The sequence below is a fragment of the Neoarius graeffei genome, chromosome 12 (genome assembly GCF_027579695.1).
Source record: "Neoarius graeffei isolate fNeoGra1 chromosome 12, fNeoGra1.pri, whole genome shotgun sequence".
Classification (NCBI taxonomy): domain Eukaryota; kingdom Metazoa; phylum Chordata; class Actinopteri; order Siluriformes; family Ariidae; genus Neoarius; species Neoarius graeffei.
In genome coordinates this window covers 21,984,826-22,129,004 of record NC_083580.1, presented here as the reverse complement: position 1 = coordinate 22,129,004, position 144,179 = coordinate 21,984,826, and the positions used below count along the sequence as shown (strand labels likewise).

At 44.0% G+C, this 144,179-nt stretch overlaps 2 protein-coding genes across 2 annotated transcripts in view; one reads left to right on the top strand and one right to left on the bottom strand.

The window, feature by feature from the left end:
* rpl37 (ribosomal protein L37) overlaps positions 1-4,128 on the bottom strand; it is a 7,341-nt gene extending 3,213 nt beyond the window's left edge. The window contains exons 1-2 of the mRNA XM_060935685.1: positions 4,036-4,128; positions 3,023-3,158 (exon numbers count right to left, since the gene is read on the bottom strand). Coding sequence (XP_060791668.1) covers positions 3,023-3,158; positions 4,036-4,038 — 139 coding nt within the window. The 5' untranslated portion in view covers positions 4,039-4,128. The remainder of the gene's footprint in view (positions 1-3,022; positions 3,159-4,035) is intronic.
* A 26,530-nt stretch (positions 4,129-30,658) lies between these two features.
* thbs4b (thrombospondin 4b) lies at positions 30,659-86,890 on the top strand. Its single transcript, XM_060935683.1, has 22 exons — positions 30,659-30,961; positions 35,917-36,114; positions 36,336-36,622; positions 44,456-44,558; positions 44,755-44,837; positions 44,934-44,985; positions 45,745-45,893; positions 46,180-46,317; positions 50,691-50,768; positions 50,981-51,133; positions 51,312-51,416; positions 51,498-51,605; positions 51,825-51,984; positions 53,327-53,445; positions 53,762-53,814; positions 54,048-54,241; positions 62,743-62,921; positions 75,859-75,907; positions 78,919-79,115; positions 82,048-82,220; positions 82,870-83,009; positions 86,517-86,890. Exons 1-22 carry the CDS (start codon positions 30,883-30,885, stop codon positions 86,561-86,563), a joined length of 2,844 nt encoding a protein of 947 aa, XP_060791666.1. The 5' UTR covers positions 30,659-30,882; the 3' UTR covers positions 86,564-86,890.
* The last annotated feature ends 57,289 nt before the right edge of the window (positions 86,891-144,179 follow it).

Below are 144,179 nucleotides of genomic sequence, written 5' to 3'. Positions count from 1 at the left end.
TAGCAAGCGCATTGCTAATTCCCACCAGAAACCTAACAGTTTACGCTACGATGTTTTCTTCCGTTTCTTCAGTAGAGGACATTTCAAACGTTTATTACCCACATCCCAAATGTCATACGTTATATTATTTTACCTTGTTGTTACTCATGTAACCTACTCAAAACACAACTCATTGGAGAGATCTCGTGGAAGTGGAGTACCCCAGGCTATGGTGTGCCTTAGGGGACATATTAGATTTTTTTCGATTTTGCGCGGTCATTTACATTATTGCTGGCTCTTCCTTTTCGTTTGAAACCAAAATACTGCCACACTGTCGATGTTGTATTTATTTATTTATTTATTTTTTGCCACTAACTCGTTATCTTGACTTGCCATCTTTCAACCGCGGTCTCAGTCTCTTGCGAAGCTTTCTGTCAGACTCCAAATGTCACGCAGGGTTGCCATGGTAACGACATAAACAACCCTGCACGCGATGAGAACTTCTTTAGGAAATTGATAGAATTAGTGAAAATACGATCACACAGTTATTCGGGATGATCTTCAATTTATTTTATATTATGACCTCGTGTACTCCATATTTTAGATATTATATATTTTTTTTAAAATGACGGTAATGAGACCGATACCGTTGGTACTTTTGGATACCTCGGGATACCTTCTTACCGTAATACCGCCCAACCCTAATGTGTATATTCTGAATATACAACAGTTTATCATCACTATGGGTCAGAAAAATAGGCTAACTGAACTTCTTACAAGCTAACTGATTTATAACTTCACTATTAAAACTGCATGACATGAGTTGTGTTTGAAGTGAGAAAACATTCATTTTGTAGACCAATTTATTCATTTTCAGCACAAACTACTCATAATTTGACCAAAGTAGCATCAAGTAATTTCTGACAAATGAGGAAGGTTAGATATCTGATCACATGTGAGATGAGGCCAGAAAACCAATATAAAAGCTTTCAGTATGGACAGTTCAAACAGGGACATCATGCTTCCACTGTTGCTCACATTCTCACAAACTAATGATAGTAAAACAAGCTGTCATCAGGCCAGCACTACCCTCAGGGGTGATAGCGTTCCGGTGCCGCGCCGGATTTCCGGCGTACCGTGGCTGGGGTAAAAAAAATTAAAATCTAGTTCGCCCATTGTCCTGTGTCATTCTGAGATGCGCAGATAGACAGTAAAGGGAATTCGCATGATATGGAACTAGTGGGGAAAAAAGTGCCGTCACGGCACGAATTAGACCCTCTAATTCGTGCCGTGACGGCACTTTTTTCCCACTAGTTCCATATCATGCGAATTCCCTTTACTGTCTATCTGCGCATCTCAGAATGACACAGGACAATGGGCGAACTAGATTTTTTTTTTTTTTTACCCCAGCCACGGTACGCCGGAAATCCGGCGCGGCGCCGGAACGCTATCACCCCTGAGGGTAGTGTACACTAAAGAGTTTCTATACTGTAGAGAGTGATGCACTGTTTTCTGCTCTGCCATTTCAATCAAATCTATTTTTTATGAAGGTGGCATAGCACGCCAGTGTGCTTCATAACGCAGCTCAAATAACTGATAATGAAATTCGTTACCAACAATTTTTAATCGATGGTTGTTGCAACCCTAATTGTAAACAAGGAATTTGAGGCAACTGAACCTTCACAAATACATCTGCTCTGGAATTGCATTACCATAAAACAATTCTACAGCACATCCCAACAAAGGGTGTTCATGATCCCATTCCATTGACCTCTTCATCCCCAAAATAGTGCGTTCAAAATGTGGCTGCAGGACTGATCATGGACATACACAAGTATTCTCAACTCCAGCGCTTTATGAACTCCACTGATTGCAGGTTATGCATAGAATTTATTTTAAGATTCTTGTTCTTACTTTTAAAAGCTATCCATGGACTGGCTCCATCATATATCAATGATTTTATGAGTATCAAGCAAAAGAGCTCATATTGTTTACGGTCCAATAGCTTCAAACAATAAACTCAGGAGATTATGCATAAAACGCAGGGTGCTAGGTCCTTTACTTATGCTACACCAACTTTATGGAACAGTCTTCCTCCTTGTCTTCATGAAATCAAAATCAGTGGTGTATTTAAATGCAATTTCAAGACATTTGTTTAGGGCTGCATTTTGAGTTCATCCACAAATTTTATTACTAGTGGCCATATTTTCTCTTATTTTATCTAATTACTGCATATTTTAGATATTTTTGTTTGTAACTGACTCATTTTTCACATTGTAAAGCGCTTTTGATCACTGTACATAAATGGTCCTATATAAGATTATGCTTGTTAAATAAAAACACACCATAATAAAGTGATGTGGACATTAAAGTGCATATCACGGGTAAATTCAGGAGCAAGATCAATGTAATTCTCCTATTTTATATTAAACTTTGGTCAAACATCGGTCACATTTTGTGCAATTTTTTTTTACCTTGCGCAATACCAGAAAAATTCAGTTGAAATCAAGCTATTTGAGGCGAATTGGTCCGCCTCTGAAAAAACTTGGAATTTGAATGTCCCGGCAAACATTGATTTCCGTGACGTCATGTGCGGGACGCCTCCTTCTGAATCCTACGTCAGCGCTGGTTTGTTTATGAGAAAACGACCTGGTGGCTTTCTGCAAATTTCGTCAACGTTATCGCGTAATTATTAAAATGGTTAACAGGTGTATCATAGGAGGGTGTAGCAACACCAATCTTGACGGGATTAGTACTCGTCGTTTTCCAAAAGACCGGACAATGAGAGAGAAATGGGAGCGCTTGGTCTACACAGGCTGTGCACTGAAACCGTGCAAAGCTTGCGCAGCCTGCTGGCGCTTCCGCAGATAACATCACGAATCTGGCTCCAGACTCCCTTGGGATTTTTCCAGACGCATTTAGTTATTTTATTTCTGCTATAGACAGATGGCCTTGTGCAAAATTATCCTTCTGGATGAGTGCGTAAAGGGACATATTTAAAAAAAAAATTGGTACAGAATATGCACTTTTAAAAAGTACTCACACTTTCTCTTGCGCTTGGCAGGGTAACCACACTTGCCGCAGGTAGATTTCTGCAGGTGATAGGCTTTAGAGCCACAGCGGCGGCACAGTGTGTGCGTCTTATTGCGACGCTTTCCAAAAGACGACGTACCCTTCGTCTGAGAGGACAGAAGGAGAGATAAAAGTGAACAACTTGGGTAAGGATCCATCATAGATAGACTGATTTACTTTATTGAGCCCAAGGTGGGAAATTATGTTACAGCAGTAAGTTATCAGACATGCGAAAAAACACAGACACTGGACAACATAAAACAGAATTTTAAAGAAATTAAAAGTCCCAAGAACAAGCTGACTATACAATACAGTTTAAAATGTAAAGATAAAATATACATGTATGTGCTTTGTACAGGTGAATGTGCATTAATGACAAGAATTGTAATAAACGAATGAATTGGGGGTCTGGAATCTGACTAGTGTTTCACCACAATGGCAAACAGGTTCATTTAAATTAGGTCCCTCAAGTCTCTCAATAGCCCTCTAACTAGCACTTTAATGTCTAAAACAATGACATTTATTAAATAAACCTAAGGCAATGGGAGTAACTGAAGAACTCGTGAATATTCTAGATAGCCGAGTAAGGTTTTGCCAACTTTGTTTTTAAAAAAAAAAGTCAAAGAAACCTACCAGGCGCTTTTTAATGTACTCATAACTAAACAAAACCTATATTTTACAAAGTTAAAATTGTTTTTCTAACACGTAACAGTTTCAAAATAGTCACCCCAAATGAAACCGCTTGACCATGTCGCTAGCATAAACGCTAGCAGCTTTGGTCTACCACAGAGACGCTAACTAGCTAGCTAACCATTACAACAAATATTTCCCTAATTTATATATTTACACCGAACCCTCCACAATATCGAGGTCAACTGGCTCGAAATATTATTTCCATATAAAAGCCACAGCAAAACAACGATATTAAAGTGAAAAAGAGCAGATGTTAGAAGATTTTTGGCGATGAGGCCACGAAACACTCACCATCTTTTCTGTAGATGAGAGTCGAAAGAGGGCGGAAAAGGAATTGGTGCAGCACTAAAAGACATCCGGGTTTGCTTTCGGTGTAACACTGAAATGGGTCCTGAAACTTTTCTAGCGATTCAAGATGGGGTTTTGTTTGTTTGTTTGTTTGTTTGTTTGTGTATGTATGTATATAATTCGCTTATTTAGAATTTAGTAACTTTAGGCTTTCGAGATTTTTTTGGTAAAAAGCTGAAGGATACATATAATAGGTTTCATATTATTTATTATAGTTTAGAATTTAGAATGTCATTGACTACATTTCATTAAAAAAAAGGCCAAGTTATCTTCAGAACGTTTTGTAAAGTAGGCTTAATTCTTATTTTCCATGTACTCGAAGATTATCAAGCATAGAAAGTGAGGAATAGCAGGAGAGAAATTGGTGAGGTGAATCTGTGTAGGAATATCAAGCGATTGTGTAATATTGACCACCAGGGGGCGATAGCAGCTAAAAGTCAGCGCCTCATCATTGCAATCTTTGAGTTAAAGCATGTGACATCTGTGGGGTCTTGGAAGGGAAACCAGAGGCTGTTCTGTTTGAATGAAATCCTACAGAGGAAGTGGCTCAGTACCCTGAACAAACTCCTATTCTGTGAAAATGATTGGTTTCATAACAATTAGACTACCTCTGTGATGATCATTAAAAGAAATTTCATAGACTAGCCAATTATGACACCATCTGCTAGAGATGGACAAAGTACCCAACTTCATTACTGAAGTCAAAGTACAGATCCCACTGGTTTGATACAAGTGAAAGTTGTACAGTCAAATTTTTACTTAAGTACTGAAGTACTTGCTTTTAAAAATACTTAAGTATTAAAAGTACATTTTCTGTCAACACATCGTTGTATTATTGCCACAATGCTTACAGTATCGGATGCTGTTACCAAAGACAGAAATGTGAATTCACAAAATGAAAGCATGCTGTGCCATCATGGTGGTTAAACGTTAAGCTAGCTAGTCAGTGAAGCTCCACCTGACATGCTAGCAAACTCTTTTCAAACTCGAAATCATATTGGGTAGCTAACGCTACTAGAAAAGAAAGATTTCTGCATTCTGTTTATTTGGCAAGATTATGCTGAAACATATTTCTGAAAGGACTTCAGATAAGTTAACGTTATTCATGTTAGCGTAACTCTGTTTTTACATGCTAATTAACAGTGTCCAAGTTAACTAGCTATGTGTAAACGTTAGCTGTGAACAAGGCGATGGCAACTTGGCGGGCAAATCCATAGAAAGTCATTTGACTGACTAGATTGCATAGCTATTGGAACATTATCGCTAGCTCTAAAATCACAGACAACTTCGTTGCAAGCTTTCTCTTGGAATGAAACATTTACCTCCCTCAATATGCTTCCGCAGGTTGGACAGCGAGTTTTTGTAGGTCGTGATGTGGTTTGTTTTTGGCAAACAAAGCAAATATTTAAAATGAAATGGATCTTTAATCCTTTCAGAGAACTGAAACATGGGTTCTAGCTATAGCCGTGAGTGTGTGCATTCTCCAGAAGATTCGCCTCCTTCCATTCTGCCATCAACTGATCGTGTTCAAATAATGCTGCTGAGAAATCATTGAACTTGATTTTATACAGCCTATGGACATGATGTGACGCTAGTGATTACTGATAGGCTGTCTCAGTGTCACCTGCAAAAAAAAAAACAATCATGTTTTAGAAAAGAAAAGAAAAAAAACATCCACTTTCAAAGCTGCTTCATAGTAACGAGGACCTTGATAGAAATGTAGTGGAGTGAAAAGTATGATATTTGTCTTTCAAATGTAGTGAAGTAGTCATAAATTCCCCCCAAAAAAAATACTCAAGTAAAGTACAGATACTCAAAAAGTGTACTTAAGTACAGTACTCAAGTAAATGTACTTCGTTACTGTCCACCTCTGCCATCTGCTAAGATCTAAAACGAAAGAATGGTCATTTTGTGAGACAAGTGACAGTTGGAAGTGTTGTGACAGATGGAACCCCTTTACTGGGGCTCTACAATCTCATGTAGACAGAGTTGTAGCCTAATAAACATAAACATTTACATTATACTGCATTGTCAGTTCTTCAATTTGATTCTGTACCACAAGATCAACTGTTGTAAACATTAGGAGAACGCTGGGTGGCGACAGAGAACTGATACCACTGGCTCAGTGATACATCTAACCCAAGCTAAAGTTAGTTAGCCGTTATGTTTTTGTCAATGCAAAAGCTGCTAAGATTGCTATCTCTACCTTTTAAGAACAAGCCTTTCCTGAGGTTGAAGGTGGTGTGTTAGAGCAGGGAAAACATTCAAATGTCCAGGATAGGGGGCACTTCAGGGGAAAGTGTGACTGAAGCCAAATAATAAGCATGTTAAAATGTGTTGTTTAACATATAATTTTTGATGTGGTGAAACTTCATGAAAGGAAATATTTATGGAAAGAGTTTCCTCATGGGCGGCACGGTGGTGTAGTGGTTAGCGCTGTCGCCTCACAGCAAGAAGGTCCGGGTTCGAGCCCCGTGGCCGGCGAGGGCCTTTCTGTGTGGAGTTTGCATGTTCTCCCCGTGTCCGCGTGGGTTTCCTCCGGGTGCTCCGGTTTCCCCCACAGTCCAAAGACATGCCGTTTAGGTTAACTGGTGACTCTAAATTGACCGTAGGTGTGAATGTGAGTGTGAATGGTTGTCTGTGTCTATGTGTCAGCCCTGTGATGACCTGGTGACTTGTCCAGGGTGTACCCCGCCTTTCGCCCGTAGTCAGCTGGGATAGGCTCCAGCTTGCCTGCGACCCTGTAGAAGGATAAAGCGGCTAGAGCAGTGGCGGTTCTAGACCAAAATTACTAGGGGGGCCGAGGTGGGGCCAGTGTTTTTTCAGGGGGGCACATATGGGCAAAACATGGCAATATTTAAGCGTTCAAAATGTTTTGTTTAGTTTATTTAAAACCAAAACAAAATACATTGAGCATAAATACAATGAGATAAACATTCTGTCTCAATAGCCTAAACATAAAATAAATTGTGCTCAGTAAATCTTAAAACCATGTTTCTCTTTTTTGTAAAATAAGATTTCTATTTTTGCATACAATGAACCTTTTCTTCAGACGTGGCTGCACTGGAGTGTTGTCCAAGCACTTGCTGATATCTGGAGAAAGATGAATACAGTAAATATGAGAGTGCGACTGAGAACAACATTTATTTATCATTATTCAGTTATTAATTTATTATTATATCTATTTGTATTTTATATTTATTAATTATTATTCAGACTTCACACTTTCAGGGTAGGCTATATGAATTGTAGGTCGACACTGCTCACACACATACATTTGTTCAACATCACAAACCTGATGGTGCTGTACTTGATATGCATGGTGAATCTGGTTGTCCCAATGACTTGTTGGGTTGTCCCTCATTCTGTCCCTCAATCTGATCCTGAATGTCTTCATCCTCACTCTCAGATTGCCTTTCAGATGCCTCACTTTCCACCTCTCCAACCACCACCTCTGGCTCTCTCTCCTCTTTCATAATCTTCATCTTCCTTACTCTATGTTGCTTTTTGCCAACAGGGGCAAAAAAGGACATAATGTCCTTCTTGCTCCTTTCCATGATGATAGCCTACAGTAGGTCTATACTAAAAAGTAAACGGAGAGGAATGTAGCCTCTACATATCAAAAGGCCATTAAAGTTTTACAAGAAGGTTAAACACTGTCGGTTATTATTTACCCATTTCCCAAAAATATTAAGTTAGGCTACTTATTGCTGTGCAACGCACTTTTAAGAAAGCGCAATAAAACGGATTTATTATTGTAGTGAACAACAACAGTAAAACACGGATATGTGCAAACACTGACGTTACGAAATTGAATAATTTTCCTTACCTTCGCCTCTTTGCAGTAGCCTAGTCCTTGCAGGGCTGCAGCTGTTATCTCTCACGTCCGAAGTTTACAATTCGCGCTGCTGCTGGTCTTTCTGCTGCAGGTAACAGTGTGCGTGTAGCGCTTTAAGGAGTCCGTGTAGAACACTCCGTCATGTCAGTTCCGATCTTCGAGCCAGCGCACGTCAAAATTAATAAATCTTGTTACCTGTTCAGCACAGGGGCCACAACAGGGGCCAGGAGCAATTTTACAGGGGCACTGGCCCCCCCTGGCCCCCGTTTAAAACCGCCTATGGGCTAGAGATAATGAGATGAGAATGAGATGAGTTTCCTCATGGCCAACGGGGACCTTTCTGTATGGAGTTTGCATGTTCTCCCCGTTTCTGTGTGTGTTTCCTCCAGGTGCTTCGGTTTCCCACACAGTTCAAAGACGTGCAGATTAGGTAAAAATACCCAGCCACTGGGGTTGTACAAGTCAGTGCATACTTAGTGCTGGTCCCAAGCCTTGATAGATTGGGGAGGGGAGGTTGTGTCAGGAAGGGCATCTGGTGTAAAAAGAGGAGGAAAGAGTCTCCAGTGTCAGCACTTTGTAATGTCAGTATATTTTCTGCCACAGGACAGTCTTCAGCACAGAGGACTTTGAACTTTCTGGGTTCTCGCTAACATGACATGCTGCATTTTTTTTTTGGAGATGTTTGTTTTGGTCTTATTCACATCAAGAGAGAAAAATGGAGGCTAGTGAGGAAATGGCTGATTATAGTTTCTTTAATGTAAGTGTGAACAGAAACCAACTTCTCTCACAAACCATTCGCAACATTAAACATAACTAGAAAGGTGTAACATGTCTTTCATTATCCATCCATCCATTATCCATCCAGCCGCTTATCCTGTTCTACAGGGTCACAGGCAAGCTGGAGCCTATCCCAGCTGACTATGGGCGAGAGGTGGGGTACAAGTCGCCAGGTCATCGCAGATGTCTTTCATTAATCAATTAAAATATGTTTATGACAATGACAATTGTCATTGTTAAATTGTTGTGGAATTAGAGAAATGATATGCTGTTATAGAAAAATAATTACCTTCAGGGTGGTACCTCTGATTTGTGTTGGGCCAAATCTCACTATTTGATTATTTTTCTATAACAGAATACACTGTCGGCATGGTGGTGTAGTGGTTAGCACTGTCGCCTCACAGCAAGAAGGTTCTGGGTTCGAGCCCAGCAGCCGGTGGGAGCCTTTCTGTGTGGAGTTTGCATGTTCTCCCCATGTCTGCGTGGGTTTCCTCCAGGTGCTCCGGTTTCCCCCAAAGACATGCAGTTAGGTTAACATGGGGTGGCCTTGAGCAAGGAACCTAACCCCTGACTGCTCCCTGGGTGCTGTAATATGGCTGCCCACTGCTCTGGGTGTGTGTTCACTGCTTCAGATGGGTTAAACGCAGAGGATGAATTGAAGTGTGCATGTGACAAATAAAGGTTTCTATTTCATTCTTTCTTGACATTAACAGCAGTGTTAGAGATTTACAGCCTTCCTCTTGTAAACCAGCTTTATTTTCTAACCTGGGTTCATATTGCAAATGTAGTTGATGTATTTTGGAGTTGAGGAAGGTTGTAATGTCCTTTTGTATGTGGTATGCCGTCTTTTAAATGATCTTGACAGCTCTGCCTTGTTATTTGATTAATAGTATGTGAGATATTGTATATGGATGGAAGCCTTTAAACACTATGGTACTGCTTCAGTGTTCAGGTGTCTACTTCATCTAAATGTCAAATAACCTCCTAGTTCACATATGGTAGACTAATTATGGTGTAAAGACTACTAACTTGTGTAGTTTATAGGGATAGGGTGTCATTTCAGATTCAGCTATGGACCTAATCCATTTCCCAGTAAATACAGTGACAGCTTGGTTCATAAAGGCTAACATCATTCATTTTTATTTTGAAAAAATTGCACAAATGACTGCATATAACTGTGTGTCTGTCCCTTTTTGGCTAGGTCCATAGATAAATGAAATTCAGGTCTTGAGTATTGAATGGTGTGTGTGTGCATGTGTGTGTTGAGCATAATTTAAACAAACTAGCTTTGTCATGACACATGGTTTCGCTTAGCAGCGCACTGACACAGAATGCTAATGTTAACCTAATCGAAAAAAATTGAGAAGGCTTTGTAAACACACGTTCACATGCTGCCTGTTTCTCATATACTGTGCATTAGGCTACAGGCTACACTTGGTGATCCATCAAAAAGAAAGCTACTGTGTAGAACCAAAAGTTTGTGGATGCCTGACCATCACCTGACCATGTGGTTCTGCTCCAAACTGTTGCCACAAAGTTGGAAGCACACAATTGTGTAGAATGTCTTTGTATGCTGGAATATTCCCTTCACTAGAACTAAAAGTCCCAAACATGTCCCAGCATGATAATGCCCCTGTGCACAAAGCTAGGGCCATGAAGACATGGTTTGCCAAGGTTGGAGTGGAAGAACTCAGCTGGCCTGCACAGAGCCCTGATTTCAACCCCACTGAACACCTTTGGGATGAATTAGAACACCAACTGCACCCCAGGCCTCTTCACCTGACATCAGTGCCTGACTTCACGAATGCTCTTCTGGTTGAATGAGCAGAGCCACACTCCAAAATCTAGTGGAAAGCATTCCTAGAAGAGTGGAGGTTATTATACTGTCGTCATCGGCTGTCCATCGCTAGCGATGATGACTGCTTCATTAGGATGTGCAGAAACGCAGATGGGCCGCGAGGCCTGCACCAGAGTGACAGAGTCATCCACAGCAGTGGCATGAATGGCCTGGTTGAGCTGCTATGGAATGTCTGGTTTCGTGAGCTCTTGTATACTTCCTTTGATGCTTGTCTTCAATTGCAGACACTGAGCTTTTAACTATACTTCGCCATGTTGCTCTATCCGAGACATCCCTTTCCCACGTCTGATTGATAACTCCAGCATTCTTCATATTCCTCTTCAAGACATCTTTGTACCTCAGTTTCTGTCCTCCTTGTTTCCTCTTTCCCTGGCTTAGTTCTCCGTAGAAAATGGCTTTGGGTAGTCACGTGTCAGGCATGCGCCGGATGTGTCCAGCTCAGCGAAGTTGGGAGGCTGTATTAAGGGCTTCCATGCTTACTGTTTTGGCTCACCTGAGGACTTCTACAAGAAGTAGAAGTAGATGGTTATTATAACAGCAATGGGGATTAAATATGGGATGGGATGCTCAAAAAGCACATATGGGTATGATTGTGAGATGTCTACAAACTTTTGGCCATATAGTGTATGGTAGTCTATAGACAAAAAAAGTAATTGCGAAGCACATAGCATATTGCTGGATAACTGGAAACCCAGTACTGCCATTGTCTCATCTGATAAACATGTTGAATCCAGCCCTTGAATAAATGCCAGAGAGATTGACATTCATGTAACTTTTTGCATGGAGAATTTGGAGGTAGTTTGTTCAGGTTTAAATACTTGTCTTTGTAAATAATCATAGTAATTATCTCTAAAACAATGCATTTTCTTTCTTTCTTTTTTTTACTCAGCCAAATAAATTATATGGACATTTTGAAAAACTGGCTAAGTTTCTCTTTAATAAAACAGCTGGGTGGCACGGTGGTGCAGTGGTTAACACTGTCGCCTCACAGCAAGAAGGTCCTGGGTTTGAGCCCAGTGGCCAGCGAGGGCCTTTCTGTGTGGCGTTTGCATGTTCTCCCTGTGTCTGCGTGGGTTTCCTCTGGGTGCTCCGTTTTCCCCTACAGTCCAAAGAGATGCAGGTTAGGTTAATTAGTGGCTCTAAATTGACCATAGGTGTGAATGTGAGTGTGAACGGTTGTTTGTCTCTGTGTAAGCCCTGCGATGATCTGGCTACTTGTCCAGGGTGTACCCCGCCTCTCGCCCATAGTCGGCTGGGATAGGCTCCAGCTTGCCCATGACCCTGTAGAACAGGATAAGCGGCTACAGATAATGGATTGATGGCTAAGTTTCTCTTTAATAAAACAGCTAGGTGGCATGGTGGTGCAGTGGTTAGCACTGTCACTTCATAACAAGAAGGTTCTCGGTTTGAGCCTAGTGGCCGGCGGAGGCCTTTCTGTGTAGAGTTTGCATCTTCTCCCCGCGTCTGCGTGGGTTTCCTTCGGGTGCTTCGGCAGTCCTCGAAAAAAATCTCCCAGCCTTACTTGCCCAATGGGCAAGCAGCACCCAAAACATACTTGCCTGAAAAACAATTCCACTTGACCAGAGCTTTATTTTATTTTGGAGAGGACAGAATGCATCCATCCACCCATCCATTATCTGTAGCCACTTATCCTGTTCTACAGGGTCGCAGGCAAGCTGGAGCCTATCACAGCTGACGATGGGCAAGAGGTGGGGTACACCCTGGACAAGTTGGTTGCCAGGGCTGAGGATAGAATGCAGTTGATTTATATAAGTGAAGCACCATAATTATCATAAATTCACAAAACCATAACACCAATATATGCAGACACATTCAGAAAGAAAGAAGTTCTAGTAGTGGAGGAATGAATAATTTAGGGTATATTAAGTTGTGGAGAGTTTTGAATGAGTATAATAATAATAATAATAATAATAATAATAATAATAATAATAATAATAATAATAATAATAATGATGCTGGAGCTTTGTTTATGTTATCAAAGGAACACAGTCCTGTGCAAAATGTCACTGTGGAACCAGAGAGTGTAGAAATGAACCTACAGTTCGAGAGAGTTCCATACAAACACACTGAACTTTACAATAGCTGCACGCATGTTAAATGGAAATAAATCGACTAAGGCAGGAAAAACTCATCTCATCTCATTATCCCTAGCCGCTTTATCCTGTTCTACAGGGTCGCAGGCAAGCTGGAGCCTATCCCAGCTGACTACGGGCGAAAGGCGGGGTACACCCTGGACAAGTCGCCAGGTCATCATAGGGCTGACACATAGACACAGACAACCATTCACACTCACATTCACACCAACGGTCAATTTAGAGTCACCAGTTAACCTAACCTGCATGTCTTTGGACTGTGGGGGAAACCGGAGCACCCGGAGGAAACCCACACGGACACGGGGAGAACATGCAAACTCCGCACAGAAAGGCCCACGCCGGCCACAGGGCTCGACCCCGGACCTTCTTGCTGTGAGGCGACAGCGCTAACCACTACACCATCGTGCTGCCGCAGGAAAAACTATTTTGGATAAAAGTGTTATTGTCCATTACACACTGATCAACCTGTGTCACTCAACTGTGCCTTTGAATAGAGAATAAATGAAAAGGGAACTGAACATTAACCATTTATTGAAATTATTATTACAAGAATGATTATAGTTACTATATGACTACAGCTACAACTGGAATGTGTTGATTCTGTTCGTGTTTGTAATTATTGTACCATCCACTATTAGATAAAATTAAATTAAAATCTTACAATATTGTTTGAAAGTCTAAAGCAAGATATATTTTTATTTTACAAATAATAACACTTCAGATATTGTTTTAACAATAATAAGCATGATAGAGTGCAGATAAATCTGTAACTAGATGTCCTTGGGGTTGATGAGACATGGAGGGGTGGGAATAAGATCTAGCCCACAGTTTAGGTCAGAGCCCTTTGAGAGTAAATGCTTTGGCTTTCGCAACATTCTGTTCCCAAAAGCTGATGTCGGGAAAAAGCATTTACACAAAGAATGTTTTCTTGCTTCTGTAGTTTTTTTTAAATTGTTCTTCTGTGTCGGGACTTTTCGGGAAAAAGAATGTACTGTATATTCCAACATGTAGCTAATGCTAACGCTAGACCACAAATCTGCACCGTCACTCCAGTCATTTCGAGGAATTTTGTACAGATCATAACCGCTAATAAACTCTAATTTCCGTGTATATCTATCTATCTATCCTGTGCTTCTTTCTGACTAAGATTATCCGAGTAATCCAGTAGTAGAGCTTTATTAGCTGTAGTTTTCTTCAGACAACAGCAACAGACGCCGGACATCTCGGCTTGGCTCCAGTATGTGAACAGCCAATCAGCAGGTCCTGTAGGTGTTTACGATTTTTATGTCATGATTTACAACCAATGGGAGACACCCTTTGCCAGCTGTCCACCAATCACAGGCTCCCGTGCCACAGTGGTGGTATGTTGATAAATATTTAGAAAATAAAAATGATATCATTACGAAATATATGAAACAATCAAAAACAATTTTAAAAAAATTTAATATGTATAGTGGTTAGAGGTAAGGAACATTATTCAGTAATATCGTTTATTATTAACTCCAATCATGATATAAAAGTTCCAAGTTTGACACCTGCCCGCTTCAACCGTGCTGCTGGCACATGAGGTCCTTGACCCTCATCGCCTTTAGCCAATTGGTATAATTACGGTCATTACTTGGACCCCTCTGAGCCGAGCTTTTCCAGTACACTCGAACACATGCATACTCCAATGAATTATAACCAAAAACAAGGAAATTTGAATGATTTCCTCAAAATATGTTTTGTACTTTTATATATTGTCGTGTTGATGAATAAAACTTTTTAATGCACTTCCCGTGAAACGAGACGAGCTACTTTAGACTGGTTTCCTGCTCTCTTAGCGCCTGTGTTCCTGGGTTGCTTAGGTTGCCAGCACTAACTTTTGCCATCTGATCGGACGATTACCATTAAAGTTTTACTCGCCCTTGCACAAACTTTAGTTGTCTCGGACGATCGGACATGAGGTTTTTCGAGCATTTTTTCGTTTTCCCCCACAGTCCAAAGACATGCAGTTAGGCTAAGTGGCTACTCTAAATTCTCCATTGATCAAGCTTGGAGAGGGATGGGCTCCACCAGACACACCAATAATGGACTGTTACAATGTCATTAGTGGTACCCCTACGGCCCTTGTAGGCTATGGAAAAGAAGAAGAAGAAGAAGGATAAAACAGCCAGTTGCATATTCACAAGGCATTACATAAACACATGGTGTGTGTACTTTTATTTTATTAGACCCCAAGGGAAATATGTGATTCGATACACATATGCGAGAATGTGTGCGTCTGAGATGCTCTAGTTCATGTGTGTGTGTGTGTGTGTGTTTAGATGGTTAGTGTATGAGATGGCACGTTTACTGCTCTACAAAGTTGGAAAAAGAACCAAACCAGCACTTATTCTCAGTAATTGTGTACAATTTCTGCTTATTTAAACGTTTTTCACATCTGCTTTGGACTTTTATAACTGATTTAGTAATTTAACACTCTTTATGTTGAAATTTGAGATTTGCAATGACAGATATACTGCCACATAAATTAGCCTTAAGTCTAGTAACAGTTTGTAAACTCGGTGTATACATTTCTGTTATTGCTATGTCAGATTTCCTGTCTTCATGGGAAAAGCTTATTTTTGTGGCATTGCTCATTTCCACATGACCAAACAAAACTAACTTGAGTTTCTTTCTTGAGAACCAAACAGGTAACAGTGTATATTCTTTTTTTTTTTTGCTATAGTTGTTGTAATTATATTTATATTATACTGTATATAGCTTGAACACTGACATACTGGATGGCACGGTGGTGTAGTGGTTAGCACTGTTGCCTCACAGCAAAAAGGTTCTGGGTTCAAGCCCAGTGGCCGACGGGGGCCTTTCTGCGTGGAGTTTGCATGTTCTCCCCATGTCTGTGTGGGTGTGCTCTGGTTTCACCCACAGTCCAAAGACATGCAGGTTAGGCTAATTGGTGGCTCTACATTGACTGTAGGTGTGAATGGTTGTTTGTCTCTATGTGTCAGCCCTGCGATGATCTGACGACTTTTCCAGGGTGTACCCCACCTTTTGCCCATAGTCAGCTGGGATAGGCTCCAGCTTGCCCGTGACCCTGCACAGGATAAATGGTTATGGATAATGGATGGATGGGTGGATTGACATATTGTGTGTGTACATATATAAAGCTTTTCACAACAATTTACATATTGTTAATTCTGCATGTCACAAGATTTTCTGCCTATTGAATAACTTCACAACTTGATGCTAGCTAGGCAGCCTGCTCTTATGCTCTTTTAAATCCTAGCTTTACTATTCCAGATGTCACAGATAGAAAAAAAAGAGTAATCTTTCTGAACATCTGATATGTGACCTCCAGTATTTCCTGTTTGTGAAAATATTTTCACAATGTTCTGATGTCCGAACAGAAAAAAAAACCACCTGGAGATTCTGTGCAATTTCTATGGTTTTACCTTCAGGCCCTGTGAAAGACATTAATAGAGAAAAATGCACACTCACATGCATACTGTAATACGCCACACCGTTAATCCACATATCCCCCTACCTCAGAATTAATGTATACAGACAATTTACCATGTATAGACTCACAGATACATAGATACATCACAGTAGCCCCTCTCCCCCAAGAACATAATAATCTATAATCTAGCACTATAAATGCCTCATCATTTTGTCCTTCTGTATCTCTGGCTGAACCCTTACAAGTGTTATTTGAAGCCTTTAACAGTTTCCAGTTTAGAAAAGGCTACAAGGCTTTTGGAAAGCTAGAGCCATCAAACATCCAAAGAACCCTTCAGGAATTATTTTTTGCAAGGGTGTCTGTTGTTTTTGATCAGGTGATATCTACTCTCGGCCATTAGACCTCAGTCTGGCACCTTGCATATGAGGTTTATTGAATACAGGCCTTAAGTATTGGCTATAGTTCATGCAGAACACAAGATAAAAACTGAACTAAATACACCAACTTGTCTTTGCTTAAACGTAGAACCAAAAAAGACAGCAAATCATGCAGTGTTTAAATAATATTGGCTGGCTTGTTTTCATGGTATATCAGATATATTCCATTCAGCTAGCATGAAATTGAACAAGTCAAAGACAAGTTCAATATTATGCTAGCTGAATGAAATATATCTGATATACCACGAAAACAAGCCAGCCAGTATGATTATTATACATACACACTCTCTTTTCCAGTTTTTCGATGTCCATTGGTATGTTTTTCTCTTGTATAAATACGCGTGAAGAATATCTAATGAAGTTTTGATAGCCTTTCAGGTGTTCAACGCATTTTTCCTTTTTCCGGCGAACAAAGAAATGCAGAAAACTTTCTCATTGAATAATCGCATCAGCTCCGATGTCTCACGTCATGTTGTCTTGACAACCATGCAATATCATAAACCATATTCAATGCTCATTGTCCATTGGGTGGAGTGGCGTAATACACATAGGATAAGTGATATGCTAACAATGTTGCATGCTATCAAACCAAATGAATGAAACCCACTAGAAGGGAATAGAATACCTGTTTTTATTCCATTGAAAAAGTGTCCTGTATGTACAATAATCAAGTTTTTCAGATGGGCCCAGAGTGTATAGAACGCAGGCCTTCCATTGGCTGGTGAATGATGTGCAGTTCCTCAATCACTGTCCATTATCATAATCTTCATACAAAACCCCAGCTCAAATACCTGCAGGTTGCTACAACACACACACACACACACACACACACACACAGTTGCAAGCACCCTATTTTTTTTCATTTCTCATCTCATCTCATCTCATTATCTCTAGCCGCTTTATCCTTCTACAGGGTCGCAGGCAAGCTGGAGCCTATCCCAGCTGACTACGGGCGAAAGGCGGGGTACACCCTGGACAAGTCACCAGGTCATCACAGGGCTGACACATAGACACAGACAACCATTCACACTCACATTCACACCTACGGTCAATTTAGAGTCACCAGTTAACCTAACCTGCATGTCTTTGGACTGTGGGGGAAACCGGAGCACCCGGAGGAAACCCACGCGGACACGGGGAGAACATGCAAACTCCACACAGAAAGGCCCTCGCCAGCCCCGGGGCTCGAACCCAGGACCTTCTTGCTGTGAGGCGACAGCGCTAACCACTACACCACCGTGCCGCCATTTTTTTTTTTCATTTGTTATAGATTTCCATCTTATCACTTCTACATTATCGAGTCAGTACAAAAACATTTTACAGTTCCAAATGTTAATTTTTCCAGCACAAAATTAAATGTTACAGGGAAAAATGTTTGTTTCTAAGCAGCATATTACATAAGAAACCACTTTTCAGATTAAAAAAGAAAACATAATGAAGGCGACTGGGTTTTGCTGCAAAATTAAGAAGCAAGTGTGACAGTCAAAGTGAAGAACTGTGGCTGGTTCTGTAAGATGCTCAGTAAAACCTACAGCTCATTTCCTTATAAAACTGCACTCATTGTACCTGAGACTGCTATTTTTTTTAAGCAAAAGGACGTCTCATACCAAATATTGACTTTGTTTCATTTATTATGGCTTACTGCAGTTTATAGTATATTTATTTTCATGTTAAAACATTTCATTTCATAATTTTAAGGTATTTTTGGTCTACAGCATTTCTTTACATGTGCCAAAGACTTTTGCACAGTACTGTAAATGAACAAATAAGAAGTCAAATGGGTGGCACGGTGGTGTAGTGGTTAGCACTGTCGCCTCACAGCAAGAAGGTTCTGTGTTCGAGCCCAGTGGCCGACGAGGGCCTTTCTGTGTGGAGTTTGCATGTTCTCCCCGTGTTTGCGTGGGTTTCCCCACAGTCCAAAGACATGCAGGTTATTTGGTGGCTCTAAATTGACCGTAGGTGTGAATGTGAGTGTGAATGGTTGTTTGTCTCTATGTGTCAGCTCTGCGATGATCTGGCGACTTGTCCAGGGTGTATCCCGCCTCTCGCCCATAGTCAGCTGGGATAGGCTCCAGGTTGCCCACGACCCTGCACAGGATAAGTGGTTACAGATAATGGATGGATGGATGGATGGATGGATGGATGGATGGATGGATGGATGGAGAAGTCAAATGACAATGCTTTCATTACTGACACTTGGAATGCAAATAGAAATGTTGTGCAGGGGTTTCATGAAGAAACCCATCATAGTGTACAAGTTTTAAAGAAAATTTTCAGGGGGGAAAAAGATTCCATCTTTTTCCATCTTATAGCGTTCAATGAGGCATTTATCCACCATATATAATTGGTGAAAAATAAATATATGGATAAACATAATCGGTGCTTTGGGAGCATTTTGCTGACATGGTTTGAATCCACTTGTCTCTCTAGAGGAAAGAGTCACTGCAAATCTATACAAATTCCTTCTGATTGATTACCTTTATCCTATGATGAAACATTTCTATCCTGATGGGCGTCGTCTTGCCCAGGATGACACACCCCATCTGCAGGGCAAGATGCCTCACTGAATGGTTTGATGAGTATTAAAATGATGTATGCTGTGATCTTCACAGTTTCCAGATCTCAACTCAATTGAACAAGCATGGGATATTTAGACAGCACCGTCCATCATCATCATCATCATCATCAAAATGCTAATTGTTGGAATATCTTTTGGAAGAATGGCATTCAATAGCTTTTTTAAAACAATATTTGCCCTTTGCTTTCAATAGTTAGTTTATCAATATGGAAACAAAGTGCTTCCTCAACAAGGACTGTTTTTAATGGCTGTTTTACTTGCTTTTTTTACAAGACAATACAGGAAATTATGCTTTGTGACTCCAATTTTTCATTCTAGGTCTTTTTTTCCAAAGAATGTAATTTAAACTCATTTGTAACCTTCCAGGAAATAGTGTCAGAAGCAAAGCTCAAATGTGCTCTCTCATACCCCATTTCCACTAACGTGAACTAAGGGCTAGTTCTGGGTTGGTGCTAGTGTCTGGTTTGGAGTTGGTTCAACTTGCAAAGCTTCTAAAAACTGGTTTGCTTTAACCATGGGCAAGAGAGCCACCATAGAGCCACATCATTACATCACTGGATACATCTGTAGATGTCTTCACTTTCCCAGCCACACTAGTGCGCCAAGCAGAACAACAGTCATGGTGGACTACATAATTTCTTTTTCTTCTAATTCTTCTGTGGATGAGGTGAACTAGACACTACACAAGCTTTGGGGTTGTTTTTTTTTTAATGGTGGCTTTTTAGTTGGTCTTGTTGCTCATGATAATCCCACCCTCAGCCCCTGATGTCAGCAGTTCTTGGCTCTAGACCAGTAAAGTGCTGCTGTTTTCCTGTTCGAGAACCGGTTCTTTGGCTGTCGAAACACGAAGAACTGGTTCAAGATTAGGCACCAGCTCCAAACCGGCACTCAAACTGCCTTGGTGGAAAAGGAGTATCAGTTGCATAGCTACACACATACGCAGCGCACAAGCATCTAGCATCCATATAATATCATATCAAGAAAATGTTTTGTTTAGTTTTTTAAATAAATAGGTATCCTGCCTGTGTCAGCCCTGCAATGACCTGGCAACTTGTCCAGGGTGTACCCCACCTCTCGCCCATAGTCAGCTGGGATAGGCTCCAGCTTGCCTGCGACCCTGTAGGACAGGATAAGCGGCTACAGATAATGGATGGATGGAGGGTATCCTGCCTTGGCGAAAACACTGCAGACCTAAAGAGTATCCATTTACATAACGATGTACAGCATGCAAACACACATGCATTAAATCTTTAAAACATGAACACAAACTTTTCAAGAAATACACAAACATAAACACCTATGCATTAATAAATATGTTGCAAAGACTTTGATGTAATGGAAAGACTGATAATGAATTGAAAACCATTCTAAATTATATTGATGCAACTGTTTTAAATCAGTTAAAGGTAGACTGCCTTTCAGATTTTTCAAGTGTAGGTCATAGAAAGGGGCGGCACGGTGGTGTAGTGGTTAGCGCTGTCGCCTCACAGCAAGAAGGTCCTGGGTTCAAGCCCCGTGGCCGGCGAGGGCCTTTCTGTGCGGAGTTTGCATGTTCTCCCCGTGTCCGCGTGGGTTTCCTCCGGGTGCTCCGGTTTCCCCCACAGTCCAAAGACATGCAGGTTAGGTTAACTGGTGACTCTAAATTGACCGTAGGTGTGAATGTGAGTGTGAATGGTTGTTTGTGTCTATGTGTCAGCCCTGTGATGACCTGGCGACTTGTCCAGGGTGTACCCCGCCTTTCGCCCGTAGTCAGCTGGGATAGGCTCCAGCTTGCCTGCGACCCTGTAGAAGGATAAAGCGGCTAGAGATAATGAGATGAGATGAGATGAGGTCATAGAAAGAATTTTCCCTGATACCCATTTATTTTTGTTTAGTTGACCGAAAGCTACTGAATTCAAATCACAGACTTCCAATTTTATTAGTTTTTTTAATAGAACAATTAATGAATTTAGGGCCACATGGCCCTAAATCCACCGCTATTTTTTCTTGCTTCACCATGACCCAATTCAAGATACTGCATCATGCATCACATGGTGGGCTTTCCCCGTTCATGCAAGGCATTGCAGGATACAAATTTGAAACAGGAGAGAAAAATGGAGGATGCAAATGAAACACAAAACACCGACTACAGTAATGGAAAGCAAGAAGAAAAGATGTTATGTTGCGAAGGAAAGGAAACGCAGGACCAAACTAATAAATATCGGCGGTCAGTGAGCACCTCGGTGTGATCAGCTGTTCGTTTAGCGACAGAATAATGTAACTGTCAGTGCACTGTCAAGGTAAACCTGTAGATGGCAGTAATGCAACACTAAATGCCAGCTGTTGTAAAACCCAAAAGAAGAAGGAAAAGAAGAAGAAACAGGTAAACCTGTGCATGTGCGCATGGACTTCCTATGTCTGCTTGACTACGCAAAGCAAGCAATTTCATGTGCATTATTTGCCAGGGAATCCACTCAAATTAAATAACTTCCCAGCCACAGAATGGCCTGGGGTTTTTTTTGTTTTGTTTTTTGAGATATTACAGAAATAAACATGTATCACAATGACCAAATTTCAGAGGGAACTAAATTTGACCAATTTTATGAAATCAAAAGGCCGTATAGCTTTAAGCTTGCATATACACAGTTATATATGCACTGAAACACACAACCACTGTTTTGTTTCTGTGGTCACATGATTTATGTGCATTGTTCTTTTCCTATCACACTCTTCAAACATGTGGAATATATCTGTGTGTACTCTACTGAACACATAAACAGCCTAATTGTCTCGGTAATGAGTCCCATGTGCAGTTGCTGATATTTATCTGTTGTAAACAGGCACAATACACACACATAGTACAACTCCAATTCGAAAAAAGTTGGGACACTGTGTAAACCAGATAAAAGCAGAATGTGAATATTTGCAAATCATGGAAACCCTATATTTCATTGAAAATAGTACAAAAACAACATATGAAATGTTGAAATTGAGAAATGTTATTCTCATCTCATCTCATCTCATTATCTGTAGCTGCTTTATCCTGTCCTACAGGGTCGCAGGCAAGCTGGAGCCTATCCCAGCTGACTACGGGCGAAAGGCGGGGTACACCCTGGACAAGTCGCCAGGTCATCACAGGGCTGACACATAGACACAGACAACCATTCACACTCACATTCACACCTACGGTCAATTTAGAGTCACCAGTTAACCTAACCTGCATGTCTTTGGACTGTGGGGGAAACCGGAGCACCCGGAGGAAACCCACGCGGACACGGGGAGAACATGCAAACTCCGCACAGAAAGGCCCTCGCCGGCCATGGGGCTCGAACCCGGACCTTCTTGCTGTGAGGCGACAGCGCTAACCACTACACCACCGTGCCGCCCAGAAATGTTATTGTTTTTTGAAAAAATATATGCTCGTTTTGAATTTTAATGTCAGCAACACATTTCAGAAAAGTTGGGATGGGGCAACAAAAGACTGAAAAAGTTGTGTAATGCGAAAAAAAAACCTAATTAAATGCATGAAAAGCAGAGATGTGTCTGTAGGGGAAATCACTGTATGGGCTCAGGAACACTTCAGAAAACCACTGTCTGTGAAAACAGTTCATTATCGCATCCATAAATGCAAGCTAAAACCAGAAATGTGTTGCTGACATCAAATTCAAAATGAGCATATATTTCTCAAAAAACAATAAAATTTCTCAGTTTCAACATCTGATATGTTGCCTTTGTACTATTTTCAATGAAATATAGGGTTTCCGTGATTTGTAAATTATCGCACTCTGTTTTTATTTACAGTTTGCACAGCATCCCAACTTTTTTCGAATTGGGGTTGTATATATTTGTACTAATGTGTGTTTGAGCTTTTGGAGTGGAAAATGTGTGCTTGTACTGGATGCAGACAAGACTCATGATGCTTGCCTTCAAAGGTCAGGAACAAAAAAACAACTATCATTTCCTAAACTAGGCTTTGAGTCCACCGCAACTCTGACCTTCACCCAGAGGAAACCCACGCAGACACCGGGAGAGCATGCAAAATCCACACAGAAAGGCCCCCGCTGGCCGCTGGGCTTGAAAGCAGAACCTTCTTGCTGTGAGGCAACAGTGCTAATCACTACACCACTGCCACTCAAATCAAATTTTGTTGGTTGCTTCTTTCATGAAACCCTTTCGAACATCCTGTGATTATGAAGCTGCCATCTAATATTTGATTTGATATTTGATCATGAAATGTGATGTCCACAAAAAAAAATCACCTACACTGACTTCAGTATGCATCATCTTCTGAGACAATTGTTAATTACTTATTACTTAAAAAAAAACAGACACCCACGCAGTGCAAAGTCATGATATAAAAAATGCTAGACTTTGAATAGGAGAAATATCCTTCCTCGTGAGACTGTGAGTCTGCAGGCTTTCTTCACTTGGGAAAAAGCTGAGACTGATTCAGTGTGAGGGTGTGACAAACTAAATGAATTGATGCAGGCAAAGTTTCAGGAGGGAACAAGTCATAAATTAATTTGTTATTCCACTAGGCAAGTAAAAGCAATAATATGCTTGCCCAGTCTCATGTTTTGGTTGCTTGGAAATCTAACCGATTAGGCCAGGGGTTCCCAAAAAAGGGGTCACAACCATATGGGGTTGCTTTACAAATGGGATCATGAGAGATACTCACAATCTTTTGTTTTATTCAATTATTTTACAAACTTTGCCTGCGACCCTGTAGAACAGGATAAAGCGGCTAGAGATAATGAGATGAATGAATATTAGAAATACAGAGGAAGGCTTTTGTGTGATCATATTTTGAAACATTCCTTGGAGTTGCATTCAGGCTCCCAGAGTCAGACTACTATTAACCAGTTTTTGGATTACAGTCACTGTTTGAATTTTAAAAATCTCTCATGTCACCTTCAAACCTACCAAGAGGTTTGTGTATTGTGTAGCAGTCTTCTGGAGTTTCTAGACTGTTGTGCCATCGAGTGAATGTCACTTTTTTGTCACTGCTTCTGCTTCAAGCATGCAAAATCATGCCTCAAGTATCAGGCCATATCACATCACCCTGGCATAGGCTACTTTCCTATTACAACATAACACTTCCCATTAGACTGGTAAGTCAGTGCAAGGACTACTTTTTTGGGTTTTAGTCACTTATATTACATATACATATGTAAGTTAATAACATAATACAGCCCCAAATCAGAAAAAGTTGGAGGGTATGGAAAATTCAAGGAATCTGGAAGAATTTTGGTCTGTAAAGGGCAAGGGCACAAGCCTAAGCCGAACACCCAAGTAGAAAGGGATTTGGCTATTTCACCCTCTAGGGTGCATAATATCATTAAACCATTCAAGGAATCTGAAGGAATTCTGGTGCAAGGGCAAGCCCAAACTGAACACCCATAATCTCCAATCCATCAGATGGCACTGCATCAAGAACCATCATTCATCTATAGCTGATATAACCACATGGGCTCAGGATTACTTTGGCAAACCTTTGTCAAGCACTACAATACAGAGTTACAGCCACAAATGCCAGTTAAAACTTTATTGTACAAAAAGGAAGCCTTATGTTAACTGTGTCCAGAAGCGCCATTGACTTCTCTGGTCTCAGAGGCATCTGGGACAGACCATCACACAGTGGAAACATGTATTGTGGTCAGACGAGTTCCAGGTCTTTTTTTTTTGTAATAAATGGGTGTTGTGTACTCCGGACCAAAAGCCAAAAAGACCATCCAGACTGTTATCTGAAACAAGTCCAAAAGCCAGGGTCTGTCATGGTATGGGGTTGTATCAGTGTCCTTGGGAAAGGTACTTTACACTTCTGATGGCAGCACTAATGCAGGGAAGTACACTGAGATTTTGGAGCAACATATGCTGCCTTCAAGATGACATCTTTTGGAGGGATATTTCAACAAGACAATGCAAAACCATATTCTGCACACAATACAAAGGCATGGCTGTGGAAGAAGAGGGTGCCTGTTCCCTCTGTCCCCAATAGAGAATATGTGGCAAATTTTGAAAAATATCACAATGATGACTGCGTAGTGTTGCACATTTTAAGACCTGCTTGCAAGAAGAATGGGGAAAAAAGAACACCTGAAACGTTTCATCACTTGGTGTCTTCAGTCCCGAAACATGTTTAAGTGTCGTGAGAAGGAATGGTATCATTATAAAGTGGTAAATGCTTTACCGTCCCAACTTTTTTGAAATGTGTTGCAAGAATCAAAATTCAAATGTGTTTATTTTGAAAAAATAAATCATGAGGTAAAACATCAAATAATGTGCTGTTGTATTGTTTTGAGTGGAATACAGGTCAAAGATGATGTACAAATCACTATTTTCAGTTTTAATTTCAATTTCAACATACCGTCCCAACTTTTTTCTGATTTGGGGTTGTAAAATGTTTACATGTTACAGTAGTCCTTTATTATAAATCTGGAATATTAAAAAAATAGAGTGGTTGATGCTTGGGATCACAGAATATCATAATGTCCATTTAGGGTCGTTTGCCCAAAACATTTGGGAACCCCAAGACTAGCCTAAAAAGTTGTAGCTAACAAGTGTATTAATTTCTCTCTCTCTCGCTCTCTCTCTCTCTCTAATTAAGTGTATTAATACTGACAAAAGAAAAGCAAAAATGTTTATGAATTCCCAGGGAACACAACAACTCTGTGTAGCTATAGTATTTATCCTCTCCTAAAGAAGATTTGAGAACGTAGCACATTGTGTTAGTGCCACTGAAAATAAAGTCAGCATGTCATTTGTCAATGTTTCAACTATGAGATGTGGTGTTATGTTCTCACATCTTGTTAAAGATATTACCCCTACTTTTCTCTGGATGTGTTTAACTGTGGGTGGCATGGTGGCGCAGTGATTAACACTGTCGCCTCACAACAAGCCGGTTCTGGATTCGAACCTGCCAGCCGACCGGGATCTTTCTGTGTGGAGTTTGCATGTTCTCTACAGTCCAGAGACATGTGGATTAGGTCAACTGGCTATTGTAAATTGCCCAGAAGTGTGAATATGAATATCACATTCACACTCTCTTTCTCTCACTCTCTTTCTGTGTAAGTGACCTGTCCAGGATATACCCCACCTCTCACCCAGTGTCAGCTGGGATTGGCTCCAGCCCACTTGCGAACCACAGTGGATAAGCAGGATAGAAAATGAATGAATGAATGAATGAAAGTTTAACAGCAAGGTGACTGCATGTTGTGCTGGCTGAACAGTTCAATAAGAGTTCAGTTTCATCAGCATGTCATACCTGTGTGTTTTTAAAACTATTAGCCTGGACATACCATAGATTCTCCTTGTGCCAGGCACCAGGATTACTGATTTGTTCACTCATTCAAAAGTTCAAGGTCAGGGACTGACAAACAGGAACGTGAAAGAGCAGAGAGCAAAAGGAGCAAAAATTGATGCATGGAAAGGTTTAGGAGAAGGATAACAAGACGGGGCCCTCTAAATTCAAAGTGATAGCCCTTCCTATTAAATGGGCTGTTAAAATTGCCACTGTAACAAGTACTAAATCACATGGTGGTGTGATTGAACAAATATACTTATGAAGAAATACACATACCCTTTTCAAGCATGATATACATTGCACATACAGTCCTCTTTTAAACGAGCACAGACGCATGAGTCTATAATTTCCCTCTCCCCATCTCTCTCTCTTTCTCTCTCTCTCAACACACACACACACACACACACACACATGTTAAAGTCATTAGCAGTGTAGTCTTGCAGCAAGCCGACAGCATCCTATTACACCATTATATTGTGGGAACAAAAGGATAGTGTGTGTGTGTGTGTGTGTGTGTGTGTGTGTGTGTGTGTGTGTGTGTGTGTGTGTGTGTGTGTGCGTGCCATCATGTGTGTGATCTACTGACAGCTCCAACAGAGCCAGACATCCAGAGGCACACCTTAAACCCTGTTCTCACACACACACACACACACACACACACACACACACACACACACACACACACACACAATCAGAACATTCCAGAATGTAGCCCACCTGGATCCAGACATACCCACAATGCCCTGGAGTTTAATGACATAGCACAGACTAGTAAAGACTATAATCTCTCTCTCTCTCTCTCTCTCTCTCTCTCTCTCTCTCACACACACACACACACACACACACACACACACACACACACACACACACACACACAGATCACCCAATTCAGGATATGCTGCTGCTCAGGATTATGTCATTAACCACTGGAATGAAATGCAATGATTGGTTAGAATATTCAGTGTGTGTGCATACGTGTGTGTGTGTGTGTGTGTGTGGTCTACTGCATGTACTCTCGTTACAGTACTTCAGTATATGGTTGACTGTAACGGTACTATTTTGAGTATAATTAAATCATAGTAATTTAATTTGAATTGATAGATAGATAGATAGATAGATAGATAGATAGATAGATAGATAGATAGATAGATAGATAGATAGATAGATAGATAGATAATTTTCACATTTTCACATTTATTTTTGATCACTGTTACAGAGCAAACAAAATAAACCATTTCACCCACAGAAGGCACTAAGCCTTCTGAAAAAAAAGACAACATGTTTAAAGTTAAAATTATTCATCTTCAAGACCGAATTAAAAAGAAAGCAGTTTCCTGACAAAAGTACACACTCCAGGCACCAAATGCTTTCATCAGAATCAGCAATATCTGAGACAAAGGAGACAGAGGTGCATCCCTGGCCCAATTTATCATTGGTATCATCAGTTTTAAATACACAAATGCAAATGCAATAGTGTGATAATCTGCAAATTATGAAAGCCAAAACCCTTGGAGGTATCAGAATTTCACAGCTCAACATCCAACCTGCCAGAACATGTACAGGTAAGCCATTAGCTCACTAGATCTTTTGATGTTTTGGATTTTGAACACTCTGTATTAAACTTAAGATGTAATTTGAGATCAGTTAATGACTGCCTGTTGTGTTAAAGCTCATCTCATCATCTCATTATCTCTAGCCGCTTTATCCTGTTCTACAGGGTCGCAGGCAAGCTGGAGCCTATCCCAGCTGACTACAGGCGAAAGGCGGGGTACACCCTGGACAAGTCGCCAGGTCATCACAGGGCTGACACATAGACACAGACAACCATTCACACTCACGCCTACGGTCAATTTAGAGTCACCAGTTAACCTAACCTGCACATCTTTGGACTGTGGGGGAAACCGGAGCACCCGGAGGAAACCCACGCGGACACGGGGAGAACATGCAAACTCTGCACAGAAAGGCCCTCGCCGGCCACGGGGCTCGAACCCGGACCTTCTTGCTGTGAGGCGACAGCGCTAACCACTACACCGCCGTGCCGCCCTGTGTTAAAGCTAGGGTAAGCAAATTTGGAGAAACCAGCAATAGTCAGGTAGATTTTGGAAGTGTCCAACTGAAAAATCCCTTCAGCCCTCCCTCCAAAACCACTCCTCCAAAACACATGAACACGCACTACCTGACTACTGCTGGAGGATGAGACCATGAGAGTGAGCATTGGGGAGAGGCATATACCTCATGTCTCATTCACATGTAAGAAAACATCTAACATCCTCACAGTAAATATAAACAATCAATATGACTATTGCTAGACTATTGCTGCTTCTCTAACCATTAGGCCATGGCTTCCCCTAGGTAGGTAGACAGATGGGTAGGCCATGCAATCATTTCATAGGCTTTTTACAGCCCTGTGACTGCCTCAGAGAACAGATTTTTTTATTGTCAGAGCATTTCATTTATTCATTGCTGTCGGGATGTGAACATAATTTCAAGAAATATAGCAAAAAATGCTTCTAAAATAAATGGCCAAACCTCATCTCATCTCATCATCTCTAGCCGCTTTATCCTGTTCTACAGGGTCACAGGCAAGCTGGAGCCTATCCCAGCTGACTACGGGCGAAAGGCAGGGTACACCCTAGACAAGTCGCCAGGTCATCACAGGGCTGACACATAGATACAGACAACCATTCACACTCACATTCACACCTACGGTCAATTTAGAGTCACCAGTTAACCTAACCTGCATGTCTTTGGACTGTGGGGGAAACCGGAGGACCCAGAGGAAACCCATGCGGACACGGGGAGAACATGCAAACTCCGCACAGAAAGGCCCTCGTCGGCCACAGGGCTCGAACCCGGACCTTCTTGCTGTGAGGCAACAGCACTAACCACAACACCACCATGCCACCCATGGCCAAACCTAGCTTTATTGAAGTGCTTCTGAAGTGTGTAAGGGACTAAACAGCTAACTATGTAACTAGAAACATGTATTAATGAATACTAGCTAACAAAGGTTAACTAACTGAAACTCCAGCTGCATTTGGCTAAGTTTCTGTAGGTAATGTGACCTTTCTGTATACACTCACTGGCCACTTTATTAGGAAGACCCATTCACCTGCTGGTTTATGCAGTTCTCTAATCAGCCAATCCACAATGCATAAAATCATGCAGATACCAATCAAGAACTTCAGTTAATGTTCACTTCAAACATCTGAATGGGAAAAATTGTGATCTCTGTGACTTTCACTGTGGCAGTTGGTCTGGTTTGAGTATTTCAGAACCTGCTGATCTACTGGGGTTTTCACACACAACAGTCTCTAGAGTTTACACAGAATGGTGCAAAAAAACAAAAAACACTGAGTGAGCGACAGTTCTGTAGGTGGAAACAAATGCCTTGTTGATAAGAGAGGTCAGAGGAAAATGGCCAGATTGGTTCGAGCTCCCAGGAAGGATATAGCACCTCATAGCAACTCTTTACAACCGTGGTGAGCAGAAAAGCATCTCAGCATGCAACAGCAGAAGACCACACTGGGTTCCACTCCTGCAGCCAAAAACAGGAATCTTAGAATCAAGAACAAGTCCTATTAAAGTGGCCAGTGAGTGTAGAACTGTAGATATTTTCAGATTAGTTGTGTCAGTTGTAGACATATAATAAAGTCATTACTCAAGTCAGTTTTCACCAGATGATTTATTTACACTTACTTGAGTAATGTGACTTTTTTGATCTTGAGTAATTTTCTTGAGTACTCAGATCATTCCTGTAGTAATTGCTCGTATGTTTCACCGCCAAAACTTATGTAACTATTGGATGCAATTTAATCTCCATCTTAAAAAAATAATGAGTTCAGTGTAGTAATTTGTCCTATCAGGACAAAGTTTGTGCAATATTTTCTACGAATCACCCAGAACACTAGGAACATCTCAGCTCAATGCAGCACTTTTCCCCAAATCCTGAATGATCCATCATCACATCCATTTTTAACACCTGCCAGTGACAAAACAATGAAAATATGTATACACATGAGAAAGAGATGAAAGGTGAAATGAGTAAAGGGTGAGAGTGATGGGGAACAAATGAAAACTTATAAACTGTGCCAAAACAATTGCAGACATGACTCAAGGCAGTCAGTCCTGGCTCCGCCTCCACAGCGTGGGGCCGCCTGTTAAACTCATAACTCCGCCCACCACAGCTGCTCTAATGTGATAGACAGCCCGTTACTTCATTCTTTTACACACACACACACACACACACACACCATTAAATACACACAGGAGCACATAACCCACCCTTTTCTCCCTCAGAGACACTAGAGAACTTTGAAGGGAAGCAGAACATCTGACTGCAGAGGAACTCATCACTAAATAGACAGTTACTGGATATTTATGTCCCATATTGTACATATACAAACTAATCAAGCTTAGAGACACTTCACAAGACTGACAATACACACAGGGTGTGTGTGAAAAATGACAGGGAGGATGCAGCTTCTTGTAGCCATATCTCTAATTCTTAGTTTAAATTCAGGCGTGGATGCTGAGTCAACCGGTGAGTACGCTTTATAACATTTTTATTATTATCTTCAAAGCCTATAGTACATTATAATATTTTATATTAACTTTTGAAATATTGCACTACCTTAAAACACCTTAAAAATAACTTTCATTGCCCAATATAGCAATACAGTAATTTGTTTCACATTTCACTCACGTTCATTCTGTCTTTCAGGCACCTTCAGTCTCTCTTTCTCATAATGTTCAAATGTTCATCCTCTTTTTTTTTTTGTCCTTCTAACCATCTTCAAGTAGTCTGAACTTGTTTCACTGTGATGGTTTATGAAACTTATAATCATCAAAGTGGTTCAGCTCCGATTACTGCCAATTGTGTGTGTGTGTGTGTCTGTGTGAGTTGAGAGAGAAAGAGAGAGAGCGAGACATAGACACAGAGACAGACAGACAGACAGAGTAACTGCGTACATGACCTAAGCTGTGTGCAGGTTAAACTCATGATGATTTTCGCAGAGTGGAGGAGATCAAATGATACTATAAAATCCAAACAGCACAAAAGCTGACAGTGATACTGATTGAACACTGATATCTGTTTGGCATGCTTGAAACTCATACAGGCTGCTCTGATTGCTACAGTGGATATAAAAAGTGTACACACACTGTTAAAATGATAGATTTTTCTGCTGTAAAAAAAAAATGAGACCACGATAAATAATTTCAAAACTTTTCCCACCTTTAATGTGACCTATAACCTGTACAATTCAATTGCAAAACAAACAAATCTGTTAGGGGGGGAAAACATAAAAATAAAAAACGTACAATAAGCTGGTTGCATAAGTGTACACACCCTTAAACTAATACTTTGTTGAAGCACCTTTTGATTTAATTACAGCATTCAGTCTTTTTGGGTCGGAGTCTGTCGGCCTGCCACATCTAGACTTGGCAATATTTGCCCACTCTTCCTTGCAAAAGCGCTCAAAATTTGTCAGACTCCGAGGGCATCTCTTGTGCACAGCCCACAGATCAGGTCACCCCACAGATTTTCAATTGGATTTAGGTCTGGGCTCTGGCTGGGTCATTCCAAAACTTTAATTTTCTTCTGGTGAAACCATTCTTTTGTTGATTTTGATGTATGCTTGGGGTCACTGTTGTGCTGAAAGATGAAATTCCTCTTCATCTTCAGCTTTCTAGCAGACACCTGAAGGTTTTGGGCCAAAACTGACTGGTATTTAGAACCGTTCATAATTCCCTCCACCTTGACTAAAGCCCCTGTTCCAGCTGAAGAAAAATAACCCCAAAACATGATGCTGCCACCACCATGTTTCAACGTGGGTATGGTGTTCTTTTGGTGATGCGCAGTGTTGTTTTTGTGTCAAACATACACAGCAAAATTCTCAGAGTTAATTTCCCAGTGTTAAGCAAAAGTGTTAAAATATAGAGCTGAAATGACACTGTAAAAAGTTGACTTAATTGTGAAGGAGTCAATTGTGTATTTAGGAAGTGTTAAATTAACACTGCAGAGATTGGGACAAAGCATAGTGTTCAAATTTACTCTCTCAGAGTTGATTTAAAACTATAAAATTTGCTGTGTACCTTTTGAAATTGTGGCCAAAAAGTTCAACCTTGGTTTCATCAGACCATAACATATTTTCCCACATGCTTTAGGGAGAGTTGATGTATTTTTTTTGCAAAATTTAGCCAGGCCTGGATGTTTTTCTTTTTAAGAAAAGGCTTCCGTCTTGTGACCCTACCCTATAGTCCAGACATATGGAGAATACGGGAGATTGTTGTCACATGTAGTACACAATCAGTACTTGCCAGAAATTCCTGCAGCTCCTTCAGTGTTGCTGTAGGCCTCTTGGCAGCCTCCCTGACCAGTTCTCATCTTGTCTTTTCATCAATTTTGGAGGGACGTCCAGTTCTCGGTAATGTCACTGTTGTCCCATATTTTCTCCATGTCTTGATGACTGCCTTCACTGTGCTCCATCGTATATCTAATGCCGTGGAAATGTTTTTGTACCCTTCTCCTGACTGATACCTTTCAACAGTGAGATCCCTTTGATGCTTTGTAAGCTTTCTGCAAACCATGGCTTTTGCTAGAGGATGCAACTGAGTAAATGTCAGGAAAATCCTACTAGGACAGCTGAACTTTATTTGGGGTTAATCAGAATCATTTTAATTGATGGTAGGTGTGTACCCAAAATGACTGGATGCTGTAATTAAATCAAAAGGTGTTTCAACAAAGTATTAGTTTAAGGGTGTGCACACTTATGCAACCAGCTTATTGTACGTTGTTGGTTTTTTATGTTTTTCCCCCAACAGATTTGTTTGTTTTTCAATTGAACTGTACAGATTATAGGTCGCATTAAAGGTGGGAAAAGTTTTGAAATTATTTATCGTGGTCTCATTTTTTTACATAAAAAAAACTATCATTTTAATGGGGTGTGTACACTTTGTACATCCACTGTACTTGTTTTGCCTAGTTAAATCCTTGAAACTTATCTTCGCTTGCACATCTGCTCTGTTTCCATAAGTTTATTCTGACCAGTGATGTAAGGCTTCATTCTACATTGACGTCACCCTGCCATACTATACACAGATGACTTGGCTTTGTAAATCCCATTTTCCAATCATTTAGCTATAACACACTCTTGAATGTGGATATCTACGCATGTTCGTCCTCTAAAAAAACAAGAAACATCTGTTCAGAGCTGTAGCTGCGTCAGTGATTGTTGCTCCCTGAACAGCTGTGTCTGTGTCAGTGACTGTTTGCTCCTGGATCCATGAGGTAGACTCTCCTGGACGGCAGAGGCCTACATCCCTAGATCATCCTTTGTCAATTCAATGTCCTTCAGTATAGACAGATCAGAACCTATCAGATATATCATACCTAAATAGACACTAATTCTAAGCCTCAAATATTCTGCCTCAATCTGCCATAAATCACACATTATTCCTGATCATAAACTCTATACATAGTATTCTTAGAATAAAAAAAAAGAAAGAAAGATGGTATTATTGTTGTGTATAAGTTTAAATGGCCATTTTACCCTGATTTGATTAATTTCATCCCTTAGGCTTTATGGTCATCTGGATTTGATGTGAGATGTATTGCACACACACACACACACACACACACACGCACAAAACACATATGTTAGTGATTTTTAACTGTCTGCATGAAAACAATCTTGAATGCACTAACCTAAAGCAGTAGGCATTCATGATTGGTCACAGCAGCTGGTGCCGAGCTCTGATTGGTTCAACGGGTTGACCTCAAGCTCCTCTCATTCATCTTTCATTTACAGAGAGAGAAAAAAATTTTGATACGGTCATGGACTGCGTTTCCTGCCTCTTTATTTTATTGCCCCAGTCTCAGAACCCAAAAAGCTTTTCAGCCTTTCAGTAGCCAGAAAGACAGACAGTAGTTAGAACTGATTAGGTGCTTGTAAAAGTAATGGCACAGCAACCACAGCACAGCAACCAACTCAGCAAACACAAACATGATAATATTAGCTTTGGAATAAGCACAAAAAGCCATGACCCAGCATGAATGGGGGAAATGATTTAGGAATTTGCCAAAGCTTGCACACAGGTATGGCATTTCAACTAACATCCTGGAAAAAAAAATTGGGTCTTGGGTTAAACGCTGGCGACTTCCCTGAGCAGGTCGCTAAGCACATGAAAGTCTGAACTCAGTTGCTGGACTTGCCTCAACACACACCTTTATTATAATAAACGGAGACATAAATAACAGCCCTGTTCAGGACCCAAAAGCCAATGGCCAATAGCCACCGCCATAACAACCGACATCTGTATTTGCAGTTTCAGGCAATGAAATCATTGTTACCACTGGTCAAAGGGGGTAACTTCTGGAAATGTTAAATGAATCACTTACAGTAAAATAGAAGTCTATTTGAATAACAGTCAATCTGAATAAACATTAAAATGTAGGCTACTGATGGTGGTGCAGTGGTTAGCACTGTCACCTCAAAGCAAAAAGGTTCCGGGTTCTCAATAGGGGCCTTTCTGTATGGAGTTTGTATGTTCTCCTCGTGTCTGTGTGGATTTCTTCCGGGCTTCCGGTTTCCCCCACCATCCAAAGACATGCAGTTAGGTTAACTGGCTACTCTAAATTGCTCATAGGTGTGAATGTGTGTGAATGGTGGAGAGGAGAAAACCTTTATAATAATCCAGTAAAAGGCAACGAGAAACCACTACTGTAATTCTTCCCTAGAAGCTTTGTGGCCACGTCACTGCAGTGATATGACAAATAGAGAGAGAGAGAGTTTTCATGACACTTTTTGGGTTTAGCTATTATCAACCTCAATGATATTTTAAAGATTGAGGTTATAACTTATTTATGCCAAATAGCACCAAGTTCAGGCTTCAAATTACATATTTTAAATGATCCAGCATAATAATGATATTGAATATCAAAGTCCTCTGGAAATCTCTTTCAGGAGTTGGGATGACTGTATCTGAATGCTATTTCATCAGAGTGACCCTAAGAAAGCACAAAGAACTGCTGATGTTTTACCTCCCTGAACATTTAACATAGAAAGATAGCCAATATTTAAATAGGAAATCTGATAGGACCTAAACTAAATCCTTGCAGGACATCTTAGGTTATAGTTAAAAATTCTGATCAAACATCCCCTCATTCATATTTCTGGAATCATCTATGCAAAGGGGCCACAAACCATGAATCTATTCCTATATCAAATCTCATGTTCCACTTTCAAACCAGTAATTCTTGGAGAACTGTTACAATGCTGTCTTCCACTAAATTTGGTTATGTTAGTGCATGTTGGCTATCTGCAGAAAATTATGGACACTTCCAGGCAATGTCAAGGTTGATTTCAAACTGTTTAATAGTTACACACTTTGCTCAAATCCATATGCATTTGGCTAAACAACATATGGCTAAAATTAGTTTGTTACAGTCCCCAGTTCCTGTTACCACATGTAAAACAGAACTGTTTACCTCTGCAGTGTATAACCTCCTGACATCACCAGACTGTCTGCCAGATCTCCTGCATGGAGGTTTGGCAGAACAGGGAGTAACGGAGCTCTTCCTGCTTGCAACATTTCGCCTGCAACCCCGAACTGGAACCAGTGTTTTTGGGCTCTATAATCCACAAGACAACAGCAAATACTTTGAGTTCACCATTATGGGCAAACTGAACAAAGGTGAGCATGTTTTAATGGTATGGAAACAATTCAAACAAGTGTTTCAGTGACTTTAGAATCATGTCTTCACTGCTGTGTCTCACTGGAAGAGCTGAAGTACAACCTCCTGAACGGATTCCACCGATTTCTCTCTTTTTCATTCCTCTCCTCCCTGTCCTTGCCATTATTACCATCTATGAATTTCAATCTCAAAAATTCTTGATGTCTCTTTCTATGACTAGCTACACTACGTTACCTGCGCATTGATGGCAGGGTGGCCACTGTCACCTTTAACAACCTCAAACTGGCAGACGGAGAGAAGCACAACCTCCTTTTTCACCTGAAGGGCCTGGAGGTTCCATACAGCCAGGGGTCTTTTCCACCTGGCCAAGCAACTTTGCCAGTGCCAGGGGTGGACTTGCATCTGGACTGCCGATTGGTGGAGACATTGAGAGATTTACCAGCAGTGTTCAATGGGCTCAGGAACAACCAGGGTGTGGAACTGAAAACCATGCGGAAAAAAGCACAGGTAAGTACAAAACAGCAAGACACACCAACAAAGGAAAACATAAATAGCTGTGCGCACACACAATGCAGGTTTATAAGCTTTATTTTTGTCAAAAACATCCTCTTTTTCTGGAAACTTTCTGTACTTCCCCTAAATTTTACAACCCCAAATCAGAAAAAGGTGGGCCAGTATATTGAAATTGAAATTAAATCTGAAAACAATGATTTATAAATCATATTTGACCTGTATTGCACTCAAAACAATACAACAACATTCTTTGATATTTTAATTCATGAATTTTGTTGTTTTATCAAAATAAACACATTTCATAAAAAAGTTGGGACAGTAAAGCATTTACCACTTTGTAATGTTGCCATTCCTTCTCACAACACTTAAAATATGTTGATGGACTGAAGACACCAAGTGATGAAGTGTTTCAGGTGTTATTTTGTCCCATTCTTCCTGCAAACTGGTCTTAAGGTGTGCAACAATACGGGGTCGTCGGTGTTATATTTTTGTTTCAGAATTCACCACATATTCTCTATTGGGGACAGAGGGAACAGGCACCCTCTTCTTCCACAGCCATGCCTTTGTATTGTGTGCAGAATGTGGTTTTGCAGTGTCTTGTTGAAATATCCCTGGAAAAGATGTCGTCTTGAAGGCAGCACATGTTGCTCCAAAATCTCAGTGTACTTCTCTGCATTAATGCTGCCATCAGAAATGTAAGTTACCTTTGCCAAGGACACTGATACGACTCCATACCATGACAGACTCTGGCTTTTGGACTTGTTGCTGGTAACAGTTTCGATGGTCCTTTTCATCTTTGGTCTGGAACATATGGTGTCTGTTTCTTACAAAAATATACCTGGAATACTCATTCATCTGATCACAATACATGTTTCTACTGTGTGATGGTCCATCCCAGATGCCGCTAAGCCCAGAGAAGTCAACAGAGCTTCTGGACACAATTAACATAAGGCTTCTTTTTTGTACAGTAAAATTTTAACTGGCATTTCTGGATGTAACTCCGTATTGTAGTGCTTGACAAAAGGTTTGCCAAAGTAGAGCGCATCAGCTATAGATGAATGACCATTCTTGATGAAGTACCATCTGAGGTATGAGAGATCACAGGTGTTCAACTTAGGCTTGTGCCCTTGCCCTTTACACACCGAAATTCCTCCACATTCTTTAAATCTTTTAATGCTATTGTGGCAGCGGGGGCGTGGTCAAGCGCCGGTCTGTGACAGGAGGGCGGAGTCAGGGAAGGTAAGTGGCAGAATCACTACACCTGATGTCAATTAACCTGTGTTTGTGTGTCTTCCCAGTGACCGTGCCCTATATAAAGAGAGAGAGAGCAGAGGAAGGCAGCTCTCTCCTGAACCAGCCAACTGGTGTGTTCTGTAGGACTGGACTATATTTGTGTCTGAAAAGAACAAATAAATATAACTATGGAACTTCATTCTGGCCTGCCGTCTTTCTGTGCTCCTCCCCCTCCTACGAACCGCTACAGTGGTGCTGAAACCCGGGACGGAGCACAGGAAAAGAACAGCCCCATGGAGTCCTCCCCCTTCGCGGACCTGGTCCACGCCCTTGCCACGGCCCAGCAGAGCCAGCACCAGGCGCTAATCACCCTCCAGAAGGAGCAAGAGCACCGGTTCGAGGCCCTGGTGCTGGTGCAGCAGGAAGATCGTCAGGCGTTCCGGCACCTCCTCGCTTCGGCGGGGTCCACCAGCGCTCCCATCCCCCCCACACTAACCAAGATGGGCCCGCAGGACGACCCCGAGGCATTCATCACGCTCTTCGAGCAAGTCGCGGAGACCTCGGGGTGGCCGATGGAGCAGCGCGTGGCGCGCCTTCTTCCCCTGCTAACAGGAGAGGCGCAGCTGGCCACGCTACAGCTCCCCGCCGACCGCTGGCTGGCCTACGCGGACCTTCGCCGGGCCATCCTCCAGCAGGTGGGGTGCACCCCCGAACAACAATGACAGCGCTTCCGCGCTCTGCGGCTGGAGGAAGTCGGCCGGCTGTTCGCGTTTGGCCGGCAGCTCCGGGACGCCTGCTGGCGGTGGTTGAGGGCCAACAACCGCGACGCCGAGGGAATCCTCGATCAGGTGGTGCTGGAGCAGTTCATCGGCCGCCTGCCAGAGGGAACCGCAGAGTGGGTCCAGTGCCACCGCCTGGCGTCACTGGATCAGGCCATCGAGTTGGCGGAGGACCATCTGACGGCTGTTCCGATGGCAGGACAGCGGACATCCTCTTCTCTCCTCTCCTCTCTCTCTCTCTCTCCCCCTCTCTCCTCCTGTGTCTCGTTCTCGCCCCATTTCCCCACCGCGGAGGCGGGGGCCGGCCCCACCCCGGCCCGCCCGTCGCACCTGCGGTGTTCTCCCGTTTTTCCCTTCTGTGTCTGTCTCTTCCCCCCCCTCAGGTGAGTGAGCCCCAGGGCGCCGTGCAGAGAGGAAGCCCGGGCCGGTTTGCTGGCGCTGCGGGGAGCCGGGCCACCTCCAACAGCAATGTTCGGCAATGGAAGTGGGCGCGGTGGTTTGGATCCCCGACGTGCCAGGAGCTGCCCTCGATTGGGCCAGAGCGTATCGCATACCGGTGAGTATCCAAGGGGATACATATCAGGCGTTGGTGGATTCCGGTTGTAATCAGACCTCAATTCACCAAAGCCTGGTGCAAGACGAGGCATTGGGGGGAGCACAGGGGGTGAAGGTGTTGTGTGTGCACGGGGATGTTCACAGCTACCCATTGGTGTCGGTCCACATTTTGTTCCGAGGGGAAAAATTTATGGTAAAGGCGGCGGTTAATCCTCGCCTCACCCACTCGATAATTTTGGGGACTGATTGGCTGGGATTCGGGGAGTTGATGAGTCATCTAGTGAAGAGTGGGTCCTGCCATAGGTCAGCAGGGGGAGGTCCCGGTGTCGCTTTGGCGGGAGCAGCTGTCGCAGAGCCGGCTACGTCATCTCCGCGTCAGAGTGAGGAGCCGCCAGCTCCTCCTCCCTCTCTCGGGGAATCCCTTGCGGATTTCCCGTTAGAGCAGTCGCGAGACGAGACTCTGCGGCATGCGTTTGACCAAGTGAGAGTAATCGATGGTCAAATGCTCCTGCCAAACGCCACCCCGTCCTTCCCCTATTTTTCTATTATGAAAGATAGATTATACCGAGTGACGCAGGACACTCAGACGAAAGAGCAAATCACACAGCTTTTGATTCCAAAAAGCCGCCGGGAATTGGTATTCCAGGCGGCTCACTTTAATCCCATGGCTGGACACTTAGGGCAGGATAAGACACTAGCCTGAATAATGGCCCGATTCTATTGGCCGGGGATTCGCGGCGATGTCCGTAGGTGGTGTACGGCGTGCCGCGAATGCCAGTTAGTAAATCCAGCGGCCATTCCAAAAGCGCCTTTGCGCCCCCTACCATTAATCGAGACCCCATTCGAAAGAATTGGGATGGATCTCGTCGGGCCATTAGATCGGTCAACACGAGGGTACCGCTTTATATTAGTTCTGGTGGACTATGCAACGCGATACCCGGAAGCGGTGCCTCTTCACAATATCTCAGCACGCAGTATTGCGGAGGCACTCTTCCGCGTCATCTCCCGAGTTGGAATCCCGAAAGAGATTCTGACTGACCAAGGCACCTTGTTTATGTCACAAACACTGAGCGAACTGTATGGGCTATTAGGTATTAAGCCGATCCGCACCAGCGTTTATCACCCACAAACAGACGGTTTAGTTGAACGGTTCAATCGCACCCTCAAGAATATAATTAAAAAATTCGTAAGTGAGGACGCACATAACTGGGATAAATGGCTCAAACCCTTGTTATTTGCAGTGCGAGAGGTCCCCCAAGCCTCCACGGGGTTCTCCCCATTTGATTTGTTATACGGGCGTAAGCCGCGCGGCATTTTAGATGTGCTGCGAGAAAATTGGGAGGAGGGACCTTCACCAAGTAAAAATGCAATTCAATACGTTATTGACCTGCGCGCAAAACTCCACATGCTCACACACCTAACCCAGGGGAATTTGCGGCAGGCCCAAGAACGGCAAACCCGCCTGTACGACAGGGGTACGCGCCTTAGGGAGTTCGCACTGGGAGATAAAGTACTCGTACTGTTGCCCACATCGAGCTCCAAATTGATCGCCAAGTGGCAAGGACCCTTTGAGGTCACACGGCGAGTCGGGGACGTCGACTACGAGGTGAGGCGAATGGACAGGGGTGGGGCGCTACAGATTTACCACCTCAATCTACTCAAAATCTGGAACAAGGAGATCCCCATAGCATTGGTGTCGGTGGTTCCGGAGAAGGCGGAGCTGGGGCCGGAGGTTCAAAAGGGCGCATTAGCATCGCATACCTCTCTGATCCCCTGTGGAGACCACCTCTCCCCGACCCAACTCGCGGAGGTTGCCCAGTTGCAGACCGAGTTTTCGGACGTGTTCTCGCCCCTGCCCGGCCGCACCGACCTCATAGAGCACCACGTTGAGACGCCCCCGGGGGTGGTAGTGCGTAGCCGCCCTTACAGGCTGCCCGAACACAAGAAAAAAGTGGTTCGGGAAGAATTCGAGGCCATGCTCGAGATGGGCATCGTCGAGGAGTCCCACAGTGACTGGAGCAGCCCAGTGGTCTTGGTTCCCAAGGCCGACGGGTCGGTCCGGTTCTGTGTGGACTACAGAAAAGTCAACGCGGTGTCTAAATTCGACGCGTACCCAATGCCTCGTATTGATGAGTTGCTCGATCGGCTAGGCACGGCTCGCTTTTACTCGACACTGGATTTGACAAAGGGTTATTGGCAGATCCCCTTGACTCCATTATCCCGAGAAAAAACAGCCTTTTCCACACCGTTCAGCTTACACCAGTTTGTCACACTTCCTTTTGGGCTGTTTGGGGCGCCCACTACGTTTCAGCGGCTGATGGACAGGGTCCTCCACCCCCACGCCACCTATGCGGCCACATACCTCGATGATATCATTATTTATAGTAATGACTGGCAGCGGCACGTACAACACCTGAGGGCCGTCCTTCAGTTGCTGAGGCGAGCGGGTCTCACAGCCAACCCAAAGAAGTGTGCAATTGGGCGGGTGGAAGTACAGTATCTGGGCTTCCACTTGAGCAACGGGCAGGTGCGTCCCCAAATTAACAAGACAGCAGCAATTGCGGCCTGCCCGAGGCCCAAGACCAAAAAGGGGGTGAGACAGTTCCTGGGGCTGGCTGGCTACTATCATAGGTTTATACCTAATTATTCGGACGTCACCAGCCCGCTGACTGATCTTACTAAAAAGGGGGCACCAGATCCGCTCCAGTGGATGGAGCAATGCCAGCGGGCTTTCTCTGAGGTAAAGGCTGCACTGTGCGGGGGGCCACTATTACACTCCCCTGACTTTTCTCTCCCTTTTATGTTACCAGGCTTTTAGATAGAGGGGCGTCTGGGCGTCTTTTCGACGCCCTGTACTGAAAAAAACAAGAAATTGGACGCCCTACTTTTTAGTACGACGCCCTAAAGACGCCCTAATATTTCCGCCCGTGTTATGTCCGGTAACTTAGCTGAATATGTTAAAAAATCGCCGAGTCTGAGCTTTCCGAGGATCTACAAGCTTTGTTGACACCGCCATTTTGGAAATTTCAGAAGTCTCGCTTTGACAGCTGTCTTTCCCGAAGACGCCCAGGGTTACCATAGCAACAGCACGAGCCCAGAGTACAAAATATAGGCACCCGCCGCAGAGCTACAGAAACACGCGTTTCTATGGCTGCACTAATTTCAAAGTTGTGAGAGCCCTCGTTATAAATAAATGGGTTATTAAATAAATTTGGTGTACAAAGCACTTGTAATATGCGTTCCCAGAGCAGAGGGGGAAAAGATGTATGCCTAGGAGACACTGGCATAAATATCCAGACAATATAGCCGTAGACTATATTGCCGCAGCTAAATGTGGAATGTAGTCTATAGAAAACCGGCCTTACCTGACATGTTATTTATCCCGAATAAATCCTTTTAACAGTAAATAACACATTTTCATGCAGATTTTCCCAACATTACAGGCTACGTAGTGGAGAGTGTGGTAGTCGAGCTGGCGGGTAGTATTTCTAGTAGGCTAAACAATAATCAAATACGACACGTTCTAAAGGATGCTGGGATTCCAAAGTTGTACCTCAAGGCCCCCAGGCGGTTGTAAACATATTGTTGCCAGTGGACTGTTGCAGTGAAACCATTTTGTTTACATTAAGACATTAAAGAAAGTTGTTTTACCTAAAATGAATCTGGCTTGAATTTTTCCATGCACACATGCCTCCCCCCAGTCCAGCCTTACTATTGATACAAGAATGTTGTAACAAAGGCAAAAACACTTGGCTGTATTGCTCAAAATTTGCTGTCAAAATGAAGGAAATAGCATTTGAGAGCATTAGAAATTTCAAAATTTTCCGGGGGAGTACCCCCGGAACCCCCTAAAACACTCGTGCCAGCGGCGCTCAACGCGCCGCTACACCTCGCCACATACAGTGACACCTGCAAAAAAGTTAGACTCCCTAAAAAAAAATCCTGCCTAAAAGCCTGTATGTTACAGATGGATGTGTTGGACAGAGGGCTGGGGGCCGTGTTGTCCCAGGAGGTGGAGGGGGAGGATCGTCCCGTGCTGTACATCAGCAGAAAGCTGTCGGTTCGCGAGGGGCACTACAGCACAATAGAAAAGGAGTGCCTCGCGATCAAGTGGGGGGTCCTCGCCCTCCGCTAGTACCTGCTGGGACACCCTTTCACCCTCTGTTCGGACCACGCGCCCCTCCAGTGGTTCCACCGCATGAAGGATGCCAACGCGCGGATCACCCGTTGGTATCTGGCACTCCAACCCTTTAATTTCAAGGTGATCCACAGGCCGGGGGCGCAGATGGTTGTGGCGGACTTTCTCTCCCGTCAACGGGGGGGGAGTCGGCTGCAGGCCGAACGGCTGCCCGGCCTGAGTCGGGCGGTGGGGGTATGTGGCAGCGGGGGCGTGGTCAAGCGCCAGTCTGTGACAAGAGGGCAGAGTCAGGGAAGGTAAGTGGCAGAATCACTACACCTGATGTCAATTAACCTGTGTTTGTGTGTCTTCCCAGTGACCGCGCCCTATATAAAGAGAGAGAGAGCAGAGGAAGGCAGCTCTCTCCTGAACCAGCCAACTGGTGTGTTCTGTAGGACTGGACTATATTTGTGTCTGAAAAGAACAAATAAATATAACTATGGAACTTTATTCTGGCCTGCCGTCTTTCTGTGCTCCTCCCCCTCCTACGAACCGCTACAGCTATTATGCACCATAGAGGGTGAAAGATCCAAATCCTTTCATATCATTCTTTGAGGGAACATTGTTTTTAAACATTTCAATAATTTTCTTATGCATTTGTTGACAAACTGGAGATCCTCGGCCCATTTTTGCTCCTCAAAAACTAGGCCTTTCCTGGATACTGATTTTGTACCAAATCATGATTACAATCACCTGTTGACATCACCTGTTTCAAATCACATCATTATTTAATTGTTTTACCTCACTACTAGCCCTAAATTGCCCCTGTCACAACTTTTTTTGGAATATGTTGCAGGCCTAAATCACAGGAATGGATGTATATAAACAAATAAAATGAAGTTGACCAGGTAAAACATAAAATATCTTGGGTTCATACTGTCTGCAATGAAATACAAGTCAAAATAAATTTAGAAATCACTGCTTTCTTTTTTTTATTTGCATCTTCCATGCAGTCCCAACTTCTTCTGATTTGGGGTCGCACTTATATTTTAAATTTTAATTCTATTATATACATATATCACATAAATATAAAACTGCACATACATTCCTTACAATCATGTTTTTTTTTCCAATATTTGGCAGGAGGAGCTGGAGGAGCTGAAACTGGCTTATGGTGATTCGATAGAGAATGTTGCATCGCTGCAGGGCTGCCACACCCACCAGAGCGACTCTGTACAGACACTAGGTAGAGACACATAAAAATAACACCTGTTAAAGTTTGTATCCTAACCAGGACCCAGTTAACTGAGAGGATAATACCAAAAACAGATTTTTTTTAAAAAAGATAATGATCGATAATCATGATAATTTTCTGTTTACCACTAAAGACAACCTTTATACTTTTTAAAAACTGGATCCTGATGTAAGTCAAATTTTTCCAGGGCTCAATACTAAGCAGCTGACCAGTCAGATGCTGGAGCTCACCAAAGTCATCAATGAGCTGAAGGATGTGCTTGTGCAACAGGTAAGGTATTATTTGAATGGATATTCTCCCATTGTGTTGTATCATGTTTTGATTTGATTCTCTTTGATTCCGAACCTTATTTCTTTGTATTTACAGGTGAAAGAGACTGCCTTCCTCAGAAACACAATCTCTGAGTGTCAAGCATGTGGTAAGACACTTTTCTAACCAAAAGGTTAGACATGTTTAGACATTTAACCAGCCGACCCTAACATTTGTTTCCACATGTGGTAACCAAATGGTCTAACCACAAGTCAAAATAGCCCAAAGCACCAGCAAGAGTTTTTTCAGAAACCTGTACTGCATAGTATTTTTCCTACTCTAATAGACCTGATATTTGTCTGCTTAGACATAAAAACTAGGGGGGAAAAATGCTCTCATAAAAGTGGTCCTATAGGGCTGGATTTGGAGAATAGAGCCTCAAAGGCAGTCATTCAGTCCTCATATTGGAGTCACTGTTTATTTTGTATTTATTAATGAATGATTATCCTCAAGGGCGGCACGGTGGTGTAGTGGTTAGCACTGTCACCTCACAGCAAGAAGGTCCTGGGTTCAAGCTCAGTGACTGACGAGGGCCTTTCTGTGTGGAGTTTGCATGTTCTCCCCGTGTCTGTGTGGGTTTTCTCCGGGTGCTCCGGTTTCCCCCAAAGACATGCAGGTTAGGTTAACTGGTGGCTCTAAATTGACCGTAGGTGTGAATGGTTGTTTGTCTCTGTGTCAGCCCTGCGATGACCTGGCGACTTGTTCAGGGTGTACCCCGTCTCTCGCCCATAGTCAGCTGGGATAGGCTCCAGCTTGCCTGCGACTCTGTACAGGATAAGCGGCTACAGATAATGGATGGATGGATGGATGGATGGATGGATGGATGGATATCCTCAATAAATGTGCAATCTGGGCGGTTGTGTTGCAGGGCTGGGTGGTACTACGGTGAAGCAGCATTGTGCTCCTGGTGTATGTTTCCGTCCTGACATGTGTATTGAGACGGAGGAAGGAGTGGAGTGTGGCCCCTGTCCTGATGGATACACTGGAGATGGCTACAGCTGTGATGATGTTGATGAGGTACCACTTCACTAGATCATGAAAACATGACAATCTGTTCAATCAAATTTGGATTAAATGACAATTATCTTCTGATATAAACATGTAAGATTTTCATGATACTCACCTGGTTACTTGTTCAGAACATTCTAAGGTTATGATCTAATTTCAAGAAAATCATCCATTATTAATTGGCACTCAAAAAAGTATCAATTTTTATCGTCCCCCCCGTTAGTATTTCCCTTAGGAACATCTCCTGTATTTGAACCCTTTGTTGTGTGTGTGTCTGTGTCTGTGTGTGTTACAGTGCCAGTTTAACCCCTGTTTTCCCGGTGTGAAATGCGTAAACACGGCTCCAGGTTTCCGCTGTGAGGCGTGTCCTAGAGGATACACCGGCCATCCAGTGGAAGGTGTAGGAGCGGCTTTTGCACAGACACACAAACAGGTTGGTGTGTGAATATTAGGGATGTAGCTGGATATGAATATGTTATTCGGATTGAACAGATTGTGTGATTTAAACAGATACAAATGCAAAAATATAAATAGGAGCCCACTATTCATTTTTCTTTTTCGTTTTCAAGAAGCTTGCCAGAAATGTTCACAGGGCATCAGTTGAAACTAAAGCTGTGCATTGGGACTCATATCTGTGGGATGCACAAAAAAATACTTGCATGTTTTGTTGTGGGTTTTTTTAATTTCATGCGGGGGCAAGCAAGCTGTCATATAGAAAGCTCAATTAAAAAGACCATGTTTATTAATATGCAGCAGTCCTTTGTAACTGTATGACGAGGGTCATGGTGGTTTGTTTACATTTTGGAAATTTGATCGAAATAAATTGATTAGAAAATTTTGCAGGCAGAAACAATCAAAAATAATAACCTCTAAAGCAGGATAAAATAAAACATTACTATCCTGTGCATATCTCTAGTAGACCAATTGTTCTTAGTTAAAATTTTTAATAAAGCCACGCCCACTTCAGGTTTAATGTTGTGCTCAACTAGAACTCATAACTCGGAATTTAAGAAATCCAACTCGGAAAAATCAAAGAAAACATCCCTCAGCTCAGAATTCCAACTCAGAAAGTCAGGGAAGTCTCGTCAATCCTGAGTTCAGCATATGAAATTCACTTAAGCTTCAAATAAGTTGTTTTAGCTCAATTAATTCAATGACATATTAGCTTGTTAAATCTATTACTAGGTAATAGATTTATATTCCAGGTAAAATTACTTGGTAATATTATTAAGTTAAAAACAAGATCAACTGTGAGCTACTGCTCACTTACATATCCCCCGCTCTCGCTTATATCAGAACGCAAGCAATCAAAGGAATAGGACGCTTATTATGAATGTTGACTTCAACAAATAATTAACCCTGGAACAAGTAAATAAAGAGCAGTGTCTCTCCCCAGGGATTTCAAATAGCATCCTGGTAAACTGTCATTTTGAAATAGCATTTTGCTTCTTGAAATAGCGTCAAAATCCAACCTATATGTCTCGTAAATACATCCAGTCGGTAAACAGGAAGTTGATGTGTGACAGACCTGAAAACAGTATACATGGTATAGAGCCCCAAGCTGAAGTTTGGTACCAAATATCAAGCAGTTGTGATTTGTAGGTGCTGAGAAAAGTGTTACTAAAATTTTGTAAATCCATGCTATATGTTTTGTAAATACATTCAGTCGATAAACAGGAACTTGATGTGCGACAGACCTGAAAATGGTAAACACAGTACAGTGGTGCTTGAAAGTTTGTGAACCCTTTAGAATTTTCTATATTTCTGCATAAATATGACCTAAAACATCATCATATTTTCACACAAGTCCTAAAAGTAGATAAAGAGAACCCAGTTAAACAAATGAGACAAAAATATTATATTTGGTCATTTATTTATTGAGGAAAATGATCCAGTATTACATATCTGTGAGTGGCAAAAGTATGTGAACCTCTAGGATTAGCAGTTAATTTGAAGGATGAAATTAGTGTCAGGTGTTTTCAATCAATGGGATGAAAAATCAGGTGTGAGTGGGCACCCTGTTTTATTTAAAGAACAGGGATCTATCAAAGTCTGATCTACACAACACATGTTTGTGGAAGTGTATCATGGCACGAAAAAAGGAGATTTCTGAGGACCTCAGAAAAAGCGTTGTTGATTCTCATCAGGCTGGAAAAGGTTACAAAACCATCTCTAAAGAGTTTGGACTCCACCAATCCACAGTCAGACAGATTGTGTACAAATGGAGGAAATTCAAGACCATTGTTACCCTCCCCAGGAGTGGTCCACCAACAAAGATCACTCCGAGAGCAAGGCGTATAATAGTTGGCGAGGTCACAAAGGCCCCCAGGGTAACTTCTAAGCAACTGAAGGCCTCTCTCACATTGGCTAATATTAATGTTCATGAGTCCACCATCAGGAGAACACTGAACAGCAATGGTGTGCATGGCAGGTTTGCAAGGAGAAAGCCACTGCTCTCCAAAAAGAACATTGCTGCTCACCTGCAGTTTGCTAAAGATCACGTGGACAAGCCAGAAGGCGATTGGAAAAATTTTTGTGGACGGATGAGACCAAAATAAAACTTTTTGGTTTAAATGAGAAGCGTTATGTTTGGAGAAAGGAAAAGACTGCATTCCAGCATAAGAACCTTATCCCATCTGTGAAACATGGTGGTGGCAGTATCATGGTTTGGGCCTGTTTTGCTGCATCTGGGCCAGGACGGCTTGCCATCATTGATGGAACAATGAATTCTGAATTATACCAGCGAATTCTAAAGGAAAATGTCAGGACATCTGTCCATGAACTGAATCTCAAGAGAAGGTGGGTCATGCAGTAAGACAACGACCCTAAGCACACAAGTCGTTCTACCAAAGAATGGTTAAAGAAGAATAAAGTTAATGTTTTGGAATGGCCAAGTCAAAGTCCTGACCTTAATCTAATCAAAATGTTGTGGAAGGACCTGAAGCAAACAGTTCACGTGAGGAAACCCACCAACATCCCAGAGTTGAAGCTGTTCTGTATGGAGGAATGGGCTAAAATTCCTCCAAGCCGGTGTGCAGGACTGATCAACAGTTACCGGAAACGTTTAGTTGCAGTTATTGCTGCACAAGGGGGTCACACCAGATACTGAAAGCACAGGTTCACATACTTTTGCCACTCACAGATATGAAATATTGGATCATTTTCCTCAATAAATAAATGACCAAGTATAATATTTTTGTCTCATTTGTTTAATTGGGTTCTCTTTATCTACTTTTAGGACTTGTGTGAAAATCTGATGATGTTTTAGGTCATATTTATGCAGAAATATAGAAAATTCTAAAGGGTTCACAAACTTTCAAGCACCACTGTATATGACTCCAAGCTGAAGTTTGGTACCAAGTACCGAGTGGCTACAATTTGTGGTTGCTGAGAAAAAAGGTGTCTTGCATGGACAGAAGTATGGAGATATGGATGAACAGAGGTAAATAAACTAGTATACCCCCCCCTTCTTCGGAGCAGGGGTATAATGATGTAATTCCAAGTTCCAAATTCCTGCTTCCAAGTTACATTGAATGCTACATAAATCCAAATACAGATACAGATATAGATATTTGGAGCACTACACAAATAAAGATTGAGCATTTTAAAGTGTATGTGTTTGTACAGTCAAATGATTTTGTTGTAAATGTGTTTCTTGATTTTGTTATGATTGTATATATTTAGCTCATCTGGCCATAAGGCCGATGAGGTACTGCCACGGCGTGGTGTCTGTCATCCGTCCATCCGTCGTCCGTTGCCCACAATTCAGTTAAATCGTATCTCCTCTGTCAATTCTCCACAGAGTTCCATTCCAATTGTTTTGTTTGAAAGAATGCATCACTCCACACAAAACTTGGTCAATGTTTTGTCAATTTTTTTTGCCAGTGAGTTAGTAATTAGGCCAAATGAACGAATTTTCCAGGCCTCTCACTAGAATTTTATCTCCTCTCTCATTTCTCGTCCAATTTCAGTTCTGATTGATGTTTTGGGTAGATCTTCCCATGAGGAACAAAACTTGGTTGTTTGTTTGTTGATTTTCCTGTTGTAAACAATTTGTTTACAACTTTGTTTATTTTCAGTTCAATCTTATCTCCTCCATCAATTCTCAATGGTTTGCAGTTCTGATTGTTTCGTTTGAAAGAACTAGTCCTTCTGTACAAAACTTGGTCACTGTATTGTCAAATTTTTGCTAACAAACTGCTAATTAGGTCAACTTCATGAATTTTGGGACTTCTCATTAGAATTGTATCTCGTCTTGCAGTTCTCACACGATTCCTGTTCTGATCGATGTTTTGTGTAGATCTTCCCTCGGGTAACAAAACTTGGTCATTTGTTTGTTGATTTTCTTGTTGTAAACAATTTGTTTACAACTTTGGTTATTTTCAATTAAATCATATCTCCTCCCTCAGTTCTCAATGGATTTCAGTTCTGATTGTTTCGTTTGAAAGAACTAGACCTTTTGCACAAAACTTGGTCATTGTATTGTCAATTTTTGGCTAACAAATTAGTAATTAGGTCAACTTAACACATTTTCTTCTGACTAGAATTGTTTCTCCTCTCTCATTTATCATGCAAATTCAGTTCTGATTGGTGTTTTGGGTAGATCTTCCCTCGGGGAACAAAATTTAGTCCTTTGTTGATTTTCCTGTTGTAAACAATTTGTCATGGAGGTTGGTCCTCTCTCACATTGTCACATTTCAGTTCTGTTTGATGTTTTGGTAGTCATGGTTGTTTTCATGGCAGGCCAGATGAGCTGCTACATCCTTGATGTTCTGGTTTTTCATGCAACCTATATTCTAACCACAGGTGTGTGATGACATTGATGAGTGCAGCGGGCCAAATAATGGAGGTTGCACGGCCAATTCGATCTGCCTGAACTCTATGGTAACAGCTGCTATTCTTCACTATTGTAACTTTTTGTTGTAGGCAGATACTTGAGTTTTTTCCTCACCTGCAATTTATATTAGTACATTAGTCTTAGGACAAAGGCTTTTATTTTTTGTCTGTGTAACATGAGACATGGATATGTTTTCACATATATAATACAACTCTGTGTGTGTGTGTGTGTGTGTGTGTGTGTGTGTGTGTGTGTGTAGGGCTCATATCGCTGTGGTGGCTGTAAAACAGGATTCACCGGTGACCAAGTGAGAGGCTGTAAGCCAGAGAAGAGTTGTGGGAATCGGCTACAGAACCCCTGTGATCCCAATGCACAGTGCATTGAGGAAAGAGATGGCACTATCACCTGCCAGGTAACTAAGACTACACCATCATCTGTCAGAGCCCACAACCACAATGTTGTCTTCATGTCCAAATGCTATACCATGACTACAAACCACCAAACTGAATTCAATTGTAAAAGTGTGGTTTTGAATATTTGTGTGTGTGTGTGTGTGTGTGTGTGTGTGTGTGTGTGTGTGTGTGTGCCAGTGTGGTATTGGCTGGGCAGGAAACGGTTATCTATGTGGAAAGGACACTGACATTGACGGATACCCAGATGAGAAGCTTCGCTGCCGAGATCCTACCTGCAAAAAGGTAATGATGCCGATGATGCTAAATGACCATGATAGACTGTGACTTGTGATGATTGCAGTGTGTTAATTGTGTGTGTTTCAGGACAATTGTGTTTTGGTGCCAAATTCAGGACAGGAGGATGCCGATTCAGATGGACAAGGTAATGCGTGTGACCCAGATGCTGATGGAGATGGAATACTGAACGAGCAGGTACACACATACATAAGGCATTTATTTTATTTCAGATGAGCATGAATCTTAAGTTGATTTTAGCAAGCATTTTTGGCCAAAGGACCACCTGGGAATGTCATCAGATGGGAGTACAGCTTGTTCTTAAGCTCATAGCTTTTAGTTCTTTGGCTCATAAATACATCTGGCCCTCTGTCAGTTATTGTGTCATACACGTGTGTATGTGTGTGTGCACACCAGGACAACTGCTGGTTGAAGCCAAATGTGAATCAGCTAAACAGTGATAAGGATAGCCATGGTGATACATGTGATAACTGCCTTACCATTGAGAATCCAGACCAGCGGGACACTGATTCAGATGGCCTTGGGGATGCATGTGATGATGACATGGATGGAGACGGTGAGAAACTGTGCGCGCGCACAAATACACCCCCCCACACACATACTTCTTCCTTTGTGGGGACACTCATTGACATAATTAATTCCCTACACTCTCAGAAAACAAAGTATATCACTGTACCTTTAGGGGTACAACGGCTTGTCACTGGGGCAGTACCCACTAAGGTACTTATTTCTACCTTTTATATACTGATTGGGAATGTATATGTACCTTTTTATCCCTTAAAAGGTGCACATGGTTACCTTGAGGTCCAATAATGAGCCTCAGGGGATACATTAGTGCAAATTGTACCATGGGGGACAGAAAGGGACTCCTACTGGACCCCTATTTCTGACAGTGTAGCCCCTTATCTTAACCTTAACCATCACAACAAAATACCTAGCCCCACCACTTACCCCAACCCTAACCTAAACCGAATTCTAACCTGAACCTTTAAACTAAGTCTTAACCCTCAAACAGCCCTTAGAAGAAATGAGGACTAGACAAAATGTCCTTATATCCCAAAAATGTCCTAGTTCTTTTGTTTAAAAGCATGGTCTGGTCCTCATTATGTAGCAAGTACAAGTACACACACACACACACACACACACATGTCTTAATATGCTTGTGAGGACTTTGCAGCCAATCATTGAATTATTGCTATGCCTACACCTAAACTTAATCCTCATCTTAACCTCAGTCAGCAAAAGGAAAACTTTCAGCTGTTTTAGCTGATTTTTAGTTGGTTAGATACATTTAAAGCCAAGGTTTTGTTATAAATTAATGAATGAATGAAGGGCGGCATGGTGGTGTAGTGGTTAGCGCTGTCACCTCACAGCAAGAAGGTCCTGGGTTCAAGCCCAGTGGCCGACGGGGCCTTTCTGTGTGGAGTTTGCATGTTCTCCCTGTGTCTGCGTGGGTTTGCTCCGGTTTCCCCCACAATCCAAAGACATGCAGGTTAGGCTAATTGGTGGCTCTAAATTGACCGTGAATGTGAATGGTTGTTTGTCTCTATGTGTCAGCCCTACGATGACCTGGCGACTTGTCCAGGGTGTACCCAGCCTCTCGCCCATAGTCAGCTGGGATAGGCTCCAGCTTGCCCACGACCCTGCACAGGATAAGCAATTATGCATAACAGATGGGTGGATAATTGAATGAATGAATGAATATTTTAAAAAATCAGTTGTCCTGGTAAAGACCATCTAGTTCTCCTAATATAACTTGGACCTAATATATGACTTCCAAGTTAATCAGTTCCTCCGAGTTCTGAAGCCTCTCCTCTCAAAATCTTACATCGAGCTGGGTTATTTCAGTAGTCTGATTGGATATTGAGTTTCTCATCTGTTTTGTAACTGGCTCACAGGTATTAAAAACTTCCTGGACAACTGTCAACGAGTGAAAAATCGGGACCAGACAGACCGAGACCAAGATGGAGTGGGAGACGCTTGTGACAGCTGTCCTGATATTCCCAACCCCAACCAGGCATGATTTTCCTAAATCACAGTCATTGTTTCACAATTTGTGAGAAATCTTTCTCAACCCCAACCAGTTACAAATGTTTTTTTTTTCCAACACCAACCACAATCATTCTCATTCTTAATTCTCGTTTCCAACACCAACAGGATTGTATTCCCAACGTAACTCCCTCTTTAATCAGAAAATTTCCACATTCCAGATACAAAGCCTCATATTAAACCATTAATATTGCACAAGTAGCTGACATTCCTAACACATGAAAAAGATTATTGAAATGACGTTTCAGTTTTGGTTAAATCTTTTCCACTCCTTTTTCATATAGTCGGACATTGATAATGACCTTGTCGGAGACTCTTGTGACACAAATCAAGACAGGTATGAAAAATTATCAGTCTTTTTTTTTTTTAAACTACATGCCCAAACTACCACTAACTTTATGTTTATGCTTAGTTTGCCTGGTCTCACCCTAGGTTACTTTAGTTACACTTAAGTTAAGAAGACAGCTTTCCTTGATTGTATAAACTTTAAATACTCTCAGTCTTAGCTGACACATAAGCATTGTGTCACTGTGTGTAACTCCATTATATTTTAAATCCCCTGTGATGCAGTGATGGTGACGGACATCAGGATTCAAAGGACAACTGTCCATTGGTGATAAATAGCTCCCAGTTGGACACCGATAAAGACGGACTGGGTGATGAGTGTGATGATGATGATGATAACGATGGCATCCCTGACTTTCTTCCCCCGGGCCCTGATAATTGCCGCCTGGTGCCCAACCCTGACCAAACAGATGACAACAGTGAGTGCAGCACATCCACCAAACCCAAGTATTCCCTGAGGTCCTTCAACTACATTAGAAGCCACAATCCCATCAAATCCATAATCAGAGAGAAAGACCACAGTTGCCACCCCAAATGTGAATTAGATCTGCCTGACATTTACATCTATCATGTTCACTTGAATGGTAGAGAACATGGTTAGGGAAGAAGTGGGATACAGATCACTTTGTCCAATTTTTATTCACACCAAATTCATCTAGTTGAATTTTGGAAGCTTCGGGCAATAGAAAGTGTTTTTGCTATACACTGAAAACATACAGTATGGGTTTACAATGGATTGATGAATGTGAGATCAGAATTTTAGATTCATTTCCTGATATTAAACATCTACTAGTGCATACCAAACAATTAAAATATCAGGAAAAAGTTTGGGGTTTTTTTCATAATTTAATGGAGCGCAGGTGGCCAAGTGGTTAGAGCGCTTGACTGCTAAGCGAACAGTCCCTGGTTCGAGCCTCGGCTCAACGGGGATCTGGGGCTCGCTCCCTGTCCACCCAGCAGTGAATGGGGACCTGGTGGAAACACTGGGGAAGTTAAAGGCGGCGAGGAAAGGAACTGGCCACCCTACCTCACTATGCCGATGGCCCAGGACAAGTGCGCTCTCTAACAGGCACTCCCCCAATGTACAAATCGTATATGGGACTCCCCTTTGCTTGCATAATTTAATTCAAAAAGGTAAACTTTCATATATTCTACATTCATTACATATAAAGTAAAATATTTCAAGGCTTTTTTGTTTTAATTTTGATGATTATGGCTTATAGCTCATGAAAATCAGAAATCTAGTATCTCAAATTATTAGAATATTTCCTAATATCAATCAAAAAAGGATTTACAATATAGAAATTGTTAGGGTTTTGCTGGGATTCAAACCCAGTTCACTGGTGTGATAATCCAGCAAACCCCCACTAGGCCACCAGGAGGGATGACGCAAGTGCAGAGGCGTGAGGCAAAAGTAGAGTAGCAAAAAAACAGTTTATTTACAATCCAAAAGGTGTAGCCCAAAAATGCTCAGAAGATATAAGGGAAAAAAATCCAAAAGTTCAAAGTCAATACAAAAGCCAAAAAACCAGAAAAGAGGCAAAAATACCAACGCTCAGAAGATCCAAAAAACAGTAAATACCAAGTCCAAAAAGTCCAAAAAGAAAAGCAAAGTACAAACCACAAAGACAAAGGCAAGGAACACGGAACAGAGGTAACTGGAGTTAAACATAACAGCACAAAGACTCCATGACAAGAGGACTGAACTGAGGGGGTATAAGTACACAAACTAATTAAGGAACAGGGCGGGGCAGGAAACAGGCAATCAAGACAAACACAGAGGTGACCTCTAGAGGCCAAAACAAACATGACAAGAAAAAGAGAATAACAGCGGCCTCTAGAGGCCAAAACAGTCCCAGTACTAATAGGACCCCCCCCCCCCCCCCCCAGGAGCGTCTCCTGACGTTCCCAGGGCGATCCAGATGGGCCGAATGGAAGTCCCGACAAAGTTCTTTATCTAGTATGTCCCGAGCTGGGACCCAGCAGCGCTCCTCAGGGCCATAGCCCTCCCAGTCCACTAAATATTGAAGGCCCCCGTGGACCCGGCAGGAGTCCAGCAGGCGGCGCACGATGAAAACAGTCTGACCCTGGAAGATGCGGGGGGGTGGGGGATTACTAGGGGCAGGGGCATACGTGGACGTCAGTACGGGCCGCAACAGGGAAACATGGAATGTGGGGTTGATCCTTAGCGTACGTGGTAACTGGAGCCAGTAGGAGACAGGGTTAACTCTGCGTACAACCTTGAAGGGGCCAACGTAGCGAGGAGCAAGCTTGCGGTTCTCCACCCGCAGCGGAAGGTCCTTGGTGGACAGCCAAACCCGCTGCCCAGGGCAGAAAGTGTGGGCAGGTCTTCTATGGCGGTTGGCCTGAGTCTGGTTGGTTCTGGAGGTCTGGATGAGGATCCTCCTGACCTTGCTCCAGGTCTTGCGACACCGTCTCACATATTGGTTGACCGAGGGCACCCCAGCGTCCTCCTCCTGGTCCGGGAACAGAGGTGGCTGGAACCCGAATTGGCACTGGAACGGCGACAGCTTGGTGGCCGATGACTGCAGGGTGTTGTGGGCGTACTCTGCCCATGGCAGCCAGGTGCTCCACGATGTCGGGTTATCCATCGCCAGGCCTCGCAGGGTGGTTTCCAGGTCCTGGTTGAGCCTCTCCATCTGGCCATTGGACTGGGGGTGGAACCCAGAGGAGAGGCTGGCAGTGGCCCCGATGAGCTTGCAGAAGCCATGCCAAACTCGGGAGGAGAACTGGGGCCCCCGGTCAGAGACGATGTCCTGTGGGAGACTAAAGACTCGGAAGACATGATGCTCGGAAGTGACCAGGCTTGCCACAGTAGATGCAGCACTTGTCCCTCCTTCTGCGCTCCCTCTCAGATGCGGAGAGGCGAGTACGGCCCACTTGCATGGGTTCTGGACAGTCACTGGAGGAGGTAGACGGGCTCCATGTTGAGGCAGTGAGGCCGGGGAAGCTCAGGACTCGGCGGCACTCTCTAATCCTGTTGTCAAGACGAGTAGAACGTGAGATCAGAGTTTCGAGGTCACTTGGGCATCCGATAGAGGCCAGGCCATCTTTGATGGGGTCAGACAAACCATGGTGAAAGGCTGAAACCAGGGCTGTTTCGTTCCATCCGCTGACTGCTGCGAGCATCCGGAACGCGATGGCGTAGTCCACGACGCTTCCTTCTTGCCGGATGGACATGAGCTTTCTGGCTGCGTCTTTACTGATGTCTGCTTGATCGAAGACACAAAGCATCTCCTCCGTAAACAGCTGGAAATCAGAGCACTTGGGTCCCTGTCTCTGCCAGATAGCTGTGGCCCAGGCTCGCGCCTTACCAGCTAACAAGGTTATCACAAAGGCAATCTTGCGGCAATCCATAGTGTAGGTGGTAGGCTGGAGCTCAAAGTTAAGTTGGCACTGGGTAAGGAACGCCCAGCACTCACTGTGCTTGCCGTCATACCTCTGTGGTGCAGGAAGGTTGGGTTCGCGAGGTGAAGGAGGCAGCGTGGCCAGAGCAGATGGTGGAGCAGGAGCAGGCGGAGGAGATGGGGGTAGAGAAGTCAGCTGTGCCAGGGTTTTCCCAATCTGCTGAAGCAGTACCTCGTGGCGAGTAAGGGTCTCACATTGGCTTGCAAGAGTTCATCCATGAGTGTCCATGGTAGCTCCGAAGCGTGTTAAAGCGGCCATAATTCCCTGAAGGTTAGCTGGGTAGACAGTTGAAGCAGCCTCTGCTGAGTCGGTCATGACGGAGTCTTTCTGTTAGGGTTTTGCTGGGATTTGAACCCGGTTCACTGGTGTGATAATCCAGCAAACCCCCACTAGGCCACCAGGGGGATGACTCAAGTGCAGGGGCATGAGGCAAAAGTAGAGTAGCAAAAAACGGTTTATTTACAATATGTACAATCCAAAAGGTGTAGTCCAAAAACGCTCAAAAGATATAAGGGAAAAAATAAAAAAAATCCAAAAGTTCAAAGTCAATACAAAAGCCAAAAAACCAGAAAAGAAGAGGCAAAAATACCAATGCTCAGAAGATCCAAAAAACAGTAAATACCAAGTCCAAAAAGTCCAAAAAGAAAAGCAAAGTACAAACCACAAAGACAAAGGCAAGGAACACGGAACAGAGGTAACTGGAGTTAAACATAACAGCACAAAGACTCCGTGACAAGAGGACTGAACTGAGGGGGTATAAGTACACAAACTAATTAAGGAACAGGGCGGGGCAGGAAACAGGCAATCAAGACAAACACAAAACACAGAACACAGTGGCGACCTCTAGAGGCCAAAACAAACATGACAAGAAAAAGGGAATAACAGCGGCCTCTAGAGACCAAAACAGTCCCAGTCCTAACAGAAATGTCCAACTTCTGAAAAGTATGTTCATTTATACACTCAATACTTGGTTGGGACTCTTTTACCATGAATTACTGTATTAATGTGGCATGGCGTGGAGGCGATCAGCCTGTGGCACTGCTGAGGTGTTGTTGAAGCCCAGGTTGCTTTGATAGCGGCCTTCAGCTTGTCTGTATTTTCGGGTCGGGTGTTTCTCATCTTCCTCTTGACAATACCCCATAGATTCTCTATGGGGTTCAGGTCAGGCAAGTTGGCTAGCCAGTCAAGAACAGTAATATCATGGTCAGTAAACCATTTGGTAGTAGTTTTGGCACTGTGGGCAGGTGCTAAGTCCTGCTGGAAAAGGAAATCAGCATCTCTATAAAGCTTGTCAGCAGACAGAAGCATCTCCTGGTAAATGACTACATTGACTTTGGACTTGATAAAACACAGTGGACCAACACCAGCAGATGACATGGCACCCCAAATCATCACAGACTGCAGAAACTTCACACTGGACTTCAAACACCTTGGATTCTGTGCCTCTCCACTCTTCCTCCAGACTCTAGGACCTTGATTTCCAAATGAAATGCAAAATTTACTTTCATCTGTAAAGAGGACTTTGGACCACTGAGCAACAGTCCTGTTCTTTCCCTCCCTAGCCCAGGTAAGATGCTTCTGACCTTCTCCCTGGTTCAGGAGTGACTTGATATTAGGAATGTGACAGTTGCAGCCCCTTTCCTGAAGACGTGTATGTGTGGTGGCTCTTGATGCACTGACACCAGCCTCAGTCCACTCCTTGTGAAACTCTTCCGAATTCTTGAATCGGCTTTTCTTGACAATCCTCTCAAGGCTGCGGTCATCCCTGTTGCTTGTGCACCTTTTCCAGCCAGCCTTTTCAGCAATGAACTTCTGTGGCTTACCCTCCTTGTGGAGGGTGTCGATGATCATCTTCAGGACAACTGTCAAGTCAGCAGTCTTCCCCATGATTGTGCTTGCGTGTACTGAACCAGACCGAGAGATACACAGTATTTATACTGTTTTACTTAAACTCGAAATGAAATATTCTAATATTTAGATTTTTTTTTTGCACTGTAGGCCATAATTATTAAAACTTAAATAGAAAAATGCTTGAAACATTTTAGTTTACGTGTAATGAGTCAAGAATATTATAAAATTTTCACTTTCTTAAATAACTAATGGAAAATATTGAACTTTTTCACGATATTCTAATTGTTTGAGATGCACTAGGATTAGATGTATTAAACATCTTCGAACATGGCACCTTTGGTGGCAGACCACCCAGTTTTTGGTGGCCGTCTTAAAGTAAACAAGTGTTACCAGTCAAAACAAACCTCGCCTGGTAGCACTTATGATGACTATGAAGGAAGATATTGTGAAAAAAAATAGGTACCCTATGGGTACATGTGGCTACTGCTTATAAATAAAATTGTTCTCTGATACCATGTCCATACAGTAAATATAGCATATATATATTTACTCTATGAGGCAGTAGCCACAAAAATGAAGTGTAATCCAAAAATGAGCAATTTAAAAATCACAGAAGTAAAATATACCAAGTGTCTTTACTTTATATTATTCTACTCTTACCTCTTACAGTTTTTGAAACTGAAACCTCAGAACCGAGGCTGACATGCACACGCTGTCGCCATGACGAAACTCTTATTTCCCGGAAATGGCCCAGCACTAGAGCTCAGTGGAACACACTTTCCCTCTGTAATAAGCATAAACATGTCTGAAAGTGATTTCTTTAGTATAATCGATTTATTTCAAATGGTGAACCGAATTGTATACACTCCCCGGCCATTTTAATCGGAACACGTGTATGCACATGCGCAGTGCGCGACTGTTACACTCTTATATTCTTACAGCACGATTACGTAGTGGCTAGTGCCTCTATATGAGGTAGTAGCCACAACAAAAACGATTTTGACCTTTTTGGTGACCTTGACCAGATGACCCTCAAAATGTTGGAGGTTCTATTTGAGATCAATGCCCATCTGTCCTGAAAGTTTCATGAAGATTGATCCAGCCGTTTTCCCGTAATATTGTTGATAAAAAAAACAAAGAAACCCAACCGAAAACAATACCTCACCCCCTGGCAAGGTAATAACACTTAATATTTGGTTGCTACCATCATGAGGTACATCATCAGTAAAGATTAGTGAGCCCATTCCAGAAGCAGCTATACAAGCCCAAGTCATGGCACTACCTCCACCATGCTTAACCGATGAGCTCATATGTTTTGGATCATGAGTAGATCCTTTCTTTCAACACATATTGGCCTTTCTTTCACTTTGGTGGAGGTTAATCTTGGTTACAGAACTTTTGTGGCTCATCTTTGTATACTTTTATTTTTATTTAATTTTTTTGTGAATTCCAGTCTGGCCTTACTGCTGATGAGTGGTTTGCATCTTGTGGTATGGCCTGTATATCTCTGCTCTCAAAGGCTTATTCAAACAGTGGATTGTGATACCTTTACCCCTACCCTGTGGAGGTTGTTAGTGCCGTCTCTGTTGATTTTGGGGTTTTCTTCTCTCACAAGATTTCTGTCGAGCTCACAGTGTTTCTTTCATCAACTGCTGCTATTTTCCTTGGCTGACCTGTTAGATGTCTGGTTTTAGTACACCAGTGGCGTCTTTCTTTTTCAGGAAATTCCAAATTGTTGTATTACTTATGTCCAATGCTTGTGCAATGGTGCAATGGCTCTGATAAGTTGTCTGTCTTTTCTCAGCCTTTCTCCCATAGACATCTCTCTGGTCTTCATGTTGCTTTATCTTTTTTAACAGCAAATGCAGTCTTCAAAGGTGAAACCCAGGGCTCAAACATGAGTAAACATTCAGAGTTATTAATTGTTTTAGCATTTTTTTTTTTTGCTTTATTCCAAACAGTAAAGAAAAAAAAAGCAATAATCAAAACATCATCATGAACAAACAGAATAGCGTAGCTATAAGGCAGTAACATAATAATATTTGGAAAGGATTAGGAAGAAGCAAATAACTTATTAAATCTTAACCCTCTATACTACCGCTAATCAAACGTCACTTTCTGCCATAATAAAAATATATATAAAAGAAAACAAACGCAACAAAAAAAAAAGAAAAAATACCAAGACATACCAACATGGTATAATATAGACCAAATCAAATCATATATACAGATACTTATTATGTTATACATATATACACATACAATACATATATACAGTATATACATATACACATACATATAACTATACATATATCCATACGTGCACAGACACCCATAATATCATATAATTATGCGTATATAATTCAATCTAACAGGGCACACACTGACAACAAGAAACACCTGTCATTCATATATTCCAGTATTTTTGACCACTTAGAAAAAGAAAATGGGTGGGTTCAAACAAAAGGTGCCATGCTTGAAGTCTTTAACACATCTAGACGTAAATATCAGCTAAATGAAAGCTGAGATGATATATTATCTCATATTCATCTTGTGATTTCAAACCCAAATGTCTTCAGTGTATAACAAAAATATATCAAATGGAGAGTGAAAGAGAGAGACTCCAAAAAACAGTCACCCCCTATTGATTGTTATCAAATTCAAACTGTGCTCCTCTTGAAGCGATTCTCTGCAGAAATAACATGAAGCCATGGCCTGAAGGTTCGAAAAGTAGCCTTGGGCCCAAAGGGTTGCTGGTTTGATTCCTTGGACCGGCAGGAAAAAATATGAGGGGATTTGAGTGAATCAATAGCATTTTTCCCCTCCTTCCGTATCATGGCTGAAGTGCCCTTGAGTAAGGCATTGAACCCCCAACTGCTCCCCTAGTGCTGAAGCATAGCTGCCCACTGCTCTGGGTATGGTAGGTGTGTGTGTTCACTACTTCAGATGGGTTAAATGCAGAGAAGGAATTTCACTGCGCTTGTTGACATGTGACAAAGGCTTCTGCTCCCAAATATTAGCATTATGAATAAAACAGGATTCTTTCTTACGTTCAAAATGTTTTTGCAGAGTAAACACGATATTCAATTCAATTGTATTTGTATAGCACTTTTAACAATGGACATTGTCACAAAGCTGTCTTCCAGAAATATATAAATTCTGGATATAAATTTTACATCTATGAATTTATAAATTTATCCCTAATGATCAAGCCAGAGATAACAGTGGCAAGGAAAAATTCCCTGAGATGATATGAGGAAGAAACCTCGAGAGGAACCAGACTCAAAAGGGAACCCATTGTGATTATAAATACTGTAACTCGCTTCTAGAACTGTGTGCTATATGGTCAAAAAGTGCAATGATGTAACCAGGAAATTCATTACAGTTTTAACGTGAACTCTGTTTTGTTGAAGTTATCAGCTGTTCACTGATGGAGACTTGAGTGCAAGACTGTTTGTGGCAATTTCAGTCCTAAATTTATCATAGTAATGTAGGCCTAAGTCACCACAGCAAAACTTCCTAGTAGGTTTAAATCTAAATTGGACTTGCTGTAAGACCTTGAAGTAAAACTTATACTTTTCTCAAACACTCTACAGAGGTCATTTGCACTAACCTGGTCTGTTTCTGTTCATGTCTCCAGATGATAATATAGGCGATGTATGTGAGTCAGATTTTGACCAAGACAAGGTGATCGACAGGATCGACAATTGTCCCGAGAATGCAGAGATCACACTGACAGACTTCAGGGCATATCAGACTGTTGTGTTGGACCCTGAGGGTGATGCCCAGATCGACCCTAACTGGGTGGTTCTCAACCAGGTGATGCAGCATTTTTTATTTCTCAATGATCAAAAGTCCACTAATAAGACCTGGATATATATATATATATATATATATATATATATATATATATATATATATATATATAGTGCTCAGCGTAAATGAGTACACCCCCTTTGAAAAGTAACATTTTAAACAATATCTCAATGAACACAAACAATTTCCAAAATGTTGAAAAGACAAAGTTTAATATAACATCTGTTTAACTTATAACGTGAAAGTAAGGTTAATAATCTAAACTTAGATTACACATTTTTCAGTTTTACTCAAATTAGGGTGGTGCAAAAATGAGTACACCCCACAACAAAAACTACTACATCTAGTACTTTGTATGGCCTCCATGATTTTTAATGACCGGACCAAGCCTTCTCGACATGGAATGAACAAGTTGGCGACATTTTGCAACATCAGTCTTTTTTCCATTCTTCAACAATGACCTCTTTTAGTGACTGGATGCTGGATGGAGAGTGATGCTCAACTTGTCTCTTCAGAATTCCCCATACAGTAGGTGTTCGGGGGCGGCACGGTGGTGTAGTGGTTAGCGCTGTCGCCTTACAGCAAGAAGGTCCTGGGTTCGAGCCCTGGGGCCGGCGAGGGCCTTTCTGTGTGGAGTTTGCATGTTCTCCCCGTGTCCGCGTGGGTTTCCTCCGGGTGCTCCGGTTTCCCCCACAGTCCAAAGACATGCAGGTTAGGTTAACTGGTGACTCTAAATTGACCGTAGGTGTGAATGTGAGTGTGAATGGTTGTCTGTGTCTATGTGTCAGCCCTGTGATGACCTGGCGACTTGTCCAGGGTGTACCCCGCCTTTCGCCCGTAGTCAGCTGGGATAGGCTCCAGCTTGCCTGCGACCCTGTAGAACAGGATAAAGCGGCTAGAGATAATGAGATGAGATGAGTAGGTGTTCGATTGGGTTCAGACCAGGAGACATACTTGGCCACTGAATCACTTTCACCCTGTTCTTCAGAAATCCAACAGTGGCCTTAGATGTGTGTTTAGGATCATTGTCATGTTGGAAAAGTGCAAGATGACCAAGGGCACGGAGTGATGGTAGCATCTTCTCTTTCAGTATAGAGCAATACATCTGTGAATTTATGATGCCATCAATGAAATGCAGCTCCCCGACACCAGCAGCACTCATGCAGCCCCACATAAGGACACTGCCACCACCATGTTTCACTGTAGGCACCATGCATTTTTCTTTGTATTCCTCACCTTTACGATGCCATACAGTTTTGAAGCCATCAGTTCCAAAAACATTTATCTTGGTCTCATCACTCCAGAGTATAGAGTCCCAGTAGTCTTCATCTTTGTCAGCATGGGCCCTGGCAAACTCTAGGCGGGCTTTTTTGTGCCTGGGCTTTAGGAGAGGCTTCTTTCGTGGACGGCATCCATGCATGCCATTCCTCTGCAGTGTACGCCGTATTGTGTCACGGGAAATAGTCACCCCAGTTTAGCTTTCTACTTCTTTAGATAACTGCAGTGAACTTGCATGCCAATTTTCTTCAACCCTTCTCATCAGAAGACGCTCCTGTCGAGGTGTTAACTTCCGTGGACGACCTGGACACCTCTGTGAGCTGGACACCTTCCGTTAACTTCCGGTGTCCTCTGTGAGCTGGTTGCAGTTCCATCTTTCTTAAATTTTTGTACAACTTTTGCTACAGTATTCTGACTGATAAGTAAAGCTTTGCTGATCTTCTTGTAACCTTCACCTTTGTGGTGGAAAGAAATTATTTTCTTTGGGGAATTCTGAAGAGACAAGTTGAGCATCACTCTCCATCCAGCATCCAGTCACTAAAAGAGGTCATTGTTGAAGAATTGAAAAAGATTGATGTTGCAAAATGTCGCCAACTTGTTCATTCCATGCCGAGAAGACTTGGTGCTGTCATTAAAAATCATGGAGGCTATACAAAGTACTAGATGTAGTAGTTTTTGTTGTGGGGTGTACTCATTTTTGCACCACCCTAATTTGAGTAAAACTGAAAAATGTGTAATCTAAGTTTAGATTATTAACCTTACTTTCACGTTATAAGTTAAACAGATGTTATATTAAACTTTGTCTTTTCAACATTTTGGAAATTGTTTGTGTTCATTGAGATATTGTTTAAAATGTTACTTTTCAAAGGGGGTGTACTCATTTACGCCGAGCACTGTATATATACACCACTAAGAGTATGTTTTTGATCTTAATGACAAAGGAAATGGCAAGAAATCATGAAAATTTACTCCTACAGGTGTTAATTGGTGCCTCAAACTCATAAACAGTGAAAAGTAGCAGCACAGCGACAGAAAATATATACATCCATAATCTTCCACTGCAATTTCCTAATGATGCAGAGTTTATGAACAAATACCAGGTTCATCACCAGCATCTGACTGGCTCTGGGGTGGGTTTCCCGAAAGCCTCTTAAGGCTAAGGGCATCTTAAGATCCATCATTAAGCTAACATGGTTTTCCCAAACAACACTGTAGCCAAAATAGTCCTTTAGTTCACTCCTAACTTATGATATACCTAGACCACTCTTTCACAACAAACAACTACAGTACGAATGCCTTTAGCAGCTGCTCATGCCTATATCGAGGATGCACATTGCAAGGACGCTCTTAGCAAAGTTGCTCTTGCCTTTTTCATTTCCGTTTCTGGTTGAGAGCGGATTCTGGCTGCCGCTTCTCACCGGAGTTTTTTATTTTTATTTTATTTTCTCTTTTGTTTTTCTTTTTTGTGTTTGTGTAGTTTGATGTTTGTTTTTGTTTGAGTGTTTTTGTCCACTGGTTGTGGTGTAGCTCTGGACCCAGTTTTGGGTGTCAGTTCCCTCCAGGCCTTGGTTCGCTGTGGGTGATGCCTGTGCTCCTAGCTGTGGACTGCAGTGAGCTTGTTGCTCATTTTAACATTGTGGTTGTCCAGTGCTCTGTGCAGCAGTGCTTTAGTGCTTGGCGTGATGTTCCGAGCGATCTTGCTCAGTGGCATCGCAGCGGGCTGTGCAGGCGGTTTGGGACATACCAGCGCTCTGCGTAGCGGTGCGTCTGTGCTCGCTTTGTGGATCCAATGCGTGGTATTCCAAGTGATGTTGCCTGGTGCCGTCGCGGCAGCTGTACTGGTGGTGTGGGACTTGTTTTCGTGCGCCTTTTGGTGGGACTGTGGCTGCTACACCATTGGAATGACATCCTGACCTTTATTTGGTGGACTTTTTTTTTCCTATAATTGTAAAGCAACCTTGGGTTTTGAGAAAGGCGCTATATACACTACTGTTCAAAAGTTTGGGGTCACCCAGACAATTTTGTGTTTTCCATGTAAAGTCACACTTTTATTTACCACTATAAGTTGTAAAATTAATAGAAAATATAGTCAAGACCTTTTTCTGGCCATTTTGAGCATTTAATCGACCCCACAAATGTGATGCTCCAGAAACTCAATCTGCTCAAAGGAAGGTCAGTTTTATAGCTTCTCTAAAGAGCTAAACTGTTTTCAGCTGTGCTAACATGATTGTACAAGGGTTTTCTAATCATCCATTAGCCTTCTGAGGCAATGAGCAAACACATTGTACCATTAGAACACTGGAGTGAGAGTTGCTGGAAATGGGCCTCTATACACCTATGGAGATATTGCACCAAAAACCAGACATTTGCAGCTAGAATAGTCATTTACCACATTAGCAATGTATAGAGTGTATTTCTGATTAGTTTAAAGTGATCTTCATTGAAAAGAACAGTGCTTTTCTTTCAAAAATAAGGAAATTTCAAAGTGACCCCAAACTTTTGAACGGTAGTGTAAATTATTATTATTATTATTATTCAGACTCCTTCTTACGTGTGAGTTCGGGAAAACCACGTACAGAGACAAAGTTCATTGCCTAAGAGCATCTTTAAACTCACTCTTTAGCTCTAAAGTGCAACATTATCAGGAAACCTTCCCCTGGTCATTTGATATTAGGAATATAACAGCACAATGCTGTGAGTGTGAATGGTTGTCTGTGTCTATGTGTCAGCCCTGTGATGACCTGGCGACTTGTCCAGGGTGTACCCCGCCTCTCGCCCATAGTCAGCTGGGATAGGCTCCAGCTTGCCTGCGACCCTGTAGAACAGGATAAAGCGGCTAGAGATAATGAGATGAGATGAGAACAGCACAATGCAAAGATGTATAGTACTGTGCAAGTCTTAGGCACATGTAAAGAAATGCTGTAGATAAAAAATGGCTTAAAAATAACGAAATGAAATGTTTCAAGATTAAAAAAGAATAATATAAATAGTAGTAAGCCATAATAAATGAAGCAAAGTTAATATTTGGTGTGAGACGTCCCTTTGCTTTAAAAAAAAAATTAGTAGTCATAGCAGTCTCAGGGCGGCACGGTGGTGTAGTGGTTAGCGCTGTCGCCTCACAGCAAGAAGGTCCTGGGTTCGAGCCCCGGGGCCGGCGAGGGCCTTTCTGTGCGGAGTTTGCATGTTCTCCCCGTGTCCGCGTGGGTTTCCTCCAGGTGCTCCGGTTTCCCCCACAGTCCAAAGACATGCAGGTTAGGTTAACTGGTGACTCTAAATTGACCGTAGGTGTGAGTGTGAATGGTTGTCTGTGTCTATGTGTCAGCCCTGTGATGACCTGGTGACTTGTCCAGGGTGTACCCTGCCTTTCGCCCGTAGTCAGCTGGGATAGGCTCCAGCTTGCCTGCGACCCTGTAGAAGGATAAAGTGGCTAGAGATAATGAGATGAGATGAGCAGTCTCAGGTACAATGAATACAGTTTTCTAAGGAAATGAGCTGTAGGTTTTACTGAGCATCTTGCAGAACCAGCCACAGTTCTTCTGGGCACTTTGTCACATTTGCTTCTTAATTTTGCAGCAAAACCCAGTATGCTTCATTGTGTTTTCTTTTTTAATCTGAAAAGTGGTCTCTTATGTCATATGCTGCTCAGATACAAGCATTTTTTCCCCTGTAACATTTAATTTTGTGCTGGAAAACGAATGTTTGGAACTCAAATGTTTTTGTACTGACTCAATAATGTAGAAGTAAAAAAATAGAAATCTATAACAAAGTTTGTATGAAAAAAATAGGGTGCCTGAGACTTTTGCACAGTACTGTATATGGATTGTCCCAACAGCCTCACATGGTCACATTTTGACATTTTGTACTGTCCATACTTATGAAAACTATAGGGTTTCTTGAGCTGAAATACATTTCCCTTTTGCATGAATCTCAATCATGATTAGATTAGATTAGATTAGATTAGATTAGATTAGATTAGATTAGATTAGATTAGATTAGACAGAACTTTATTAATCCCTTTGGGAGGGTTCCCTCAGGGAAATTAAAATTCCAATAGCATCATTATAGGATAAACAGAGAATAGAATAGAAAAAAGAGAGAACTTCTAGATAAATTAAGTCTTTAGAAAACTTCTAGATAAATAAATTAAGTATTTACATATACAAATATATTAAAAAGATATGAAAAAAGTCCAGCAGGAGAGGTATTGCACATTTGTATTGCACATTGTCCAGTATTGCTTTTTGTCAGGCTAGGCTACTGCTCCTTCCCGTCCTCTGTCCTCCTGTTACCCTTCCTCCCTCCCAGAGAGGAGTTGTACAGTCTGATGGCGTGAGGGACAAAGGAGTTTTTAAGTCTGTTCGTCCTGCACTTGGGAAGGAGCATTCTGTCACTGAACAGGCTCCTCTGGTTGCTGATGACGGTGTGCAGAGGGTGACTGGCATCGTCCATGATGTTCAGTAGTTTGTCCATAGTCCTCTTCTCTGCCACCATCACCAGAGAGAGTCCAGCTTCATGCCGACCACAGAGCCGGCCCGCCTGATCAGTTTGTCCAGCCTGGATGTGTCCTTCTTGGATGTGCTGCCCCCCCCAGCACACCATGTTGTAAAACAGGACACTGGCGACGACAGACTGATAGAACATCCACAGGAGTTTCTTGCAGATGTTAAAGGACCGCAGCCTCCTCAGGAAGTATAACCTGCTCTATCCCTTCCTGTACAATTGGTTGGTGTTGCAAGTCCAACACCAGTAGTGTAGAGTAGAGTCGTAGAGTAGTCATTTTAAAATCATAAGGTGAAAATCACATTAAAATATTCTATCGGCACACCGCTTGTCTAATAACAACTGCTGCTCATAGATTTCATTTGAATTTTGTTAGGACTAGGACTGTTTTGGCCTCTAGAGGCCGCTGTTATTTCCTTTTCATGTCGTGTTTATTTTGGCCTCTAGAGGCCGCCACTGTTCCTGTGTTTTGTGTTTGTGTTAATTGCCTAATTATCTTCACCTGTGTCCTTAATTAGTTTGTCTATTTATACCCCTGAGTTCAGTCCTCTTGTCACGGAGTCTTTGTGCTGTTATGTTTATCTCCAGTTTCCTTTGTACTGTGTTTTTTGATCTTCTTAGCTTTTGAATTTTTGCACTTTGCTTTTCTTTTGGATTATACTCTTTGGTTTTTTTTGTCTTTTGTTTTGCCCTGTATATAGTGTATATAGTTTAAATAAACCTTTTGATTCTTTTTCTACTTCCGCCTCACGCCTCTGCATTTGAGTCATCCCCCTGGTGGCCTAGTGGGGGTTTGCTGGATTATCACACCAACGAACCAGGTTCGAATCCCAGCAAAACCCTAACAGAAAGACTCCGTCATGACCGACTCAGCAGAGGCTGCTTCAACTGTCTACCCGGCCAACCTTCAGGGAATTATGGCAGCTTTGACATGCTTCGGAGCGACCATGGACGCTCATGGACGTACGCTCACCAGCCAACGTGAGGCCCTCGCTCGCCACGAGGAACTGCTTCAGCAAATTGGGAAAACCCTGGCACAGCTGACATCTCTGCCTGCATCTCCTGCTCCTGATCCAGTTCCTGCTCCTGATCCAGCTCCCACTCCTGCTCCAGTGCCTCCTGCAATGCTGCTTTCTTCACCTCGCGAACCCAGCCTTCCTGCACCACAGAGGTATGACGGCAAGCACAGTGAGTGCCGAGAGTTCCTTACCCAGTGTCAACTCACCTTTGAGCTTCAGCCTACCACCTACACTACGGATCGCCGCAAGATTGCCTTTGTGATCACCTTATTAGCTGGTAAGGCGCGAGCCTGGGCTACTGCTATCTGGCAAAGACAGGGACCTGAGTGCTTTGATTTCCAGCTGTTTTCTGAAGAGATGCTTCGGGTCTTCGATCAGGCAGACATCAGTACCGACGCAGCCCGAAAGCTCATGTCCATCCGGCAAGGAGGAAGCGTCGCAGATTACGCCATCTCGTTCCGAACACTCGCAGCAGTAAGTGGATGGAACGAGACTGCCCTGGTGTCAGCCTTCCACCATGGTCTGTCTGACCCCATCAAGGACGGTCTGGCCTCTATTGGATGCCCAAGTGACCTCGAAACCCTCATCTCACATGCTATTCGTCTGGACAACAGGATGAGAGAACGCCACCAAGCCTTGAGCCCCCCCAGCCTCCCTACCTCTACCTGGAGACCGTCTACCTCCTTCAGTGACTGTCCAGAACCCATGCAAGTGGGTCGTACTCGCCTCTCCGCATCTGAGAGGGAGCGCAGAAGGAGGGACAAGTGCTGCATCTACTGTGGCAAGCCTGGTCACTTCCGAGCATCATGTCCCGAACTCTTGGGAAAAGGACCGCCCCGTCCAGCCGAGGGAGGGTTGTGACGGGGCCTACCCTCTCTCCCGGACTCCCTGGCCAAGGAATCTACATCCCGGTCTCCATCTCCTGGGGTGAGTCTGTCCACTCTTGTCAAGCTTTGATAGACTCAGGGGCGGCTGGGAACTTTATGGATATTCACTTCGCCCAAAGCATCAATATTCCGACTGCACCTCTTGAAGTCCCACTGTCTGTGTCTGCCCTCGATGGCCAAGCGTTAGGTGATGGAAGAGTCACCCAAGTTACTTCTCCAGTTTTCCTCCAGTCTCAAGGTCACAAGGAAGAAATATCCCTGCACCTGATTCCTTCACCTGAGTTCCCAGTTATTCTAGGCCTTCCTTGGCTTACTCGCCACAACCCTCGCATAGACTGGGTAACAAGCCAGGTTGTGGAATGGGGCCCTGCATGCCATGCCTCTTGTCTGCTCTCTAGCTCTCCTGTGTCTCCTGCCGAGCCCCCTGATCTCACCGAGTTATCTCAAGTTCCCACAGAGTACTGGGATCTCAAGGAGGTATTCAGCAAGAGCAGGGCCGCCGTTCTTCCTCCGCACCGGGCCTACGACTGTGCCATCGACTTGCTCCCTGGGACTACCCCTCCTCGTGGCAGACTGTTTTCACTCTCTCAGCCAGAACGCAAGGCCATGGAGGAATACCTCAAAGATGCCCTGGTCTCTGGGTTTATTCGACCCTCCACTTCACCTGCTGGAGCCGGCTTCTTCTTTGTCGGCAAGAAGGATGGGGGGCTCCGACCATGTATTGATTACAGGGGCCTGAATAAGATCACTGTGCGCAACCGATATCCCCTTCCGCTGATGTCCACAGCTTTCGACCTGCTCCAAGGCGCCACCGTCTTCACCAAGTTGGACCTACGGAACGCATACCACCTCATCCGTATCCGACAGGGAGACGAGTGGAAGACTGCCTTTAACACCCCGTCTGGGCACTACGAATACCAGGTGATGCCCTTCGGACTCACCAACGCACCAGCTGTTTTTCAGTCCCTAATCAACGACGTCTTAAGGGACATGATTAACCTATACGTTTTTGTCTACCTCGACGACATCCTTATCTTTTCCAAGACCGTGCAGGAGCACCGCCACCATGTCCGCCAGGTTCTCCAGAGGCTGCTACAGAACAATCTGTTCGCCAAGGCCCAGAAATGCGAATTTCATGTTCCCGAGGTCTCCTTTCTGGGATTTATTGTACGGACAGGCCAACTCCAAATGGACCCTGCCAAGACCCTGGCCGTCCGGGATTGGCCTACTCCCAAGTCCGTTAAGGAGGTTCAGCGGTTCTTAGGATTCGCTAACTTCTACCGCAAGTTCATCAGGAACTTCAGTTCTGTGGCAGCACCCATGTCAGACCTCACCAAAGGGACAGGTGGATCTTATGGCTGGTCTCCTCAGGCAGAAAAGGCGTTCAAAGACCTCAAGGACCGCTTCTGCACGGCACCCATTCTGGTTCTCCCGGACACCTCCCAACCATTCATCGTGGAGGTGGACGCCTCGGACAGTGGTGTCGGCGCGGTGCTCTCTCAACGTTCGGAAGGAAAGCTGCACCCCTGCGCTTACTTCTCCCACCGCCTGAGTCCTGCTGAGTCCCGGTACGATGTGGGGGATCGAGAACTGCTAGCGGTCAAACTGGCCCTTGAGGAGTGGAGGCACTGGCTGGAGGGAGCACAACATCCATTCCTGGTTTGGACTGACCACAAGAACCTGGAGTACCTCCAGCAAGCCAAGAGACTGAACCCTCGACAGGCTAGGTGGGCCCTGTTTTTCAGTCGGTTTGACTTCACCCTCTCATACCGCCCCGGCTCCAAGAACACCAAACCTGACGCACTGTCCAGACTGTTCTCTGCCACTAACAGGGAGAATGAAGTCGGGCCTATTATCCCTGTGTCCCGGATTGTGGCCCCTGTCCGCTGGGGTATTGAGGAGGCTGTCCGACGAGCCCAACGCCAGGACCCCGGTCCTGGGACGGGGCCACCAGGCCTCTTGTACGTCCCACATCAAGCCCGGGCCAAGGTTCTCCAGTGGGGTCACTCTTCCCCTCTCACCGCCCACCCGGGAGCTCGGAGGACCCTGGACTTCCTGAAAAGACGCTTCTGGTGGCCTAACATGGAGAAGGAAGTAAGGTCATTTGTCCTGTCCTGTGAGGTTTGCACCAGAACCAAGAACCCACGACAGCGTCCCCAGGGTCTCCTGCATCCTCTGACCATTCCCCGGCGTCCCTGGTCCCACGTGGCAGTCGACTTTATCACGGGTCTCCCTGAGTCACAAGGTAACACGGTCATTTTGGTCTTAGTTGACAGATTCTCCAAGGCCTGCCGCTTCATACCACTGTGCAAACTCCCCTCTGCTCTTGAAACTGCGAAACTTTTGTTTAATCATGTCTTCCGAGTCTTTGGTCTTCCACAGGACATCGTCTCAGACCGAGGGCCCCAGTTCTCCTCCCGAGTGTGGCACGGGTTCTGCAAGGTCATCGGAGCCACTGCCAGCCTCTCCTCTGGGTTTCACCCACAGTCCAATGGTCAGACGGAGAGGCTCAACCAGGACCTGGAAACCACCCTGCGAGGCCTGGCTATGGATAACCCGACATCGTGGAGCACCTGGCTGCCATGGGCGGAGTACGCCCACAACACCCTGCAGTCATCGGCCACCAAGCTGTCGCCATTCCAGTGCCAATTCGGGTTCCAGCCACCTCTGTTCCCGGACCAGGAGGAGGACGCGGGGGTGCCCTCGGTCAACCAATATGTGAGACGGTGTCGCAAGACCTGGAGCAAGGTCAGGAAGACCCTCATACAGACCTCCAGAACCAACCAGACTCAGGCCAACCGCCATAGAAGACCTGCACACGCTTTCCGCCCTGGGCAGCGTGTTTGGCTGTCCACTAAGGACCTTCCACTGCGGGTGGAGAACCGCAAGCTTGCTCCTCGCTACATTGGCCCCTTCAAGGTGGTGCGCAGGGTGAACCCTGTCTCCTACCGGCTCCAGTTGCCCCGGACTCTGAGGATCAACCCCACTTTCCATGTTTCCCTGTTACGGCCCGTACTGACGTCTACGTATGCCCCTGCCCCTAGGAACCCCCCACCCCCCCGCATCTTCCAGGGGCAGACTGTGTTCACTGTGAATCGCCTGCTTGACTCCCGCCGGGTCCGCGGCGGGTTGCAATATCTGGTGGACTGGGAGGGCTATGGTCCTGAGGAGCGCTGCTGGGTTCCTGCTCGGGATGTCCTTGATAAAGAACTATGTCGGGACTTCCATTCGGCCCATCCGGATCGCCCTGGGAACGTCAGGAGACGCTCCTAGAGGGGGGGGTCCTGTTAGGACTAGGACTGTTTTGGCCTCTAGAGGCCGCTGTTATTTCCTTTTCATGTCGTGTTTATTTTGGCCTCTAGAGGCCGCCACTGTTCCTGTGTTTTGTGTTTGTGTTAATTGCCTAATTATCTTCACCTGTGTCCTTAATTAGTTTGTCTATTTATACCCCTGAGTTCAGTCCTCTTGTCACGGAGTCTTTGTGCTGTTATGTTTATCTCCAGTTTCCTTTGTACTGTGTTTTTTGATCTTCTTAGCTTTTGAATTTTTGCACTTTGCTTTTCTTTTGGATTATACTCTTTGGTTTTTTTTGTCTTTTGTTTTGCCCTGTATATAGTGTATATAGTTTAAATAAACCTTTTGATTCTTTTTCTACTTCCGCCTCACGCCTCTGCATTTGAGTCATCCCCCTGGTGGCCTAGTGGGGGTTTGCTGGATTATCACACCAACGAACCAGGTTCGAATCCCAGCAAAACCCTAACAAATTTAATTAAATATGTAATCAATAAAATGTAAAAAATCATTTATAGAACCACTTACAATGAAAAACAAGTAATCATGATTATCATAAGCATCATCTATATCAGTCTTTGTAGTCTCATCTCTTGGGATAAATCACAGTCAAGTCACAGAATAGCAGCCTCATTGTTGCTCTTGACTCAACTGATCACTGTTCGCTCTTCCATCGGTGCCAGTATAATCACTGATTAATTCAGTGGTTTCTGTTCTGTTGGCTAAATATCAGATTTTGTTGATTAGCATTCAAACGGCCTGTGAGCTGACAGCTGGTATTTATATCATTTACTGAATCTATTAGGTTTATGTCCTCTTTATTACGGCATGTAACCAATAACTTGATCAAAGCATGGCATGATGATAATGATGATGATTCATAAACATAGGCTAGAATTTAACACTAGTGTGATTGTGCTGTGGTAGAGCGAGTCAACTTCATGCTTATGATTTGCTCCAAGGAATAACTCCTACTCCTCGCTCAGAGGTGGCCCTGTTCTTACTTCAACAGTTATGAAAAATTACTTCATCTTTAAAAATGCATTAATCAGAAAGACTTCCTTTAGTGAAAGCAGTAAGGACAACTGCACATATTGCTAAGTGGACTCAATTAAGTGAATGTCAGGTATTCAGAGACAATTTCACTTAACTGTTTGTTAGGAGCATGTGTGTTACCAATTGAATGAAACATATAAAGTCAGAATATTTTGAACCCAGTATTCAGATGTTTAATTTTAATATTAGGGTTAGTTCATCAGGAGATCGTAAGTTCAAATCCCAAATATGCCACAGCCATCCATGGATAACTGGGAGCCAAGGGAACGAATCTGGCCATGCTTTATGGGTGGGAGGAATGGCAAACTCTCTCCCATGCCATACATTGAGATAGTAACCAATCAAGTGCATCGAGTGAGCTCATGTATACAGAAGAGGGTAGATAGCAATGTCCTCCAAGTGTGTTATGCTGCCCTGTTGCACTGCATAGCAGTTGTTCAAAAATATGTGACTGGCTAGCTTTATGTGTCTTCAAGGAAGCACATGTTCTTCATTCTTCATCTACCCAATTTGGTAGTTGTTATATGATAGGGGAGATGTGTATGTTGGGTGGAAATTGGCACCTGACCCTATTGGGGAAAAAATGGAGAAAAAACAAGGATTAGTTAAACAGTTAAAAATGACTTAAAATATGCACATTACATATATTGCTGAAGTATAGCAAAAATAGCAGGGTGCTCAAATATATTTTGGAATACAGCAATTGATGGAGTGGTAATGATGAGTATGTAGGCTGCTGCAGCAAAAGCGGCTCACTCAGAAATGAAAAGGTGGCTGATTATTCAAGTATACTCTCGAAATTTTAGTTGGTAAAAACACAGATCAAGGAGCCCATGTCTGACGTGCCACACATTCTCACAATTCACTCTGTTGGTCTAACATGCCAGCCTTCCATGTGCTTTGTTACAGGGGATGGAGATTGTGCAAACAATGAACAGTGACCCTGGCCTTGCTGTGGGTAGGTGCACACACACATATACACAAACATGCAATATATCTTTGCCATAATATACTTCCCAAATCCAGAGGTGGACAAAGTACCCAAATTCATTACTTAAGTCAAAGTACAGATCCCACTGGTCAAATGTTACTCCGATACAAGTGAAAGTTGTACAGTCAAATTTTTACTTAAGTTAAAGTACTGAAGTATTTGCTTTTAAAAATACTTAAGCATTAAAAGTACATTTTCTGTCAATGCATTGTTGTATTATTGCCACAACGCTTACAAAACCTAACGCCGTTACCAACGACAGAAATGTGAATTCACAAAATGAACGCATGCTGTGCTATCATGGTGGTTTAATGTTAAGCTAGCTAGTCAGTGAAACTCCACCTGACATGCTAGCAAACTCTTTTCAAACTCGAAATCATATTGGATAGCTAACCTTACTAGAAAAGAAAGATTTCTACATTCTGTTTACAACCCCGATTCCAAAAAAGTTGGGACAAAGTACAAATTGTAAATAAAAATGGAATGCAATGATGTGGAAGTTTCAAAATTCCATATTTTATTCAGAATAGAACATAGATGACATATCAAATGTTTAAACTGAGAAAATGTATCATTTGAAGAGAAAAATTAGGTGATTTTAAATTTCATGACAACACCACATCTCAAAAAAGTTGGGACAAAGCCATGTTTACCACTGTGAGACATCCCCTTTTCTCTTTACAACAGTCTGTAAACGTCTGGGGACTGAGGAGACAAGTTGCTCAAGTTTAGGGATAGGAATGTTAACCCATTCTTGTCTAATGTAGGATTCTAGTTGCTCAACTGTCTTAGGTCTTTTTTGTCGTATCTTCCGTTTTATGATGCGCCAAATGTTTTCTATGGGTGAAAGATCTGGACTGCAGGCTGGACAGTTCAGTACCCGGACCCTTCTTCTACGCAGCCATGATGCTGTAATTGATGCAGTATGTGGTTTGGCATTGTCATGTTGGAAAATGCAAGGTCTTCCCTGAAAGAGACGTCGTCTGGATGGGAGCATATGTTGCTCTAGAACCTGGATATACCTTTCAGCATTGATGGTGTCTTTCCAGATGTGTAAGCTGCCCATGCCACACGCACTAATGCAACCCCATACCATCAGAGATGCAGGCTTCTGAACTGAGCGCTGATAACAACTTGGGTCGTCCTTCTCCTCTTTAGTCTGAATGACACGGCGTCCCTGATTTCCATAAAGAACTTCAAATTTTGATTCATCTGACCACAGAACAGTTTTCCACTTTGCCACAGTCCATTTTAAATGAGCCTTGGCCCAAAGAAGACGTCTGCGCTTCTGGGTCATGTTTAGATATGGCTTCTTCTTTGAACTATAGAGTTTTAGCTGGCAACGGCGGATGGCACGGTGAATTGTGTTCACAGATAACGTTCTCTGGAAATATTCCTGAGCCCATTTTGTGATTTCCAATACAGAAGCATGCCTGTATGTGATGCAGTGCCGTCTAAGGGCCCGAAGATCAGGGGCACCCAGTATGGTTTTCCGGCCTTGATCCTTACACACAGAGATTCTTCCAGATTCTCTGAATCTTTTGATGATATTATGCACTGTAGATGATGATATGTTCAAACTCTTTGCAATTTTACACTGTCGAACTCCTTTCTGATATTGCTCCACTATTTGTCGGCGCAGAATTAGGGGGATTGGTGATCCTCTTCCCATCTTTACTTCTGAGAGCTGCTGCCACTCCAAGATGCTCTTTTTATACCCAGTCATGTTAATGACCTATTGCCAATTGACCTAATGAGTTGCAATTTGGTCCTCCAGCTGTTCCTTTTTTGTACCTTTAAACTTTTCCAGCCTCTTATTGCCCCTTTCCCAACTTTTTTGAGATGTGTTGCTGTCGTGAAATTTCAAATGAGCCAATATTTGGCATGAAATTTCAAAATGTCTCACTTTCGACATTTGATATGTTGTCTATGTTCTATTGTGAATACAATATCAGTTTTTGAGATTTGTAAATTATTGCATTCCGTTTTTATTTACAATTTGTACTTTGTCCCAACTTTTTTGGAATCGGGGTTGTATTTGGCAAGATTATGCTAAAACATATTTCTGAAAGGACTTCAGATAAGTTAACATTATTCATGTTAGTGTAACTCTGTTTTTACATGCTAACTAACAGTGTCCAAGTTAACTAGCTATGTGTTAACGGTAGCCGTGGACAAGGCGACGACAACTTGGCAGGCGAATCTATAGAAAGTCATTTTACTAACCAGACTGCATAGCTATTGCAACATTATCGCTAGCTCTAAAAGCAAAGACAACTTCATTGCAAGCTTTCTCTTGGAATAAAATGTTTACATACCTCACTATGCTTCCGCAAGTCAGACGGTGAGTCTTTGTAGGCTGTGATGTGGTTCGTTTTCGCCAAACAAAGCAAACATTTAAAATGAAACAAATCTTTAATCCTTTCAGAAAACTGAAACATGGGTTCTAGCTATAGCCATGGGTGCGTGCATTCCCCAGAAGATTCGCCTCCTTCCATTCTGCCATCAACTGATCGTGTTAAATAATGCTGCAGAGAAATCATTGATCTTGATTTTATCCAGTCTGTGCATGTGACATGACCCTAGTGATTACTAACAGGCTGTCTCAGTGTCACCTGCAGAAAAACCAATCACGTTTTAGAAAAGAAAAAACATCCACTTTCAAAGCTGCTTCATAGTAACGAGTAACGAGGACCTTGATAGAAATGTAGTGGAGTAAAAAGTACAGTATTTGTCTTTCAAATGTAGTGAAGTTAAAGTCATAAATTAAAAAAAATAATAATACTCAAGTAAAGTACAGATACTCAAAAAGTGTACTTAAGTACAGTACTCAAGTAAATTTACTTAATTACTGTCCACCTCTGGTCAAATCCATGTGAAAAATATCATTTTAATACAAAATCTTTATCCTACAGACTTCCATTCATACAGTTCAGAGCCTTCGACAGTTAGTCATACTGCTACTGCTGCGATTTCAGGTTATACAGCGTTCAGTGGTGTTGACTTTGAGGGCACATTCCATGTGAACACGGTGACGGACGACGACTATGCTGGCTTCATATTCGGCTATCAGGACTCATCAAGCTTCTATGTGGTGATGTGGAAACAAACGGAGCAGACGTACTGGCAGGCTACACCCTTCAGAGCTGTTGCTGAGCCTGGCATTCAACTGAAGGTTGACATCTGACCCGCTGACTGTACAAAAAAAAAAAAAAAAAATATATATATATATATATATATATATATATATATATATATATATATATATTTTTTTTTTTTTTTTTTAAGTACTGTACAAAAATCTTAGGCATATGAAATGCTGTAGACCAAAAAATGACTTTAAAAAAATAATGAAATGAAATGTTTCAACATTAAAAAAAATACTATAAACAGCAGTAAGCCATAATAAATGAAACAAAGTCAGTATTTGGTGCGAGACAACCAACAGTAGTCTCAGGTATAATGAGTGCAGTTTTATAAGGAAATGAGCTGTAGGTTTTACTGAGCATCTTGCAGAACCAGCCACAGTTCTTCTGGGCACTTTGACTGCCACACTTGCTTCTTAATTTTACAGCAAAGCCCAGTAACCTTCATTATGTTTTCTTTTTAATCTGAAAAGTGATCTATTATGTAATGTCCTGCTCAGATACAAAATTTTTTTCTGTAACATTTCATTTTGTGGCGGCACGGTGGTGTAGTGGTTAGCGCTGTTGCCTCACAGCAAGAAGGTCCAGGTTCGAGCCCCGTGGCCGGCGAGGGCCTTTCTGTGCGGAGTTTGCATGTTCTCCGGGTGCTCCGGTTTCCCCCACAGTCCAAAGACATGCAGGTTAGGTTAACTGGTGACTCTAAATTGACCGTAGGTGTGAATGGTTGTATGTGTCAGCCCTGTGATGACCTGGCGACTTGTCCAGGGTGTACCCCGCCTTTTGCCCGTAGTCAGCTGGGATAGGCTCCAGCTTGCCTGCGACCCTGTAGAAGGATAAAGCGGCTAAAGATAATGAGATGAGATTTCATTTTGTCCTGGAAAACGAACGTTTGGAACTCTAAAATGTTTTTGTACTGACTCGATAATGTAGGATTCATAAAATAAAAATCTATAACAAAGTTTGTATGAAAAAAATAGGGTGCCTAAGACTTTTGTACAGTACTATATGTGTGTGTGTGTGTGTGTGTGTGTGTGTGTGTGTGTGTGTGTAAATTTATTTGATGCCTCGTTGATTGGTTGGCACCATGCCAAATTCATTTTTGGCACTGTGTCAGTTATGTCAGAATATTAGTCACTGATACTCTGTTTCTAACATGGGACCAACTTTAACCTGAACAAAATGTTACCAACAAAGCTAGAACTGTTGTTGATACAAGATGGTCTGTCATAAAATGTGTTTTTATTCTTTCTAACCTCTGAACATGCAGTGTTGAAAACATAGAGACCAGGACTCAGAATTAAGGCCCGTTTACACGAGGACGCTGTCGGGTAAAAACAACTAAATATTTTATCGGAAGTGCCTTTCGTCTACACGGGGACGGCGTTTCCGAGGCTGAAAAACGGAAAAAATTGAAAACGCCTTCCAGAGTGGATAAGTTAAAAACAGCCCCTGTTGCATATCCGTCTAAACTACCCAATACGCGAAACTCTGCTCGGATCTGCTCACGTCGGGTACGCGTTTACGTCATACATATGTCATATACTGTACATGCCAGCCCGGGAAGTAAGAAAGTAAGTAAAAAAGTAAGAGCATGTCTGATTACATCCATCCAACGGACCTTCAAGCTGCTCTGGCAGCTTTAATAAACGTCCAGGAGTCCTTCGAACATCTATACCGAATCTGCACATATACCGTTAATGAACAGAGGCGGGTATAGTATGCTCTTACTTTTTTACTTACTTTCTTACTTACCATAGCCAGAGTAGTCAAAGTTTTCGTGGCGCAGATGTGCAGATCAGACAAGACGGAAGACATTGCGCATGCGTGCAGACATAGCGGAGGTCTTTCACAGCACCACCTAGCCGCCTGGCATGCACATCCAATTGAATTCCACACATTTATGCGTCACCGTATAGACGCAGATTTCCTCCTTGAAAACGGTCGTGTAGACGCGGAAAAAAGTGAGAACGAAAATGGACTTTTGCGTTTTTGTTTCAGACCGTCCCCGTGTAAAGTGGGCCTTAGTCAGTACATGTACAATGAATGGATGCTGTCGAGTGTTGACTCATTTCCGGTTCTGGACAGTAACTACACGGTCATTAGTTAAAATGAGTTCCTGTCTCAAGTCCTCTAGAACCAGCCTCAATCCAATACAGTTGTGGATGATGTTAAAAGTGGTAAATGTATCCTGTAGGGGCGCTACTGAGGTGATTATTTGTTGATAGTTACTGGATCAGCCAGCAAAAATGGTGCAAAATTTCGTGCGCTTTTCAACGGCTATTCTATGCATTCTGCAAACAAAGCATCTGGTACACACACACATTTATATAAAATCAGTCAAAAGTTTGGACACACCTTCTAATTCAATGTTTTTTCTTTATTTTTATTCATAAAAAGACGCTTCATGTCGAAAAGTAATGATGGATGTCGTTTCTCTTTACTTAGCTGAGCGGTTCTTGACATAATATGGATTACTACAGTTGTGGAATAGGGCTATTTACTGTATTTTTATTGTTTATTGTTTACTGTTTGAGCTCATATGCACTGAGAAGGCAAGATATTGCACTAATTAACTTTTGACGAGGCATACGTTACTTGAAAAACATTCCAAGTGACTACCTCATGAAGCTGGTTAAGATAATGCCAATAGTGTACAAAGCGTCATCAAGGTAAACAGTAGCTACTTTGAAAGATCTAAAATATGAAACGTTTGGTTTTTTTAACACTTTTTTGTTTACCACATAATTACATGTATGTTCCATATGTTATTTCATAGTTTTGATGTCTTCAGTATTGTTCTACAGTCTAATACATAAACACGTACTGTGTATTGAACTGAAACTTATCTTGCTCCCATAGTCAAAGTCTTTCTGTAATAGGGTCAAATGTATTAACTTAATACTGAAACTACAATGGCAAAAAATTATGATAATAAAACCTGTCCCATCCTGTCTCTCTTAGGCAGTGAAGTCTAACACTGGCCCTGGTGAACATTTGAGAAACTCCCTTTGGCATACAGGTGACACTAATGATCAGGTGCGCTTGCTCTGGAAAGATCCCCGTAATGTCGGCTGGAAGGACAAAGTGTCATACCGCTGGTATCTTCAACATCGTCCACAAGTTGGGTACATCAGGTAAGCTAGTTCATTAATAAAGTAAAAAATTGTAATCTTTGTTCAATCAGTGTGGTATAACATAAATAAAACACAACTGTTATTGGAAAATATCTAATTAACACTTCGCCTCAGGCCACATCACACCACACTGTCATTGATTATTATCCTACAACAACATTGTGCTGTGCTTTATTCCTTACTTATCTTTAATGTGTATCATTAATGTTCACTGGGGTAAATAATGACATAACAGAAAACATATAACAGTCCATCTCTTAACACATGCTACAGGAATCGGAATTTTAAGAGCTATTTCCACATTGTGCTTAAAAACCACTGAAGATTGAACGGAATCATTGTACCAAGTCAGCTTTAATTTATAAAATTCAATCATCTGAAAGTGTGATATATTTAAATAAGTGACCTGGGTTTGTCGGCATAGTTTTGTTTGTTCCAGAAGTGGCTCTTTAGAAGTTCCGCCCCTGCAGCACTCTTCAGCTTTAAAAATTTGCTGCAAAAATAGAAGAAACAAACAGACCTCATTTAACAGTGTTGAACATACACCCACATACCCTCTACTATTTTAACTGCGTGATAAGCGTATTTGTACAATGATGTGTGTCATGACGTGTATGTGTGTGTGTGTGTGTTGTACATATGTTTGTAGGGTGCGTTTCTATGAAGGCACAGAGTTGGTAGCGGACTCAGGTGTCACAATTGACACAACAATGAGGGGAGGCAGGCTGGGTGTGTTCTGCTTCTCTCAGGAAAACATCATATGGTCCAACTTGAAGTATCGCTGCAATGGTGAGCTCTTGTACACACACACACACACACACACACACATATAGACATCTCATCTCATCTCATTATCTCTAGCCGCTTTATCCTGTTCTACAGGGTCGCAGGCAAGCTGGAGCCTATCCCAGCTGACTACGGGTGAAAGGCGGGGTACACCCTGGACAAGTCGCCAGGTCATCACAGGGCTGACACATAGACACAGACAACCATTCACACTCACCTTCACACCTATGGTTAATTTAGAGTCACCAGTTAACCTAACCTGCATGTCTTTGGACTGTGGGGGAAACCGGAGCACCCGGAGGAAACCCACGCGGACACGGGGAGAACATGCAAACTCCACACAGAAAGGCCCTCGCCGGCCACGGGGCTCGAACCTGGACCTTCTTGCTGTGAGGCGACAGTGCTAACCACTACACCACCGTGCCGCCCCACATATAGACATACAAATGTTTATTACCTTTAATGTACTTGGCAAACATTTATATCTTTCATTCAACATTCAATTTACCAGTTGATGGTACAACCCCAGTTCCAAAAAAGTTGGGACACTGTGTAAAACAAATAAAAACAGAATGTGAAGATTTGCAAATCATGGAAACCACACATTACATTGAAAATAGTACAAAGACAACATATCACATGTTGAAACTGAGAAATATTATTGGTTTTTTTTGAAAAATATATGCTAATTTTGAATTTGATGTCAACAACAGGTTTCAGAAAAGTTGGGATGGGGCAACAAAAGGCTGAAAATTTTGTGTAATGCTAAAAAAAATCCTAATTTGGTTAATTGGCAACAGGTCAGTAAAATGACTGGGTATAAAAAGAGCATCCCAGAAAGGCAGAGTCTCTCAGAAGTAAAGATAGGGAGGGGTTCACCTCTCTGTGAAAGACTGCATGGGCAAACAGTGCAGCAATTTAAAAGTAACGTTCCTCAATATAAAATTGCAAAGAATTTGGGGATCACATCATCTGTAGTACATAATATCATCAAAAGATTCAGAGAATCTGGAGAAATCTCTGTATGCTAGAGACAAGGCTGAAAACTGACATTGGATGCCTGTGATCTTCAGGCCCTCAGGTGATACTGCATTAAAAGCAGACATGTGTCTGTAGTGGAAATCACTGTATGGGCTCAGGAACACTTCAGAAAACCATCGTCTGTGAAAACAGTTCATTACTGCATCCACAAATGCAAGTTAAAACCAGATATAAACAATATCCAGAAACACCACCACCTTCTCTCGGCCTGAGCTCTTTTACGATGGACTGAGGCAAAGTGGAAAATTGTCCCGAGGTCTGAACGAATCAAAAGTAGAAATTCTTTTTAGAAATCATGGACACCACGTCCTCCAGGCTAAAGAGGAGAGGGACCATCCGTCTTAACAGTGCACAGTTCAAAAGCCAGCATCTGTGATGGTATGAGGGTGCATTAGTGCACATGACATGGGAAGCTTGTACATCTGGGAAGGCATCATTAATGCTGAATGGTATATACACATTTCAGAGCAATATGCTGCCATCCAGACAAAATTTTTTTCAGGGAAGGCCTTCCTTCTTTCAGCAAGACAATGCCAAACCACTTTCTGCACATATTATAGCTGCATGGCTCTGTAGTAAAAGAGTCCAGGTGCTAAACTGGCCTGCCTGCAATCCAGACATGTCTCCCATTTAAAATATTTGACACATTATGAAGTACAAAATACAATAAAGGAGACCCCAAACTGTTGAGCAACTGAAATTGTATATCAGGCAAGAATAGGACAACATTTCTCTTTCAAAACTATAGCTTCGGTTCCCAAACATTTACAGAGTGTTATTAAAAGTAGAGGTGATGCAACACAGTGGTAAACATGTTTCTGTCCTAACTTTTTTTTTAAACATGTTGCTGATATCAAATTCAAAATGAGCATATATTTTTCAAAAAACAATAACATTTCTCAGTTTCAACATTTGATATGTTGTCTTTGTACTATTTTCAATGAAATATAGGGTTTCCATGATTTGCACACTATCACGTTCTGTTTTAATTTACAGTTTACACAGCATCCCAACTTTTTTGGAATTGGGGTTGTAGAACAACTTGGGAAGTTCTCTTGGAGTTCTCGAATATGAATTCACAACCTTCTGATAAATAGCCCTCAATAGATGCATATACATAATAACACACATACAATCAAATAGTTTGACGGTGACAATGACAAAGTTATTGCTATTCTAGCTGTCTACCAAAGTATTGAATGGTAATAATATTAATTTGATTTGAAGCATTAAATAATGAATATTTCGAGTTTTGAGTTTTTTGAGTTTTGAGTCTTTTGAGTTTTCCTCCTGTTTCCGTTTCCAGGTGATAGAACGTCATGCGCATTTTGGCTGCCACTTCTCACCGGAGCATTTCATTTTTCTTTTTTTCTTTTGTTTTTGTGTAATTTGATGTTTGCTTTTTGTTTGAGTGTTTTGTCCACCGGTTGTGGCGTGGACCCAGTTTTGGGCATTGGTTTCCTTCAGGCCTTGGTCCGCCGTGGGTAATGCCTGTGCTGCTCGCTATGGACTGCAGTGAGCTCGTTGTTCTTTTAACATCAGGGTTGTTCAGCACTCTGTGCGGCAGTGCTCCTGTGCTTGGCGCGGTGTTCCGAGTAATATTGCCCAGTGGCGTCGTGTTGGCTGTGCAGGTGGTTTGGGACATACCAGCACTCTGTGACGGTGCTTCTGTACTCACTTTGTGGCTCCATGGCGCGGTGTTCCGAGTGATGTTGCCCAGCGGCATCACAGCAGCTGTGCAGGTGGTGTGGGATTTATCTTCGTGCACCTAGTGGAACTGTGGTAGCTATGCCATTGGAATTACATCCTGACCCTCTTTTGGTGGACTCTTTTTTTTTTTTTTCCCGTAATTGTAAAGCGACCTTGGGTGTGAGAAAGGCGCTATATAAGTTGAACTGATTATATTATTAATATGACTTCAAAGTGTAGACTTCCAGCTTAAATTCATTTGAAGGTAATTACATCCAAAATCATGTAAATGGTGTAGGAATTACAGCACATTTTTATGTTGATTTCAAGTGTTCCTTTTAACTCTCCAATATTAAGTCCAAAGAGCTGTCACTGCCAGAGAAGTAATGATGTACAAGTTATCATTAGGCTGAAAAATCAGAACAAACCCATCAGAGATGTAGCAAAAACATTAGGCGTGGCCAACCCGTTGGTAATATTTGATACATTCTGAAATGGAACGCGAAAAGGCCTGGAAGATGACGAAAAACAACTGTGGTAGATGACAGAAGAATTCCTTCGCTGGTGATGAAAAACCCCTTTCAGAACAGTTGGCCAGAAATCCACTGTAATATCCTGTGGTCGACAGCTAAAGTAACAATAACATTGTCAATGTCCAAATATTTATGGTTCTACCTGTATATTCATGCTACTATTAAATGCCCTGTTGTAGTATACACAACGCAGCTGTTACACACACATACAATATTAAAGCCTGTGATTTTGATGTTTCTTTTGCAGACACTATTCCAGAAGACTTCCAGGAGTTTAGTACACAGCCAGTCTAAATACCTCACGCACACTCTCACACCTCCACACATGGCCAAGTGGTTGTGTGTATTTCTGTGTGACACAGCCAAATGGTTGTGTATGTGTGTGTGACACCAGTCTGTTCAGTGTCTGTGTGTTGGGTTAAGATATGTGTACATACAGTGTGTATGCTTTTCATAATTCACCAGTCTCTATTCAAACCTATTACTCTTTAAAAACTGCATATCGAATGAAGTTTGTAGACTCATCCTCATTTATTTACATTTGGAATCTGACTGTAACCAAGCCGTCTCTGCTGTTTGTTCTTAAAGTGGTGACCAAAATAAAGTTTTCATAGTACATAATGAGTACTTGAGTTCTTTTCTGAAATGGAATTATACAGAAAGGGCTTCATCTCCTAATGTATAGGTACAGTGCTGTGAAAAAGTATTTGCCCCTTGCTGATTTCTTCCATTTTTGCTTGTCACATTTAATTGTTTTAAGATAAGATAGCCTTTTATTATCCCACAAGTGGAAATTTACATTGTTACAGCAGCAAAACAGCAGCAAAATATAGAAAGAAAAAAAAGATAAGGCAGTGAAGGAGTAGTGCAAAAAGTACTAAGTATACAAAAAAGGTATATAAAAAAAGAAAAACTACAAATTTAAAGATAAAATTAACAAATTTGCATAAATTAACAGGTTTGCAGATAAACAATCAACATAAGTGTATTACACAGGTGGTATTGCACGTGTAAGTATTGCACAGGTAGTATTACAAAGGTAGTATTGCACAAGTAAGTAGGTATATTGCACAGGAGCCATTTTAACAGTGTGTAGCTAGTAGTTCATTGTAAAGTACTGATGCTAATAGTCAGTGAACGCAGTATATATTCAGAGGGATCTCTATGGATGTAGAAGTGATCTGGACAGTATTGCTCATTATTGTGAGGAGTGTCTGGTGCTGTGGTTGGTGAGGTGCCGATTGTACAGTCTCACAGCAGTAGAGAGGAAGGAGCTGCTATATCTCTCCTTAATACACCACAGATGGAGGAGCCGGCCACTGAAGGAGCTGCCCAGTGCTGCTACTGTCTCCTGCAGTGAAGGGGAGGTGTTCACCATTAAGGATGACAACTTGGCCAACATCCTCCTCTCCCCCACTACATCCACTGAGTCCAGTGCACAGCCCAGGGCAGATCCTGCCTTCCTAATCAGCTTGTTAAGTTTTTTCCTCTCTACTGTTGTGATACTGCTTCCCCAACAGACAACTCCATAGAATATGGCTGATGCCACCACAGAGTCATAAAAAGAGTTCAGAAGTGGACCCTGTACTCCAAAGGCCCTGAGCCTCCTCAGCAGGTGGAGTCTGCTCTGGCCTTTCTTGTACAGGGCATGTGTGTGATCAGTCCAGTCCAGTTTATTGTTCAGATGAACACCCAGGTACTTGTAGCTCTTAACGATCTCAATGTCTTTTCCCTGAATGTTCACTGGGGTAAGTGGAGAGAACCTCATCCTGCAGAAATCCACCACCAGTTCCTTGGGTTTACTTGTATTTATCTGGAGGGAGTTCCGTTGGCACTAGTCCACAAAGTTCTTTGTCAGTTCTCTGTACTCACTGTCATTGCCATCTGAGATATAGCCCACAATAGCAGAGTCATCAGAGAACTTCTGTGGATGACAGGTAGTTGTATCGTATCTAAAGTCCGCAGTGTAAAGTGTGAACAGAAATGGAGCCAGGACTGTCCCCTGTGGAGCCCCTGTACTGCAGAGAATGGTGTCTGACACACAGTCCTTCAGTCTCACATACTGTGGTCTGTTTGTGAGACAGTCCATAGTCCATGAGGTGAGATGATGGGCCACCCCTGCGCTCTCCATCTTACTCCTCAGAAGAGTCGGCTGCATGGTGTTGAAGGCACTAGATAGATCAAATAACATGATTCTAACAGTGCTTCCTGCCTTTTCAAGATGAGAGAGAGATCTGTGAAGCAGGTAGATGACTGCATCTTCCACCCCAATGCCTGGCTGGTAGGCAAACTGCAGGGGATCCACAGCTGGCCCCACCAATGGGCGGAGATATGCCAGAACAAGTCTTTCCAGAGCCTTCATCAGGTGAGAGGTCAGTGCCACTGGCCTATATCTGTTTAAATTGGTGGGGTGTGCAGTTTTTGGTATCAGAACTACACATGATTGTGGCAGCGGGGGCGTGGTCAAGCGCCGGTCTGTGACAGGAGGGTGGAGCCAGGGAAGGTGAGTGGCAGAATCGCTACACCTGACTGTAATTAACCTGTGTTTGTGTGTGTTTTCCCAGTAACCGCTCCCTATTTAAGGAGGCAGAGAGAGAGGAGAGGGAGTGCAACCCGGGACGAGATTACAGAGTGTGTGTGTTTGTGTGTTATGCCGCATACGAGAAACGGGCGATTAGACTGAAAAGTTGTTTAATAAAAGCCCCCTCTGTACCTCAAGTGTTGTCCTGCCGTCTTCTGTGCTCCACCCACACTCGATACGCGCTACAGTGGTGCTGAAACCCGGGATTAAGGTGGCGCACCAATGCAGCAGCCCCATGGAATCCTCCCCGTTCGCGGACTTGGTCCACGCCCTCGCCACGGCTCAGCAGAGCCAGCACCAGGCACTTGTCATGCTCCGAAAGGAGCAGGAGCGCCGCTTCGAAGCCCTGGTGCTGGCCCAGCAGGAAGATCGAGAGGCGTTCCGGCGTCTCCTCGCGTCGGCGGGGTCCACCAGCGCCCCGGCCGCTGGCCCGTCTCCCCTCACCTTGACCAAGATGGGCCCGCAGGACGACCCCGAGGCTTTCATCACATTGTTCGAGCAGGTCGCCGAAGCCTCGGGGTGACCGATGGAGCAGCGCGCGGCACGCCTCCTCCCCCTCCTGACGGGAGAGGCGCAGCTGGCCGCACTACAGCTCCCTGCCGACCGCAGGCTGGCCTACGCCGACCTTTGCCAGGCTGTCCTCCAGCGCGTGGGGCGCACGCCGGAGCAGCAGCGCCAGCGCTTCCGCGCGCTGCGGATGGAGGAAGTCGGCAGCCCGTTCGCGTTCGGCCAGCAGCTCCGGGACGCCTGCTGGTGGTGGCTGAGGGCCGAAGATCGCGACGCTGAGGGAATCATTGACCAGGTGGCGCTGGAACAGTTCATCGCCCGCTTACCAGCTGGAACCGCGGAGTGGGTCCAGTGCCACCGCCCGGCGTCGCTGGATCAGGCCGTGGGACTGGCGGAGGATTATCTGGCGGCTGTTCCGGCGGCAGGACAGCGGACGACATCATCTTCTCTCTCCCTTTCTCCCCCCCTTCCTCCCGTGTCCCGTCCTCGCCCCGTTCCCCCACCGCGGAGGCGGGGGCCGGCTCCACCCCAGCCGGCCTGCCGCACCCGTGGTGCCCTCCCGTTTCTCCCTTCTGTGTCTGTCTCTCCCCCCCCTCAGGTGAGTGAGCCCCAGAACACAGCTGCAGAGGGAAGGCCCGGGCCGGTTTGCTGGCACTGCGGGGAACCGGGCCACCTGCAGCAACAGTGTGCAGCGATGGAAGTGGGGGCGGTGGTGCGGATCCCCGACACGCCAGAGGCTGCCCTCGATCGGGCCGGAGCGTATCGCATACCGGTAAGTGTACAAGGGGCTACATATCAGGCCTTGGTGGATTCAGGTTGCAATCAGACCTCGATCCGCCAAAGCCTGGTGCAAGACGAGGCATTGGGGTGAGCACAAGGGGTGAAGGTGTTGTGTGTGCACGGGGATATTCACAGCTACCCGTTGGTGTCAGTCCACATACATTTCAGAGGGGAAAAATCGATAGTGAAGGCGGCGGTTAATCCTCGCCTTACCCACTCTTTGATCTTGCGGACTGATTGGCCGGGATTTCGGGGTTTAATGGCACGCCTAGTAAAGAGTGGGTCCTGCCAGTTAACAGGGGAAGGTCCCGGTGTCGCTTTGGCTGGAGCTGCAGTCACAGAGCCGTCTACGTCATCTCCGCGACAGAGTGAGGAGCCACCGGCCCCTCCTCTTTCTATTGGGGAATCCCTCGCGGATTTCCCACTGGAACAATCGCGAGACGAGACTCTGCGACACGCGTTTGACCAAGTGAGAGTAATCGATGGTCAGACGCTCCAGCCGAACGCCACCCCGTCCTTCCCCTATTTTTCCATTTTGAAGGATAGGTTATACCAAGTGACGCAGGACACTCAGACGAAAGAGCGAGTCACCCAATTGTTAATTCCAAAGAGCCGCCGGGAATTGGTATTTCAGGCGGCTCACTTTAATCCCATGGCTGGACACCTCGGGCAGGATAAGACACTAGCCCGGATAATGGCCCGATTCTATTGGCCGGGGATTCAAGGCGACGTCCGTAAGTGGTGTACGGCGTGCCGCGAATGCCAGTTAGTAAATCCAGCGGCCATTCCAAAAGCGCCCTTGCGCCCCCTACCATTAATCGAGACCCTGTTCGAAAGAATTGGGATGGATCTCGTCAGGCCATTAGATCGGTCAACACGAGGGTACCGCTTTATATTGGTTCTGGTGGACTATGCAACGCGATACCCGGAAGCAGTGCCTCTTCGCAATATCTCAGCACGCAGTATTGCGGAGGCCCTCTTCCACGTCATCTCCCGGGTTGGAATCCCGAAAGAGATTCTGACTGACCAAGGCACCTCGTTTATGTCACGAACACTGAGCGAACTGTATGGGCTACTGGGTATTAAGCCGATCCGCACCAGTGTTTATCACCCACAGACGGACGGTTTAGTCGAACAGTTCAATCGCACCCTCAAGAATATTATCAAAAAATTCGTAAGTGAGGACGCACGTAACTGGGATAAGTGGCTCGAACCCTTGTTGTTTGCAGTGCGAGAGGTCCCCCAAGCCTCCACGGGGTTCTCCCCGTTTGAATTATTATATGGGCGTAAGCCGCGCGGCATCTTAGATGTACTGCGGGAAAATTGGGAGGAGGGACCTTCACAGAGCAAAAACGAAATTCAGTACGTTATGGATCTGCGCACAAAACTCCACACGCTCACCCACCTAACTCAGGAGAATTTGCGGCAGGCCCAGGAACGGCAAGCCCGCCTGTACAACAAGGGCACGCGCCTTAGAGAGTTCACTCCGGGAGATAAGGTACTCGTACTGTTGCCCACGTCGAGCTCCAAATTAATCGCTAAGTGGCAAGGACCCTTTGAGGTCACATGGCGAGTCGGGGACGTCGACTATGAGGTTAGGCGAACGGACAGGGAGGGGGCACTACAGATCTACCACCTCAATCTGCTGAAACTCTGGAACGAGGAGGTCCCCGTGGCGTTGGTGTCGGTAGTTCCGGAGAAGGCGGAGCTGGGGCCGGAGGTCCAAAAAGGGTCATTGGCATCACGTACCTCTCCGGTCCCCTGTGGAGACCACCTCTCCCCGACCCAACTCACGGAGGTCGCCCAGTTGCAGGCCGAGTTTTTGGATGTGTTCTCGCCCCTGCCCGGTCGCACTAACCTCATAGAACACCACATAGAGACGCCCCCGGGGGTGGTAGTGCGGAGCCGTCCTTATAGATTACCCGAACACAAAAAAAAGGTGGTTCGGGAAGAACTTCAGGCCATGCTCGAAATAGGCATCGTCAAGGAGTCCCACAGTGACTGGAGCAGCCCGGTGGTCTTGGTTCCCAAGGCCGACGGCTCGGTCCGGTTCTGTGTGAACTATAGAAAAGTCAACGCGGTGTCTAAATTCGACGCGTACCCAATGCCTCGTATTGATGAGCTGCTCGATCGACTAGGCACGGCTCGCTTTTACTCGACACTGGATTTGATGAAGGGATATTGGCAGATCCCCTTGACTCCATTATCCTGGGAAAAAACGGCCTTTTCCACACCGTTCGGCTTACACCAGTTCGTCACACTTCCGTTTGGGCTGTTTGGGGCGCCCGCTACGTTTCAGCGGCTGATGGACCGGGTCCTCCGGCCCCATGCTACCTATGCGGCCGCTTACCTAGACGATATCATCATTTATAGTAATGATTGGCAGCGGCACTTACAACACCTGAGGGCCGTCCTTAGGTCGCTGAGGCGGGCGGGACTCACTGCCAACCCGAAGAAGTGTGCGATTGGGCGGGTGGAAGTACAGTATCTGGGCTTCCACTTGGGCAACGGGCAGGTGCGTCCCCAAATTAATAAGACAGCAGCGATTGCGGCCTGCCCGAGGCCCAAGACCAAAAAGGGGGTGAGACAGTTCCTGGGGCTGGCTGGCTACTGTCGTAGGTTTATACCTAATTATTTGGACGTCACCAGCCCGCTGACTGACCTCACTAAAAAGGGGGTGCCAGATCCGGTCCAGTGGACGGAGCAGTGCCAGCGGGCTTTCTCTGAGGTAAAGGCTGCACTGTGTGGGGGGCCACTTTTACACTCCCCTGACTTCTCTCTCCCTTTTTTGTTGCAGACCGATGCGTCGGACAGAGGGCTGGGGGCCGTTTTGTCCCAGCAGGTGGAGGGGGAGGACCGCCCAGTCCTATACATCAGCCGGAAGCTGTCAGTGCGTGAGGGGCGCTACAACACAATTGAGAAGGAGTGCCTGGCGATCAAGTGGGTGGTCCTCGCCCTCCGTTACTACCTGCTGGGGCGCTCTTTCACCCTCTGTTTGGACCATGCGCCCCTCCAGTGGCTCCACCGCATGAAGAATGCCAATGCGCGGATCATCCGTTGGTATCTGGCACTCCAACCCTTCAACTTCAAGGTGGTCCACAGGCCGGGGGCGCAGATGGTCGTGGCGGACTTCCTCTCCCGTCAGGGGGGGGGGGGGGGAGTCGGCTGCGGGCCGGACGGGCGCCTGGCCTGAGTCAGGCGGTGGGGGTATGTGGCAGCGGGGGCGTGGTCAAGCGCCGGTCTGTGACAGGAGGGTGGAGCCAGGGAAGGTGAGTGGCAGAATCGCTACACCTGACTGTAATTAACCTGTGTTTGTGTGTGTTTTCCCAGTAACCACTCCCTATTTAAGGAGGCAGAGAGAGAGGAGAGGGAGCGCAACCCGGGACGAGATTACAGAGTGTGTGTGTTTGTGTGTTATGCCGCATACGAGAAACAGGCGATTAGACTGAAAAGTTGTTTAATAAAAGCCCCCTCTGTACCTCAAGCATTGTCCTGCCGTTTTCTGTGCTCTACCCACACTCGATACGCGCTACAATGATGTATTCCAAAGGACCAGCACTCTTTCCTGTCCCAGGGTCAAGTCGAAAATGTCCCACACTATTTCATTCAACTGATCAGCACAATGCCTCAGGAGCCAAGGGTTGATGCCGTCTGGACCTGCAGCCTTTTTCATCTTCATCTTACTCAGTTCTCTCCTGACTTGTTCTCTGTTGAAGGACAAAGAAGAGCACAGCTGAGTGCTCTGTGTTACACACTGAGGTGTGAAGCACTGAGCTGGAAGTATGATGATTGAGGGGTGCTGAGAGGGTGAGAAGGAAGTCTGTGAGCTGGGTGACGATGACCAGGAAGAGACAGTAGCAGTAACAGTAGGATGATCTGGGGGGAGGGCCGGTACCTGATTGTGGCAGCAGGGGCATGGCCAAGCAGCAGTCTGTGAATGGAGGGCGGGGTCGGGGAAGGATGTTACAGGGATGGAACATAAAAGGAGAGAGAGAGCAGAGAAAAGGGCCTCTCTCCCCGACCACAACACGTGTGAGTGAGTGAGTAAGTAAGAAAGAAAGAAAGCTGAAAAGCTCAATAAACTATGTGTAAACATCAACTCTCGCCAGCTGTGCTTCTGTGCTCCACCCACATCAGGAACTATTATAGTGGTGCCGAAACCTGGGAGCACAGAAGCACAGCAGGCGAGAGTTGATGTTTACACACAAACACTTTATTGAGCTTTTCAGCTTTCTTTCTTTCTTTCTTTCTTTCTCACTCACTCACACATGCATTGTGGTCGGGAAGAGAGGCCCTTTTCTCTGCTCTTTCGCTCCTTTTATGCTCCATCCCTGTAACAAACACGCACACACATTAATTGACAGCAGGTGGAGTGACTTAGCCACTTACCTTCCCTGACCCCGCCCTCCATTCACAGACTGCTGCTTGGCCACGCCCCTGCTGCCACGCTGATCAAATCTGTTAAAGAAGTTTTTCAGGTCATTTGCCCATTGCAACTCTCCTCCAAGCTGCCTATTGGATTCCTTAAGTCCTGCGATGGTTTTAAGGCCCCTCCAGTCTCCACTCTTGTTGCTCTGCTGCAACTGATCCTCCATCCTCTTCCTGCAGCGTTTTTTGCCTTCCCTGATCTTTCTTCTCAGCTCCTTCTGTACCCTCCTCAATTCCTCTCTGTTTCCTGATCTGAATGCTCTCTTCTTCTCACTCAGGAGAGCCTTCAGCTCAGGAGTGACCCAGGGTTTGTTGTTTGAGAAGCACCATACTGTTTTAATGGGCACAGTGTTCTCCACACAGAAGTTTATGTTGTCTGTGATGCAGCTTGTGAGGATGTCTGTCCTCGTGGGGCTCACAGAGAACATCCCAGTCTGTAGTGTTAAAGCAGTCCTTCAAAGCCTCATAAGCCTCATCAGTCCAGCTTCTCACCTGTTGTGTACTGACCGGATGTCTGTGAATAGCAGGTTTGTAGACTGGCAGGAGGGGGCATGATGTACTATATGCTCCCTTGGTGTTGGCATAAAATAGATCCAATGTCTTATTGTCTCTTGTGCTGCATGTTATGTACTGTTTGAAATTGGGGAGAGTTGAGGACAGGGAAGCATTGTTAAAATCCACAGAGATCAGGATGAGAGCCTGTGGATGCTGTGTCTGCAGTCTGCTTGTGACCGAGTGGATGACGTCACATGCCGCGTTCACGTCAGCAGAGGGGGGAATATAAGCAGTTATCACGATAACATGCAAAAATTCCCTTGGTAAATAATACGGCCTCATGCTAATGGCTAACAGTTCAATATCCTCACTGCAGATCATCCAACTACAGTGGTGTTTGAAAGTTTGTGAAACCTTTAGACCAAATATGACCTAAAACATCATCAGATTTTTACACAAGTCTAAAAGTAGATAAAGAGAACCCAGTTAAACAAATGAGACAAAAATATTATACCTGGTCATTTATTTATTGAGGAAAATGATCCAGTATTACATATCTGTGGGTGGCAAAAGTATATGAACCTTTGCTTTCAGTATCTGGTGTGACCCCATTGTGCAGCAATAACTACAACTAAACGTTTCCAGTAACTGTTGATCAGTCCTGCACACCGGCTTAGAGGAATTTTAGCCCATTCTTCCATACAGAACAGTTTCAACTCTGGGATGTTGGTGGCTTTCCTCATATGAACTGCTCGCTTCAGGTCCTTCCACAACATTTCAATTGGATTAAGGTCAGGACTTTGACTTGGCCATTCCCAAAACATTAACTTTATTCTTCTTTAACCATTCTTTGGTAGAACAACTTGTGTGCTTAGGGTCGTTGTCTTGCTGCGTGACCCACCTTCTCTTGAGATTCAGTTCATGGACAGATGTCCTGACATTTTCCTTTAGAATTCACTAGTATAATTCAAAATTCATTGTTCCATCAATGATGGCAAGCCGCCCTGGCCCAGGTGCAGCAAAACAGGCCCAAACCATGATACTACCACCACCATGTTTCACAGATGAGATAAGGTTCTTATGCTGGAATGCAGTGTTTTCCTTTCTCGAAACATATCGCTTCTCATTTAAACCAAAAAAGTACTATTTTGGTCTCATCCATCCAGAAAACATTTTTCCAATAGCCTTCTGGCTTGTCCACGTGATCTTTTTAGCAAACTGCAGACGAGCAGCAATGTTCTTTTTGGAGAGCAGTGGCTTTCTCCTTGCAACCCTTCCATGCACACCATTGTTGTTCAGTGTTCTCCTGATGCTGGACTCATGAACATTAACATTAGCCAATGTGAGAGAGGCCTTCAGTTGCTTAGAAGTTACCCTGGGGTCCTTTGTGACCTTGCCGACAATTACATGCCTTGCTCTTGGAGTGATCTTTGTTGGTCAACCATTCCTGGGGAGGGTAACAATGGTCTTGAATTTCCTCCATTTGTACACAATCTGTCTGACTGTGGATTGGTGGAGTCTAAACTCTTTAGAGATGGTTTTGTAACCTTTTCCAGCCTGATGAGCATCAACAACACTTTTTCTGAGGTCCTCAGAAATCTCCTTTGTTTGTGCTATGATACACTTCCACAAACATGTGTTGTGAAGATCAGACTTTGATAGATCCCTGTTCTTTAAATAAAACAGGGTGCCCACTCACACCTGATTGTCATCCCATTGATTGAAAACACCTGACTCTAATTTCACCTTCAAATTAACTGCTAATCCTAGAGGTTCACATACTTTTGCCACTCACAGATATGTAATATTAGATCATTTTCCTCAATAAATAAATGACCAAGTATAATATTTTGTCTCATTTCTTTAACTGGGTTCTCTTTTTCCACTTTTAGTACTTGTGTGAAAATCTGATGATGTTTTAGGTCATACTTATGCAGAAATATAGAACATTCTAAAGGATTCACAAACTTTCAAGCACCACTGTAAATCTAATATAAGATAAAGTGCTTATCCTTACTGCAGATCATCCGGCTAAATCTAATATAAGATAAAGACGATGTCAGTAAACACGAAATGCAGCTTTTAAATGATCATTCCATTTATTAAAAGTCAAGGGTTAATCAAAACCTGTATCACCCATGTGAAAAAGTAATTGCCCCCTTAAACCTAATAACTGTTTGGGCAACCCTTGGCGGCAACAGCTGCAATTAAACATTTGCAGTAACTTGCAATGAGTCTTTTACATCGCTGTGGAGGAATTTTTGCCCACTCTTCTTTGCAGAACTGTTTCAATTCAGCCACATTGGAGGGTTTTCAAGTATGAACTGCTTGTTTAAGGTCTTTCCACAACATCTCAATTGGACTGAAGTCAGGACTTTGACTAGGCCACTCCAAAACCTTAATTTTATTTCTTTTGAATCATTCAGAGGTGGACTTGCTTGTGTGCTTTGGATCATTGTCCTGCTACATAACCCAGCTGCGCTTGAGCTTTAGGTCATGAACTGATGGGTGGACATTCTCATTGAGGATTTTCTGGTAGAGAACAGAATTCATGGTTTCATCAATTATAGCAAGTCATCCAGGTCCTGAAGCAGAAAAGCAGCCGTGTCTGACTGTTGGTATGATGTTCTTAATTTGGAATGCTGTGTTTGCCTTACACCAGATGTACCGGGACCCATGTCTTCCAAAAAGTTCTATTTTTGACTCATCAGGCCACAGAATATGATCCCAAATGTCTTGGAGGTCATCAAGATGCTTTTTGGCAAATGTGAGGCAAGCCTTTATGTTTGTTTTGGTCAGCAGTGGTTTGCACTTTGTAACTCTCCCATGGATGCCATTTTTGCCCAGTGCCTTCTTTATTGTCGAATCATGAACACTGATTCTTAACCTTAAATGAGACCTGCAGTTCTTTAGATGTTCATTGGGGTTCTTTTGTGACCTCCTGGATCAGTCATTGAAGCACTCTTGGTTGAATTTTGGAAGGCCGGACACTAATGGGAAGGTTCACTACTGTTTCAAGTTTTTTCCATTTGTAATTAATGGCTCTCACTGTGGTTCACAGCTTTGTAACCCTTTCCAGACTGATAGATTTCAATTATTTTGTTGCATAGCTGTTCTTGTGGGTGGTACGGTGGTGTAGTGGTTAGCGCTGTCGCCTCACAGCAAGAAGGTCCGGGTTCGAGCCCTGTGGCTGGTGAGGGCCTTTCTGTGCGGAGTTTCCATGCTGTCCACGTGGGTTCCCTCCGAGTGCTCCGGTTTCCCCCACAGTCCAAAGACATGCAGGTTAGGTTAACTGGTGACTCTAAATTAACTGTAGGTGTGAATGGGTGTCTATGTGTCAGCCCTGTGATGACCTGGCGACTTGTCCAGGGTGTACCCTGCCTTTCGCCTGTAGTCAGCTGGGATAGGCTCCAGCTTGCCTGTAACCCTGTAGAACAGGATAAAGCAGCTAGAGATAATGAGATGAGATTCATATTCATTAGTGTAATAAAGATGATATATTTTGAATGCATAATCCTCGGGTTTACGTATTTAATATTAATAAAGTATAACTACTCTAAATGAATAATAATGAGAGTAGTTATTTAAAATACATAAAGCATATTGTTTGAATTGCATAATAATCCCTGATTAATCCCTGAAAAATCCCTGATTATTATGCAATTCAAACAATATACTTTATGTATTTTAAATAACTACTCTCATTATTATTCATTTAGAGTAGTTATACTTTATTAATATTAAATATGTAAACCCGAGGATTATGCATTCAAAATATATAATCTTTATTACACTAATAAATATGAATCATGTAAGGTTTATTTGGTAGGTTTGTGTTAAAATTATCTAAAAAAAAGTGAATGGGAATTTGTCATTTAATAAAATTACATAAATCTTAAATGTTAGGGTTAAATATTTCTGTGAGTGTATACAAGATAAATAGCATATATGTATTTAAATTACACGTTATTTATGCTTAGGTAATAAACCAAATTAATCAAAATGCATCACATTTATGCAATTCTTTTCCATTCAGTACAATCTTAAAGCTGCTTAAGAATAATCAGACCAGCTTCTGGATTCAAGACATTTATTAACATTAATGCTTTGGCAGGACCCGAAACACTTTTCTTTAGAACAAATCTTTTGACATCTCTCTCTCAACTTTTCAGCGCCCATAGCTGTCGGTGTAAGAGAGGACAGTAGGGATGCTTCTCATTATGCCAACTTCTTTCCTTTCCTCTTTCCTTTCTCCTCACGCCTCGTTGTCGACCTGGGTAATGTCAGTTTCATATTGGACATTCATTTAACATTCAAAATAAAAACGTGATATATCCAGGGAAAAAAATAAGTCTTGTGGAATGAGGGACATTTGTCTTTGTTTTCAAGGTTGGTTTGACAAGGCTTATCTTTGAATTTTGAATGTTAAATTAATGTCGTCTTCTTCTTCTGTCGATTTATTGGCAGTTAACAATCAATGTGTATTACCGCCATCTACCGGGCTGAGGTGTGATCTCAAGGGATATTAATCGTTGCAAATGCTTGCATGAGAATAAATCAAAACTGAGCCTGTAGTCAGACCTTGAGCAGGTCACATCCTGATAGAATGTTCAAAAAGATATCAATATTATGTCTCAAGCAATGTGTCATCGCAACAATACAGTACACAGTGAGACACAAGGTCACAGAAGAATTCTAGCCTTCTCGCTGAAATAGTAAAATAGAATGGAGTAGAATATTAACAATATTAAGAGATGTATGCTCGAGTTAATCCTTGCTCTTCTTGACGAGTATTGGTGCTCAGAGGGCGGGCATGCCCTATCAGCCCTCGTCCCACCTCACCGGAGCTTAGAGAAGCTCCAGCCAAATTGTCCCATGAACCAAACAAAATCTTCCCGTAAACCAATTACGAGGATAACCAAACAAAAATCTTCCCGTAAACCAATTACGAGGATAACCAAACAAAAATCTTCCCGTAAACCAATTACGAGGATAACCAAACAAAATCTTCCCGTAAACCAATTATGAGGATAACCAAACAAAAATCTTCCCGTAAACCAATTACGAGGATAACCAAACAAAAATCTTCCCGTAAACCAATTACGAGGATAACCAAACAAAATCTTCCTGTAAACCAATTATGAGGATAACCAAACAAAAATCTTCCCGTAAACCAATTACGAGGATAACCAAACAAAATCTTCCCGTAAACCAATTACGAGGATAACCAAACAAAAATCTTCCCGTAAACCAATTACGAGGATAACCAAACAAAAATCTTCCCGTAAACCAATTACGAGGATAACCAAACAAAAATCTTCCCGTAAACCAATTACGAGGATAACCAAACAAAATCTTCCCATAAACCAATTACGAGGATAACCAAACAAAATCTTCCCGTAAACCAATTACGAGGATAACCAAACAAAAAATCTTCCCGTAAACCAATTACGAGGATACTGATTATATTAAAAAAAAAACCTAAATTCTATTTGCTAGTTGAGTGTCCTTTAGGGGCGGCACGGTGGTGTAGTGGTTAGCGCTGTCGCCTCACAGCAAGAAGGTCCTGGGTTCGAGCCCCGTGGCCGGCAAGGGCCTTTCTGTGTGGAGTTTGCATGTTCTCCCTGTGTCCGCGTGGGTTTCCTCCGGGTGCTCCGGTTTCCCCCACAGTCCAAAGACATGCAGGTTAGGTTAACTGGTGACTCTAAATTGACCGTAGGTGTGAATGTGAGTGTGAATGGTTGTCTGTGTCTATGTGTCAGCCCTGTGATGACCTGGCGACTTGTCCAGGCTGTACCCCGCCTTTCGCCCGTAGTCAGCTGGGATAGGCTCCAGCTTGCCTGCGACCCTGTAGAAGGATAAAGCGGCTAGAGATAATGAGATGAGATGAGAGATGAGTGTCCTTTAAATACTGTGTTAGAGCTGTTACTGCTGATTGTGTGAATGGCTGACTTAAGTTGTCTATAGTTACAGATTTTCTTAATGTTCTCCCCATCGTCTCTGGAATACTGTGTACAGTGTATAAGAACATGCTCAGCCTTTTCTACTTCTCCACAGTGTGTACAGGCCCCAGAATGATGTTTCCCTATTGTATACAACCCACTATTTAGACTTGTGTGTCCTATCCTCAGCCTCGTCAACCAAACCTCCTCCTGTCGTTTCAGTTCACCACCCCTTCTAAACACCACCTCCTTTTGTAAATTATATAGATGCCTTCCTTTCTCCTCTGTATTCCATCTCTCCTGCCACATTTTGTTGATGTTGTCTTTGATTATTACTTTAATTTCCGCCTTGCTTAATGGGACTTCTAACTCAACCTCATTTGCCTTGATGGCCTCTTTGGCCATTTTATCCACTTTCTCATTACCCTCAACTCCCTTATGAGCTGGAACCCATGTGAACTGAATAAAAGGTTTATGTTGATTTATCTTAAATACGAGATGGTTAATTTCATCTAAGAGATCTTGTCGGCATGTAGATTTCCCACTCTGGATTAAGACATTAAATTAATGTCCAACATGAAACTGACTTTAACCAGAATTTACCGGAGTTTAGCTTCTTCTTTATGTCTTCTTCTTCTTCTATGTATCTTTGGCAGCCGGCTTCCAAAAAGTTGCGCTATTGCCCCCTATTGGACTAACAACGTTTCCGGTTTCCCCATTTCTTCTAATAACTTCTACGAAGGGCGGCACGGTGGTGTAGTGGTTAGCACAGGGCGGCCATCTTACCACAGACAAGGGGTATGAAGACTTACGCAAGCACAGCCCAGCACTCACATTATGATTTACAGGAAATCAAAGTACTGACTTTGATGACAAGACGATGTGTGTGTTTTAATTGTAGATGTTTATATCAGTATGTTTAGTTTTATTTTAACTGCACATTGGAGCCTAGTCAAATGAAATTTCAATCTTCTGTGCTAACATATATTGACTTTGACATGATAATCAGCTTTAAATGTTCTTTTTGTAAATGTAAAGATATCTTTTTATCCTTGGAAGTATAACCACATGTGATTTAATTAAATGCTTTTTTTGTCACAAACTACCGTGAGTCGCTGTCACTGTTTTATACTATTACTTACTCGGGCAGTGCATTTGTTATTATGCTATGATGTGAGTTTACATTTGTTATTATGCTATGATGTGAGTTTACATTTGTTATTATGCTATGATGTGAGTGCATTAGGTTTTTGAGGTGGATGAAGTATTTCTGAAGTTTCAGAAGTGAGTAAGCTGTTTATTTAACTTTAGCTTCCCCTACGGCCCTATCACATGTAAAAATATTTTCACTAAAAATTGGAAATAAATTGTATGGTTATTTGTCCTAAGGCTGCAGTTATCCATAAGTATGCAGTGTTAGGCTTCTCACAGCATAGGAATTTCAGCATGCATCCTGCCTTACAGTCTGTAGTATACTGAAATATTTTCACCAAGCTATGCGTATTTTTTTAAAACATAAAATGATTATTCATCATTAATATCATAAATACATACTTCCGTTTGTTTTTTTTTATATAACAAACCAAACCGTTTGAATATCGATTGAAATTTGAGGAAGTTACGGTCATCTGAAAAGTACATATCGCTACCAACACAATGTAATGGAGCACTTGCATGTGATGTCACAGCCGATCCAGATTGTGACAGATGCCATCGTGTCGGTCAAACGCCATATTCCGCCTTCTACTTCTATTTCTGGTTCTACTTCTGCTTTTACTTCTACCTTTTCTTCTGGAAAACCCTACTATATACAATTCTACTACAACGGCTGCGGCTACAAGCTCTCCCTACCTGTGCACGTTTTTTATGTTTTTTGTGTGTATTTTTGCGTGTTGTTTGTCTGTACCGGACTTCAATATCCACTACAACCGTATGGACTTACTGGACATTGGTTTCCAGCAGAAAATGACGGTTTGTAGCAATTTCCATCACATGCACAACATTCCGGACGAGATAGCGAGACCAGCGGGGTCTCCATGGATTGTTATCGGAAGCAAAGCGAAGGAGGCGGCGCCGGGAGCGGAAGCAAAAGCGAGGCTGCAGAGCCGGCCTGTTGACTAACCTCAGAAAACAGCCACTCAAACCTCCACTGCTAAGCATCAACCTCTCCAACGCCAGATCCATGTAAACAAGACGGACGATTTGGAATTACAGCTGGAATTACCTTATTCTATTCTATAATCGGCTGGTCAGTGCTATACTCAATACTTAAGTGACTTACCCGTCCAATGAGGATTCTTGTTTACAAGATGCCACATCTGAGTCGCTGACAAATCCTGAATTTCTGTAAAGATAACTGTCCAGAGATTTATAAGCACGCAGTGCTTCACCACTGAACAGCGAGGGAAAGTTAATGAGGTAATTATACACGTCTGGGTATTCCGCTGGCAGTTCAAAATCCGGTCGTGAAAACTCCGTCCGGTAAGCCATAAGGGTCACTAATCTGTAGATCGTTTATTTTAGACATATATCTAGTTATCAGTTCATTAGAAAAATGAGCCGTGTAGTCCGTCGGTTGAAATTGATCCATTCTGTACACGAGTGCAGCAGTATTCAGCTGTGTTTTTGACCGACAAGATGGCGGTTGTGTACTTTCCGGTCAGGTGACTGCAAGATCTCTATGGGTAAGCCAGCTGTCTGAGGTAAGATGGCCGCCATGTGCGGACGTTCGACTTCGTTGACGGGCAACGGGGACGAGGAATCTAGTCTCATCTCATCTCATTATCTCTAGCCGCTTTATCCTTCTACAGGGTCGCAGGCAAGCTGGAGCCTATCCCAGCTGACTACGGGCGAAAGGCGGGGTACACCCTGGACAAGTCGCCAGGTCATCACAGGGCTGACACATAGACACAGACAACCATTCACACTCACATTCACACCTACGGTCAATTTAGAGTCACCAGTTAACCTAACCTGCATGTCTTTGGACTGTGGGGGAAACTGGAGCACCCGGAGGAAACCCACGCGGACACGGGGAGAACATGCAAACTCCACACAGAAAGGCCCTCGCCGGCCCCGGGGCTCGAACCCAGGACCCTCTTGCTGTGAGGCGACAGCGCTAACCACTACACCACCGTGCCGCCAGGCATCTAGTCTTCTATGTAAATCTATGGTTAGCGCTGTCGCCTCACAGCAAGAAGGTCCGGGTTCGAGCCCCGTGGCCGGCGAGGGCCTTTCTGTGCGGAGTTTGCATGTTCTTCCCGTGTCTGCGTGGGTTTCCTCCGGGTGCTCCGGTTTCCCCCACAGTCCAAAGACATGCAGGTTAGGTTAACTGGTGACTCTAAATTGACTGTAGGTGTGAATGGTTGTCTGTGTCTATGTGTCAGCCCTGCGATGACCTGGCGACTTGTCCAGGGTGTACCCCGCCTTTCGCCCGTAGTCAGCTGGGATAGGCTCCAGCTTCCCTGTAGAACAGGATAAAGCGGCTAGAGATAATGAGATTAGATGTTTGTTTTATACCTTTATTTAAACCATATTAATATCTCATCTCATCTCATTATCTCCAGCCGCTTCATCCCTCTACAGCAGGGGTGTCCAAACTGATCCATAAAGGGCCGTGTGGCTGCAGGTTTTCATTCCAGCCATGCAGCAGCACACCTGACTTGGCTCATTCAATCAACTGAACTGTCTTCACACAATCAAATATTTGCAGCCACACCCACCCTTTATTAAAGGGTGGGTGTGTCAGTTGATTGAATAAGCCAAATCAGGTGTGCTGCTGCATGGCTGGAATGAAAACCTGCAGCCACATGGCCCTTTATGGATCAGTTTGGACACCCCTGCTCTACAGGGTCGCAGGCAAGCTGGAGCCCATCCCAGCTGACTACGGGCGAAAGGCGGGGTACACCCCGGACAAGTCGCCAGGTCATCACAGGGCTGACACATAGACACAGACAACCATTCACACTCACATTCACACCTACGGTCAATTTAGAGTCACCAGTTAACCTAACCTGCATGTCTTTGGACTGTGGGGGAAACCGGAGCACCCGGAGGAAACCCACGCGGACACGGGGAGAACATGCAAACTCCACACAGAAAGGCCCTCGCCGGCCACGGGGCTCGAACCCGGACCTTCTTGCTGTGAGGCGACAGCACTAACCACTACACCACCGTGCCGCCCCTACCATATTAATATGTATTAAGTAATTACATTTCATACATTTTAGAATTGATTAAATTATGTAGATTATAATTAATTTTGATGCATACATTTGAAACATACACATTTTTTAATAAAATCAAATAGATGTAAATGCATAAAAACTAACTCTGCCATGAATCATTTCTGAGAGTGTGGGCTGGAGTGTGGAACAGGCAATATAAGGGGTAAAAAAACCAAACAAAAAAAACCCACCCACTTATATTCTTTGTATTCCTGAATCTTTCAGAAATGTGATAATGTAATAATGCATCTGAATTGATGCTCTCCCTAATAAACCAGGTAATGTGAAATTATGATGATTAACCATTCTAAGAGATTTATAAAGCTCATTTCTCTCATGTTCATATTTCTTACAGTGAAGTATTACATACTCTACTGATTCTGGATGGCTACAGTATTCATAATTTTCGGTTGGTTGTTTGCTTATTTTGTTAGGAGAATAGTTAAGTCCTGTATGTCCAAACAGGTGATCATGATGTCTTCTCTCTGACTCCTGCCCCCTATCCTTCCAGTATTCACCTGTTTTTCAATGTAATATAGATGTCTCCCTGTTTCACTGCCATCCCAATACTCCTGCCAGACTGATTTTGCGTAGAACTTGATGTAAATCTTAGCCTCTGCCTTACTAACTGGGATTTGCAATTCTATTTCTATACTATTTAGTGTTTGCTTAGCCAGCTTGTCAACCTGTTCATTTCCCTCCACGCCAACATGCGCAAGTACCCAAAGAAAACTAGTTGTAATGCCCTTGGAATCTATTTTAAGCAAAGTTATAAAGATTTCATTGATAATATCTGTTCTGAATGATTTACCTGATTGAATACTGAGGAACAGTGCTGAATAACTATCTGAAATTATGACTGTTTTGTTTATTGCATTTTCTTTAACCCATTCCAGGGCCAATAATATTGCCGTCAATTCTGTAGTATATACTGTCATTGTCGGTCACTCTTTTCTTAATACTTAGTCCATTCTGTGGAATATACACTGCTGATCCAGCACATCCTTTTTTGGGGTCTTAACTATCTGTAAATATACATGTATGATTAGAAAAATAAAAATCCAAATAATTTTGTAAAATATCCCTCACTGATAGAGCCTTTGATTTCTTTCTTATTTCCTGATGAATATTTAAATCTACAACTGGTAATGGGAATAACCATGGTAGGACTGGTGATAATGGGACTGTTGGACAGTACTGTAGCTGATGTAGACCAATACTCTCTGCTTTAGCATCACTTATCCATCCAAAACTTTGGAAATTAGATTCATGATGTTCCCAGCAATCTTTTGTAATACTTTTAGCAGGCTGGTTGTCATAATGCCCCTGAAGATTGACCCAATATGCCATCATCAATTGTAGCCTTCTGATCCTTAATGGCTTTTCCCCCATTTCCACCTGCATTGAAGACACTGGGGATGTTTTAAAAGACTCACTGCATATTCTCAAAGCCTGAGCTTATAGTACAACTGATATTTTAATGTTAGATTCTGCTGCAGTCATATAAGCTAGACATTCATAATCAAACACAGATCTCATAAGTGCCCAATATATGTTTTTTAAGGACGTTCTGCTTGCTTCCCAAGTTTGTCCTGTCAAACACTGGAGAATATTGAGTATCTTTTTTACATTTATTTTTGGGCAATTCCATGTAAATGTCAACCTCACCATGCAAAAATAAAGCAACATGTAATACATCAAAACCACTCCCAGAGATCTCACCTAGGCCTGTATTTTACAGATGTGAATAAGTTGAACCAATTTGTAACCAACCTAATATGTCACTGTCAGTCTTTTTCTTATAATGTAAAACCCAAGCTAAAATCAACTTTGATCATGTACAATTCTATATTATTGCCACAAGCCACAGAAATGTATGCTAAAATCCACAAAACAGCAAAACAATAGCCATCCTAAATATTATTTAAGAACTTTGATAGTTTTAGCTGATATTTAGAGAGTTTTTCAAAGGGTTATGGTGGTTAAATTGCTGATTTTCTAAACATACGCCATGTCTATTTCAGACCTTATCCAAGTGAATCTTCCATGTTAGCTTTTCATCAAACCAAACTCCTAAAAATCTTACTACCTTGACTTGCTCAAGAGGATGATCATATAATTTTATAAAAATAGGTGTGATTTCATGCCTTCTTGTAAAACATATTACTTGTGTTTTGGAAACTCATCTCATTATCTCGAGCCGCTTTATCCTGTTCTACAGGGTCGCAGGCGAGCTGGAGCCTATCCCAGCTGACTACAGGCGAAAGGCGGGGTACACCCTAGACAAGTCGCCAGGTCATCACAGGGATGACACATAGACACAGACAACCATTCACACTCACATTCACACCTACGGTCAATTTAGAGTCACCAGTTAACCTAACCTGCATGTCTTTGGACTGTGGGGGAAACTGGAGCACCTGGACGAAACCCACGCAGGCAACATGCAAACTCCGCACAGAAAGGCCCTCGTCAGCCATGGGGCTCGAACCCGGACCTTCTTGCTGTGAGGTGACAGCGTTAACCACTACACCACCGTGCCGCCCCTGTTTTGGAAACTGATAATCTAAATCCCCATTTATTTGCCCATTTTTCTACTTCATTTATTACAGCTTGAATTTTTGTTTTGACATATTGTGGCCTCTAATCTATAAGGCCCCATCATCTCTAGAGAGAGATTTACCTATACCTTGTTCAACTGTTGAGAAGATATCACTGATCATCTCATCTCATCTCATTATCTCTAGACGCTTTATCCTGTTCTACAGGGTCGCAGGCAAGCTGGAGCGTATCCCAGCTGACTATGGGCGAAAGGCGGGGTACACCCTGGACAAGTCGCCAGGTCATCACAGGGCTGACACATAGACACAGACAACCATTCACACTCACATTCACACCTACGGTCAATTTAGAGTCACCAGTTAACCTAACCTATATGCCTTTGGACTGTGGGGGAAACCGGAGCACCCGGAGGAAACCCACACGGACATGGGGAGAACATGCAAACTCCGCACAGAAAGGCCCTCGCCAGCCATGGGGCTCGAACCCGGACCTTCTTGCTGTGAGGCGACAGCGCTAACCACTACACCACCATGATGCCCATCACTGATCATAATGTTAAATAATAATAGGCTAAACACACTGCCTTGTGGAGTTCCATTCTCTACTGTATATACCTTGGAATAGTCTGTACCTACCCTTACCTGTATCTTTCTATCAAATAAAAAATCCAGAATCCAATTATATACCCTGCCACCTATTCCTACATAATCTAATTTAATTAATAAACCATCTTTCCAAAGCATATCATAGGCTTTCTCGATATCAAAAAATATCACGACTACTACAGTGGTACTTGAAAGTTTGTGAACCCTTTAGAATTTTCTGTATTTCTGCATAAATATGACCTAAAACAACATCAGGTTTTCACACAAGTCCTAAAAGTAAATAAAGAGAACCCAGTTAAACAAATGAGACAAAAATATTATACTTGGTCATTTATTTATTGAGGAAAATGATCCAATATTGCATAACTGTGAGTGGCAAAACTTTGTGAACCTCTAGGATTAGCAGTTAATTTGAAGATAAAATTAGAGTCAGGTGTTTTCAATCAATGGGATGACAATCAGGTGTGAGTGGGCACCCTGTTTTATTTAAAGAACAGGGATCTATCAAAGTCTGACCAACATAGATCACTTCAAGAGCAAGGTGTGCCGGCAAGGTCACAAAGGACCTCAGGGTAACTTCTAAGCAACTGAAGACCTCTCTCACATTGGCTAATGTTAATGTTCAGGAGTCCACCATCAGGAGAACACTGAACAACAATGGTGTGCATGGCAGGGTTGCAAGGAGAAAGCCACTGCTCTCCAAAAAGAACATTGCTGCTCATCTGCAGTTTGCTAAAGATCACATGGACAATCCAGAAGGCTAATGGAAAAATGTTTTGTGGACAGATGAGACCAAAATAGAACTTTATGGTTTAAATGAGAAGCATTATGTTTGGAGAAAGGAAAACACTGCATTCCAGCATAAGAACTTTATCCCATCTGTGAAACATGGTGGTGGTAGTATCATGGTTTGGGCCTGTTTTGCTGCATCTGGGCCAGGACGGCTTGCCATCATTGATGGAACAATGAATTCTGAATTATACTAGTGAATTCTAAAGGAAAATGTCAGGACATCTGTCCATGAACTGAATCTCAAGAGAAGGTGGGTCACGCAGCAGGACAACGACCCTAAGCACACAAGTCGTTCGACCAAAGAATGGTTAAAGAAGAATAAAGTTAATGTTTTGGAATCGCCAAGTCAAAGTCCTGACCTTAATCCAATCGAAATGTGGAAGGACCTGAAGCGAGCAGTTCATGTGAGGAAGCCAACATCCCAGAGTTGAAGCTGTTCTGTACGGAGGAATGAGCTAAAATTCCTCTAAGCCGGTGTGCAGGACTGATCAACAGTTACCGGAAACATTTAGTTGCAGTTATTGCTGCACAATGGGGTCACACCAGATACTGAAAGCAAAGGTTCACATACTTTTGCCACTCACAGATATGTAATATTGGATCATTTTCCTCAATAAATGAATGACCAAGTATAATATTTTTGTCTCATTTGTTTAACTGGGTTCTCTTTATTTACTTTTAGGACTTGTGTGAAAGTCTGATGATGTTTTAGGTCATATTTATGCAGAAATATAGAAAATTCTAAAGGGTTCGCAAACTTTCAAGCACCACTGTTGTCATGCTCCGCCCCGGACATCCACTCCGCAGATTACGGATCTCCCACGCCAGCGCCGATCCGGATCCAGGACGGGAATTCCAGCTCACCGTTAACTCACTTCCTGGTTTTCACCCCTGCTTATTTAAAGGCTGTTCTCAGACCCTGACTTTGCCAGAGGTTTTCGCCTGGGGACTGGGAGCTGGAATGTGCGCGTGGTGGAGAGGTTCTTGCTTAAACAGTGTTGGAACAGAACTTCTTCCCATTTAAATCTTCGAGATTTCGGCTGAGTGGAGTTTTGGGGGGCTGGAGGTGTGATCCGGGATTTGCAGGAAGTGAGTGAGATGGAGGGGATTGAGGAGGCAGATGAAGGTGGTGATCTAGTGTCAAGCGACTACAATGAGAGAAATACATACTCAGGAGAATGGCAGAGGGTCAATCGAGGAAGTAAGAAAAGGAAAGAACTAGAACCTGATGAAGAGAGGAGGGAGGAAGGTAAAATAAATGAAATAAAAGTTATCCTTAGATTCCAATCCCCGTGTACTTTAAATCCTTTAAAAGTTAGTGAGGCAGTATACAAGTTAGTAGGTGAAGTACAAACAGTCAAAACTTTAAGACAGGGGTATTCAATTAAAAGTCACTGAGGTCCAGTTATTAAATTTTGTCCAAGGAGAAGGTCCGAACCGAAGTCCAGCTTGTGTCTTATAGCCTTCCCCTATGTCCACGTTTTCATATGGTTTCAACAATATTTATTGTTCATTTCCAATGCAGGAAATGAACTGGGTGCACAACTATCTCTTTTACCATAAATAAAAGTAGTCCCAGGAAAATAAATTCAAGGCCTTTATTTCAGATTAAAGAAAACAGAAACCTCAGAATAAAATAAAGTGCAAACAGAGTGGAATAACTCCTTTTTCTGTTAAATTAAAGAGGTCCCAACCTGAAGAATTGAAGGCCTACACTTCAAGTAAAAAAGTCAACTCAGAAAACATTAACTAAAAAGTGCAAACAGAGCATTGACTTAACATTTTCTCTTCTTTGTTCTTAAAATAAGGAGGTCCCAGCCTAAAAAAATGAGGGCCTACTTTTCAAGAAAAAAAAGTCCACATCTTCAGAAAACAAGTGGCTTTTTGGGAGGAAAATGCAAACAGAACATTTTTCTTTGAACTTTTCTCTTTTAATTCTTCTTTTACTCTTCTTAATGAGAAAAACGGGCATGTGGCTGACCTGCCAGTAATTTAAATCTTGATTGGAGTGCCATTCTCATGCAGATATGTAGGTGTTCATTGTTGAGCCTAGAACGGTACTTGGTTTTGACAATGTTCATAGTGGAAAAAGCTGACTCACAGCTGTAAGTTGATCCAAACATAGTCAAGGTGTGCAGTGCTACTTTGATTAGACCAGGGAACACACTCCAATGTGTTTATGTTGCCCCAAAATCCACGCTACTTTTAAGGAACATTCGTTTGCACGTTGCTGGGCTGTAAATGTATGTGTGATGAGTCGGGTAGACCTGTCATACTGTGCTTGCAGTTGGGTTATTTTGCGTGCCCTCAGCTCGGACTTCAGGGGATAACTTTGCTCAAAAAAGCTGTGCTTTGTTTCATAGTGGCGCTTCACGTTGCCGCTTTTAATTAATGCCACGTTTTCGGAGCATATGAGGCACACTGGTTTTGAACTGCTCGCCGGAAGAATGAACATATATTTCTCCGTTCATTCATCTTCAAAACAACAATTTTCCTTGTCTACTTTCCGCCGCCTTTTGGAGCAAGCCATGTTGTCTCGGTCGGTTGTCTCTGAATTTAACTCTCTTCCTCTCTGCTTGTTGCTCTGCTGTGGTGCGCTGGGTAAACTAACGATTTTATTGGCTCAACTGAGTGAAGCTATTGTCGTATTAACTGGAGTAGCAGCGCCCGCTGTCAATAGCCACGACCGTCCAAAATAATGCTTCATGAAAATTACTTAATCTCATGAAATTACCATTGGTCACAGGTCCGGACAGAACCATCACTGGGTCCGGATCCGGACCGAGGTCCGCCATTTGGTGATGCCTGCTGTAGGGCTAAAGCCAGGTGTGCTAAGTGTGGGGGGGAACATGAATATGGCAAGTGTGCTGTAGGAACTAAAATAAAGTGTTGTAACTGTGGAGGGGAGCACAGAGCTGCTTATAAAGGATGTGAGGCCCATAAAAGAGCAGTACGGATTCAAAACATAAGGGTGAAGGAGAAACTTACCTATGCTGATGCAATCAAAAAGATAGATAGCAAAGTACGATCTGATGCTAAAGCAGTGTCTGTGTCTCAACCTGTGTCTCAACCTCCTACTCAAAGAGTTGCACAATCTTTGAATTATAAAATTTCTGAAGACATCTTGATTTTGGAGAAGAAAAAGTTTGTTGCCTTCATAGTGGAAGTTATCAATTGCTCAGCTCAGACAGATAGCAGAACAGAGAGAATAAAGATTATCACAAGAGCAGCAGAAAAGTACCTGGATATAGGGGAATTATCCGTTGAGTCTGTAAATGCAGTATTAGCGACCAGAGTGTCTGAAAGTCAGCAGTCATGTGGTGGTGTTTTATAATGGTCTCATTCTCATTTCTCATTATCTCTAGCCGCTTTATCCTTCTACAGGGTCGCAGGCAAGCTGGAGCCTATCCCAGCTGACTACGGGCGAAAGGCGGGGTACACCCTGGACAAGTCGCCAGGTCATCACAGGGCTGACACATAGACACAGACAACCATTCACACTCACATTCACACCTACAGTCAATTTAGAGTCACCAGTTAACCTAACCTACATGTCTTTGGACTGTGGGGGAAACCGGAGCACCCGGAGGAAACCCACGCGGACACGGGGAGAACATGCAAACTCCACACAGAAAGGCCCTCGCCGGCCCCGGGGCTCGAACCCAGGACCTTCTTGCTGTGAGGCGACAGCGCTAACCACTATACCACCGTGCTGCCCCGTTTTATAATGGTACTGTCCATATTACAGGGAATGCCAGGAGTTTAATTGCGAATGGGCAAGAATTTAAACATTTTATTGAAGAACAGCAGGTTAAACCTAATATCATTTGTATTCAAGAAACATGGTTAAAGCCATCACTTGACTTTATAATCTATGGATATGTAGCAGTATGCAAAGATAGAAGCCTAGGAACAGGTGGGGGAGTAGCCACATTTATTCAACAGGGACTTAATTACAAAGCACAAAGTATAAATAAAGAAATTGAAGCAATATCAGTGGAAGCATGGGTGGGTAGAACTAAGTTTAAAATAATTAACTTCTATAACCCTTGTCAAAAGATTAGAAGAGATTTTTTAGATAGTTTTTGTGTGGAGGGAAGTTGTAGAAATATTTTATGTGGAGACTTCAATGCTTATAACACATTATGGGGAAGCAAAAGAACAGATGATAATGGGAGTACTGTTGAGGAGTTTATGGATAACCACAATCTAGTCTGTTTAAATGATGGAACAGGCACTAGGTTTGATCTAGTACATGGAACAGAATCAGCACTTGACCTTACCTTACTTTCAGAACGATTAGCAGGAGTCAGTCAGTGGGAAGTTCTTAATAATAACCCATTAGGAAGTGATCATTACCCAATTTGGACCAAGATACAAGAGCAGAATGTTAATTTGGAAGAAAACTGGTACCCAAGATGGAAAATGAGAGAGGCTAATTGGGGGCTATATAGCATGAAGGCAAGTGGCAAACTTATGGAGAATATGTCAAACTTAAGTGATGATGTTGAATTAGTAAATTCCATAATCACAAATATATTATATGAGTCAGCAGAGGAGGTTCTGGGTGAGTCTTCTGGGATAAGGGAAAAGAAAATGGTGCCATGGTGGTCAGATGAATGTAAAAAAGCGGTCAAAGCCAGAAATAAAGCATTTAGAATGGTGAAATCAAATCATTCCTTCAATAATTTAATACTATATAAAAAGGCACAGTCTCAAGCTAAAAGAGTAATAAGGGAAACTAAGAGGAATTACTGGAGGATTTTCTGTAATAATATTGGATCAGAAGTTAAGGTCTCCGAGATATGGGGAATGATCAGAAAGATGGGAGGAATAAGAAGGGATTTCTCTTTACCAGTAATTAAAGATAGTGATGGTGAAGCAGTAAATAATGATGAAAAAGCAGAGATGCTTGCTAGAGCCTTTGTTAAAGTGCATCTAAAAACTTAACAAATGAAGAGTTATTATGGAGAACAAAAATGATTGAAGATAATGGAAACTTATTAGGAAAGAAAGATATAAGTGAGGGCGCACTTGATAAGAATTTTACATTATTTGAACTGAAAAGAGCATTAGTGGGTGTTAAAAATACGTCTCCAGGTAAAGATAGAATTTGTTACAAAATGATTGAACAATTATCTGATGTGGCTAAAAGTGTGATTTTAAAGTTATATAATAAAATTTGGGAGCAAGGTAAGCTGCCCTCTAGCTGGAAACATTCAGTAGTGGTACCTATAGCTAAACCAGGTAAGGATAAAGCAGAGGTCAAAAGCTATAGGCCTATAGCACTAACATCTAATCTTTGTAAGTTAATGGAAAGGATGATAACTGAGAGGTTAGTATACGAGATTGAAAAAAGAAGTCTTTTCTCTCCACATCAAAGTGGGTTTAGAAATGGCCGTACTACTATGGATCCAATAATCTGCCTAGAAAATGAAATTAGGAAAGCTCAAGCAAATAAGGAGTCAGTCTTGGCAACATTCTTTGATATTGAAAAAGCATATGATATGCTCTGGAAAGAGGGTCTTTTACTTAAATTGAATAAAATGGGAATAGAAGGCAAAATGTTCAATTGGATTAGAGATTTTTTAAGGAATAGAACCATAGAGGTAAGAGTTGGAGCGAGCCATTCAAATATCTACGCTATAGAAAACGGTACCCCACAGGGTAGCGTCTGCAGCCCAATTCTATTTAATATAATGATTAATGATGTTTTTAACAATATTGATTCCAGAATCAGTAGAGCACTTTATGCAGATGATGGAGCACTGTGGGTGAGAGGCCGAAATTCTGATAGTCTAAGGAACAGAATGCAAATAGCTATAAACGAGGTTGAAAGATGGTCACATGAGTGGGGGTTTCATTTATCTGTTGAAAAGACACAAGTTATATGTTTCTCAAAAAAAAAAAAGGGTTAACCCTACAGTGGACCTCAGGTTGTATGGGCAGCCACTCAAGCAAACGGATAATTTAAGATACCTTGGTGTATGGTTCGATATCAAACTTTCTTTTAAAAATCATATTCAAAAGGTTATAGACAAATGTAAAAAGGGAATTAATATTCTGAAATGCTTAGCAGGGAATGACTGGGGGGCATCAAGCACATCCTTGAAAAGAATTTATAGTGCCCTAATCCGACCAGTATTGGATTATGGATGTATAGTAGGGCTGTAACGATACACCCAACTCACGATTCGATTCGTATCGCGATTTTTGACCCACGATTCGATACGCCCACGATTTTTTAAAAATGTTTTTTTAAAGTAGTAAATTTGACTTATTAACATTTACTTACTTACATTAACTATTTAATAACAAATAATTCAGACCACTGCAGAGAATGAGTAATATGTATGCAAAAATGAACAAATGTATATCCAAAGATTGTTTTATTTCTCAAAATAATACTGTTGAGCCGGAAGCTCTGGTTTTTTCGGTTCTGAAAAAGTCATTTTTCCAAATCATGTAAATCCGTTAAGATTTTTTTTGGGGGGTGGCTCTCTCACTGTCTCACTCACATAGGGCCAATGATTTTCTGTGATCGCGGAAAACAGATGGAAATTACGGAATTTTTATAGTGAAACATTGCTCGCGTGTCAAAATGTAACTGCCGCAGAAGGCTTCCGCCCAAGCAGACATCCCTTCAGTGTTGCCAGATATTGCTAACATTTTCCAACCCAAAATATGTTCAAAACCAGCCAAAAAGCACCTAAACCTGCCCAATCTGGCAACACTGCATGCCTTTCGGGTCAAGTGATTGTGATTGGCTTGTGGCACACCTAGCCAGCCAATGAGCTGCTTGTTTACAGATTCGCTCCCCGCGTCGCAACCAGAATGACGACCGCTTAAAAGAAACGAATGCTCTGCCAGTGGCGAGTGTGGACGTTGCGTGACTCGCAGAAGATTGTCGCAGGTCGGCGAAAAAACAACTTACTAATAGATATTTAAAAAAAAGTAATTTAAGTTTAAAATGTAATTTAAATAAAAAGTAAAGTATTCATAAATTGAAGTTTGGAAGCGCCTCTGTTTTTGGGCTGAGGAGAAGTTTGAAAGGGTGTACCGCGATTCTGCCTTCTTGTATCGCGATACAGATCGTGGCTCTGCGTATCGCGATTTCGATACGCATATCGTTACAGCCCTAATGTATAGCATATAATTCAGCAGCCAAGACTTCCTTGTTAGAGCTAAACAAGATACAAGCCAAAGCCCTCCGTATATGCTGTGGTTCCTTCAGGACCTCTCCAGTCCCAGCACTTCAGGTGGAAGCAGGGGAGATGCCACTGGACCTCAGGCGACTGAAATTATCAGTATCATACTGGCTAAACCTACAGGGTCATGAAGATAATCACCCAACCAAACAGGTACTAAGGGAATGCTGGGAGTATGGTCGACCCGTACGCAGTTTTGGGTGGGATGGTAATCAGCAGGCAGATCAATTGGGGATCAGTGACATTCCTCTTTGCAAAACAATTACAAGGTCAATCATTTCCCCTTGGTTATTTTATTTCCCTATTGTAAATTTGAAAACTAAGGAGATTGCAAAATCCAGAGATTTTTACCAGAATGTACAGCAGTATTTAGAAGTAATGTATGGTGACACGACACAGATATATACAGATGCTTCTAAAGACAAAACTGGTAAGACAGGAGCAGCAGTATTCATCCCCAGCTACAATATAAGTATTGGGAAAAGGACGTCAGATCACTTGTCAATTTTTTCAGCAGAAATGATGGCTATTATACTGGCCCTGCAGTGGGTGGAGGAGGTGAAACCTAGTAAAGCAGTTATTTGCTCAGATTCTATGTCTTCCTTAAATAGTATCCAGAGTGGAAAATCTACATGCCGACAAGATCTCTTAGATGAAATTAACCATCTCGTATTTAAGATAAATCAACATAAAACTTTTATTCAGTTCACATGGGTTCCAGCTCATAAGGGGGTTGAGGGTAATGAGAAAGTGGATAAAATGGCCAAAGAGGCCATCAAGGCAAATGAGGTTGAGTTAGAAGTCCCATTAAGCAAGGTAGAAATTAAAGTAATAATTAAAGACAACATCAACAAAATGTGGCAGGAGAGATGGAATACAGAGGAGAAAGGAAGGCATCTATATAATTTACAAAAGGAGGTGGTGTTTAGAAGGGGTGGTGAACTGAAACGACAGGAGGAGGTTTGGTTGACGAGGCTGAGGATAGGACACACAAGTCTAAATAGTGGGTTGTATACAATAGGGAAACATCATTCTGGGGCCTGTGCATACTGTGGAGAAGTAGAAAAGGTTGAGCATGTTTGTGGCAGCGGGGGCGTGGTCAAGCGCCAGTCTGTGACAGGAGGGCGGAGCCAGGGAAGGTGAGTGGCAGAATCACTACACCTGACAGTAATTAACCTGTGTTTGTGTGTCTTCCCAGTACCGTGCCCTATTTAAGGAGGCAGAGGAGAGTTCTTCCCGGGACAAGAACACAGCATGTGTGCGTGTATTTACCCGAATATAATGGTTGCTATACTGAAAAGTCTGGCAATAAAAGCCTATTTCTTACCTGAAGCTTTGTCCTGCCATCCTCTGTGCTCCACCCACACCTAAGAGCTCTACAGTGGTGCCGAAACCCGGGATAAAAGGTGGAGCACCAACTCGGCAGCCCCATGGAATCCTCCCTGTTCACGGACCTGGTCCACGCCCTCGCCACGGCTCAGCAAAGCCAGCACCAGGCACTCATCATACTCCGAAAGGAACAAGAGTGGCGCTTCGAAGCCCTGGTGCTGGCCCAGCAGGAAGATCGCGAGGCGTTCCGGCATCTCCTCGCGTCGGCGGGGTCCACCAACACCCCGGCCGCGGGCCCGTCTCCCCTCATCGTGACCAAGATGGGCCCGCAGGACGACCCCAAGGCGTTCCTCGCATTGTTCGAACAGGTCGCCGAAGCCTCGGGGTGGCCGATGGAGCAACGCGCGGCATGCCTCCTCCCCCTCCTGACGGGAGAGGCACAGCTGGCTGCGCTACAGCTCCCCGCCGACCGCCGGCTGGCCTACACGGACCTTCGCCGGGCCGTCCTCCAGCGCATGGGGCGCACACCAGAACAACAGCGCCAGCGCTTCCGCGCACTGCGGTTGGAGGAAGTCGGCCGGCCGTTCGCGTTCGGCCAGCAGCTCCGGGACGCCTGCTGGCGGTGGCTGAGGGCCGACGATCGCGACGCCGAGGGAATCATCGATCAGGTGGTGCTGGAGCAGTTCATCGCCCGCTTACCAGCCGGAACCGCGGAGTGGGTCCAGCGCCACCACCCGGCGTCACTGGATCAGGCAGTAGGACTGGCGGAGGATCATCTGGCGGCTGTTCCGGCAGCAGGACAGCCGACAACGTCTTCTCTTCTCTACTCTTCTCTCTCTCTTTCTCCCCTCCCTTCTGTGTCCCGTCCTCGCCCCATTCCCCCACCACGGAGACGGGGGCCGGCTCCACCCCAGCTGGCCCACCGCACCCGTGGTGCCCTCTCGTTTCTCCCTTCTGTGTCTGTCTCTCCCCCCCCTCAGGAGAGTGAGCCCCAGAGCACAGGTGCAGAGGGAAAGCCCGGGCCGGTTTGCTGGCGCTGTGGGGAGCCGGGCCACCTGCAACAACAGTGCGCAGCAATGGAGGTGGGCGCGGTGGTACGGATCCCCGACGCGCCAGAAGCTGCCCTTGATCGGGCCGGAGCGTATCGCATACTGGTGAGTGTCCAAGGGGCTACATATCAGGCGTTGGTGGATTCTGGTTGCAATCAGACCTCGATCCGCCAAAGCCTGGTGCAAAATGAGGCATTGGGGGGAGCACAGGGGGTGAAGGTGTTGTGTGTGCAAGGGGATGTTCACAGCTACCCTTTGGTGTCGGTCCACATATTTTTCAGAGGGGAAAAATCTATAGTGAAGGCGGCGGTTAATCCTCGCCTTACCCACTCTTTAATTTTGGGGACTGATTGGCCGAGATTTCGGGGTTTAATGACGCGCCTAGTAAAGAGTGGGTCTTGCCATTTGACAGGGGGAGGTCCCGGTGTCGCTTTGGCTGGAGCTGCTGTCGCAGAGCTGTCTACGTCATTTCCGCGACAGAGTGAGGAACCGCCGGCTCCTCCTGTTTCTGTTGGGGAATCCCTCGCGGATTTCCCATTAGAACAATCGCGAGACTAGACTCTGCGACATGCGTTTGACCAAGTGAGAGTAATCGATGGTCAAACGCTCCAGCCGAACGCCACCCCATCCTTCCCCTATTTTTCTATTATGAAGGATAGATTATACCGAGTGACGCAGGACACTCAGACGAAAGAGCGAGTCACACAGCTGTTAATTCCAAAGAGCCGCCGGGAATTGGTATTTCAGGCGGCTCACTTTAATCCCATGGCTGGACACCTAGGGCAGGATAAGACACTAGCCCGGATAATGGCCCGATTCTATTGGCCGGGGATTCGCGGCGATGTCCATAAGTGGTGTACGGCGTGCCGCGAATGCCAGTTAGTAAATCCAGCGGCCATTCCAAAAGCGCCTTTGCGCCCCCTACCATTAATCGAGACCCCGTTCGAAAGAATTGGGATGGATCTCGTTGGGCCATTAGATCGGTCAACACGAGGGTACCGCTTTATATTAGTTCTGGTGGACTATGCAACGCGATACCCGGAAGCGGTGCCTCTTCGCAATATCTCAGCACGCAGTATTGCAGAGGCCCTCTTCCACGTCATCTCCCGGGTTGGAATCCCGAAAGAGATTCTAACTGACCAAGGCACCTCGTTTATGTCACGAACACTGAGCGAACTGTATGGGCTATTAGGTATTAAGCCGATCCGCACCAGCGTTTATCACCCATAAACGGACGGTTTAGTTGAACGGTTCAATCGCACCCTCAAGAATATAATTAAAAAATTCGTAAGTGAGGACGCACGTAACTGGGATAAATGGCTCGAACCCTTGTTATTTGCAGTGCGAGAGGTCCCCCAAGCCTCCACGGGGTTCTCCCCGTTTGAATTGTTATACGGGCATAAGCCGCGCAGCATTTTAGATGTGCTGCGAGAAAATTGGGAGGAGGGACCTTCACAGAGTAAAAACGAAATTCAGTACATTATGGATCTGCGCGCAAAACTCCACACGCTCACTCACCTAACTCAGGAGAATTTGTGGCAGGCCCAGGAATGGCAAGCCCGCCTGTACAACAAGGGCACGCGCCTTAGAGAGTTCACTCCGGGAGATAAGGTACTCGTACTGTTGCCCACGTCGAGCTCCAAATTAATCGCCAAGTGGCAAGGACCCTTTGAGGTCACACGGCGAGTCGGGGACGTCGACTATGAGGTAAGGCGAACGGACAGGGAGGGGGCGCTACAGATCTACCACCTCAATCTGCTTAAACTCTGGAACGAGGAGGTCCCCGTGGCGTTGGTGTCGGTAGTTCCGGAGAAGGCGGAGCTGGGGCCGGAGGTTCAAAAAGGGACATTGGCATCACGTACCTCTCCGGTCCCCTGTGGAGACCACCTCTCCCCGACCCAACTCACGGAGGTCGCCCAGTTGCAGGCCGAGTTTTTGGATGTGTTCTCGCCCCTGCCCGGTCACACTAACCTCATAGAACACCACATAGAGACGCCCCCGGGGGTGGTAGTGCGTAGCCACCCTTACAGGCTACCCAAACATAAAAAAAAGGTGGTTCGGGAAGAACTTCAGGCCATGCTCAAAATGGGCATCGTCGAGGGGTCCCACAGTGACTGGAGCAGCCCGGTGGTCTTGGTACCCAAGGCCGACGGGTCGGTCCGGTTCTGTGTGGACTATAGGAAAGTCAATGCGGTGTCTAAATTTGACGCGTACCCAATGCCTCGTATTGACGAGCTGCACGATTGACTAGGCACGGCTCGCTTTTACTCGACACTGGATTTGACGAAGGGATATTGGCAGATCCCCTTGACTCCATTATCCCGGGAGAAAACGGCCTTTTCCACACCGTTCGGCTTACACCAATTTGTCACACTTCCTTTTGGGCTGTTTGGGGCGCCCGCTACGTTTCAGCGGCTGATGGACAGGGTCCTCCGGCCCCACGCCACCTATGCAGCCGCACATCTGGATGATATTATCATCTATAGTAACGACTGGCAGCGGCACCTGCAACACCTGAGGGCCGTCCTTAGGTCGCTGAGGCGGGCGGTTCTCACTGCCAACCCGAAGAAGTGTGCGATTGGGCGGGTGGAAGTACGGTATCTGGGCTTCCACTTGGGCAACGGGCAGGTGCATCCCCAAATTAATAAGACAGCAGCGATTGCGGCCTGCCCGAGGCCCAAGACCAAAAAGGGGGTGAGACAGTTCCTGGGGCTGGCTGGCTACTATCGTAGGTTTATACCTAATTATTCGGACGTCACCAGCCCGCTGACTGACCTCACTAAAAAGGGGGCGCCAGATCCGGTCCAGTGGACGGAGCAGTGCCAGCGGGCTTTCTCTGAGGTAAAGGCTGCACTGTGTGGGGGGCCACTATTACACTCCCCTGACTTTTCTCTCCCTTTTGTGTTGCAGACCGACGCGTTGGACAGAGGGCTGGGGGCGGTGTTGTCCCAGGAGGTGGAGGGGGAGGACCGCCCCATCCTGTACATCAGCAGGAAGCTGTCGGTGCGTGAGGGGCGCTACAGTACTATTGAGAAGGAATGCCTGGCGATCAAGTGGGCGGTCCTCGCCCTCCGTTACTACTTGCTGGGGCGCCCTTTCACCCTCTGTTCAGACCACGCGCCCCTCCAGTGGCTCCACTGCATGAAAGATGCCAACGCGCGGATCACCCTTCAATTTCAAGGTGGTCCACAGGCTGGGGGCGCAGATGGTCGTGGCAGACTTCCTCTCCCGTCAAGGGGGGGGGGGGGGGGGGGGGAGTCGGCTGCGGGCCGGATGGGCGCCCGGCCTGAGTCGGGCGGTGGGAGTATGTGACAGCGGGGGCGTGGTCAAGCGCCGGTCTGTGACAGGAGGGCGGAGCCAGGGAAGGTGAGTGGCAGAATCACTACACCTGACGGTAATTAACCTGTGTTTGTGTGTCTTCCCAGTACCGCGCCCTATTTAAGGAGGCAGAGGGAGAGCAGAGGAGAGCTCTTCCCGGGACAAGAACACAGCGTGTGTGCGTGTATTTACCCGAATATAACAGTTGCTATACTGAAAAGTCTGGCAATAAAAGCCTATTTCTTACCTGAAGCGTTGTCCTGCCGTCCTCTGTGCTCCACCCACACCTAAGAGCTCTACAATGTTCTTATACACTGTACACAGTATTCCAGTGAAAGAGAGAAGATGGGGAGAACATTAAGAAAATCTGTAACTATAGATAACTTATTAAGTCACCCATTCACACAATCAGCAGTAACAGCTCTAACACAGTATTTAAAGGACACTCAACTAGCAAATAGAATTTAGGGGTTTTTTTATTTTTTATTTTATTTTATTTTTTTGGTATAGTCAGTCTGCAATGACTTGTTTATTTGTTTATCCTCGTGAAGGGTTTCACGGGAAGATGTGTTTATCCTCATGAATGGTTTCATGGGAAGATTTGTTTATCCTCATGGGAAGATTTGTTTATCCTCATGAATGGTTTCATGGGAAGATTTGTTTATCCTCATGGGAAGATTTGTTTATCCTCATGAATGGTTTCATGGGAAGATTTGTTTATCCTCATGGGAAGATTTGTTTATCCTCGTGAAGGGTTTCACGGGAAGATTTGATTATCCTCATGAATGGTTTCATGGGACGATTTGTTTATCCTCGTGACTGGTCATCACGGGAAGAATTGGTTTATCCTCATGGAGAATACCACAGGAAGAATTAGTTCGTGCATGTCTGTATGAGTTAACACAGAATAATTAATCTCGAGACTGTCCTTTCGTGTCACCAATGGGAGGGGAAATTGTGTTAAGGTACCCAGACCCCGAGAAAAACCCACGGGATTGGATGAATCGCTGTGGTTTAGCATTCTACACAAATTCTAGACAATTTGGCCGGAGTTTCTCTAAGCTCTGGTGAGGTGGGACGAGGGCTGATAGAGCATGCCCGCCCTCTGAGCACCAATAGACGTCAAGAAGAGCAAGGATTAACTCAAGCATACATCTCTTAATATTGTTAATATTCTACTCCATTCTATTTTACTATTTCAGCTAGAAGGCTAGAACTCTTCTGTGACCTTGTGTCTCACTGTGTACTGTACTGTTGTGATGACACATTGCTCGAGACATAATATTGATATCTTTTTGAACATTCTATCAGGAACATCTTGCCCTTTGCTATCTCTGACCTAAGGGATGGCCTTTGATATCTGTCTGCACATTGTTATCATATCATAAGAACATCTTATTATTGTATACCATTGCCAAGGTTTCACTCACACACATACATCTGAACATTCATTAGAACAGTGATATAATTAAGACGTGACCTGCTCAAGGTCTGACTACAGGCTCAGTTTTGATTTATCCTCATGCAGGCATTTGCAATGATTAATATCCCTTGAGATCACACCTCAGCCCGGTAGATGGCGGTAATACACATCGATTGCTAACCGCCAATAAATCGACAGAAGAAGAAGAAGACTTTGCCAGAATGTCTCGTTTTGCTATTCCAGCTGTTTCTGGGCCTTTATTGCATTTCATGGTTTTTGCTCAAGCTATTTTTCTAGTTCATGGTTTTTGCACTTAGGGTTTTCTTCTTGTTTTTTTTTTTTTTGCTCTAGCGTTTTTGTCCTTGTCTGCCTTGTGTTTTTGTCAAGTTTTTGTCTCTTTTTACCTGGACTATTTTGCCATTTTGTTTTTGTCCTGTTTGTTTACCTTTTTGCCACGCCCTTTTCCCTGGATTAAATCACCTTATTTATTGGATTACTGTCTGTGTTCTGCTTGTGGATTCTTATCTCACCACACCTCCACCACCCCTAACAGTATGTTCTGGCCAACATGGATCCAGTGGAACTCCCCCGTCTGAGAACGGCCATCCAGCAGCAAGGGACTCTCCTTGGGACTCATCAACAAGACCTCCAGCAGATCTCCCAGAACCTCACCACCCTGTCCAACTCACTCAACCTCCTCACCACACAGATGCAGCGCTATCAAGCTGTGCCTACCCCTGCCCAGCCGTCTCCTACTTCAGCTCCTGCCACTGCTCTTCTCTGCAAACCAAGACTTCCAGCACCTCAGCCCTATGATGGAGGACCAGGTGCTTGCAGATCATTTCTGTCTCAATGCTCTTTGAGCCTAGAGCTGCAACCTCTGGCCTTCCCCACAGAATGCTCCTGGGTAGTATATACAATCACGCTCCTCACCAGCAAGGCCAGAGAGTGGGGAACAGTGGTCTGGGATGCCGATGCACCCTTTTGTTCCTGTTTCAGGGATTTCTCTGAGGAGATGAGGCGAACTTTCGACCGATCTCTGTCCGGCTGGGAGGTGGCTAGAGGGCTCATGGAGCTGCGGCAGGGGTCCCGGTCTACCTCGGACTACACCATCAAGTTCTGGACATTGGTGACATCGTGCAGTTGGAACAAGAGTGCCCAGACCGACGTGTTCCTGCACGGCCTGTCTGACGCCATTAAGGACAAATTGGTATCGTGGGAACTGCCGTCGAACCTTTCCAGTCTTATGGACCTCGCCAACTGCATCGATGCCCTGGTCCAGCAACGGAGGAGAGAGAAGAACCACCCCAGCTTCACCTCCTCTCCACCCCCCACCGTGTCCATTGAACCCATGCAGGTAGACCGGGGTTGGGTGTCAGCGGAGGAACGACAGCGCAGGTGGAGCACAGGGGCCTGTTTCTATTGCGGTCAGTGAGGACACATCTGCCGAGCCTGCCCACTAAAGGGAACGAGACCACTAGTGAATTGAGGGGCCCTGGTGGGCAACACTCGGAACCAGCCCCCTGCTGATCGACCATTACGCCCTGTCATCATCCACAACAACCAGCATCACCATCTCCAGGCTCTTGTTGACTCAGGGGTGGATAGGAACCTGATCTGCTCTGCCACTGCCAAGCGTATGGGAATTCCGCTACTCACCCTCGACGTCCCTCTCTCAGTCCTGACACTCAATGGCACCGGCTTAAGCACCATCACCCACCTTACCGCCCCACTCACCCTGAGGATTTCCAGTAACCACTCAGAAACCATCCAACTCCATGTCATGAACAACCCCCATGTACCCATCATCCTAGGATTACCCTGGTTAATGCAGCACAACCCCCACCTAAACTGGGCCAATAATACCATCCTAGGCTGGAGCCATTCCTGCCTAGCTTCCTGCCTGAACTCTGCTCTGCCTCCCACCAAACTACCGCAGCCTTCAGCCAGTGAGTTTCCCAACCTCTCTCACGTGCCTCTGGAATACCTGGACTTAAGACTTGTTTTCAGCAAGACCCAAACAGTATCCCTCCCTCCTCACAGACCCTATGACTGTGGAATCAACCTCCTGCCTGGGATGGCGCCGCCCAAAGGGCGACTCTACTCTCTTTCTCCCGTTGAAAGGCAAGCCATGGAGAAGTACATCTCTGAGTCTCTGGCAGCTGGGATCATCCGCCCTTCCTCCTCCCCAGTAGGGGCAGGATTTTTCTTTGTGGAAAACAAGGACAAGTTGCCCCACCCCTGCATTGACTATCAAGGTCTCAACGCCATCACCATCAAGAACCGTTATCCCCTACCGCTCATGTCTACAGCCTTTGAACTCCTCCAGGGAGCCAAGATATTCACCAAGTTGGACTTGCACAATGCCCACCATCTCATCAGGATCAGGGAGGGGGACGAGTGCAAGACGGCCTTTAACACCACCACTGGCCACTACAAGTACCTCGTGGTCCGTTTCGGCCTGACCAACGTGCCTGCAGTCTTCCAGGCACTCCTCAACAACGTCCTAAGGGACTTTCTTAACATCTTCATTTTTGTGTACCTGGATGACATCCTGATCTTCTCTTGCTCCCTGAAGGAACATCGGGGCCACATCCGGCAGGTCCTCCAGTGCCTGCTAGAAAACAAGTTTGTCAAGGTGGAAAAGAGTGAATTCCATCAGAGCTCTGGCTTGTTTCTGGGGTTCATCTCCCTGGCTAGGATCCAGATGGACCCCCTCAAGCTTGAGGCAGTCGCAGACTGGCCTACCCCATCCTCACGATGAGAGCTCCAGTGTTTCCTGGGATTCACTAATTTCTACAGGCACTTCATCTGCAACTTCAGCACGGTGGCCAGACCTCTCACTGCCTTGACCTCAATTAAGACCAAGTTCAAGTGGGGGGAGGAAGCAGAGAAAGCCTTCTCCATGCTCAAGCACAAGTTCACCACAGCACCCATTCTCACCATACCCAATCCGACCAAACAGTTCATCGTGGAGGTCTACGCTTCTGAGTCTGGGGTCAGAGCCATTCTCTCCCAGAGGGCCAGCGATAACAAGGTCCACCCCTGCTCCTTCTCTTGCCGGCTGTCCCCTGCTGAACATAATTACAACATTGGTGACAGAGTTGTTGGCCATCAAGCTAGCCTTGGAGGAGTGGAGCCACTGGCTCAAGGGGTCGGATCTCCCCTTCCTAATCTGGACTGACCATAAGAATCTGGAGTACCTCAAGTCTGCCAAACGTCTCAATTCCAGTCAAGCCCATTGGTCTCTTCTTCTCCCGGTTCAACTTCAGGCTCTCCTACTGCCCAGGCTCCAAGAACAGCAGACCCGACGCCCTGTCCAGGATGTTCTTTTCCCACCAAAAGGAGTCCAAGCCACCCAAGACCATCCTTCCTCCATGCTGCCTGGTGGGAGCCACCATTCTAGAGGTTGAGATGCTTGTGCAGAAGGTCCTGGAGCAGGACCCCGGTGAAGGTAACTCAAGCAACATACCACCTAACCATCTGTTTGTTCCCTGTTCTGTGCGAACCCAGGTGCTGCAGTGGGATCATGGCTTCAAGTTGGCTTGTCACCCGGGAGCTGCTCGAACCCTGGTGTTCATCCAATAGCGCTTCTGGTGGCCATCCATCAAGGAAGACGTCCAGGAGTTTGTGGCAGCCTGCGACGCATGTGCCCGGAACAAGACAGCCAATCAACACCCCCCCCCCGCCAGCTTGCTAAGACCCCTCCCAATTCCTCATTGACCCTGGTCTTGCGTTGCCCTGGACTTCGTCACAGGACTCCCCAACTCAGGTGGCAACACATGCATCCTCAGTTATCGACCATTTCTCCAAGACAGCCCATTTCATCCCTCTGCCCAAGCTTCCCACAGCTAAAGAAACCGCCGAATTACTCATCCTTCACATTTTCCGCCTACACGGACTCCCCACTGACATCGTCTCCAACCGGGGTCCTCAGTTTACTGTGCAGTTCTGGAGGGCCTTCTGCAAACTCATTGGGGCCTCCTGTAGCCTCTCCTCAGGGTTCCACCCTCAAACCAACAGCTAGGCGGAACGGGCGAACCAAGATTTGGAGGTGGCACTCAGTTGCATAGCGTCCAGGGATGCCAGTTCTTGGAGTAAGTACTTACCTTGGGTCGAGTATGCTCATAATACTCTTCCTTCATCTGCCACAGGTCTCTCACCCTTCCAGTGCTCCCTAGGTTACCAACCACCACTTTTCCCCAACCAAGAGGAGGAGGTCGCTGTACCCTCAGCCCAGATCTCCATACACTGCTGCAGGAGGACATGAGCAATGGCCCGGCGAAGACTCATTCGCTCCACCCTAGCATCCAAGAGGCAGGCTGACAAACACCGCTCTAAGGCACCCACCTACCGGGTGGGGCAACGAGTCATGCTCTCCACATGCCACCTGCCACTCAGAACCGTCTCCCGCAAGCTGGCTCCCAGGTACCTAGGACCTTTCCTCATCAGCAAGGTAATCAATCCATGTTCCATCAGACTGGCATTACCACTCACCATGCGACGTATTGACCCCACTTTTCACGTGTCACAGCTTAAACCTCTGGTTCCCAGTTCTTTCCCGGTCCAGTTCTAACCCTAACCCTTAACTCACCACACCTCAACCACCCCTAACAACTATACCTCTCTATTAGTCTGTGCTTTTCTAATATCAGACTCTAAACATAATACTGAGTCCATTGTATTACAGCCTTTACAGAATCCACTCTGATATGGAGAAAAGAGACCACTGATTTTGAAAAAGTAATTTAATCTTACTGTGATGACCTGGCGACTTGTCCAGGGTGTACCCCGCCTTTCGCCTGTAGTCAGCTGGGATAGGCTCCAGCTTGCCTGCGACCCTGTAGAAGGATAAAGCGGCTTGAGATAATGAGATGAGATGAGATGAATTTAATCTTACCATGATTATTTGTTCCATGGTTTTGCATACTTGTGATTTTAACGCAAGTGGTCTATAACTAGAAGGGTCAGATGGGTCTTTCCCTGGTTTTAGAACAGGCACTACTGTTGCATGTTTCCATACTGTTGGAAGTTGACCAGAATCCCACATCTTGTTAGAGTTTACAACCCCAATTCCAAAAAAGTTGGGACAAAGTACAAATTGTAAATAAAAATGGAATGCAATGATGTGGAAGTTTCAAAATTCCATATTTTATTCAGAATAGAACATAGATGACACATCAAATGTTTAAACTGAGAAAATGTATCATTTAAAGAGAAAAATTAGGTGATTTTTTTTTATTTCATGACAACACATCTCAAAAAAGTTGGGACAAGGCCATGTTTACCACTGTGAGACATCCCCTTTTCTCTTTACAACAGTCTGTAAATGTCTGGGGACTGAGGAGACAAGTTGCTCAAGTTCAGGGATAGGAATGTTGACCCATTTTTGTCTAATGTAGGATTCTAATTGCTCAACTGTCTTAGGTCTTTTTTTTGTCGTATCTTCCGTTTTATGATGCGCCAAATGTTTTCTATGGGTGAAAGATCTGGACTGCAGGCTGGCCAGTTCGGTACCCAGACCCTTCTATGCAGCCATGATGCTGTAATTGATGCAGTATGTGGTTTGGCATTGTCATGTTGGAAAATGCAAGGTCTTTCCTGAAAGAGACATCATCTGGATGGGAGCATATGTTGCTCTAGAACCTGGATATACAGTGCCTTGCAAAAGTATTCATACCCCTTGAACTTTTTCACATTTTTCCACCTTACAACCACAAACTTAAGTTTTTTATTGAGATTTTATGTGATAGACCAACGCAGAGTAGCACATAATTGTGAAGTAAAATGATAAATGGTCTTCAAAATTTTAAACAAATATAAATCTGAAAAATGTGATGTGCATTAGTATTCAGCCCCCCTGCGTCAATACTTTGTAGAGCCACCTTTTGCTGCAATTACAGCTGCAAGTCTTTTGTGGTATGTCTCTACCAGCTTTGTACATCTAGACACTGAAATTTTTGCCTATTCTTCTTTGCAAAATAGCTCAAGCTCAGCCAGATTGGATGGAGAGTGTCTGTAAACAGCAATTTTCAAGTCTTGCCACAGATGCTCAATGGGATTTAGGTCTGGACTTTGACTGGGCCATTCTAACACATGAATATTCTTTGATCTAAACCATTCCTTTGTAGCTCTGGCTGTATGTTTAGGGACATTGTCTTGCTGGAAGGTGACTTGCCTTCCCGGTCTCAAGTCTTCTGCAGCCTCCAACAGGTTTTCTTCCAGGATTGCCCTGTATTTAGCTCCATCCATCTTCCCATCAACTCTGACCAGCTTCCCTGTACCTGCTGAAGAAAAGCATCCCCATAGCATGATGGTGCCACCACCATGTTTCACAGTGGGGATGGTGTGTGCATGGTGATGAGCAGTGTTAGTTTTCCGCTACACATAGCGCTTTGCATTTAGGCCAAAAAGTTCAACTTTGGTCTCATCTGACCAAAGCACCTTCTTCCACATGTTTGCTGTGTCCCCTACATTTCTTATGCCTGTCTTTCAACAATGGCTTTCTTCTTGCCACTCTTCCAAAAAGGCCAGATTTGTGGAGTGTACGACTTATAGTTGTCCTGTGCACAGATTCTCCCACCTGAGTTGTGGATTTCTGCAGCTCCTCCAGAGTGATCATGGGCCTCTTGGCTGCTTCTCTGACCAGTGCTCTCCTTGTTCGCTCTGTCAGTTTAGGTGGATGGCCATGTCTTGGTAGGTTTGCAGTTGGGCCATACTTTTTCCATTTTTGAATCATGGATTGAACAGTGCTTCTTGAGATGTTCAGAGTTTGGGATATTTTTTTATAACCTATCCCTGCTTTAAACTTCTCCAGAACTTTATCCCTGACCTGTCTGGTGAGTTCTTTGGTCTTCATGATGCTGTTTGCTCTTCAGTGTTCTCTAACAAACCACTGAAGCCTTCACAGAACAAGTGTATTTATGCTGAGAGTAAATTACACACAGTAGGACTCTATTAACTAATTAGATGACTTCTGAAGGCAATTAATTGCACTGGATTGTATTTAGAGGTATCAGAGTACAGGGGGCTGAATACTAATGCACACCACATTTTTCAGATTTTTATTAGTTTAAAACTTTGAAGACATTTATCATTTTCGTTTCACTTCACAATTATGTGCTACTCTGTGTTGGTCTATCACATAAAATCTCAATAAAAAACTTTTAAGTTCGTGGTTGTAAGGTGGAAAAATGTGAAAAAGTTCAAGGGGTATGAATACTTTTGCAAGGCATTGTACCTTTCAGCATTGATGGTGTCTTTCCAGATGTGTAAGCTGCCCATGCCACATGCACTAATGCAACCCCATACCATCAGAGATGCAGGCTTCTGAACTGAGCACTGATAACAACTTGGGTCGTCTTTCTCCTCTTTAGTCCGAATGACACGGCGTCCCTGATTTCCATAAAGAACTTCAAATTTTGATTCGTCTGACCACAGAACAGTTTTCCACTTTGCCACAGTCCATTTTAAATGAGCCTTGGCCCAGAGGAGACGTCTGTGCTTCTGGATCATGTTTAGGTACGGCTTCTTCTTTGAACTATAGAGTTTTAGCTGGCAACGGCTGTTAGGACTGGGACTGTTTTGGCCTCTAGAGGCCGCTGTTATGTTTATCTTGTCATGTTTGTTTTGGCCTCTAGAGGCCACCACTGTGTTTTGTGTTTGTCTTGATTGCCTGTTTCCTGCCCCGCCCTGTTCCTTAATTGTTTTGTGTATAAATACCCCTCTGTTTGTTCCCTTGTCACGGAGTCTTTATGCTATGCTGTCTTGTGCTAGTTTCCTCTGTCTCACGTATCTTGCCTGTGCCTTTGTGTTTTTGATATTTTTTGCTGTCTTTGGACTTTGTACCTTTTTGATCTTCTGAGCGTTCAGCATTTTGCCTTTCCTTTTGTTTTTGGACATTTAACCTTTGGATATTTTTATTTTGGTTTATCTTCTGAGCTTTTGGATTTTCTTTTTGTTTTTTCCATTGGATTGTATATAGTGTAAATAAACTGTTTTTGATACTCTACTTTCGCCTCACGCCTCTGCACTTGAGTCATCCCCCTGGTGGCCTAGTGGGGATTGCACTGGATTATCACACCAGCGACCCAGGTTTGAATCCCAGCAAAACCCTAACAGAAAGCCTCCGTCATGACCGACTCAGCAGAGGCGTCTTCAACGAATTATGGCTTCTTTAACACACTTCGGAGCTACCATGGACACTCATGGACGAACACTTAGGAGCCAACGTGAGGCCCTTGCTCGCCACAAGGTACTGCTTCAGCAAATTGGGAAAACCCTGGCACAGCTGACTCCTCTGCCCGCATCTCCTCATCCTGATCTGGCTCCTGCTCCACCATCTGCAACCGCTCCAGTGCCTCCCGCCACGCTGTCTCCTTCACCTCGCGAACCCAGCCTTCCTGCACCACAGAGGTATGACGGCAAGCACGGTGAGTGCCGGGAGTTCCTTACCCAGTGCCAACTCACCTTTGAGCTTCAGCCTCCTACCTATACTATGGATCGCCGCAAGATTGCCTTTGTGATAACCTTGTTAGCTGGTAAGGCACGAGCTTGGGCAATGGCCATTTGGCAGAGACAGGGACCCGAGTACTCTGATTTCAAGTTGTTTATGGAGGAGATGCTTCATGTCTTCGATCAGGCAGACACCAGTAAAGACGCAGCCAGGAAGCTCATGTCCATCCGGCAAGAAGGAAGCGTCGCGGACTACGCCATCGCATTCCGGACGCTCGCAGCTGTCAGCGGATGGAACGAAGCAGCCCTGGTTTCAGCCTTTCACCATGGTTTGTCTGACCCTATCAAAGATGGCCTGGCCTCTATCGGATGCCCAAGTGACCTCGAAACTCTGATCTCACATTCTACTCGTCTTGACAACAGGATTAGAGAGCGCCACCGAGTCCTGAGCTTCCCCGGCCTCACTGCCTTGACCTGGAGCCCGTCTATCTCCTCCAGTGACTGTCCAGAGCCCATGCAAGTTGGCCGTACTCGTCTCTCCGCAGCTGAGAGGGAGCGCAGAAGGAGGGACAAGTGCTGCATCTACTGTGGCAAGCCTGGCCATTTCCAAGCATCATGTCCCGAGCTCTTGGGAAAAGGACCGCCCCGTCCAGCCGAGGGAGGGTTGTGACGGGGCCTACCCTCTCTCCTGAACTCCCTGGCCAAGGAGTCTACATCCCGGTCTCCATCTCCTGGGGTGAGTCCGTCCACTCTTGTCAGGCCTTGTTAGACTCCGGGGCGGCTGGAAACTTTATGGATGTTCACTTCGCCCAAAGTATCAATGTCCCGACTGCACCTCTTGAAGTCCCACTGTCTGTGTCTGCCCTGGATGGCCAAGCCTTAGGTGACGGAAGAGTCACCCAAGTAACTTCTCCAGTCTTCCTCCAGTCTCAAGGTCACAAGGAAGAAATATCCCTGCACCTGATTCCTTCACCAGAGTTCCCAGTGATTCTAGGCCTTCCTTGGCTTACCCGCCACAACCCTCGCATAGACTGGGTAACAAGCCAGGTTGTGGAATGGGGCCCTGCGTGCCATGCCTCTTGTCTGCTCTCTAGCTCTCCTGTGTCTCCTGCCGAGCCTCCTGATCTCACCGAGTTATCTCAAGTTCCCACAGATTACTGAGATCTCAAGGAAGTTTTCAGCAAGAACAGGGCCGCTGTTCTTCCTCCGCACCGTGCCTACGACTGTGCCATCGACTTGCTCCCTGGGACTACCCTTCCTCGTGGAAGACTGTTTTCCCTCTCTCAGCCAGAACGCAAGGCCATGGAGGAGTACATCAAGGACGCCTTGGCTTCTGGGTTCATTCAACCATCCACCTCACCTGCTGGTGCCGGCTTCTTTGTCGGCAAGAAGGATGGGGGGGGCTCCGGCCGTGTATTGATTACAGGGGTCTGAACAAGATCACTGTATGCAACCGCTGTCCCCTTCCGCTGATGTCCACAGCGTTCCATCTGCTCCAAGGCGCCACTGTCTTCACCAAATTGGACTTACGGAACGCATACCACCTCATCCGTATCCGACAGGGAGACGAGTGGAAGACTGCCTTTAACACCCCGTCTGGGCACTACGAGTACCAGGTGATGCCCTTCGGACTCACTAACACACCAGCTGTTTTTCAGGCCCTAATCAACGACATCTTGAGGGACATGATTACCCAGTACGTTTTTGTCTACCTCGATGACATTCCTAATCTTTTCCAAGACCGTGCAGGAGCACCGCCACCATGTCCGCCAGGTTCTCCAGAGGCTGCTACAGAACAATCTGTTCGCTAAGGCCCAGAAATGTGAATTTTATGTTCCCGAGGTCTCCTTTCTGGGTTTTATTGTACGGACGGGCCAACTCCAGATGGATCCAGCCAAGACCCTGGCCGTCCGGGACTGGCCCACCCCCAAGTCCGTCAAAGAGGTTCAGCAGTTCTTAGGATTTGCTAACTTCTACTGCAAGTTTATCAGGAACTTCAGTTCTGTAGCAGTGCCCATATCGGACCTCACCAAAGGGACAGGTGGATCGTATGTCTGGTCTCCTCAGGCGGAAAAGGCGGAAAAGACCTCAAGCACCGCATCTGCATGGCACCCATTCTGGTCCTCCCGGACCCTTCGCAACCCTTCATCGTCGAGGTGGACGCCTCGGACAGCGGCTTCTGCGCGGTCCTCTCTCAACGCTCGGAAGGAAGGTTGCACCCCTGCGCATACTTCTCCCACCGCCTGAGTTCTGCGGAGTCCCGGTATGACGTGGGGGATCGAGAACTGCTAGCAGTTAAACTGGCCCTTGAGGAGTGGAGGCACTGGCTGGAGGGAGCACAACATCCATTTTTGGTCTGGACGGACCACAAGAACCTGGAGTACCTCCAGCAAGCAAAGAGACTCAATCCATGACAGGCTAGGTGGGCCTTGTTTTTCAGTCGGTTCAACTTTACCCTATCATACCGCCCCGGCTCCAAAAACACCAAACCTGACGTGCTGTCCAGGCTGTTCGCTCCCACCAACAGGGAGAGCGAAGTTGGGCCTATTATCCCTGTGTCCTGGATTGTGGCCCCTGTCCGCTGGGGTATTGAGGAGACCGTCCGACGAGCCCAACGCCAGGACCCCGGTCCTGGGACGGGGCCACCGGGCCTCTTGTACGTCCCACATCAAGCCCGGGCCAAGGTTCTCCAGTGGGGTCACTCGTCCCCTCTCACCGCCCACCCGGGAGCTCGAAGGACCCTGGACTTCCTGAGAAGACGCTTCTGGTGGCCAAGCATGGAGAAGGAAGTGAGGTCATTCGTCCTTTCCTGTGAGGTGTGCACCAGAAGCAAGAACCCATGACAGCATCCCCAGGGCCTCCTGCATCCTCTGACCATTCCCCGGCATCCCTGGTCCCATGTGGCAGTCGACTTCATCACGGGTCTCCCGGAGTCACAAGGTAACACTGTCATTTTGGTCATAGTGGACAGATTCTCCAAGGCCTGCCACTTTATACCACTGTGCAAGCTCCCTTCTGCCCTTGAAACTGCTAAACTAATGTTTACTCACATCTTCTGAGTCTTTGGTCTCCCTCAGGATATCATCTCAGACCGAGGGCCCCAGTTCTCCTCCCGAGTGTGGCACGGGTTTTGTAAGCTCCTCGGAGCCACTGCCAGCCTCTCCTCTGGGTTCCACCCACAGTCCAATGGCCAGACGGAGAGGCTCAACCAGGACCTGGAAACCACCCTGCGAGGCCTGGCTATGGATAACCCGACTTCGTGGAGCACCTGGCTGCCATGGGCAGAGTACGCCCACAACACCCTGCAGTCATCGGCTACCAAGCTGTCGCCGTTCCAGTGCCAATTCAGGTTCCAGCCACCTCTGTTCCTGGACCAGGAGGAGGACGTGGGGGTGCCCTCGGTCAACCAATATGTGAGACGGTGTCGCAAGACCTGGAGCAAGGTCAGGAGGACCCTCATCCAGACCTCCAGAACCAACCAGACTCAGGCCAACCGCCATAGAAGACCTGCCCACGCTTTCCGCCCTGGGCAGCGGGTTTGGCTGTCCACCAAGGACCTTCCGCTGCGGGTGGAGAACCGCAAGCTTGCTCCTTGCTACATTGGCCCCTTCAAGGTGGTGCGCAGGGTGAACCCTGTCGCCTACCGGCTCCAGTTGCCCCGGACTCTGAGGATCAACCCCACATTCCATGTTTCCCTGTTGCGGCCCGTACTGACGTCCACGTATGCCCCTGCCCCTAGGAATCCCCCACCCCCCCGCATCTTCCAGGGTCAGACTGTGTTCACTGTACATCGCCTGCTTGACTCCCGCCGGGTACGCGGCGGGCTTCAATATCTGGTAGACTGGGAGGGCTATGGCCCTGAGGAACGCTGTTGGGTCCCCGCCCGGGACATTTTAGATAAAGGACTTTGTCGGGACTTCCATTCGGCCCATCCGGATCGCCCTGGGAACGTCAGGAGACGGTCCTGGGGGGGGTCCTGTTAGGACTGGGACTGTTTTGGTCTCTAGAGGCCGCTGTTATGTTTATCTTGTCATGTTTGTTTTGGCCTCTAGAGGCCGCCACTGTGTTTTGTGTTTGTCTTGATTGCCTGTTTCCTGCCCCGCCCTGTTCCTTAATTGTTTTGTGTATAAATACCCCTCTGTTTGTTCCCTTGTCACGGAGTCTTTATGCTATGCTGTCTTGTGCTAGTTTCCTCTGTCTCACGTATCTTGCCTGTGCCCTTGTGTTTTTGATATTTTTTGCTGTCTTTGGACTTTGTACCTTTTTGATGATCTGAGCGTTCAGCATTTTGCCTTTCCTTTTGTTTTTGGACATTTAACCTTTGGATATTTTTATTTTGGTTTATCTTCTGAGCTTTTGGATTTTCTTTTTGTTTTTTTCCATTGGATTATATATAGTGTAAATAAACTGTTTTTTGATACTCTACTTTCGCCTCTCGCCTCTGCACTTGAGTCATCCCCCTGGTGGCCTAGTGGGGGTTTGCTGGATTATCACACCAGCGACCCAGGTTTGAATCCCAGCAAAACCCTAACAACGGTGGATGGCACGGTGAATTGTGTTCACAGATAATGTTCTCTGGAAATATTCCTGAGCCCATTTTGTGATTTCCAGTACAGAAGCATGCCTGTATGTGATGCAGTGACGTCTAAGGGCCTGAAGATCACGGGCACCCAGTATGGTTTTCCGGCCTTGACCCTTATGCACAGAGATTCTTCCAGATTCTCTGAATCTTTTTTTTTTTCCCCATGGTTTATTTTGATTTTTACAATTACAACATCCATGCAAGAAATGAATCTGTAATTATAATATGCATGTAATGACATATGCTATTTCGATTGACAATACAGTCTTATACAAAAATAAAACAAAAACATCAATAAAGAAAGACAATTATAAACTACACCCACATCCTCCCCTCCCATCCACCCACCCTGAGCTTAGGCTGTGCTAATCAATAAAGAAGGTTAAGCTAAACCAAAACTATATGGAGGACAAAAAAAACAAACAAAGCAAATCCAAACAATACAGTAAGACAACAAAACAGAACAAGCCCAAACAAACAAAAAGGGGGGGGGGGGGGTATGGTCTTGGGTCAAAAACAAATGTGTAAGGGATAAGGTCAAGGGTCAACTTCACTCATGGCAGTTGCTGAATTATGAAGCCTCTGGAGGCTGCAGGTCCAGGGAATCAACATAAATAAGAAAAGGCTGCCAGACTTTATCAAATTTTGACACAGCACCTCTCTTCAAGTGTCTAATCTTTTCAAGCTTTGAAAACAATAGCACATCTCTTATCCATAAGGAGTGTGAGGGAGGACGTTTAGCTTTCCAGTGAATCAAAATTAACCTCCTAGCTATGAAAAAAAGAAATGCAACAAAGTCTGATTTAGACCTGGATAATTTGACAGTGTCAGGGAGGACTCCAAAGAAGGCCGCAACAGGGCATGGCTCTAATTGTATCTGCAACACATCTGAGATGGAAGAGAATACAGAACACCAGTATGTATATAAAGAGGGACATGTCCAAAACATATGCACCAGAGTGCTACGGTGCTGACGACATCTGTCACAAATTGGATCAATGTTGGGATAAACACGGGATAGTCTAGCCTTTGTCCAGTACACACGGTGTAAAAGCTTACATTGAATTACCCCATGCCTAGCACACACTGAAGATGAGTGGATGCGGCCCAGAATAGACTCCCAGGCCAGTGCCAAATCCATCCCCAGATCTTGGGACCAGAGGGTTAAAAGGGATTGATCAGGAGGAGAACATAGTGATAGTATAACTCTATACAGTGTGGATACCAGCCCCCTGATTAAGAGGGGCAAGTTAAAAATCTTATCAATTGAAATATCTACAGGCATAATAGGAAAATCTGTGTATATCTTTCTATAAAAGTGTCGTACTTGTAAGTACTTAAAAAAATGAGCACGGGGAAGCTCAAATTTCTCAACTAGCCATTCGAATGTAGCAAATACACCATCTACAAACAAGTCTCTTACTGTGACTAGGCCCTTCTGGTGCCACAGCCTGAAACCACCATGCTCCATAGACGGAGGAAACGGGGGGTTGTGGCTAAGTGGCATATGGAGAGAAGGTGTTTTGATTCCCAAATGTTTACAGAACTGTTTCCAAATATGCAATGTGGATCTGACAAGTGTGTTCTTACCACGGTTAGAGTTTTTTAATAGAGGGGAGCAGGTGACTAGTGCATATAGAGTGTCAGGTGCACTTGAAAGGGCCTCCATCAGACACCAAGCAGGGGATTTCTCTGGATTTGCCCGCATCCAGTACATGACTATCTTCAGGTTAGCTGCCCAGTAATAAAATAAGAAATTGGGTAAAGCCATCCCTCCATCATTTTTAGATTTTTGTAGGGCTGTCTTGCGTAACCTTGGGACCTTTTTGTTCCAAATGAACTGTGATATTGCCACATCCAAGCGGTGGAAGAAAGATTTAGGGATAAACACTGGGATACACTGAAAAAAATAGAGAAATTTAGGGAGGACATTCATTTTTACTGAGTTTATTCTACCAGCTAATGATAAGGGCAGTATTGACCAGCGATTAAGGTCATCCTGAACACGTGAAAGTAAAGTTTCAAAGTTTATCTTGAAGAGATTGTTGAATTTAGGAGAGATTGCTATGCCCAGGTATTTAAAGCCATCTTTTGCCACTTTAAAGGGCAGCTGTGACAGTAAGCTCAAGGGGATAGATCGGTTAACAGGAAAGACTTCACTTTTGTCAAGATTGAGTTTATATCCTGATATAGCCCCAAAACGTGTTAAGATCCCAAGAATATGTGGCATAGACTCCATCGGATTAGAAGTATATAAAAGGAGATCATCCGCATAAAGCGACACTTTATGTTGTACGCCACAGCGGACAATACCCTTAAAATCCGTCAGGTTGCGGAGTGTAATAGTCAGCAGTTCAACTGCCACTGCAAAAAGGAGGGGGGAAAGAGGACAGCCCTGTCTGGTACCCCTATAGAGGGGAAAGCAGTCAGAGAAATTACTATTTGTGCGCACTGAGGCCAGAGGAGAAGAGTAAAGAAGCCGCACCCATGCAAGAAAGCCCTCACCAAAGCCAAATTTAGAAAGGCAGGTAAAAAGATAGCCCCACTCAACTCTGTCAAAAGCTTTCTCAGCATCCATAGATACAACTACCTCAGGACATTGAGAGTTGTTGTTATCATAAATAATATTAAAGAGACATTGTATATTAAAAAAAGAGTGTCTGTTTTTGATGAATCCAGTTTGCTCTGGGTGTATAATGGAGGGAAGAGCAGATTCCAATCTAAGAGACAGGGCCTTAGCAAGAATCTTAATATCTGCATTTAGTAGTGATATGGGGCGGTATGAAGAGCAGTAGTCCGGATCCTTATTCTTCTTCAATATTAAAGAAATAGAAGCTTATCGGAGAGAGGGGGGCAGTGTGCCAGACAATAAGGATTCACTGAACATGTTTAATAGAAGAGGCACAATTTGGGCAGAGAACTTTTTATAAAATTCTATTGGCAGTCCGTCAGGTCCAGGGGACTTTCCAGATTGCATAGTACAAATTGCCTTAACAATTTTGTCTCCATGGAGAGTTTGATCAAGGATCTCCTTCTGGCTAGAAGTAATGGTAGGCATTTCTGTTTTTATTTGATTAAAGAAGGATGTCAATGCCTGAGGGTCAGTGTTATGCTCAGATGTGTAGAGCGCGCTATAGAAGTCTTTAAATGCTTTATTTATTTCTAAGGGGTCAGTAACTATGCCTGATGGAGTGACTATTTTTGGAATTAGATTGGATGTGGAGGCCTGTCTCAGTTGATATGCCAACAGCTTGGATGGCCTTTCCCCGGACTCATACAAAGAATGTCTCACCTTTAATAATTTAGCTTCTGCCTGTTCAGTAGCCAAAATATCAAACTCAGATTTTAAGGTAATGAGTCTTTTAAATCTCTCTGGTGTTGGGCTAGAAGCATAATCATCATCAAGCTGGGCTATTTCAGCAAGAAGCTGAGCTTGACGCTCTTTGCGCTATTTCCCCTGGAATCCACAAAAGCCTATAATTTGTCCCCTAATGAATGCCTTGAAAGTCTCCCAGATAAGTGAAGCGGAGACCCCTGGATAAACATTAGTAGATACAAAGATATCTATCTGAACTGATATAAAGTTAATAAATGCCTCATCTGAAAGCAAGAGTGAGTTGAAACGCCAGGGGATGCGGGAGTTGGGCTTCTCAGGAAAAGATAGCACTAAGGATACTGGAGCATGGTCAGAGATTACAATAGGATTGTAAGAAACTGTACGTATATGAGAAAGGAGCCTGTCATCCAAAAGAAAAAAGTCAATATGAGAGAGTGATGTACTGGAGAAAAAAAAAGAAAACTTTTTAGTTTGAGGATATAGAAACCGCCAAGGATCGCTAACGCCATATTCCTCCATAAAAGATTTGATCACATAAGCTGATTTTGAGTCACGAACGGCTCTAGTGGAAGACCGGTCCAAAGAAGTATTTAAACAACAATTAAAGTCACCACCCAATATGAGATAATGGGATTGAAGGTCGGGAATTGCTGAAAAGAGCTTCTGAAAAAATATGTCATTATCCCAATTGGATGCATATATACTGGCAAGAACTACTGGCATGTTATATAAAGTGCCTGAAACAAAAACATAGCGCCCGTTAGGATCCACAACAGTATGTAGCGCATTAAATGGGACTGCTTTATGAATTATAATAGCTGCCCCCCTTGATCTGCTAGAAAAATTAGAATGATATAATTGCCCAACCCATTTACGCCTTAATTTTGTGTGCTCTAATGTCCCCAAATGGGTTTCTTGTAAAAAGGCAACCACTGAATGCAGACTGTGTAAATGGTTTAATACCTTATTGCACTTGACTGGTGAATTCAAGCCCTTTACATTCCAGCTCACAACAGAGAAGTCACCTCCCTGGGTTAAAGAACCTTTAGCTGCCACCATACGACACCCAGTCAGTCAGTGTAGCAAAAAAGAGTAGATAAATAAAAGAGGGCAGATGGGCAGGAGTATGATAAAAGACCATGTACAGTAGTGGGAGTGGGGCAAAAACAGCCATACAAAAAAAAAAAGAAAAGAAATGGAAAAAAAATTGCACAAAATAACACAAAACTGAGAGCATTTAGAAAATGCAAACACAATCATAAGCCAGGTACCTCCCCCCCAGCAGCTTACCAAACAAGCTGCAGTTATGAACATTTTGGTATCTTCCAGAACTTCAAGAAGCTATACACTTCAATAGGAACATGTGATAGCAATAACACAAATAACAATGAGGGAGTACTAAAACAATGTCTCTATAAGACAGAGATCCGCCAGGCTGAAGCAGTGGGCCTATAGAACAAAAATATTAAACGGCCTGAGTGAGAGAGCAAGATAGGGCAGAGGCCAGTTCGTGAACAGAGGAGTTAAAGAGTCAACATTTCCCCATTTCCGTTCAAATTAACTCTGCTGTCAAACCTGGCCCACATTAGCCTACCTTCACAAGTTATGACACAGAGTCCACATCTGCACGGTCATTAGAAGCGACGTTATTATTCAGCTCGGCGGGGTTTTCTTGAATCAATAGATGTTGTCGAATAAAGCATTCAGCTGCGGCTGGATTCTCGAATCTGTGCTGCTCGCCGTTCAGTAGAGAGATCCTCAGATGGCCCGGGTAGAAAAATCCGTAGTCCTTGACCGCGGAATTCAAACATCAATAAATTCCTTGCGTTTCTTAGATTGAGCGGCCGTAAGGTCAGGGAAAATATGTACCCGTCTGCCATCATGTTGCAGTGAGTCGCCCATCTCCCTGGCTTTGCGAAGTAGAACGGCCCTGTCCCTCTGATACAGCAGTCGTAAGATCACTGGCCGTGGTGCCTCGTCACTCTTTGGTTTAGGACGTAAGGCTCTATGGGCACGATCAATGGCCGGTTCAAAGCTGAGGTCGAGAGTATCGTGCAACCATTTAGTTAGCCAGCTAGCTGCTTGAGGACCCTCTATGCCCTCTTTCAGGCCAATCACTCTGATGTTATTCCGTCTGGATCTACTTTCTGGCTCCTCGCATTTAGCTTTCAAGGACGACACCTCACCGGTCAGGGTGGTGATGGTAGTGTGCAGGTCCCGTATAGAATCTCCGCAAAAAACAGCAGTGTTCTCAATTTCGACTAGCCGGTTAGCATGAGAGTCCAATGTAGCTCGCAGAGCACTGGTAGTGGAGGTCAATTCTTCACATACAGAAGATATTTCAGTTCTCAATGATCCGACCACTGACTCGATTTTCGCAAAAAGATCAGTCTTCAATAAGTTCAGCTGGTCAGTAAAAGTCGCCACATTTAAAGGAGCACTAGACTGGCCGTCCTGGCCATGTGCAGAATGTTCACCCTCTTTAGCATTGGCAACTAGCCGCTTAGCTCTACGCATCGTGGTTGACCTTGGCTGAATAAGTTTGAAGCGTCGCAAAAGTCCGATGAAATAACTGGTGACCGGCAAAATAATGCACACTAGATCAACCCAGTGTATAAATATTAAACTTTAAGATTGTACTTGTCTTGAAAATAATAATTCCCATCACATTTCCAAGGAGCTCACTTAGCTACGTCTGCTAGGCTCCATGACCGGAAGCGCCCCTCATCCTCTGAATCTTTTGATGATATTATGCACTGTAGATGATGATATGTTCAAAGTCTTTGCAATTTTACACTGTCGAACTCCTTTCTGATATTGCTCCACTATTTGTCAGCGCAGAATTAGGGGGATTGGTGATCCTCTTCCCATCTTTACTTCTGAGAGCCGCTGCCACTCCAAGATGCTCTTTTTATACCCAGTCATGTTAATGACCTATTGCCAATTGACCTAATGAGTTGCAATTTGGTCCTCCAGCTGTTCCTTTTTTGTACCTTTAACTTTTCCAGCCTCTTATTGCCCCTGTCCCAACTTTTTTGAGATGTGTTGCTGTCATGAAATTTCAAATGAGCCAATATTTGGCATGAAATTTCAAAATGTCTCACTTTCAACATTTGATATGTTGTCTATGTTCTATTGTGAATACAATATCAGTTTTTGAGATTTGTAAATTATTGCATTCCGTTTTTATGTACAATTTGTACTTTGTCCCAACTTTTTTGGAATCGGGGTTGTAATCCTTTTTTTCTAGTGTATTATCTGACATATTTGCTAACATTTTATAACCTATATCTATCCCTGGAGTAGACTGTTTAGTGGAAGTAACTGCTTTTTTCAACTCGAATATATTAATCGGTAAATCCAATGGATTTCCTGAACTCTCCTTTTCTAAAACTGCTCTATAACTTTCTAAAACTTTACTTCTGTTTAGCTCAGCCTCCTTGGTGAGATTTACTGAGCTGTGTACTCTCCTGAATGTCTGGGCTAAGAGTTCAGCCTTTTCTGAGTTATTTATTGCCACTTTATCTCCATTGTTTAATACTGGTAACTCATATTTCCCTCAAATCCCTCCCATTCGTCTTATCATGCCCCATACTTCCAATAGTTGCACATTCCTTCCGATTACTACTGCAGAATTCTCTCCAAAAGGTTTGTTTTTGTATCCTGATTGTTTTCTTGACAACTGCCTGTGATCTTTTATAATCTATCAGTGCATCTTGATAATGGGATTTTTTGAGAAGTTTAAATGCTTTATTCCTTGCTTTTTACCACTTTACTACATTCATCATTCCACCATGGTACACTCTTATTGCTTCTAATTCCTGTACTTTTAGGTATTGTTTCCTCGGCAGATCTTATTTCATTTACTAATGCATTGTTATATTAATTTATATCCATTTCTTGAGCTTTTTCCAGTTTGAGACATGTTATTGTACTGATCATTTTGAAAACCTTCCCAATTTGCATTTTCCATTTCCACATGGGAATTCTTTTCATGCTTTCACAGCACATCTCTATTCCAACTTTAATTAGTACTGGATAATGATCACTTCCTATTGTTGATTGTTTAACCATACTCCATGTGCTCTTACCTGCTATTCTATTTGATACAAATGTTAAGTCAAGCACTGATTCTATATTGTTTGAACTATTATATAGTGTACCTTTCCCATTATTAATACACACTAAACTGTGATTATCAATAAACTCTTCTATAACAGAGCCATTGGTATCGGTGTTGTTACTTCCCTATAGTGAGTTATATGAATTGAAATCCCTACACCATATTACAT

Excerpts from the sequence above, each read along its gene's own strand:
- thbs4b (XM_060935683.1), top strand. The coding sequence starts at position 30,883 with ATGACAGGGAGGATGCAGCTTCTTGTAGCCATATCTCTAATTCTTAGT. Across the intron at positions 51,417-51,497 it reads GAGATCCTACCTGCAAAAAG|GACAATTGTGTTTTGGTGCC; the intron begins GTAATGATGCCG and ends TGTGTGTTTCAG. Across the intron at positions 53,446-53,761 it reads ATATTCCCAACCCCAACCAG|TCGGACATTGATAATGACCT; the intron begins GCATGATTTTCC and ends TTTTTCATATAG.